This window comes from Nicotiana tabacum, chromosome 6 (assembly GCF_000715075.1).
Source record: "Nicotiana tabacum cultivar K326 chromosome 6, ASM71507v2, whole genome shotgun sequence".
Lineage (NCBI taxonomy): Eukaryota > Viridiplantae > Streptophyta > Magnoliopsida > Solanales > Solanaceae > Nicotiana > Nicotiana tabacum.
In genome coordinates this window covers 168909306-169053484 of record NC_134085.1, presented here as the reverse complement: position 1 = coordinate 169053484, position 144179 = coordinate 168909306, and the positions used below count along the sequence as shown (strand labels likewise).

Below are 144179 nucleotides of genomic sequence, written 5' to 3'. Positions count from 1 at the left end.
GATTAGCTTTCTTACCTTATTCGATTAACTATGATATTTACTGATCATTTTCTTAAGTAAATTTCTGTCTATTTACCCCTAATTGCTCATTTGATTTTCTTTCCTTAAATGTATTCTGCCTTTACCATTGATTAATTACCCTTAATTAAGGAAAATTACACTAATTAATGTATAATTGATTCTTTGGCTTCCTTAATTGCAGAAGGGTTGATTCTCTTTACCTTATTTTCCTTGCTCTTAACTGTTATATATACTCTCCTTTACTCCTCACTTCTGGACACGAACACTAGTTCACATATACTCTCACTCTCTCAAAATCTCTCTATTCTCTCTTCTGTTGCTTGCAATTCCCACTAATTGGCTATTTGCACCATCTCTACTTTATACTCTGTATTCTTTCCTTAACTGGTATGTCCTGATTCAATTCCCATTCCAAAACTATGTGTTTTTCTTTGCTGCTGCAGTTCATTAGTTGTGATTTCCAGTTCTATTTGCCATTCTACTGTCATGTGCTTAATATGTAATCAGCATGCCTAGATTATACTGCCTAACTACTGTATCACTCAGCATATTTAAGTTTGTTCTGTTAAAAGCTATAACTAGTATACTGTTTAGCATGCCCAATCCTGCTTTAGATAATTGCATGAATCTTATTTGTTCACTAGTATGTCCAAACTGCATTGTTTGTTTACTGTCTCACCCAACATGTCTAAATTCTGCTTGTTTTGTATGTGGTTAGTATTTCTAAAACCTTTAAGTGCTTCATGAAGTGCCTGCCTATTCTGTTCATCTAAGTCTTACCTACTCTATTTCATTAAGGAGATCCTATTAAGACATCTAGCCCTTTCAAAGGTACTCTAGTTGTGTGTATTGGTCATGTCTAAGACCTGTGTGTCCTCAACATATCTTTGTAATTAACTGATAACTTCTTGAGGAATCTGTGTATTTTGTTTTCTATTACTAAGGTGCATTCTAGGTGTCCCCTTTTCCTTTCTCTTTGTGTGAAGTCTGTTTGCTAAAATGTTTTCTGAAGCTGTCTTGGGATTGGTATTCTGATTTCAAGATATTTTTTCATGCTTTTCCAACTACTGTTCTACTCAAACTAGTATAGGTTTTAAAAAAAAAACTCTTTTCATTCCTAAGACCTTTCTTTTACTGTTTACCAAACTCTTTCAAATCATTATGCACTCTCACATTACTCTTAGATTACTAAGTCCTGCCCCTTTGATATGTATACTGCCTTGAGATCCTTGAGATCTCTCTAAACTCTGGCATGTCAGAGCTGGCCTTTCTACACTGCACATAAATCAGTTATTGTTTGAGAAAAGGTCTAGGTGTGAGCACTGCCCGGGATCCTTGAGGTCCTTAGGGAACTCTGACATACCTAGACATGAAATTGGCTATTGAATTTTGGTATTTGAGACTACTGGAGGATGGGAAATCACTTGGGCCTACTTCAAGCTCCATATAGATTAATTTCTGTTCTATGTATGTAATTTTTATTCAATTCATTGGTCTGTAATAATTATTATAAACAAACAGTGGGGTGATTAGTGAAAAAAGGAGGGTAGTTATATATGTTGGGTAAATTGGGTAGGTACCATGGGTTTATTTCGATTCAAATGTTTTTGTTAGATAATATGCCTATAGGATCTGCTTTGTTTTTCAATGAATTCTGCTTGTTTTACTTTTATATAATTATACATCATGCCTATAAGATCAAAATCAACTTTTAACAATTAGATATTATGCCTATAAGGTGTAAAGTAATTGAAGTTCAGTTTCCGTTAAGAAGTCATGCCTATAGGGATTAACTAATGTGTTCGTTTCTTTAATAAGTTTTACAACGCTGCCTTAATTAATATTACTAGAGAGCATGCCTATAAGATTCTAGTTGCTCGTTTAAAAATTGTTTACTATTTTACTATATTCCTAATCAATAATAGATACAATGCTCATAGGACATCGCTATTATACGCCCAGGCAAGCCTATAGGGCGATTAAAAATCATGCAACTGTAAAGCTATGCTATCTGCGTATATTCAATAGGTCTAAAATCAGTAGGCAAGCTGAATAGGTCTCTGACACTTTGGTCCAAATTCAGTATTGCATGTTCTCTGCTCACCTAGATATCTTGTCCTAAGGTTTTCTCTTAAATACCTGAAATTGTTGTTTGAGACGTGCACTTGCTTGTTCTGTTTGTGGAGGTAACAATGTAAGCCATTAATTGTTCTCTCTTTAATACAGTCCTAACTGTTTGGATTAATGCTAGATTTTTCTCCTTTAAGTACCTTAGGATGGTCTAGAACTACCTAAGGTAGAGGTCCTAAATACCTCCAGGGCCACAAGGAAGGTACGGATAGTGCACACATAGGATACTTTCAAGGTTGCTAGAACGCTTAGGCTATGACCAAGGGGAGGGAATTGGGTATTAAGAATATGATGACTACACGCTAATGTCACGTGTAGCCCCTCATTGAGGAGTGATTACCGAACATTTTGTGGGTATGATCCTGTAGGTTAACCAACCTAGGACTCCTCTTTCCCAACTTCCGTTGTTTAAATGAATTTACTTTTCTTTACATATGTGCAAATTGTTCAAACCTTTTCCCTTGTTTTCATTACTTGAATCATGCACTTAGAGTGTCAAAACATGCCTTTATTTGCGAGTATGTGTTAAAACTGTTTATATGCTAAAATGACTAATTCACATAGGTTAAGTTCACCGGGACCCACCGTTGTGGACCGCGAGAGGTGGCTAACTCCTTCCCCTCAATGTTATTTCAAGCCCTTACCTTAATCTCTGGTAATGCAAACTAGTTCATGAGTTAATTGCTTTAGGTGCCCTAACGCACTATAATCCATTAGGTGTCGACTCTTCAAATTCCCAATTCCCCAAAGGAAATGAATTATTTCCCCTATGAATGTCGAAACCCGGATTTCCCTGTCAAAAAGGAAAAAAGGGGGCACGACAGCATGACGACTTTGATGGGGATATTTTTAGGCTCTTACCATAACGATCTTATCTTTTGTGAATTAGTCCAAGCATGCTCTATCCCGTGTACCCTTTCCCCTTATTTGAATTTAACTGTCTATTTCAAGTATTTATGATTCTTTTATTCCTGAAACTGACTTGTCTTTTTGTTTTCCTTTTTGTAACCGTCTTTCAATTATTTAAATACCGCATTTATCATTTCTTACGTGCAAATACTTGACAACATGCTATTTATTGTTGCATAAATCATGCTCAACATCATACTCCACTCGTGCGTAATTAATCCTATAGCAACGCTTGATAAGTGTTTGCGCTCTTCGTATATATCACCCTTTAAATTCGGAAAGATGTATTTGCGGTAAAACTAGTCGATCAGCGGTACGTTCGACGGTTCCTTGCCTTTTCCCCTCAAGTTGTCCGTTTGAGGTCCTAGTCTAGACCACTATAGCAGCCTTACTCTAGTTAATTGTCCATGCATCATGGTCAAACCTAGTCGAATTAATATATTGTCTACATAATAACCTTTTAAGACAAGCCTTATCCAAAAGTCCATCGAGTTTTCTATAATCCCAACGGACGTAACCACGATTATGTGCATTAATTTGGAGAAATAAGTGCCAATATGCTAATCATTACTGTATAAATAGACTAACATAGAGGGGGAAATGGCCTAACTCTCTTTATTTTGCAGAAAATGAGGTACGAAGTCCCTAGATTTGGTATGGTCAGTAGTAGACCCTCACCTTTGCTAGATTGGTGGAGGGATCTTCCTTCATGTGACCAAAACCATGTGAAACGAGTCTTAGGAAACTTGCCTTCTCTGTTGGACCTTCAGCCCAATAAAATGCTGATCGAGGCTGCAACTATGTTTTGGGACAAGGAAAGGGCTGTGTTCTGTTTTAGAAACATAGAAATGACTCCCCTCCTAGAAGAAATATGAGGATTTGCTAGGTTGCCTTGGGATAGCCCTAATCTGTTAGCACCTGAAAATCGCACTGCTAGGGAATTTCTGAAAATGATGGGGCTGAAGAAGAATGACAACTTGAAATGCCTAAAGGACTCCTACATACCTTTTGAGTTCCTTTATGAAAGATACGGTCACAACAACTCCTACCATTTTTTTGATGATGAGTTCTCAATCACTTCTTTAGGTTGGATTCATCGTAGGGTCTTCGTGTTTATTATGTGTTTCTTGGGCATGCTGGTATTCCCAATCCAAAGGGATAGGATCTATACTAGGTTGGCCATGGTAACCAAAACTCTGATGGACGAGATCGAGTGGGAGACATACACTATCATTCCTATGATCGTTGCAAACATGTATCGGGCTTTGGAGCGATGTCAGAAGGGGTTCAGGTTCTTCGAGGGTTGCAACTTGCTGTTACAGTTCTGGTTGTTAGAACATCTCCAAAGGGACAATACCGTCAAGAATTTTCGTGAAGCCCGTGAAATGATCACATAGCCTTCCATCATCCCAAAAGAATGAACTATATTCCATACATGTTTGCTCAGCCAGAAGACGCTGCGAGATGGGTACAACTTTTTGAAAATTTGACCGATGATCAAGTCTAGTAGATGTTAGAGTGGTTCCCTACCAATGAATTCATCATTAGATCCAGAGATTTTCCACACTTGGTGTTGATTGGGTTGAGGGGCATATACCCTTACGCTCCTCTCAAGGTTATGAGACAAGCAAGAGACAAATCATACCATGAGTCGCTAAAATTTGTCACTTCAGAGCCAATTTCGAAGGTGACGCCATCCCGTATAAGAAGGAAGCGCAACACATGTGGACCTTAATAATTATTACAGAGAAGGACACTATTGAGCCAGACCGATATCACGCGGGCCACTTATACCTTTACCCTTCGTAGTTGGAGGACAACATAACTGGGGTCGTTGAGCCAAGGGCTGGGCTAGGAAACAAAGTCATAGACAAGGTTGTTGAGGTAGAGGTGAAGTACAACAAGCTGCAGAAAAGAGTTCGAGAGTCTGAAGCCGAGCATATGGCACTACACAAGGCTAATATGGAGATGATCAATGAGTGGAAAGAAAGAGCTGTTAAATCCAGTGAGAGGCTGGAATACCTGGAGTACAGTTTAATGGAGTTGAAAGGGAAGTTGAGAAAGAGGGTCACTGACTACCAGAACGCTGAAGGAAACGAAGGAGGGCATCTTGCAAGGGCATTCCTGCTGCTGAACCTGCGCGAGTTGGGAGAGTGATCGACAAGAGCATCCAGTCTGGAGAGGGTCCTTCTGGGACCAAGTAGATTAGATTTATTTGCTTTCCTTTCAAATGTAATAACCAAGTGCCATTAACAACATTATTTTGTTTAGTTTCATTTTGGGGCGTTTATTTTTACATTAATGAAATGAGTCAATTATTGGCACTAAATTTCTCCAAATTTATTTGTTGCTAGGCCTATCTCGGGCACAACGAGGTTCCTAAATTAGGATACGAATTTACATTCCCGCAATATTGTTTAAATACTGCAAACATTTTAGAATCCTTACTGACTTGTTTACCTTTTTGTCTTTCTTTATTCTTTAACCCCATTACCTAAGGTTGGTTCGCTCATATTGGCATCATCAACATATCACACCAGATCTATAGGCCCTCCACCTCCTCTTCCTTCAAGTAATACAAAAGGAAAAGGAAAAGCAAAAATGGACGATTTAAGTGGTATTCGAAAGGAGAATGCTGAGAACGCAGAAGCTTAAGATGGTCGGAGTAATCCGGCCCCAAATGATCTAGTCTTGAGATTGGAGCAAAAAATATTGGAACTACAGGGAGAACTTGAGCAGGTCCGCAACTTGGCAAACTTGTGACTCACCCTGAATGTCCCGGACATCAACCAACAAAACACAAAGAACCCAACACCTCCCCAAAACACACCAAACCAACCGGCACCGCATCAATACGCAACCCCACCTCAAAATCTCAATCCCCTACCAATACCAGCTCCGCCACAACACCACCATCAACCAATTCAGTACCCACTAATCGCTATTTATCATACTCCTAGAATACACCACAACCCATTACTAACCCTCAAAACTTTACCAATGACCACCATTACACCCAGGCACCTGGCACTCACCAAAACAGTCCCATATACGTGGAAATTGTACCTCAGCCTATCCAACCAATCTCCTATACACCAGAATCCTCTGAGAAGGACCTTCTCATTAAAAACATAGCTGAAGAACTCAAGAAGCTGACAAGTCGAGTATAGGGTGTCGAAGGCGGCAAAGGAATAGAAGGTTTGAATTATGAAGACTTATGCATACAACCAGATGTAGAACTGCCAGAGGGTTACAAACCTCCCAAGTTCGAAATGTTTGATAGTACAAGTGATCCCAGGGTTCATCGGAGGACCTATTGTGACAAGCTTGTTGGGGTAAAAAAGGATGAAAGGATCCGAATAAAACTCTTTATGAGAAGTCTTACTGGAGATGCTTTGTCTTGGTACATAAGTTAAGATCCCAAGAAATGGTCCGAGTATGGCGTCGGATTTCATGGACCGATTCAGGTTCAATACAGAGAAGGCACCAGATGTTTTCTACATCCAGAATCTTAAGAAGAAACCCACCGAAACCTTCCGCGAGTATGCTACTTGTTGGAGGTCGGAAACGGCCAAGGTCAGGCCATCTTCGGACGAGGAACATATGTACAAGTTCTTTGTCAGAGCACAGGATCCGCAGTATTACGAAAGATTGATGGTTATTGAAAACCATAACTTCTCTGATATCATCAAACTCAGGGAAAGAATTGAGGAAGGCATCAAAAGCGAGACGGTAACGGATTTTAAGGCGTTACAGGCCACAAATAAGGTATTACAATCAGGCGGCATATCAAAGAAAAGAGACGTTGGGGCAGTAATGGTGGCTCAAGGCCCGAAATCTCCACTTACATATCAAACACCTCCACCCACATACCAAGCACCACCACCCATGTATCAACCTTCATCTCCCAGATATTCCCAAATAGCCACTACCTATCATACATATAACTCCCGACCATCCCATTCCCAATCACCTCTGACTCGCCAAAATTATCCAAGACCAAGACCCAATTTCGACCGCAAGCCACCTAAAATACACCGCCATTGCTGAACCCATCGACCAGTTGTATGAGAGGTTGAAAGCCGCTGGTTATGTCACCCCATCCCTGCTTTGGCATTAGAGAATCTGTCTCAATGGGTCAACCCAAACAAAAACTCTGCGTACCATTCTGGTACAAAAGGGCACACCATTAACGAGTGTCGAACATTGAAAAATAAGATCCAGACACTGATCGACAACAAGGTTATACAGGAAAAAGAAGTTGCACCCAATGTCCGCAACAACCCTCTCCCTAATTATAGGGGTGAAGGGATACATGTGATAGCAATGGATGGGGACTAGGATCCTGAGGGGTCAACCAGGCTTATTCGAGAAGGAGATGACTTTAAGCTTGCGGTCACACTTACTCCCATTGTAGTACAGACTCAGCCACCGATCGAAGTTGAGATAATTGCATCAGTTCCATTTGAGGTAGAGGTAGCTCCGCCTGCGGCCACCCCTGTTCCATTTGAAGTGGAAGTGGCCACACCTTTCACCGTGACAGTATCAACCACACCTCCTTTTCACCCAAAAGCAATACCTTGGGACTACATTGCTGAAGCTTGTTGAAAAGGGAAGGTGAAAGTAGAGGAATCCGATGTTACACAAGGAATGACTAGGATCGGAAGGGTCTATACACCTAAACACCTGGGAGGACTGAGTAAGGATGCCACTACCAAAAAGCCTATCATTGAAACATGGCCGGATGACCTTTGGAGGAAAGTACAAGCAAAGGAGTATTCCGTCATTGACCATTTGAACCAAACCCCATCTCAAATATCTATCTGGTCACTATTGCAAAATTTAGAGGCATATAAGAATGCTTTGATGAAGGTGTTGAGTGAAGCCTACGTGCCCAACAATATCACTTGCGGAGAGATGGCCAATATGGTAGGTCAGGTGCTGGAAAGTCATAAGATAATCTTCCACAAATATGACTTGTCGCCTGAAGGGTTGAATCGTAATAGAGCATTGCTATCACAGTGCAATTTAAAGACAAGTTCATTGCCAGGGTCTTGATTGACGGAGGTTCAAGCCTCAATATCTGTCCGTTGGATACTCTGAAAAGACTGGGCAAAGGTTTCCATGAAATACAGGCAGCGAGCATGAATGTAAAAGCTTTGATGGATCCCAAAGGGCCACAATTGGGGAAATTAATCTTTGTCTACAGATGAGGCCAACTTGGTTCGGCATCGAATTTTAGGTACTCAACATACCAGCCTCATACAATCTTTTGTTGGGACGATTATGGATTCATGCCGCTGGGGCTGTGGCGTCCACACTATATCAAGCCGTGAAATTCGAATGGAATCATCAGGAGGTGTTCATTCACGGGGATGAGAGTAACTCCATTTACACCAGCCAAACCATCCCGGTTATCGGAAATAAAAGAAGGCTAGGAGGGGAAACCTACCATCATATCGAATGTGTTAATGACTCGAAAAAGACAAATGGTGGAGTAGCAAAATAGAAAGCATATTGGCATGGTCTAGATATGAATCCAACAAGAGGCTTGGGAAGAATCTCCAGGGTATTACTAAGCTGATACAACTGAAGCATCATGGCACTACCTTTGGGCTCGGATACCATTATACATGGAAAGAGTATGATGACTGGTCGCCTTCATAGTGCGGACCTTATTACCCCCCTCGAACAACCGGTGCTGCATATGGATTAGACTTTTCACCAAGCTTACACAATATGGGGAACTGTAGAAGAAGAAGCATTAGCGGGGCTGAGAAATATGTTCTTGGAGGATGAAGACATGAACTGTCATGCAATAATTGAGGAGGAGGAGGAAGAATGCCTCACTATTCAGATTGTGTAAAAGGGAGCTGTTCTCAGGAACTGGACCGCCACATCATCTCGGGCCCGCCGAGTCCCTGGGTATCTTGGCAGATTTTATTCCTATAGCCATTCTAGGCATTTAAGATTTTCAGTAATTTGTTTTTAATATTCACTTATTTCAAAATAAATACTCGATTCATCGAGCCGTACTCATTTGGATGTTTTTCAGTTTTAATCAAATGCATTGCTCTTTATTATTCATTATTGTTTCCTACACTTTTTCTTTCTATAACATTATTATTACTTTTCCAGATGAACCGGTGACTGTGACATGTAATGAGGCAACACAATATGAGGATAATGATTCGAATGAAGAAGACGAGATATCCGAGGAAGTTGTGTGGGAAGTTGAAAATTTTGAGAATAAGCCTAAGTCCAACCTGGACGAGACCGAAACAGTAAATTTGGGGGACGCCGAGACCATCAAGGAAACTCGCATCAGCATTCACTTATCGCTGACAGAGAAAGAGTAGTACATCCATTTTCTAAAGGAATACAAGGACATTTCCGCATGGTCATATGATGACATGACTGGTTTGAGCACATCCATAGTGGCTCATAAGTTGCCTACTAATCCCATGTGTCCGTCGGTGAAGCAGAAACTCAGAAAATTCAAACCAGATATGAACCTGAAAATCAAAGAGGAGGTTACTAAGCAGATCAAAGCGAGGTTCTCAAGGTGGTTGAATACCCAACTTGGTTAGCCAACATTGTGCCAGTACCGAAGAAAGATGGGAAATTCAGAGTATGTGTTGACTATCAGGATTTAAATAGAGCAAGTCCCAAGGACGACTTCCCACTGCCAAACATACATATCTTAATCGATAATTGCGCCAAACATGAACTCCAATCCTTTGTAGATTGCTTCGCGGGTTGTCACCAGATCTGGATGGATGAAGAAGACGCGGAGAAAACCGCTTTTATTACACCATGGGGGGTATACTACTACAAGATGATGCCATTTGGTCTAAGGAATGCTGGAGATGCTTACATGAGAGCCATGACAACCATCTTCCACGATATGATACACAAAGAAATAGAGGTGTATGTGGACAACGTCATTATCAAATCCAAGAGGGCTATAGATCACATAGCAGACTTGAGAAAGTTCTTTGACAGGTTAAGGAGGTACAACTTGAAACTGAACCTCGCAAAGTGTGCATTCAGGGTTACCACAGGAAAGTTACTGGTATAAGCACGTGATTTTTGCCCTATGAGAGAATTACTCCCAAAAAATCCAAAATAAAATAATTTTCCTTTGTGTGAAATTTTAAAATTTTTGTGGCATTTTTGATAATTATTTGTATTTCTGTCTGTGCGTGTTTATTGGTTAAATTAATAAAAAAATTACAAAAATATGTCGCATTTGCATTTAGTATTTATTTAAGTTTGTTTTACAAAATCATAAAAATAATGTACGTTGCATTTTTAGCATTTAACGTCTAAATTGTGTGATTTTTATAGTTAATTGCAATTTAAATGTGCGATAATTGTTATTTGGACAGATTTTTGAAATTATAACAGATTTTGAATCAGGGCAGTAACAGTAGTTTTAGGGGTAATACGGGAATTAACAAATTGCAGATTATTTAATTATGGTGGGAACAAGACATAATGATAAAAGCAAAAAGGAAAAAGGTGGGTAATAATGTCTTCTTTTCAAAAAGAGGGAACACGGGGGCTCACTTTGACTACTTTTCAAAAGAGGGAACACGGGGGGGCCACGTTGACCACTTTTACTAAAGTAAAAGTGTGAGTAATAATAAAAGTTTAAGGGGAAAGAGGTAAAAGGGGGTCTTGCTTTGTATATAAGGGGGGAGAGGGGGAGAAGAATTGGGAGAAGGAGGGGAATTTTGGGAGAGATTTCGGGAGGAATTTTAAGAGATTTTAGGAGGAGAATTTTTAGAAAGAGGGTTTTTAGGAGAATTTTGGGAGAGAGGAATACATTCTGAAAATCCGAAGAGAGTGTGGTAGAGTTTAAAAAGAGAACAAAAACAAAGTGAGAAGTTTCGGGTTTAATACACGCGTGAGTTGTTGTTGTTTAGTTTGTTTACATACTTTTGGTTTTGTTCTATTGAGTTGTTCGGTTTTCTTCAAAGTTTTATGGGCCTTGAACCTGGGTCGAATTGCTGCTGGGGTTGCTATTGTTGCTGTGTATTTACACTACTGCTGCTTCTACTGATCTTCATCTTCTTTCCTTGCTTTCCAAATACCAGGTACACAAACTGATACACTGGTTCATCTTGTAAGCCACTCGAAGCATGAATGCAAAAATGTGAAAGATTTGAAGTTGTAGTTTAATGTAGTCTTTTCTTTCTTTTACTGTCTGCATGTAGAATATTCTATGCGCTGCCCATGTAAACTCTTTAAACGACTCACTTTCGAAACTTAACTATAATAACTCGAAGTATGTAAATAAAGTAGGATCTTTTCTTCATTTATTTTAGAGAAAAACGAAAAATAAAAAATGTAGTCGTTCTAGGATTATCCTTTTTTTAAAAAATAATGAGACGAGTCTCGCCAAATAAAAATGCAAATTGCGGGGCCCTCAATAATTGGTCATAATAAATACTTAGAATTTGGGATGGACTGTTTGGTGAATTTCACTACCTTCCCCAAAGATAATAATGCGTTAGACTCTTTAGACGCGATTTAATTAAATTACATTCTTAAACTCGGGTGCACATTTATGTGACCCAAATCCAAATCTCAACGGAGTCGAAATGTGTCTCTAATCACGGGTACATTGATTGTGACGTGGTCCGAGATGCATGTCCATGACGTTGCAAATTCCTTTTAAAAATAAGAATGAGATGAGCCTCCCCGAATAAAAATACAAAATTGCGGGGCCCTCGGTAAATATTTGTTTTAAAATTGCTTAGACTTCGGGATGGACCGTTTAGCAAAATTTCACGGCCCTACCCAAAGTAAATGATACGCTAGTTGCTTTAGGCGCGCCTTTTAATAATTCAATTTTCTTAAAACTCGGGTGCACATTTATGTGACCCAAATCCAAATCTCAACAGAGTTGAAATGTGACAATAACTACGGGTGCATTGATTGTGACGTGGTTTGAAATACGTTTTCACAATGTTGCAATTTTCTGTAAAATAATAACAATAAATAAAAATAATAAAAGCGGCTAAAGGATAAAATTTGCACATAAGTCTATAATATGTATTATATCTGACAATCAAGCCGAATATAATAGTTGAGCGACCGTGCTAGAACCACGGAACTCGGGAATGCCTAACACCTTCTCCCAGGTTAACAGAATTCCTTATCCGGATTTCTGGTTCGCGGACTGTAATACAGAGTCATTCTTTTCCTCGATTCGGGATTAAAATGGTGACTTGGGACACCCTAAATCTCCCAAGTGGCGACTCTGAAATAAATAAACAAATCCCGTTTCGATTGTCCTTTAATTGGAAAAACTCCCTCTGCGCCCCTCGCGGTGCCGGAAAAAGGAGGTGTGACAACTGGGATTCATTGTCAGTCATCGAGGGATCGAGCTAGATCCGTCTAAAGTTAAGGCTATTCAGAAATTATCGCCACCTAGGAGCAAAAAGGACGTGATGAGCTTCCTAGGACGTCTCAACTATATCAGTTGCTTCATAGCACAGTCCACTGTCATATGTGAACCTATCTTCAAGTTGCTGAGGAAATATGCCAAGACAAGCTGGACCGAAGATTGTCAGAAAGCCTTCGACAAAATCAAGGAGTACCTATCCACACCACCAGTTTTGGTCCCGCTAGAACCAGGGCGGCCTATGCTACTCTATCTATCTATGTTGGATGGAGCCTTCGGATGTGTTCTGGGACAACATGATGAGACAGGAAGAAAAGAGCAAGCCATATATTACTTGAGTAAGAAGTTCACACCTTATGAAGCACGATACTCCTTACTAGAGCGCACTTGTTGTGCTTTGACATGGACAACTCAGAAATTGAGGCATTACTTCTGTGCCTATACCACATACCTCAGATCCAGGATGGACCCTTTAAAGTACATATTTCAGAAACCCATGCTAATTGGGAAGTCAGCCAAATGGCAGATACTGTTAAGTGAGTTTGATATCGTCTACGTAACTCAAAAGGCAGCCAAAGGCCAAGCATTGGCAGATCATTTTGTTGAAAATTCGGTGGGAGGAGAATATAAACCCCTAAAAACGTGTTTTCTGATGAAGAAGTGTTGTTCGTAGGAGAATATATTACCGAAGTATACGACAGTTGGAGGATGTTCTTTGACGGAGCTGCAAACTTCAAAGGAGTGGGCATTGGAGCAGTTTTGGTATCAGAAATAGGTCATCATTATCCGGTATCTGCTAAACTCAGATTTTCCTGCACCAAAAACATGGCGGAATATGAAGCCTGCATAGTAGGACTAAACATGGCAATCAACATGAATATTCAGGAGCTACTGGTAATAGGTGATTCAGATCCACTTGTGCACCATGTACAAGGAGAATGGGCCACCAAAAATTCCAAGATATTGCCATATCTGCACCATGTGCAGGAATTGAGAAAGAGGTTCACGAAGATAGAGTTCCGACATGTGCCCAGAATTCAGAATGAGTTCGTCGATGCATTGGACACTTTATCATCCATGATACAACATCCATATAAGAATTACATTGATCCTATCCCGGTGAGAATTCATAATCAGCCGGCATATTGTGCCCAAGTTGAAGAAGAAATAGATGGAAAACCTTGGTTCCATGACATCAAGGAGTATTTGGCGAAAGGGGAATATCCGGAGCATGCAAACCACACTAAAAAATGTACACTCCGTAATTGTCCAATCACTTCTTCCACAACGGAGGAAATTTGTACAAAAGAACTCCTAATTTAGGACTGCTAAGATGTGTCGACGCAAAAGATGCTTCAAAGCCACTTGAGGAGATACATGCTGGGACCTGCGACCCACATATGAATGGTTTTGTCTTAGCCAAGAAGATACTCAGGGCCGGTTACTTTTGGATGACCATGAAGATAGACTGCGTCCAGTATGTCCGCAAATGCTACCAATGTTAAGTGCATGCTCATATGATAAAAGTGCCGCCAAATGAGCTCAATGTAACAAGCTCACCTTGGTCATTCGCCGCTTGGGGAATGGATGTCATCGGTCCAATTGAGGCCACTGCTTCAAACGGGCACAGGTTTTTTCTAGTAGCCATTGATTACTTCACAAAATGGGTAGAGGCTACATCTTACAAAGCCGTAACCAAGAAAGTCATCATAGACTTTGTCAAAGATTGTATCATTTGCCGGTTTGGAGTTCCCGAGTCCATTGTTACTGATAATGCTGCTAACCTCAACAGTGATATGATGAAAGCCATGTGGAAACTTTTAAAATCAAACACAAAAATTCCACAGCCTATAGACCTTAGATGAATGGATCCATAGAAGTCGCCAACAAAAACATCAAGAAGATACTAAGGAAGATGGTAGAAAACCACAAACAATGGCACGAGAAACTTCCTTTTACTTTGTTGGGATACCACACCATGGTTCGCACATCAATCGGGGAAACCGCTACATGCTGGTTTATGGTACCGGGGCTGTCATCCCAACCGAGGTAGAGATTCCTTCTATAAGAATCATACAGGAAGCTGAACTTAGCGAGCAGAATGGATAAGGAGCTGCTATGAACAATTGGCCCTCACAGATGGAAAAAGGATGAACGCAGTATGTCACGGTCAGCTTTACTAGAACAGAATGTGTAGACCTTTCAACAAAAGGGTCAAACCAAGGCAATTTGCACCAGGACAGTTAGTGCTGAAGAAGATCTTCCCATACCAAGATGAAGCCAAAGGAAAATTCTCTCCCAACTGGCAAGGTCCTTACATAGTTCACAGAGTGTTAACAGGAGGAGCACTCGTACTCGTAGAGATGGATGGAGAAATTTGGCCAAAACCAATCAATTCAGACACATTGAAGAGATATTATGCTTAGACTATTTACATTTTTTCATCTGGTGTAATTGAACTACGCTTGACCTGATTCCCGTTTAAGAGGGGATACATAGGCAGCCTTATGGGTTCGGTCATATCATAATAAAATTTCCATTTCCCCAAAATCAGAAACTAGGGCAGAATTTTGAGGAGGACCCTTAAAATTCTGGAGCAAGTCTAGCCAACGACAACATATGTCAGACGGTTAGAAATCGGTTAAGAAACTGGGATAGAATTTTGAGAAGGATTCTTAAAATTCCGAAGAAGGTTCAACACGGCTTATTACCCATAAACAGCTGAAAGATCATCTACCAAACTAGGGCAGAATTTTGAGGACCCTCAAAATTCTAACATGAGAAAGTTATAACGTCTCTGAAATGTGTTACAGCCACTAGTTCATCTAAAAATCACTTGATGTATCAATATGTTTCTAAAAGGACTCTATTTTTTTCAATAATTGCATATTTTTTAAAACTCTATTTACATAATAGTCAGGTGTTACCCAGGGAAACTCGAAAGGGCCTCCAGAATGGAACAAAGCAAGGTCAACAAACAGAAGCACGAACCAACCTCCCCTCACAAAACTTACAATGTTTCTTTGAACGCAGGCACATTTGACGTAGCGATAGCATTCGCAAACATGTATACACAAGGCAAATCCACTATCAATCCGGCCGTCAGACACCGAATATATCTTCAGCTAAGAAATATACTACTCTTATTTGCTACTCACTCTTTGCATGGGACTAAGCTTTGTCCCGTATACTTGCAAGAGGCTAATCCTTGCCTCCATATCTGCATGACGCTAATCCTTGCATACCTATCTGCATGAGGCTAATCCTTGTCTCTACATCTGCATGAGGCTAATCCTTGCCACCATATTTGCATCAGGCTAATCCCTGCCTCCATATTTACATGAGGCTAATCCCTGCCTCCATATCTGCATGAGGCTAATCCTTGCCTCCATACTTGCATGAGGCTAATCCTTGCCTCCATATCTACATGAGGCTAATCCTTGCCTCCCTATCTACATGAGGCTAATCTTTGCCTTCATATCTGCAAAGGCTAATCCCTGCCCCCATATTAGCATGAGGCTAATCCCTGCATCCATATTTGCATGAGGTTAATCCTTGCCTCCATATTTGCATGAGGCTAATCCCTGCCTCTATATCTGTATGAGGCTAATCCTTGCCTCCATATTTGCATGACGCTAATCCCTGCCTCCATATTTGCATGAGGCTAACACCTGCCTTCATATCTGCATGAGGCTAATCCTTGCCTCTACTTTTGCATATGGACTAAGCATTGTCCCTCCTTGCATAAATATCGATCTATTCTGGTACTATCTGTTTGTTTTTCGATTGGGCTAAGCTCTGCCCTTTACAAGACTAAGCCTTGTCTTGTTAACATCATATTATTGTATCTCATGAGCTTAAATATCGCCAATCTATCCAAAGGTGTCATAGTCTAAAAGGCATCATCCTCATAGCTGGAAGACACCATGCCATGGCCTGAGGATCTCTCAAATTTGCACATCATTATTCAAAGGTGTCATGGTTCAGAGGCACCATTTTCATGGCCTGAGAATATCATTTCATGGCCTGCAAATCCCTCACTAAACAATTCATGGCCCAGGACGTCATGGTCTGAGGACGTCATCCTTAGCCGTCCGAAGACAACTTTCATGGTCCAAATGGAATCTGCAACATGTTTAAAAATTTCGCACAAATACATGTCTGTAGCATCTCTTTATCTGTAGGTGACCAGCAAGAAACCGCTATCCTAGCAGGAGCGACCTCGCTCCAGTTCTTTCAAACTATCTCAAACTTATCTGTTCACCATAACTGCTCTTGCATCTCGTATTCGTTCTTGTAATAACTTCATCGGTATATTCCGCCAATGAATCCGGAACTACACATGGCCTGATTCTTATAAAACCAGAGATATGTAGGCAACTCAAAAACTAGAGTCCGGCCTCTATCTTTCAAAACATCCCATTTGGTCAAAATTGGCCATCATTTCTTTACCCGAAAACTCTTCATCTTTCCCAAGTAAAGAGGGGCAGCTGTTGATACCCAATTTTTTCCTCACATATTTTTAATACATATTATATACTTTCAAAATAGTACATATGCAGTTATAAACATGCATAAGCATTTTTATAATTTTTTCTATAGTTTTAAAGGCTCCAAATCAATTTATTTCTCCTATTTTTATTATATAAATATCCAATAATTATACTTCATGCTACTTTTGTGATGATTTAGCCATTTAAATTCATTATTTATGCCAACATAATGTTTAAATATTTTTAGTGCATTTTTTGTAATTACATTTACATTTTAAAGCTAAATTGCATATCTTTGCAAATATAACGCATACTAATATATAATTATATTATTTATGCATAAAATGATATTTTATATTTTTAAAATATTAAATAACTATTTTAAATTATTTTAGTGCACAAAGACATTTTGGTACTCATTTATTTTATAAAATATTTAGTTGTTAAATTGCTATTTAAAATCTGGCCCATTTTCTATTCAATTCTGATCCTAAATTGGACCCAATACTCAAGCCAATTTTAACCCAAGACATACCCAACCCAAATTTTAATACCCGATCCGTCCCTAGACCCTTTCAATCTCGGTCGTTGATCATAGAGATCAATGACCACAATTAACCCTTTTCCTTTTTTTAGTTCCAAACGATCCCCAAAACTTGGTCATTTCTCACCAACAACCTCCCTTGAATCCCCTCATCTTTGGTCCTCTCTGAGACCAGCCCCTAACCCTAATCACCATCACCCAAAATCACCCCTAATCCTTTGTATCCCTGTCCGATCTATGGCGTCCTATGGTTGTACGAAGCCTCTACTTGTCTCCTATCTCCCTGGTTGTTCGATTATGTGGAAGAACCTCGAAGAGATCTGGTCCAGATCTCGTTCAAGGTTCTTCAAGAGTTCGTCCATGGTTTGTGAGTAATTTCTATTCAAATCTCTGGTTCAAAATTAGGTTCTCTTTACCCCTCCCCTTTCTCCTCAAAACCCTAATCTTTGAACATGAATCCGTCCCGATCTTTGTAAATCTGGAAGGATTCTGAGTTTGTCAATGACTTTTCTTTAAAGATCTCTTGTTTCTTTACTATTAACGAATTTTAGCACCATACTTTGGGTTCTTTGCTATCTACTATTTGGATCTCTGCATACTCGAAATGTTTTCAAGTTTCTGTGATGTTTCTTTAAGTTTCTCTTATTCCTCTACTACTGACTGATTTTAAACACTACAATACTTCAGGTTTTTGACTTCTATGACTTCTGTTTGTTCGAATCTCTGTATGTTGACACGCCTTCCAGTTTTCTTCTTTATGTTTTTCCAAACTAGGGTTTCCCGAAAATTTCTTTCTCCAAAATATTTGATAATTTGGAGTGTTTAATATCCTGTTTCTTATGTGTTTTAACCAATTTCATGAAGTTTGCTTTAACCCTAACTTGTTTATGCTAAAAATCCTAATTTTTCGATATTATTGTTTGGATTCTGAGTTTGTCTAGGTTACTTGTGCACTGACTTTGTCATATGCTTTGGTTTCTGTGATTCTTCTTTAGCCAATTCGATGTCTTTTGATTTTTTATCCTAATGTGCCTCTATTTATGTTCTTGGTTCGACTTTTCTACTGATTCTATGTGTCTATGTTCATTTTTTGCCTATTCATGGTAAACCTATACTTTTCTCCTTAAATCAGTAATTGATTTGAATTCTTGATTCATCAATTTGTTTCGTTAAGACCTATGTGCTAATTCCTGACTATTTCCTTTATTACAATCTTGATTAGCTTTCTTGCTTATTCGATTAACTGTGATATTTACTGATCATTTTCTTAATTAAACTTCTGTCTATTTACCCTTAATTGCTCATTTGATTTTCTTTTCTTAAATGTATTCTGCCTTTACCGTTGATTAATTACCCTTAATTAAGGAAAAATATACTAATTGGTGTATAATTAATTTTGTGGCTTCCTTAATTGCAGAAGGGTTGATTCTCTTTACCTAATTTTCCTTGCTCTTAGCTGCTATATATACTCTCCTTTACTCCTCACTTCTGGACACGAACACTAGTTCACATATACTCTCACTATCTCAAAAGCTCTATATTCTTTATTCTATTGCTTGCAATTCCCACTAATTGGCTATTTGCACCATCTCTACTTTATACTCTGTATTCTCTCCTTAACCGGTATGTCCTGATTCAATTCCCATTCCAAAACTATGTGTTTTTCTTTGCTGCTGCAGTTCATTAGTTGTGATTTCCAGTTCTATTTACCATTCTACTGTCATGTGCTCAATATGTAATCAGCATGCCTAGATTATGCTGCCTAACTACTGTATCACTCAGCATGTTTAAGTTTGTTCTATTAAAAGCTATAACTAGTATACTGTTTAGCTTTCTCAATCCTGCTTTAGATAATTGCATGAATACTATTTGTTCACTAGTATGTCCAAACTGCATTGTTTGTTTACTATCTCACCCAACATGTCTAAATTCTTCTTGTTTTGTATGTGATTAGTATTTCTAAAACCTTTAAGTGCTTCATGAAGTGCCTGCCTAGTGTGTTCATCTAAGTCTTACCTACTCTACTTCACTAAGGAGATCCTGTTAAGATATCTAGCCCTTTCAAAGGTACTCTAGTTGTGTGTCTTGGACATGTCTAAGACCTACGTGTCCTCAACATATCTTTTTAATTAACTGGTTAATTCCATAATTTCTTGAGGAATCTGTGTATTTGTTTGCTATTACTAAGGTGCATTCTAGGTGTCCCCTACCCCTTTCTCCTTGTGTGAGGTCTGTTTGCCAAAATGTTTTATGAAGCTGTCTTGGGATTGGTATTATGATTTCAAGATATTCTTTTTCATGCTTTTCCAACTACTGTTCTACTCAAACTAGTACAGGTTTTCAAAAAAAAAACTCTTTTCATTCCTAAGACCTTTCTTTTACTGCTTACCAAACTCTTTCAAATCATTATGCACTCTCACATTACTCTTAGATTACTAAGTCCTGCCCCTCTGATATGTATACTGCTTTAAGACCCTTGAGATCTCTTTGAACTCTGGCATATCAGGGCTGGCACTTCCACACTGCACATAATCAGTCTTTGTTTGAGGAAAGTCTGGGTGTGAGCGCTACCGGGATCTTTGAAGTCCTTAGGGTACTCTGACACACATAGACATGAATTGGGCTATGGAACTTTGGGCATTTGAGACTAGTGAAGGCTTGGTACACTAAGATTGTTTTGGGGCTGCTTCAGGCTCCCTATAGCTTAACTTCTATTCTATTTATGTAATTTATATTCAATTCTTGGTCTGTAATAATTATTGTAAACAAATATTGGGGTGACTAGTGAAAAAGGGAGGGTAGTTGTATATTGTGGGTAGATAACCCGCCTATAGGGTCTATTTCGATTCAAATGTGTTTGTTAGATAATATGCCTATAGGATCTGCTTTGGTTTTCAATGAATTCTGCTTGCTTTACTTTTATATAATTAGACATCATGCCTATAAGATCAAAATCAACTTTTAACAATTAGATATCATGCATATAGGGTGTAAAGTAATTGAAGTTCAGTTTCCGTTACAGCATGTATTCAAATTCATCTCCTTAGAAGTCATGCCTATAGGGATTTCGTTTTGGTCAAACAAATTTTGCTCGCTTCACCTTATTAGAAGTCATGCCTATAGGGTCTAAAACCAGTTTAGTTAGACCTAAAATCAGTTTAACTTTAACTCATGTTTGTAGATTCTGAATTGGTTTATTTAACTAATCTGTTCGTTTCTTTAATAAGTTTTTCAGCGCTGGCTTAATTAATATTACTTGAAAGCATGCCTATAGGATTCAAATTGCCCATTTAAAAATTGTTTACTGTTTTACTACATTCCTAATCAATAATAGATACCATGCTCATAGGACATCACTATTATACGCCTAGGCAAGCCTATAGGGCGATTAAAAATCCTGCAACTGTAAAGCTAAGCTATCTGCTCATATTCAATAGGTCTAAAATTAGTAGGCAAGCTGAATAGGTCTTTGACACTTTGGTCCAAATTCAGTACTGCATGTTCTCTGCTCACGTAGATATCCTGTCCTAAGGTTTTCTCTTAAATGCCTGAAACTGTTATTTGCGACGTGCAATTGCTTGTTCTGTTTGTGGAGGTAACAATGTGAGCCTTTAATTGTTCTCTCTTTAATGCAGTCCTAATTGTTTTGATTGACGCATAGATTTTTCTCCTTTAAGTACCTTAGGATGGTCTAGAACTACCTAAATTAGAGGTCCTAAATACCTCTAGGGACACAAGGAAGGTACGGGTAGTGCACACATATGATATCTTTCAAGGTTGCTAGAATGCTTAGGCTATGACCAGAGGGAGTGGGTAGTAACGATATGATGACTATGCACTAATATCACGTGTAGCTCCTCATTGATAAGTGATTACCGGGCATTTTGTGGGTATGATCCTGTAGGCTAACCAACCTAGGACCCCTATTTCCCAACTCCCGTTGTTTAAATGAATTTACTTTTCTTTACATATGTGCAAATTGTTCAAACCTTTTCCCTTGTTTTCATTACTTGAATCATGCACTTAGACTGCCAAAACATGCCTTTATTTGCGAGTATGTGTTTAAATTGTTTATTTGTTAAAATGACTAATTCACATAGTTTAAGTTTGACTAGGACCCACCGTTGTGGACCGCGAAGGGTGCCTAACACCTTCCCCTCAAGGTTATTTCGAGCCCTTACCCTAATCTCTAGTAATGCAAACTAGTTTATGAGTTAATTGATTTAGGTGCCCTAACGCACCATAATCTGTTAGGTGACGACTCTTCAAATACCCAATTCCTAGAAGGAAACGAGTTATTTTCGCCATGAATGTCGAAACCCGGACTTCCCCATCAAAAAGGGAAAAGGGGGCACGACACCGGGCTCCGGAACCAAAATACGGACCCGATACCATCAAGATCATACACCATTTCATTTCCAAAAGTCCTTATATTTTTCAGCAAATAATTTTTTTTAAAAATTCTTTTCTCGGGCTAGGGACCTCGAAATTTGATTCCGGGCCTACGCCCAAGTCCCATATTTTAGTACGGACCCTACAGGACTGTCTAATCACGGGTCCGGGTCCATTTATCGAAAATGTTGACTGAAGTCTACTTTAATTAATTTTAAAGGTCAAAATCAATCTTAAATTTCACATAAAAACTTTTCGAAAACGCGCCCGGACCGCGCATACAAATCGAGGTGAAACAAAAGGAGGGTTTTAAGGCATCAAAACATAGATTTGACTTCTTAAACAAGAGATGACCTTTTGGGTCATCACTTTCTCCACCTCTAAAACAATCACTCGTCCTTGAACGAAAAAGTACCCAAGCCGGTGAAAAGATGGGGATATCGGATCCGCATATCGGACTCGGACTCCCAAGTGGCTGCCTCAACAGGCTAACCTCTCCAATACACACGAACTGAAGGGAAATTCTTCATTCTCAACTGACGAATCTGCCGGTCTAGAATAGCTATTGGCTCATCCTCATAGGTCAAAAACCTTGTCCAATTGGACAATGCTGAAGTATAACACATGGGATGGATCGCCATGATACTTCTGAAGCATGGACATATGAAACACTGGATGCACAACTGATAAATTCGGCGGCAACGCAAGTCTGTAAGCCACCTTTCCCACTTGATCAAGAATCTCTAAAGGTCCGATAAACCTAGGGCTTAGCTTGCCCTTCTTCCCAAATCTCATTACGCCCTTCATGGGCGTCACCCGAAGCAACACTCGCTCTCCGACCATGAATGCCACATCACGAACCTTACGGTCGGCATAACTCTTTTGCCTGGACTGAGTTGTACGAAGCCTATCCTGAATGATCTTAACCTTATCCAAGGCATCCTTTACCAAATTCGTACCCAACAACCGAGCCTCTCCGGACTCAAACGACCCAACTGGCGATCGACACCATCTACCATATAATGCCTCATAGGGAGCCATCTGGATGATCGACTGACAACTGTTGTTGTAGGAAAACTCTGTTAATGGCAAACACTGATCCCACGAACCTCTAAAGTCAATAATACATGCTCGGAGCATATCTTCCAAAATCTGAATAGTACGCTCGGATTGTTCGTCCGTCTGAGGATGAAATACTGTGCTCAACTTGACCCGTGTACCCAACTCATGTTGAACTTCCCTCCAAAAATGCGAGGTAAACTGCGTACCTCGGTCTGAAATAATAGACACGAGCACACCATGAAAACGAAGAATCTTCTGGATATAGATCTCAGCTAACCTCTCTGAAGAATAGGAGACTGCCATAGGAATGAAATGCACTGACTTGGTCAGCCTATCAACAATAACCCATACTGCATCGAACTTCCTCTAAGTTCGTGGGAGTCCAACAATGAAGTCTATAGCGATACACTCCCACTTCCACTCAAGAATCTCAATCTTCTGAAGCAAACCACCAGGTCTATGATGCTCGTACTTTACCTGCTGACAATTCAAATACCGAGCTACATATGTAACAATATCCTTCTTCATCCTGCTCCACCAATAATGATGCTACAAGTCCTGATACATCTTAGCGGCGCCCAAATGAATAGAATACCGGGAACTATGGGCCTCCTATAGAATCAACTCACAAAGTCCATCCACATTAGGCACACAAACTCGACCTTGCATCCTCAAGACTCCATCATCTCCAACTGTAACCTGCTTGGCACCACCGTGTCGTACAGTGTCCCTAAGGACTAGCAAGTGAGGATCATTATACTGTCGATCCCTAATATGCTCAAATAATGAAGACTGAGTGACTATGCAAGCTAGAACACAGTTGGGCTCAGAAACATCCAACCGCACGAACTGATTGGCTAAAGCCTGAACATCTAAAGCAAGTGGTCTCTCACCGACTGGAATATATGCAAGGCTGCCCATACTGCTGACTTCCTACTCAAAGCATCGGCCACTATATTAGCCTTCCCCGAATGATACAAGATGGTGATATCATAGTCTTTCAATAGCTCCAACCACCTTCTCTGCCTCAAATTGAGCTCCTTTTGCTTGAACAAATACTGCAAACTCTTATGATCCGTGAACACCTCACATGACACACCATATAAATAATGCCTCCAAATCTTCAGCGCGTGAACAATGGCTGCTAGCTCCAAATCATGAAGTGGGTAATTCTTCTCGTGAATCTTCAACTACCACGAAGCATGTACAATAACCTTGCCATTTTGTATCAATACCACACCAATTCCAATACGAGATGCGTCACAATAAACTGTATATAGCCCTGAACCTGTGGGTAACACCAACACCGGTACCGTAGTTAAAGCTGTCTTGAACTTCTAAAAGCTCGCCTCACACTAGTCCGACCACCTAAATTGGGCACCCTTCTGGGTCAACCTGGTCATCGGAGCTTCTATAGATGAAAACCCCTCCACAAACCGACGGTAATAACCCGCCAAACCCAAGAGACTCCGAATCTCTGTAGCTGATGTGGGTCTAGGCCAGTCCTTGACTGCCTCTATCTTCTTCGGATCTACCTGAATACTCTCTACTGATACAATGTGACCTAAGAAGGAAACTGAACTCAACCAAAATTCACACTTCAAAAACTTAGCATATAACTGACTGTCTCGCAAAGTTTGAAGAACGACTTGAAGGTGTTGCTCATGCTCCTCTCGTCTATAGGAGTAGATCAAAATATCACTAATGAAGACTATCACAAAGGAATCCAGATAAGTCTTGAACACCTGGTTCATCAAATCCATAAAAGCTGCTGGGGCATTCGTCAACCCAAGTGACATCACTAAAAACTCATAATGCCCGTATCGAGTGCGAAAAGCTGTCTTAGGGACATCGGATGCCCTAATCCTCAACTGATGGTAGTCATATCTCTAATCAATCTTCGAAAACACTTTGGCACCCTGAAGCTGATCAAACAAATCATCAATCCTAGGCAATGGATACTTTTTCTTGATGGTGACCTTGTTCAACTGCCGATAATCTATACACATCCTCATCGACCCATCCTTATTCTTAACAAACAACACCGGCGTACCCTAGGGCGAGATACTAGGTCTGATAAAGCCCTTGTCCAGCAAATCTTGCAATTGTTTCTTCAATTCTTTTAACTCTGGCAGGGCCATGCGGTATGGCGAAAAAGAAATAAGTTAAGTGCCCGGAGCCAAATCAATGCAAAAGTCGATATCTTTGTCGGGTGGCATCCCCGGCAGGTCTGCAGGAAAAACCTCTGTAAACTGCCTAACAACTGGCATGGAATCCATAGAAGGAACCTCAGCACTAGAATTACGAACATACGCCAAGTAAGCCAAACACCCCTTCTCAACCATACGCCAAGCCTTCATATAAGAAATAATCCTACTAACAGAATGACCAGGAGTCCCTCTCCACTCTAATCGAGGCAAACCCTGCAAGGCTAAGGTCACGATCTTGGCGTGACAGTATAATATAGCATGATAAGGTGACGGCCAATCTATCCCCAAAATGACATCAAAATCAACCATATCCAGAAGTAAGAGATCTACACGGGTCTCAAGACCCCCAATAATAACCACACACGAGTGATAGACACGATAACAATATAATCACCTACCGGTGTGGACACATATATAGGATCACTCAAAGAATCAACGAGGGATAACCAAATACGTAGCAAAATAAGATGACACATAAGAGTATGTAGACCCTGGATCAAATAAAACTGAAGCATCTCTACTGCAAACGGAAACCGTACCTGTGATAACAACATCGGATGCCTCAGCCTCAGGCCTGGCCAGGAAAGCATAACATCGGGGCTGGGCCCCACCACTCTAAACTACATCCCTGGGATGGTCTCCTGCTGGTTGGACTTCACCTCTAGCGGCCTGACCTCTACCTCTAATGATCTGACCTCCACCTCTAACATCTCGACCTCCACCTTTAACTGCCTGACCCCTACCTCTAGCTGGCCGAGTGGATGGTGGAACACCCTATGCCTGAACCATGGCACGAGAACCCTGATGTTGAGAACTGCTCGATGCTCGAGGGAAAAATCTAGCAATGTGCCTCGGATCGCCACAAGTATAACAAGTCCTCGGTTGTTGGGACTACTAACCCTGAAACTGACCCCTAACAGCCTGAGTAACCACCTTGAAAACTCTGGGGCAGAGGTGCACTGATAGGAGCTGGTGGTGCACTGTAGGGTAGCTGATCATAATATTGTATATGAGAATTAAGGCCACCTGGAGCACCATGAGAAACCTGAAGTGCTGAATAAAACAGCCTGGGAGGATCGCCCCTACCAAAAGAATCCCTACCTCCAGACGAGGCACCACTGAACCTGCCAGAATGATGACGCCTCTTGTCAGACCCCTGACCACTCCTCTGTGATAGAACCATCTCAACTCTCCTGGTCACAATGGCTACATCCTAGAAAGAAATCTCACTCCCTGTCTCCTTAGCCATCTGCAATTTGATAGGCTGGGATAGTCCCTCAATAAACCTCCTCACCCTCTCTCTCCGTAGGTGGGAAATATAAGAAGAGCATGACGGGCCAAGTCAATAAATCTAGTCTCGTATTGAGTGACAGTCATAGAACCCTGCTGGAGATGCTTAAACTGCCTCGAATAGTTCTCCCTTTGAGCGATAGGAAGAAATTTCTCCAGAAATAGCTAAGAGAACTGATCCCAAGTCAAAGCCGGTGACCCAACTGGTCTAGCCACACAATAATCCCTCCACCAAGTCTTGACGGAACCTGACAAACGAAAAGCAGAAAAGTCGACCCCATTGGTCTCCACTATCCCCATGTTCCGTAGAACCTCGTGATAGCTGTCCAAATAGTCCTGGGGATCCTCTGAAGATGTATCGCCATATGTGGTAATAAAAAGCTTGGTGAACCTGTCCAGCCTCCACAAGGCATCAACAAACATAGCTGACCCATCACCGGTCTGTGCTACAAAACCCGGCTGAACTACCCCAACTGGCTGAGTTGTTGGGGTCTGAAACTGGGGAGCCATCTACTCCGTAGTGCGAGTAGCAGGAGTTTGGGCTCCTCCTCCGGCCTGAGATACAACTGGTGCTATAGGAAATATGCTTGCTTGAGTGACACTATCCATAAGGCCCACTAGACAGACCAGATCATCTTGGAGTACCAGGGTGGCGATGAACCCCTCTAGGACCTAAGCTGTCCCTGCTGGAACTGTCTAGGCTGGAACATCCTCCTCAAACTCTACTTAAGGCTCTGCTGCTGGTGTTGCTGCTCGAGCTCTAGACTGAGCCCTAGCTATGCCCCTCGTAGAAGCTGCCACTGGGGGCTTGGGCTGCTGGTCAGCTGATGAAGCAGTACGTGTTCTCACCATTTGTGAAAGAACAGAGTGGAAGTTCAATTAGCATTGAGAAATTAAGCCGCACAACAAGAAAGAATAGATGTGAAGTTTTTCCTAAACTCTGTAGCCTCTAGGGATAAGCACAAACATCTCCGTACCGATCCCTCAAACTCTACCTAGCTTGTTCGTGAATTGTGAGACCTAGGCAACCTAGAGCTCTGATACCAAATTGTCACGACCCGAATTTCCCACCGTCAGGATCATGATGGCGCCTACTCATGAAAGCTAGGCAAGCCAACTGATACATTCTAACACATTGAATATTAACTCAAACAATAATAAATTGCAAATAAAACTAAGCAGGTATAAAATGCGGAAGTTCCATAACAACTTAAGTTCTAAAACAAGGCCACCCAACGATCAGGTGTCACAATGTCACGAACATCTGAAGATTTCTACAAACATTGGTTTAAAAAAAATGTAACTGTTCTCGAAATGAAAGAGATAGTATATCTAAAACATAAGGAAGGGAACTCCGGAATCTGCGAATGTCGTCAGATCTACCTCGGGTCTCCTATAGACTGAAGGCAGTAACCCACGATTTACTTACGAGGTCCAGCACCGAAATCTGCACAGAAAGTGCAGATTGCAGTATCGGTACAACCGACCCCATGTACTGGTAAGTATCAAGCCTAATTTTGGCGAAGTAATGACGGGGCTAGGACACGACAACCATATAAACCTGTGTAGTTAAATCATATACAAACATAACAATAATAATAGGAAATGACAGATAGATGGGAAGGGAAACATGTTGCAGGGAATATTAAATTCTAACAATAATTCAATAGGGAAGCATAATGAACACCATATTTGTATCAACAAGAATAATGAAACAGTGACATATGCACGACATTACCCTTCGTGTTTTACTCTCGTCTCACCATAAGAAAACAACAAAAAATGGCACGACATCACCCTTCATATATAACCTCTCATAATCATGGCACAACGTCACCCTTCGTGCACTAACTCTCACAATATCGACACGACATCACCCTTCGTGCATTAGCTCTCAAATCATGGCACTGCATCACCATTCGTGCATTAACACTCATAATATCGGCACGACATCACACTTTGTGAATTAACACTCACTCACAATATCATGCACGATATCACCCTCCGTGCTTTATACTCTTCCTTACCCAAATAATATAAACAATACGTCCCGACAAGGGAATCAACAATAGAAACCATAACATCCCGGCAAGGGAATCAACTATAACCAATATCGTTTCAACAGTTACTTCACAAAATAAATCTCAACTTGAGCCAATACTCAACAATGGTTAATTACCAAGAAATTATCATAAGCCTTGTTCAACATTGATAACCATCAATTTAAGCATGAACAATACATAATAGCGTCACGACAATCATGGTATAAGACTCACAGGCATGCTTAACACCAACATATATATACTCGTCACCACACATATACATCGTACTCAACACTAACATGTAGAAAATAACACACAACTCCTATTCCCCCAAGCTAAGGTTAGACCAAATACTTACCTCAATTCCACGGACAAATTCAAGCCTCAATTACCGCTTTACCTCTCGGTTCCACTTCCAATCCGCTTGTATCTAGTCATAATTTACTTAATAACATCAATAAATGCTAAATTAACCAATTCTAATGCATGAATTTAGATTTCCCAATATTTTCCCCAAAAAGTCAAAAATCGACCCCGGGCCCGCTTGGTCAAAACTCGAAGTTCAAACCAAAACCCGATTACCCACTCACCCACGAACTCAAATATGTAATTGGTTTTGAAATCCGACCTCAAATTGAGGTCCAAATCCCCAAAATTTGAAAATCCTAATTTCTACCCAATAACACCGAATTTTCCATGAAAACCCCTAGATTTTGAAGTGATATCATGTAAAAAGATGAATTAGATTGAATAAGATGATTTAGAAACCACTTACCTATCATTTGGAGAAGTTTGGGTCTTTGAAAAATCGCCTAGGGATGTTTAGGATTTGAGAGAATTGAAAAATGGTGAAAATCCCGTCTGAAATCTCAATTAACAGGTTACAATTATCGCAATTGCGATCAAGGTTCACAATTGCAACACCTTTGAAATTCTGCATCCATCACATTTGCGATAAAAATGTCGCATTTGGGACATTAAGGGGCCTTCGCAATTCCAGCCAAAATATCGCATTTGCGAGGATGGCCTGCCCAGGCCCGGTTCGCATTTGCGAAATTATTGGCGCATTTTTCAGGCCTGCTCACTTCGCAATTGCGAAGTATGATCTCGCAATGGAGAGATCAGAGGACTATGCAAAACACAAGATGCATCAGTTGAGTTTTCCTAAGTTCTAATCACCCAGTGGCCTATCCAAAACTCACCCGAGCCCTTGGAGCTCCAGACCAAACATGCACACATGTCTAAAAATATTATACGGACTTGCTCGTATGATCAAATCATCAAAATAATATCAACAACTACGAATTTAGCACAACAATTCATGAAATTCTTAAGAACATTAAAATTTTTATTTTCTCAACTATGGGTCCGATTTATACCAAATCAACTCCGATTCTTACAAAATTTCACAAATTCAACTTTATTATTATTCTAAACCTATATCGGGCTCCGGAACCAAAATACGGGCCTGATTCCATCAAGATCACACATCATTTCATTTCCAAAAGTCCTTATACTTTCCAGCAAACATTTTTCTTTAAAAATTCTTTTCTCGGGTTAGGGACCTCGGAATTCGATTTTGAGCATACGCCCAAGTCCCATATTTTACTACGGACCCTACGAGATCGTCTAATCACGGATCTGGGTTTGTTTACCGAAAATGTTGACCAAAGCAACTTTAATCAATTTTAAAGGTCAAAATTAATCTTTTTCTTAAATTTCATATAAAAGCTTTCTGGAAATACGCCCGAACCGTGCACGCAAATCGAGAAAAAATAAAAGGAGGTTTTTAAGACCTCAGAACACAGATTTGACTTCTAAAACAAGAGATGATCTTTTGGGTCATCACAATATTTGTGCATATGCTTTTTCTTAAATTCAACAACCAACTTTTGAACTCATTTATGCAAACATGGGCAACAAACAACTCTTAGTTGTGCTCTTTATCTTTGTCTATCATGAAGTTGTTTTTTCTTCATCAACATTACCTCAATTGTGCAACAAAGATCAAAGTATTTCCCTTCTAAAATTCAAGCAGATGCTTACTGTAGATCCCTCTGCTTCTAATTTATGTGGTCTCTATGGTCAGAAATCTTATGTGAAAACGAGTACATGGAATATGAGCAGAGATTGTTGCATATGGGATGGCGTGATATGCGATGAGTTTACTGGCCATGTCATTGAACTTGATCTCAGTTGCAGCTAGCTTAAAGGGGTTATTGATTCTAACAGCAGCCTATTCCAGCTCTCTCATCTCCAAAGGCTTAACCTTTCTGAGAATAACTTATTTCCTTCGGAAACCTCACATATATTTGGTAGGTTTTTGCACTTGACGCATCTCGATCTTTCTCACTCAAATTTCACAGGTTAAATTCCTTCTAAAATCTCTCATTTATCAAAGTTACACTCTCTTTATTTATCAAGCAACACGCTCAGTCTTGGACCTCATAATTTCAATTTGCTTCTTCAAAATTTAACCCAATTAAGAGAGCTTGTACTTATAAATGTAAACATCCATTCCACCTTTTCCTCCAAATATCTTTTTTTATATAAGAACTCTGATGCTTTGGAACACAGGATTGCATGGAGCATTACCTGAGAGTATTTTTTACTTGTCAAACTTGCAAGTTCTTAACTTAGTTTTAAATGATCAGCTCAGTGGTTTTCTGCCGGAATTGTTTGGCTATCTAACTTTATTGCAGAGCCTGGATCTTAATTCTTGCAATCTCTCGGTCCCGATTTTGGAATCTCTTTGGAATCTCACTCGTATAGAGTATATGGACCTTCAATATAGCGATCTTGGAGGACTAATTCCTCTGTTTATAAGTGGACTGCAGAATCTGGAGTCCCTATTGCTATCAAGTAACAACCTGAATGGAGAAATACCATCATGGATATACACGCTTCCATAACTAACTAGCCTAGAATTGAGAAATAACTACTTTTCTGGCCAACTTGAGGATTTCAAGTCCAATTCACTAGTCGAGATTGACTTAGGAGGGAATCGATTGCAAGGTCATCTTCCCATGTCAATTCAAAATCTTGTGAATCTAACAATACTTAATCTTTCATATAACAATTTTAGTAGCAATGTAGACGTAAGCTTCTTTTCAAACCTCAAAAAACTTACCTGTCTAGGTCTTTCATATAATAGTATTTCGTTGATGTGAGCACGTGATTTTTGCCCTATATGAGAATTACTCCCAAAATTTCAAAACAAAACAATTTTCCTTTGTGTGCAATTTTTGTGTTCTTCGTGGCATTTCTGTGTAATTATTTGCATTTTTTTCTATGCATGTTTATTTGTTAGATTAATAAAAAAATATAAAAATATGTTGCATTTGCGTTTAATATTTAATTAAGTTTGTTTACAAAATGAAAAATCATAAAAATAATGTACGTTGTATTTTTAGCACTTAATGTCCAAATTATGTGATTTTCTCGTTAGTCGCTATTTAATTGTGTGTTAACTATTATTAAGAGTTAATTAGTATTTCCAGATAATTTTGGGTTTTATAATTTAATATTAGCATTCTAACTTTATTATTATTTAGGAAATTGAATAAATAGAAAAGGATAAAAATGGAAGAGATCGGATTGGACATTTTCTTCAATTTTAAGTCACAAGCCCAAAGAGACCCAATCTTCCCAAACGACCCAGTCCATTTAGAAATGGGTCGATCCAGTCCATAACCCAAAAGACCCCAAACCCCCTTTTCTTTCATTTTTCATAAAAAAACAAAACAAAACAAAACAAAACAAAAAAAAAAACAAAAAACCTAAGACTACTCGCACCCCCCTCTTCTTCTTCCTCTCTTTCTCTCTTTTCTTCTCCAAATCTCCTCCCATGGCAGCCCCTCCCCCTCACACCCCTTCTCCCCCACGTCGACAACACACACATACACACAACCACGACGACGCAACACACACACACCCGCTGCCCGTGTTTCTTCTTCTTCTTCTTCTTCAAGATCGCGATGATGTCTTCTTCTTCAAGTTCATGTCTCTCGTTGTTTCTTCTTCTCCGACACTGCTGTTGCTGCGTTCTTCGTCCGACGTCGTCCATGGCTGCTGCCCGCGGCTGCTACTGTCTCAACCAGTCCCGTCGCCACTACTTCACGTCCAAATCGCTACTGTCATGGCTACGTCTTCTTCGTCGCTGCTGGTTGCTTCTTCTTCGTCGCTTCGCTGCTACCATGGATGCGTCCAGATGTTGCTGAAGCCCGTTGTTGTTGCTTCTTCATCGATCTGCTTCACTGTTGCTGCTGCTGCTGCGTTCGTCGTCCATGGCTGCTACTGTTATTCTCCATTGATGCTGCCTACTGCTCCGTTCTTTTTCTCCATAGCTGTTGCTCCCGTGCTGCTACTGCTTCAGCTATCGTCATCGCCAAACACCCCTCCATCGAGCTTCGTCTATTGTTTATGTTTCCGGACAGATTCGAGTGATTTTGGTGCAATAATTGTCTCCGGACATATTTGTTTTCCGTTCGAGTTCGTCGTCGCTTCGATCCGGTTAGTAGGTTTGAGTCTCATGTTTTTCCGTATTTTGTTTTGATATTCTCGGATCTAAAATCGGTAAATGTTCGATTCTTGTTTTGTTCATGTTTATCATTGAATTAACATTCATGTGTTTGTTCATATGTTTTGTTGAATTAATTCATGTGTTTGTTCATGTGTTTTGTTGATTGAATTAATTATTTTTGAGTTTGTTTCATGTTTTTTTATTTATTTTGTAAAAAAGAAATTGTTAGTTTAATTTTAATATTGTTAGATTCAAATTGAAATTGTTAGTTTAATTTTAATATAAAAGAAATTGTTAGTTTAATTTTAGTCTAATGTAAAAGAAATTGTTAGTTTGATTTTAATGTTTTTAGATTCGAATTGAAATTTAATTAATTATTTTTCAGTTTATTGCATGTGTTTTATTTGTAAAAAGAAATTGTTAGTTTGATTTTAATATTGTTAGATTCAAATTGAAACTGTTAGTTTAATTTTAATATAAAAGAAATTGTTAGTTTAATTTTAGTTTAATTTGTAAAAGAAATTGTTAGTTTAATTTTAATGTGGTTAGATTCAAGTTGAAATCCGATTAATTATTTCTTCTTCGGTTTGTTTTTATTCGTTTAAAAGAATTTAGTTGTAATATAGAAATATTTTAGTTTAATCGCTCGACTCATCCATCTTTGTTGTTCAGTTTAGATTAAATTCGTGTTCATCTTTTGGTTGAAGTTCATTCTTAATCCGGTGATTTAATGTGAATTTATGTTTTAAATGCTTGATTTGAATATTCATCTTGGTTGTAATGTTGTTGGATTTAGTTTAAAGATTAATTGGTTTTTGAATTTAGAAATTCAAATCTACTTGTTGGTTGTGTTCAATTTGGATGAATCTGCAAATATATGTGTTGTTAAGAATATCGTTCGGTCAAAATAATTCCGATTGTTGATTTGTTGTTCACAGTTTAAGTTTGAATTTGTTGATTGAACTGGATTAAGGATTGGTTATAGCTGGTAATTTAATTTTAGGTTCTTAGATAATTTTGAAGTTGAACAGATTTTTGAATCGGGGCGTAACAGTAGTTTTAGGGGTAAAACGAAAATTAACCAATTACAGATTATTTAATTATGGTGGGGACTCGACATAATGATAAAAGCAAAAAGGAAAAGGTGGATAATGATATCTTCTTTTCAAAAAGAGGGAACATGGGGCCCATTTTGACTACTTTTCAAAAAGAGGGAACACGGGGGCCCACATTGACTACTTTTACTAAAGTAAAAGTGTGGGTAATAATAAAAGTTAAAGGATTAGTGGAAGATGATTGGGTCTTGCTTTGGGTATATAAGAGACTCATTTGAGAGAAAAAAAAAGAGAAGAATTTTGGGGGAGAGATAAAAAATTTCAGAACTAAAGAGGAGATAAAAACATACTTTTAATCTTGAAGAAGAGGATTTCTAAAATATCCGAATATTATTTCCGTGTATTCCTGAGTGTGATCTCTGCCTATTGTTTGCTTCCGGAATTTTCAATTGGCTTTTTGAGTTAACTGTTGGTCCTTTGTTATTGCTTTATTGAGTGGTTGCTGGAATTTCTGTTTGGTTTTCAAGTCTACTGCTGGGTTTTCTGACTGCTAGTTGCTTGTTATTGCTGCGCTGTTTCTACTGCTGCTGATCCTATTCTTCCTTTCCTTGTATTCAAATACCAGGTACACGACTGTAATACTAGCTATTGCAAGCTAAAAAATGTGAAGCATGAATACATGAAGAATGGAACTTTGAAGTTTTAATTTCGTTTTTTTTTCTTCGTTTCTTTTACTGATTGTATTTAGGCTATTTCATGTATTACTGTTTAATAATTGCAATACGAGAAAAATAATATAAGTTGGTTTTTAGTGAATCAGCTGGGCAAAATGGGTTAATTCACTAGCTATGAAAATTTTAATATGGTCAACAGTAGGTCAATCATGAATGGATAGTCAAATTTAGTTAAAGTCAAACAAGACTAGATAATGTTTAAGTTTAATAATCTTTCTAATAAGCTTTAGTAATTGTGGTTAAATCTAGTTTCAAATGGTTATGAATAATTAATTCCAATAGTTTTTTTATATATATATAATAATGCGAGCTTCAATCTAGCTATATTTGATTTCTTTTGAATATTAGTTGTCGAATTTCTTATTTTATTTATAATTTCGATTTTTTTCTTTAAAATTCTTTCATTTAATATTGGTCATAATCTAGCAATTAGTATGTTACATGTTCTTAATTTTTCTAACTCCTAATTAATTAGGATTTTCTTTCTTTATTTTAGAGACTAAACTTAATAGAAAAAATGTAGTCATTCTAAGATTATTTTTTTTTAAAAAAAATAATGAGACGAGCCTCGCCAAATAAAAACACAAATTGCGGGGCCCTCACAAAATGTATGTGTTAATTACCTAGAACTCGGGATAGGCCGCTTAGCGAACTCCACGGCCTTACCCAAAATAACAACACGCTAGTTTCTTTAGGACACGTCTTAATTAATCTTACTTTCTTAAACTCGGGTGCACATTTATGTGACCCAAATCCAAATCTCAGCGGAGTCGAAATGTGTCTCTAATCACGGGTACATTGATTGTGACGTGGTTCGAGATGCGTGTCCATGACGTTGCAAATTCCTTTTAAAAAAATAAGAATGAGATGAGCCTCGCCGAATAAAAAATACAAATTTGCGGGGCCCTCAGTAAATATTTGCTTTAAAATTGCTTAGACTTCGGGATGGACCGTTTAGCAAAATTTCACGGCCCTACCCAAAGTAAATGATACGCTAGTCGCTTTAGGCGCGCCTTTAATAATTTAATCTTCTTAAACTCGGGTGCACATTTATGTGACCCAAATCCACATCTCAACGGAGTCAAAGTGTGTCGACGATCACGGGTACATTGATTGTGGCGCGGTTCGAAATACATTTTCACAACGTTGCAATTCCCTGTAAAATAATAATAATAATAATGAAAGCGGTAATAATGAAAGAATTCCCTGTAAAATAACAATAATAATAATGAAAGCGGTAAAGAGTTAAAATCTGCACATAAGCTCATAATTGTATATAAAATCAGATAAACAAGCCGAATATGACAGTTGAGCGACCGTGCTAGAACCACGGAACTCGGGAATGCCTAACACCTTCTCTCGGGTTAACAGAATTCCTTATCCGGATTTCTGGTTCGCGGACTATTATACAGAGTCATTCTTTTCCTCGATTTGGGATTAAATTGGTGACTTGAGACACCCTAAACCCTAAAATCTCCCAAGTGGCGACTCTGAAATAAATAAACAAATCCCGTTTCGATTGTCCTTTAATTGGAAAAACTCCTTGTACCCTTGCGGTGCCGGAAAAAGGAGGTGTGACAGCTGACCAATGACAACAACGTCAAGTCTACCTTGCCCGAATCTCTTGAATACGTATACTTGTCTTGTTGTGAAGTAAAAGAACTGGATTTTTTGAGATCGGCAAAGACTCTTGGTTACTTGGATCTTTCAAATAACAATATTAAAGGAATAATTCCTGATTGGGCATGGTCTAATTGGATGCACTCACTGAATAATCTTAATCTATCCCACAACATGTTGACAAGTATTGACCATTTTCCATCATTTTTTCAACCAGATACTCTATATTTGCGATCCAATTTTCTTCAAGGATCGCTACCTATTCTACCTTCCTCTTTAAGTTTTTTTTATATCAAATAATTGTCCCGGTGGGGAGATCCCTTCTTTCTTTTGCAATTTGACATCATTAAGAGTTTTAGACTTGACAGAAAATAATTTAACGGGAGCAATTCCACAATGTTTGGGTAACATGAGTTACTATCTTGATGTTTTAGATATGCAACATAATTTTCTTTCTGGAAATCTCCAAACAACTTTTAGAGTTGGAAGTATCCTGACAAGTATCAACTTGTATGGCAATAAGCTAGGGGGAAAATTCCTAAAATCGTTAGCCAATTGCAAAGAATTGGAAGTTCTTGATTTAGGAAACAATCACCTTAATGACACATTTTCTATGTGGTTGGGAACACTTCTGAAGTTACAAGCTTTAAGCTTGAGATCCAATAAATTGTATGGACCCATCAGAGCTTCAAGGACTAAAAACTTGTTTCCTCATCTTTAGATATTGGATCTCTCTTGCAATGCATTTACAACAGAGTTGCCAACAAGTCTTTTTCAACATTTCAAAGCCATGATGAGAACTAATCAAACAAAGAAGGCATTAGGAGATGAATATTACGAAGACTCGGTAGTTGTTGTGACAAAGGGACTGGAACTTGACGTTGTGAGAATCTTGTCTTTGTACACCACTGTCGATCTTTCAAGTAACAAATTTGAAGGACATATTCCTAGTCTTTTGGGAGATCTCATTGCACTGCGTGTGTTGAATTTGTTTTATAATGGATTGCAAGGTGGTATACTATCATCACTTGGAAATTTATCTCTAGTGGAAACATTGGACCTTAAATATAACCAGCTTTCCGGAGAAATACCAAAACAACTTGCTTCTCTTACGTCTCTTGAAATCTTAAATCTCTCCCACAATCATCTCGAAGGATGCATTCCTCAAGGACCTCAATTCCATACCTTTGAGAATAGCTCATATGAAGGTAATGATGGATTGCATGGTTTCCCAGTTTAGGAAGGTTGTGGAAGTAGCAGGATTCCCGAGACAAAACAACACAAAACGTGTTTTGGATGAAGAAAGTACTTTTGAATTTCTCAATGATTTTTGGAAAGCTGCTCTTATGGGATATGGAAGTGGACTAGTTATTGGATTATCCATTGCATATATCATGCTTTCAGCTCGAAATCCCAATTGGCTTTCTTGGATTGTTGATGAACTAGAACACAAAATCACCATGAAAAGGCGAAAGAAGCAGCGAGGCCAAAGGCGTCACAGAAGAAGAAATAATGGTGTTTAGACAAGTTCCAGTTGTCCAATATGTAATATCAGGTATTTATTCATATTAAGCTCTATCTTTGATTTTTTTTGTTAGTTTATATTAACTGGTATTTTAGGAGGTCACATGTTCGAGTCGTGGCAGCAACTTCTTACAATAATGTAGGGTAAGACTGCGTACGTACAATAGACCCTTGTGGTCCAGCCCTTATTCGGACCCGGCGCATAGCGAGCACTTAGTGTATCAGACTACCCTTTTTTATATTAATTGGTATTGTATGTCTTCATTTGAATATTTCTTGCTTTATTAGCTTGCTAAGTGTATCTTTAATAATGAATTGAATGTAGGCAAAGAAAGTGTCCAGTTGAAATAACAGGTGAATGGGAAAAGACTCTGTACCGCAGATGTTTACAACAGCAAATGCCACAAGGAACATGAAGATTAATACTACGTACATGCTTTTGAATTTTATTTTGTGTTGTAAATGTTGCTGTCATTTTTGCTTTTTTTTTTTTCAAAATAGAAAAAATGAGAATAAATTCTAGTCCTTACTTACCGTATGATTACGTATATTGGTTAAAGGTGCATTTTTCGTAGTAAGTTATTTTATAAAAGGTGTAATATTTCTCGCCACGAATTGTTTTTTATTTTCTTTCATCACAAAAGAAAAAAAGTATCTTTATTTCAACAACACTACAAAATAATTATGTGGCATAAAGGAAAAAAAGAATAGGGAATAGCAGAAGATGAAGATGAATAGGAAATAGCAGAAGATGAAGAGAGAAATCTTGTGAAACTGAGTAGATAAAGATTAAAAGCAATATATTTATCAGTTTTTATAGTTTGTGAAATTTCAAACTGCGATTTAAACATAATACTGGAGATAATTCTTTTACTCTTTTCGTTTTAAATATTCGATACCATTTTGAGAGCTAATTTTTAAATTAGTCTATAAATATTCAAGTTTTTAATTAATATTTAGTTGTTTTTAATTCATTTTAAATTCTCGAAGACAACATAACAAAACGACAATACTAATTTAATAATGGGTCTGTTGGTATATACGTTAGTTAAATGTGTAATTTTACAAAGAGTGTTCTGCTACAAAAATAATTGTGGTTGTTTAGGTAAAAAGTTGTTATAGAAACATAAAATATAAATTAAAAAATCAATTTAGAAAAAAATATCATGTATAAAAGATTGAACCCATTCATATAATAATAATAATAATAATAATAATAATAATAATAATAATAATAATTGAGTTAGATATCCAGCTACGCCAACTTCAGCAAGAAAAACGTACAAAAAGAGAAGAATCTCTTTGGTTTTTTGATTCAGCACTTATTGTGCTTCCCACATAAGAATTTCGGGTAGTAATAATCATCTGTTGTAAACTTTCGTCTATTCTTTGGACGGTTGGAGTTTTGTGATGTGGATTTAAATATTAAAATTGTGACCATGACGGCGAGCGGACTGACGAGGGCAGTTCAAAGAGACACTACTAGAAATCTGGTAATTAGCAATCACAAAAATCGACCAACGTTGACCGGTTTTGGCAAATTACGGACCAAAAATTGTTCAAACACGCTTGGTCGCTATTTTCGTGGTCATTTTAGTATACCGATCAAGGTTGGTCGCAAAGGTAAAAGGACCAAGGCTGGTCGCAAAAAAAAACGACCAAAGTTGGTCAGTATTTTAATTATGTAATCAAAAGATTCACCATCTGGAAATAGAATCGGGATGTGTACTGTGGCAGGATACTATTCTACCACTAAACCATTGGTGCATTTTGTTTTAAAATTATCTTATTTTTTATTTATACTCTTTAATTGTATTTTCGCACGAAAATAACCCACCAAAGTTGGTCGGCTTTATTAAAAAATAAAATTACCGACCAAAGTCGGTCGGTTTTTTAAAATGACCGGCCGAATTTACTGACCAAAGTTGGTCAGTTTTTTTAATATTAATTCTTATTTATTTTAATTGCAAAAACCGACCAAAGTTGGTCGGTTTCTTGAAAAATAAATATTGCAGGACTCAAAAATAGTTTCCCGCATTTTAGCGCCAAAGAAAACCGACCAAAGTTGGTCAGTTTTGTAAAAAAAAAAAAAAAAAAATATTTTGAAAAACCGACCAAAGTTGGTCGGTTTTTCTTGGTCGGTTTTTGTCGAATTCTAGTAATGAGAAGGATCAAAGGCTTTTAGATTGACAAGCTTCCTAAGAAGGGGTGTGTTTGACACCTTAAACAAATTCCACATTAGAAAAGGAGATATACTACTATAAACTTGGTTTGTGACAGATATGGTTTCGAAGCTACACTCCCGTAGCGCAATGATGGGGTAAAAGCTCAACAAAGACGCTGAATCCCCAGAGGTGGGTATATGTGGCTTCCACGACGGAGGACAAGTTTGATAAGCGCTGACAACCTTCGAGAGTGACAAGCTAAAAGAGAAGGACTGACAACCTTCGAGGGTGACAAGCTAAAAGAGAAGGACTGACATCCTTCGAGGGTGACAATATTCTAAAGAATGGGTGCATTTGACACCTTATGTATATCTATCTCACTTCAAAAAGGGCGAGAAGAGCGAATTGCTATATAAGACATAACATAAGTTATATGGTACACACCCTATGCGCGATGATTGCGTAGCCCAAGGGACAAATCGTGAGGTTTGTTAGGTCAAAGTGAATAACACGTGCTAGGTGTGTATAAACCGAATCGGAAACGTATCAAACGGAAAAGTCAAATCAAACCGATTAAAAAATCCCATTAAGTTTGGTTTGATTTGGTTTGGTATTGAGTAAAAAAATCTGAACCAAACCTACATCTAAATATATAAATTTTATATAGAATTTTCTTTATAAAAAATATCTAGAAATATTTGGGATTATGTTGCAAGAAAATGACAGGTTTCGACTGTGTTTAACATAATATAATTCTCTTCCTCTTCCTCCAATCATTCACCTTCTCTTTCTCCCTCATCAATGGCTTTCTCTCAAAAGTCACAACTCTTGTTTTGCTCTCTCCTCTTCATCTTCTTCTCCCTTTCTTCTCCTTCAATCCTAACCGTCCAAATAAAGATGATGATGTCCATGATCTCCTTCCTTCCTACAACCTTCCAAAGGGACTTCTCCCAAATAATGTAAAATCGTACACTCTTTCTCCTAAAGACAACTCATTTACAGTCCAACTCACACACCCTTGTTATGTACAGTTCCAAGATCAACTTGTTTATTACCAAAAAGAAATCAAAGGGACAATGAGTTACGGTGAGGTTTCTGATGTGTCTGGAATCCAAGCTAAGAAACTGTTCGTGTGGGTCCCAGTAACAGGGATTAATGTTGATGAGGAGTCTCATATGATTGAATTCCATGTTGGGTTTTTGTCTGAGAAGTTGCCTGCTAAGGATTTTGAGACTATTCCCACTTGTAAGAATAATAAGGGCTGCCAAGATTCTCTCCTTTCTTCAATATGATAGAGGTCAAAGTTCTTATCTTTATACTCCATACATGCGTCTTACTTTATATTATTTGTTTAATAAAGAATATCACTTTCTATTAGTTTATATTAGTTTCGCGATCGTTGAGTCAACGGGTGGTGTGACAATGAAATGCGGACTTTGTATAAATATACATTGCAAAATTCTTCATATATTATTTGTTTGTCCCGAGCTGAAGGCAGTGTGTGCTGCTGAAAAGGAATTGTCTTTCTTGCAAAGACAAATCCTTTACCCTTGAACTCACACACCCTTGTTCCAAGTTAAAGATCATCTTGTTTACTTCAAATATGAAATCAGAAAGATACGGCGTTATGACAACTCCTTTACCATTGAACTCACATGGCCATGTTATATATATAGTTCAAAAATTGGTCCCTAGGGTTTTGGTCTAGTGGTAAGGGTGCATTGCGTGATGTGTAGGTTGGCACATGTCATGAGTTCGATTCTTGCCGCAAACAAAGCTTAGTATTTAAGTGGAAAAGGGTAGAGAGGCGGGCCCATCATCCACCGAGTTTTGAACATGTGCCATTGTTTACTAGGAAAAGAAAATTAAAGGGAAATTATGTTATGGAGAGTTTATGATGTCCCTGGGATCCAAGCAAAGAAGTTAATCATTTGTGTATATATAACAGGAATTAATTATGATGAAAAGTCAGATATGATAGAGTTTCAAGTTGTGGTTCTGTCTCAGAAGTTGCTCTTGTAAGAATTTTAGGCAATTCTCACTTGTAAGAATAAGGGTTCCCTAGAATATTGCCTTGCTTCAATAGAGGTGAAGTTCTAATCTTTGTATGCATAATGTTGATTCCAATAGTCCTAGTACTTTGTGTCCGTTATGTTGTTAAAATTGGCGATTCACATTTTTGTTAGTATTACTAAGAGGTGGATCCAATACTTTAAGTGGTTAAGGGTTGAAGAAAAACTTGGGGATCTTGGGCTTGGATTCCAGACACAGCCATAAAAAACAAGTCCGTTTGCCTTATCCTTGGTTAGTATGTCTCCAGTAACCAAAGTCTCAGGACAAATTAGACATATTTGGATATATGAGAAAATGCTTAGAGAAAAATCGAGAATAAGTACAGAAAGAGCAAAGATCAACTTGCTAGATCTTTTGTTCTTAATTATAACTTTTGAGTTACAAAAAGTAGACAGCAGATCTAAAATATTGGAATCTATGTAATTCTTGGTAGTTCACTAGATGGTCCCAGTTGGTCCTTACAAAATAGGTAAATGTTTTCTGTTATGAGAAACCAGTGTTTGCTTCTTGTGGAATTAGGTTGGTAAAGATAAACAGGTCTTATGGCAAGCGACAATTTCCTATTACAAGGAGCTCCTAAAGTGCTATGTATCTATTGATCATTGCTTCTGCGCCCCATCGTTGTTGGATCTTGAGTGGTATAGGAGGCGGCGAAAGAATCCCTGATACAGTAGAAACAGAAGCATAGGGTGTTGCGGAAGCCAAATGTATAGAGTGTGAATAAGTCACAACTACTATACCAAAAATTATGACAGCCACCAAATAATAAATAAGACAATAAAGCAATAATAAAGGGAACACCAGAATTTACGAGGTTCGGCTAATTCTGCCTACTCCTCGGACACAACCAAATATTTTATTCCACTCCAAAAATACAAGTGAAATAATACTAAAGAGAGAAGATACAAATGCCTTAAACAGATGAGAAGGCAAATGAGAGGTGTGTTTCAATCCTAAACATTAGGCCTTCTTTTATAGGGGAAAAATCCCCCCAAACTTAACTCCCAACCAATGTGGGACTTTGGCATTTTGCCAAACTTCAACAAATCTCCACCTTGGCAAAATTCCACATTTTCAATTCTCTCTCAATAACAAATTTTGGTTGTGTCTTCATCTTCAATCTTCAGTGTTCAACAATGTTGATCAAATCCAAACAATGTTGAAACTTGACCGCAGTCACCACCTTTGTCAGCATATCAGCAGGATTCTCTGTAGTATGAATTTTCTTCACCGTGACTCCACCTTCTTCTATGATTTCTCGTACGAAATGATACCGAACATCAATGTGCTTCGTCCTTGCATGATAAACTTGGTTCTTCGCTAATTGAATAGCACTTTGACTATCACAAAAAATTGTGATACCTTTTTGTTCAACACCAAGCTCCTTTAGCAATCCTTGAAGCCAAATTGCCTCTTTCACAGCATCTGTAATAGCCATGTACTCTGCCTCTGTTGTAGACAAAGCAATTGTTGACTGCAAAGTAGACTTCCAACTAACTGGTGCCTTTGCAAAAGTAAACACATAACCAGTAGTTGATCTTCGTTTGTCCATATCACCCGCAAAATCTGAGTCACAATATCCAACTACAGACTGATTGTCTTCCTGCTCAAAAACTAACCCGACATCTACAGTATTATGAATATACCGTAGAATCCACTTCACAGCTTGCCAATGCTCCTTCCCTGGATTGTGCATATATCTGCTAATAACTCCAACAGCTTGTGAAATGTCAGGCCTTGTGCAAACCATTGCATACATCAAGCTACCAACAACATTTGCGTATGGTACCTTTGACATATACTCTCGTTCAGCTTCATCCATTGGCGACATAGTAGTACTTAGCTTAAAATGGGAAGCAAGTGGAGTACTAACTGGCTTAGTCTTGTCATCTATGCCAAAACGTTGAAGTACTCTCTTCAAATATTCCTTTTGAGATAAACAGAGTTTCTTTGAACTTCTATCTCTAATTATCTCCATGCCAAGAATTTTCTTTGCCTCACCCAAATCCTTCATCTCGAACTCCTTCTTCAGTTGAATCTTCAACTTATCAATTTCTTCCAAATTCTTGGAAGCTATCAACATATCATCAACATATAGGAGAAGATATACAAAGGAACCATCTTTAAGCTTGTGCAAATACACACAATGATCGTATTTGCTTCTCTTGTACCCTTGCCGCAACATAAACTCGTCAAATCGCTTGTACCATTGTCTAGAAGATTGTTTCAATCCGTACAACGATTTTTCAAGTTTGCACACCATATTTTCTTTTCCAGCAACTTTGAATCCTTCTGGCTGAGTCATGTAGATTTCCTCCTCCAAGTTTCCATGTAAAAACGCAGTTTTTACATCCATCTGAACTAGTTCCAAATCCAATTGTGCTACCAAAGCCAACATAATTCTAATGGAGGAATGTTTTACAACTGGAGAAAACACTTCATTGTAATCAATTCCCTCCTTTTGAGCATATCCTTTGGCCACCAATCTTGCTTTGTAGCGAACATCTACTTGGTTAGGAAATCCTTCCTTCTTTGCAAATACCCATTTGCACCCAATTGCTTTCTTTCCCTTCGGGAGATTGGCCAATCTCCATGTATGATTCTGATGAAGGGACTGTATTTCATCATTCATGGCAATCCTCCACTTATCTTCTTCTGAACTTTGGACAGCGTCTTTATAAGTAGTAGGAACATCATCAGCTACAATTGAGGTTGCACAAGCAACCGTCTCTATGAGACGAACAGGTTTCGTTATTGTTCTTTTTGGCCTGCTGGTTGCTATTGATTCAAGTTGTTGTTGAGATTCCTGAGTTGGAATCTCCTCTACTGGCTCTCCTTCCAGAGGGTAATCTTCATTTGTTTCCTCCTCTGCTTCTTGTGTAGGAAAAATAAATTTTCCCTCAAACTCCACCTGCTTAGAAGCACCTTCATTTTGTTTGGTATCTTCTGTTACCTTTTTTACCATAGCAAATTCATCAAAGGTAACATCTCTGCTGAATATTACTTTCTTTGTCATAGGACACCATAAGCGATATCCTTTGACTCCAGAAGTAATTCCCATAAAAATAGCCTTCTTTGCCCTTGGATCCAATTTTGACTCTGTCACATGATAATATGCAGTTGAGCCAAACACGTGCAAAGAGTTATAATCTACAGCAGGTTTTCCGTACCATTTTTCAAATGGTGTTTTGCCATCAATAGCAGCAGATGGTAGACGATTAATGAGGTGGCATGCATATGTAATTGCCTCAGCCCAAAATTCTTTGCCCAAGCCAGCATTGGACAACATACACCGTACCTTCTCCAGCAAGGTCCGGTTCATACGTTCTCCCACTCCATTCTGTTGTGGTGTATGTCTAACAGTGAAGTGTCGGATGATGCCATCATTTTCACAGACCTTATTGAAATGATCATTTTTGTATTCACCTCCATTGTCTGTGCGAATACACTTGATTCTCCTGCCTGTCTGATTCTCCACCATCGTCTTCCATTTGAGAAAAATTCCCAACACTTCATCTTTGCTCTTCATTGTATACACCCATACTCTTCGGGAAAAATCATCAACAAAGGTTACAAAATAGTGCTTCCCACCCAATGAAGGTGTTTTGGAAGGACCCCAAACATCAGAGTGTACATAATCCAAAATGCCTTTAGTATTATGGATCGCTGTACCAAATTTAACCCTTGTCTGTTTCCCTTTAACACAATGCTCACAAAACTCCAAGTTGCAAGCCTTTACTCCTTTTAACAATCCTTGATCTGATAGAGTTTTCAAGGATTTTCCTCCAGCATGTCCCAAGCGCATGTGCCATAGCTTGGTTGCTTCTGCCTCTTTGTCGTCACTGGATGTTACTGTCGCTGTCCCAATAACTGTACTGCCACGATAGCGGTACATATTATTATTCTTCCGATTAGCCTTCATTACCACTAGTGCACCGGAGCATACTCTCATCACTCCATTTTCTGCAATGATTTTGAACCCTTTTGATTCTAGGGCTCCCACAGAGATGAGATTCTTCTTCAAATCCGGTACATATCGAACATCTATCAATGTTCTGATCATTCCATCATGGTTCCTTAATCGTATTGAACCAATGCCATATGAGGTAAGAGGGCTATTATCCGCTGTGTGGATGACTCCATATTCTCCTTCTTGAAATTCCATGAACCAGTCCCTGTTGAGACACATATGATAGCTACAAGCCGAGTCCATCAACCATATGTCTGATGATGTTGATGACTCTGTTGTAACTAATGAGAAGTCTGAATCATCACAATCAGCTACATTTGAATCCATAATAGCCTTTCCATTGTTATGTTTGGCCTTATTCTTCAACTTCGGACAGTCTTTCTTCCAGTGCCCTTTTTCTCGACAAAAGGCACATTCATCTTTACTGGGTCTGGATCTTGACTTGGATCTTCCCTTCTTTGTCCTCGTTTGATTTTGAGGACGACCCCTCACAAACAGTGCTTCTCCTTCTCCGCCCTTCTGTTTTTCTCGCTTTCTTTGTTCATAGCTGTACAAAGCTGAACAAACTTCTCTGAGAGAAATTTCGTCATTTCTATGGAGTAGAGTAGTTTCAAGGTGCTCGTACTCATCAGGAAGTGACGCCAGCAACATTAAGGCCAAGTCACCATCATTATAAGTTGTATCCATATTTTGCAAATCTGTGACCAACTTATTGAAACTGGTGATATGTTCATTCATCGTGGTACCAGGAACATAGGTGAAGTGAAACAGTCTCTTCTTCATGTACAATTTATTTTGACTGTTTTTCTTCAAAAATTTATCCTCCAGTGCTTTCCATAATTTACTTGCAGAAGTTTCCTTTGTGTATGGATATTTCTGCTCTCTAGCAAGGTAGGATCGAATGGTACCGCAAGCAACACGGTTGATAATTCTCCAATCTTCTTCTCCAATAACATCTGGTTTCTTTTCTTCAATGGCCAGATCTAGCCCTTGTTGAAAAAAGGACATCTAGAACCTCGCCTTGCCACATCCCAAAATGTCTGGACCCGTCAAAAATTTCTACCGCAAATTTCGCATTTGACACAATTCTTGTCATAAGCGAAGATGCCAATAATGACGTATTGTTGACACTTGATGTAGATTCTTCTTGTTTATTGTCCCCCATATTTGACACAAATATTATTTAATAGCTGACGACACAAATCAAGATTATTTCCTTTCTGATGTAGAAGATCAGACTAAGCTGCAACTACAGAGCATACTCAGACAGAACCTTGACTCAGTTACCAAGATAAATCTTTTCTGATGTGGAAGATCAGACTATGCTGCAACCACAGAGCATACTTAGACAGTACCTTGGCTCTGATACCAATTGTTGCGGAAGCCAAATGTATAGAGTGTGAATAAGTCACAACTACTATACCAAAAATTATGACAGCCACCAAATAATAAATAAGACAATAAAGCAATAATAAAGGGAACACCAGAATTTACGAGGTTCGGCTAATTCTGCCTACTCCTCGGACACAACCAAATATTTTATTCCACTCCAAAAATACAAGTGAAATAATACTAAAGAGAGAAGATACAAATGCCTTAAACAGATGAGAAGGCAAATGAGAGGTGTGTTTCAATCCTAAACATTAGGCCTTCTTTTATAGGGGAAAAATCCCCCCCAAACTTAACTCCCAACCAATGTGGGACTTTGGCATTTTGCCAAACTTCAACAGAAGCAGAAGCATAGGGAAGTGTTCCTTTCAAGTGGCAATGAAGTGCAGTTATAAACATAGGGCCCTATTGAGTTTGATATACTGAAGTGTTTAAGAGCTTTGACTCTCTCCCAAATGTTGTTTAATAAAATATGCTGATCTTCCTATTTAAAGTCAACATTCAGCTCCTTCATGTGAATTAGTAACACTCAAGGAAGAGCCGCCCTGACTTGATGTAATGCTTACGCCGTGTCTGCTTGTGATGGTCACGGAATATATTGTGTTTCAGTTCACATAGTTACCCAACCTTCAGTGTATGAGTGGTTCAACTATGGAAGGGCCAAAGAGAAATGAGTACAAGGCTATGCTGAAGTTATTTAGGATACATTCGGAGGGATAGAATCAGAAGGGAAGGAGAGGACACTAATGATGCTACTACTAATTTTTTGTGCTTAAAATATGCTATCGTTGCCTTTTCTTTTCGTCCCTTTTCAGTGTGAGTACGCAAAGCATAAAAGCTTGATGCTCTAGAGCATTTTACTCCTCTGATATGAGCTTTATCTCCTTCAGAATGAAATGAACTCTAAGATTATTTAAAATGAGATTGCTGATCCATTTGATCGTCTTGCAGGACGAACGGAGCTCTGAGGTACTGTTATGTTGCTTGTGACGAATGAAATGATGATTTGGCTTAAGAAATAGTAAATGTTAGCTGTATGTGGAGTCTATGTACTATTCTAAGTTTTCACATTCACAGAAATTGGATGTGTAGTTCATGTTATCTACACCAGAGGAAATCTTCCTTAATTGAAACAGAAGAAGGGACTTCTATATTCTATCTTTGGTGTTTTTTCTTCTCTGTTCAAGATTTCCAATACAGAATCTGGAAATAGTGAATGAATAACAAATTCTTTCTTTAAATCACAACTTTTATTAAATAACTCAATGCGAAGACAACATACTTCAATCGTAGTAGCTATTAAGGACAATTTCACTTTGATCCCTTTATTTCTGATAGCATATTGACATTTGTTGTTGCAAACATCTACAACATAGTCTTTCCAATTCTTAGTATTTCAACTCTGTCCATTCACTTCTCCCAAGTTATTCCCTGCATTTATTTCATTAAATACAAAGTAAACGAGTTAGATATAGAACAATTATCTCAATATTCTCACATATTTTTCTATAGAAATGAGTTTAATACGAATATATACTCGAAAGTTTTGAACTTACATCTTGTGCGTTTCGAAACTTGTTTAGACGCCATTATTCCTTCGTCTGAAATGCCTTTGGCCTTGCTGCTTCTTTCGCCTTCTGGCAATGATTATGTATTCTAATTTTTCAACAATCCAAGAAAGCCAATTTGGATTTCGAGAAGAAAGCATGAAATATGCTATGGAGAATCCAATAATTAGTCCACTCCCATATCCCATAAGAATCGCCTTCCTAAATTCACTTAGAAAGGTAGAATTGCTTTCTTCATCCAACTCGCGTGTTGTGTTGTTTGTCTCTGGCATCCCGTTACTTCCACAACCTCTTGAAAATGGGAATCCGCGTAATCCATCATTACCTTCGTATGAATTGTTTTCAAATGTAGCAAATTGAGGTCCCCTAGGGATGCATCCTTCAAGATGATTGTAGGAGAGATTTAAAACTGCAAGAGATGTAAGCTGAGAAGCAAGTTGTTCTGGTATCTTTCCTGCTAGCTGGTTAGATGAAAGGTCTAACGATTCGACTAGAGATAACTTTCCAAGTGATGGTGGAATATGACCCAGTAATCCATTATGAGACAAATTCAACACCCGAAGGGAAATGAGATCTCCCAGAACACTAGGAATATGTCCTTCAAATTTGTTGTTTGAAAGATCAATCGCAATGTACAATGACAAGATTCTCACAACTTCACGCTCTAGTCCCTTTGTTACAACGGTTACCGAGTCTGTGTAATATAAATCCCCTTCATCACTAATTGGTGGCTTTATTGTTTGATCCATTCTCCACATGGCTTTCAATTGTTTAAAAAGGCTTATTGGTAACTCTGCTGTAAACACATTGCCAGAGAGATCTAGTATCCGAAGCTGAGGAAACAAGTTTTCAATGGTTGAAGTTCTAATGGGTCCGTGCAATTTATTGGATCTCAAGCTTAAAACTTGTAGCGTTGGAAGAGTCCCCAACCACATAGGAAATGTGTCATTGAGATTATTGTTTCCCAAGTCAAGAACTTCCAACTGTTTGCAATTGGCCAAGGATCTTGGGATTTTTCCCTCTAGTTTATTGCCATGCAAGCTAAAGCTTTTAAGTGAACTCCCAGACGTACAAGTTATTTGGACATTTCCAGAAAAACTATTATGCTGCATATCGAAAACCACGAGCAGTTCACTCATATTACCCAAACATTGTGGAATTGCTCCCTTCAACTCGTTTCTTGACAAATCTAGAATTATTAATGATGTCAAATTGCAAAAAGAGGAAGGGATCTCCCCAGTGAGATTATTATTTGACATGAAGAAAAATTGTACAGTGGGTTGTGGAACAGGTAGTGATCCTTGAAGAAGATTAGATCGTAAATCAATAGCATATAGAGGAAGAAGATGAATGTGGTCAAAACTTGTCAACATGTTGTAGGATAGATCAAGAACTGACATGGAATGCATCCAATTAGACCATGCCCAATCAGGAATTGTTCCTTGAATCTTGTTATGTGAAAGATCTAACTGCTCAAGATTCTTTGCTGATCGCAAAAAATCCAATTCATTTACTTCACAAGCAGATAACAATAAGCTTGTCAAAGATTCAGGCAAGGTAGATTTGGCTTTGTTCTCATTGATTAGTGAAATACTATTATATGAAAGATCCATATCGGTAAGTTGTTTGAGGTTTGAAAAGATGCTGACGTCTACATTGCCACTAAAATTGTTAAATGAAAGATGAAGTATTGTTAGATTCACGAGGTTTTGAAGTGACTTGGGAAGAGGACCTTGCAACTGGTTGTGTCCTAAATCAATCCGGACTAATGTATTGTACTTGAAATCCTCAAGCTGACCGGAAAAGTGGTTAAGACTCAAGTCTAGTGCACTTAGTGATGGAAGTGAGGATATCCATGATGGTAACGCTCCATTCAAAGAGTTATTTGTTAGCAGAAGTGTGTTTAGATTCTGCAGTCCAGTAGTAAAAAAAGGAATTGGTCCTTCAAGATGGTTATTTCGAAGATCCATAGACTCTATACGGGTGAGATTCCAAAGAGATTTTGGAATGGGTCCCGAGAGATTACAAGAACTAAGTTGCAAGGATCGCAAGGATGTTAGATAGCCAAAAGATAGAGGAATTGGTCCTTCGAGATGGTTCTTTGAAAGGTGCAACAACTCTAGACGTGTGAGATTCCAAAGAGATTTTGGAATTGGCCCCGAGAGATTGCAAGAATTAAGTTCCAAGGACTGCAATGATGTTAGATAACCAAGAGATTCAGGCAAATCACCATAAAACTTAACTGGAGAAAGATCTAACTCCCTGAGAGATGCACTGCTGTTCCATTTGGTCTTTGGAAAATAACCACCAAGCTGATTATTGTTTGACAATGTAAGAACTTGCAAGTTTGGCAAGTGAAAAATAGTCTCAGGAATTATCCCATTCAATTCTGTGGATCCCAACCTCAGAGTTGTTATATGAGAAGATAAATTTTGAGGTATGGCTGAAGAGATGTCTACTTCAGTAAGATCAAGCTCTCTTAAGAGGGTCAAATTCTGAAGGAGCAATTTAAAATCGTGAGGCCCGAAATTCAACATACGTAAAGGTTGTGCGAGACGAAGGGACCGTAACATGGAGAGATGAGAGATTTCAGAAGGAATTTGACCTAAGAAAGATGAGTAGGAAAGATCAAGATGCGTCAAACTCAAAAACCTGCCAAATTTGGGCGAAATAAGCGAAGGAAGGAAATTCCTAGAAAGGTTAAGCTTTTGGAGATAATAGAGTTCGAAGAGGCTGCTATTGGAATCAATCTTTCCTACTAGATTGCTGCAACTGAGATCAAGCTCAATCACATGGCCGGTCATTTCATCGCATATCACTCCATCCCATAAGCAGCAATCTCTGCTCATATTCCATGTACTCGTTTTTGCATAAGATTTCTGACCACACCAATAAGATGAAGAAGAGGCTTCTACAACAAGTGTTTGCATGAATTCTACAAGGGCAAGGCTTTGACCTTTGCTGCATGATTGAGGCTGTGCCAGTGAAGAAAAAGCAAGCTGACAGGGAAAGAAACATAGTAGAATTAGCAGTAGGTGCCCAAATATATAGCCCATTTTCGCGATAGTATAAATAAAAAAGTTGGTAGACAAGAAACGCAGAAAGCATGATGTATATATATATATATACACAGGTGGATGCTATGAATTCTTTAGAAAGTTAAGTCTGCTAATCTAAAAATTTCAGCTTTGAAATGTTATACTGCAGCTGTTAAGCCAAACAAATGTGGACCACATTCATTATCGAGGTGGCAGTTAGTAAGTAATTATGGTTGCAGTGTGATATCTATTTCATAGAAATGAATGCAATGAGTTATCCATTATAACACGTCAAGGACAAAACCAGTACTTGAATTTTAGCTCAAGTTAATGCACAAATCTGTCTATCCGTTGAAATTTTCAAATGAAAGCCTACTATGGACAAAGCTTTTCCAAGTTGATGTTTCACTTTGATTTTAGTCATTAACTGTTGAAAAGAACATATGACCTATTCTACTTCCATCGCTATTAGAGAGTAAATTCCATTAAATGGTGTAAGGAAAGTAGGTGGAATTATTTATATGAATATACTGCAAGACTGAGTCAAGTGGCCAACTGGCCATGTTTACTCAAAGATGTTAGGGTGTTTGATTAGATCAAAGTTTTTTTTTCCAAAGAAAATATCTTTTCTTTAAAAAATCCTGAAAAATGTATTCGAGTGCAAGACTGGTGAGAAAAATTAGAGGCGGAACCAAGATTTAAAACTTATGAGTTCCTACATCAATTTCAAGTAAATTTACAATAATAACTGAGTTCACGATCAAATATTTATAGATATTTAGTAGACTTCTTAATATATAAACAGAAGGGAAAAGCTATTGGGTTCTCGTGAACCCATATGTCATAACTCTAGATCCGCCCCAAGGGAAATTATATGAAAAGAATATATTAAAGCTTACATAATTAACAACCCGAGAGTGTTTTGATCAAATATTTGAGTACTAAACATATTAATGGGCAACTTTCAGAAACTACTATAGTTTACTAGCTATTTACCAAGTGCAGCTATTGTTTCAGTAATTACTATTCGTACCAAAATAATGCTGCTTGGTGGGCCGGGCCTGAACCGGACCGGACCGGGCCCGCGGTCCTAACGGGCCTGGTGGGCCGGTCCTGGTGGTCCTGAGAAGCCCGTGACGGGCCGGTCTTCATAGATTAGCCCACGAGCCCGGGACCGTTTAGCCCGGGACCGTCAGCCGGGCCTGGGCCGGTCCTGGCGGGCCTAACGAGCCCAACAGATTATTTTTTTAATTTTTTTTTTGTATACACATAACATACAAAATATATAAGGTAATATATACACCTAACATACAATATATACTACAAGAAAATATATAAGTAATAAGTTATAATATATATACATAAGATATAATATATATACTACAAGAAAATATATAAGAGAATATATATACATAAGATATAATATATATACTACAAGAAAATATATAAGAGAATATATATACATAACATACAATATACACTACAAGAAAATATATAAGAGGATATATATATACATAACATAAAATATATACCACAAGAAAATATACAAGAGAATATATATACATAACATACAATATATACTACAAGACAATATATAAGAGAATATATATACATAACATACAATATATACTACAAGATAATATACAAGAGAATATATATACATAACATACAATATATACTACAAGACAATATATAAGAGAATATATATACATAACATACAATATATACTACAAGACAATATACAAGAGAATATATATACATAACATACAATATATACTACAACAACATATATAAGAGGATATATATATACATAACATACAATATATACTACAAGAAAATATACAAGAGAATATATATACATAACATACAATATATACTACAAGACAATATATAAGAGAATATATATACATAACATACAATATATACTACAAGAAAATATACAAAAGAATATATGTACATAACATACAATATATACTACAACAACATATATAAGAGGATATATATACATAACATACAATATATACTAAAAGACAATATACAAGAGAATATATGTACATAACATACAATATATACTACAACAACATATATAAGAGGATATATATATACATAATATACTACAAGACAATATACAAGAGAATATATATACATAAGATACAATATATATACTACAAGAAAATATATAAGAGAATATATATACATAACATACAATATATACTACAACAACATATATAAGAGGATATATATATACATAACATACTACAAGACAATATACAAGAGAATATATATACATAAGATACAATATATATACTACAAGAAAATATATAAGAGAATATATATACATAACATACAATATATACTACAACAACATATATAAGAGGATATATATATACATAACATACAATATATACTACAAGAAAATATATAAGAGGATATATATATACATAACATACAATATATACTACAAGACAATATATAAGAGAATATATATACATAACATATAATATATACTACAAGAAAATATACAAGAGAATATATGTACATAACATACAATATATACTACAAGACAATATACAAGAGAATATATATACATAACATACAATATATACTACAACAACATATATAAGAGGATATAATATATACTACAAGACAATATATAAGAGAATATATATACATAACATACAATATATACTACAAGACAATATACAAGAGAATATATATACAAAACATACAATATATACTATAACAACATATATAAGAGGATATATATATACATAACATACTACAAGACAATATACAAGAGATATGTATATACATAAGATACAATATATATACTACAAGAAAATATATAAGAGAATATATATACATAACATACAATATATACTACAAGAAAATATATAAGAGAATATATATACATAACATACAATATATACTACAAGACAATATACAAGAGAATATATATACATAACATACAATATATACTACAAGAAAATATACAATGAAATATATATACATAACATTCTATACTAGTATACTATATATATATATGCTTCATGTTGTACTTTGTTATTAATTTATTATGCATGACAATTTAGTGTTTTACTATTGTTTGGTTATTTTTCTTTTTCGCCAAGCACTTTAATAATTAGATTTCTACATATATACTACATATATATTTTTAATATAGCCATGCTACTACAATAAATTGCCTTACAAAAAAAAAAAAAAACCCGCCAGGCCCGCGAAGCCCACGAGCCCAGCCCGTTTAGCCCAGGACCACATGGGCTTAGGCCCGTCACGGGCCGGTTCCACCAGGTGAGCCCACGAAGCCCGGGACTGCCAGAGCCCAAGCCCACGAAGCCCGACCCGTTTGGCCCACGAAGGCCCAGGCTCGGCCCAGAATACAGTATTATACCAAAAGTTTCGTTTGGATACACTATGCAATCTTTTCTTCTTTCATATGCAAGGTAATAAAACAAGTGATATTCAACTGAAGATATATAATATCAGTTAGAAGAAACTAAAAGAATCAGTAAACAGCTTAATATGAATATATACCTGAACGTTTTGAACTTGCATCTTGTGCCTCTGGGAACAATTGTCTAGACACCATTATTTCTTCTTCTTCTTTTGTAATGCCTTTGGCCTCGTTGCATCTTTCGCCTTCTCGCAATGATTATGTATTCTAATTCTTCAGCTATCTAAGATAGCCAAATTTGGATTTTGAGCAGAAAGCATGAAATATGTTATAGAATTTTAGGACAAGTGTTGTGTTGTTTGTCTCTAGTCTCCGGTTGCTCCACAAACTTCCAAAACTGGGAATCCACGTAATGCATCATTACCTTCATTTGAATTGTTCCCAAAATGTTGGTAACTCTGATGTAAATGTAAGAGAGATCTACTATCGGAAGCTGAGGAAACAAGTTTTTAATCCTTTAAGAGTAAAAATGTTAATCCAATTGCTACAATAAGAATTATATAAATTCAATGTTTAGCTCAAGTCAATGCAAAAGTCGTTTTTCCCTGGAAATTTCAAGTGAAAGCTACAAATTAAAGAACAAACGTTTTCAAGAAGTTGATGTTAGTCATTTTCTAAAAGAACATATTCCCTACTTTGATCTCGTGCGTATGGGGCAGATTGTTACTTCCTATTCTTACCTACAACGTACTCCTTTCGGTCTACAATAAATGATCAATTTTCTTTTTTATTTTAGTGCAAAATTAGTGTTCATGTATATAATCAAGAAAAAATTCAATTGTATGCATATGAATATTGACTTTATAGTTTTAGCAAATATGAAGTGATAAACAAGCCAATAAGGCTGTATTGTGATCCGGGCCCAGCCTGGGACCGCGAGCCCACATGGGCTTTGGGCTAAACGGGTTGGCCCGTATGGTCCGATCCCAAGCGGTCCTAGGAGCCCACTATGGGTCGGTCCTACACGTAGAGACCGCAAGCCCGGGACCGGTTCAACCGGGCCTAACGGGCCCAACAACTATTTTTTAATTTTTTTAAAAATAAATTGGCCAACGGTTGGAAGTTTCAAAACTAGCCGTTGGCCTGCCAATTTAGCCGTTTGGATTTTTAAAAAATAGCCATTTGCCCCTTAAACTTTTTATAATTACAGTTTTTCCCTATTCTCAACTATAAATACCCCCTCATTCTTTTATTTTTACTCACAAAATCATCAGTCTCTCTCTAATTTTCTTCTATAGTTCTTTACTTTATTATTGCAATTTGTGAAAATTGGGTCATCACTTGTTGTAGAAATAAATTCTGCGTTCTGAGGCCTTAAAACCCTCTTTCAACATCACCTTGATTTGCGTCCGCAGTCTGGGCGCGTAGCCGGAAAGTCATTATGTGAAAATCTATGAAAAATGATGAATTTTGACTTTAAAATGAATTTAAGTTGACTTCGGTCAACATATTGGGTACGGACCCGGACCTGTGATTTGACGGTCCCGGAGGGTTCGTAGGAAAATATGGGACTTGGGCGTATGCCCGGAATTGAATTCCGAGGTCCCAAGCCTGAGAAATGAATTTTTAAAGAAAATTATTTTCTGGAATATTTATGAGTTGTTGAAAATGAAATGTGTTTAAAACTTGATGGTATCTGGCCCATATTTTGGTTTCGGAGCCCGGTACAGGTCTTATATGTGATTTAAGATGAGTCTGTGAAATTTGGTAAGAAACGGACTTGGAATGACGTGAATCGGACCGTATTTGAGAAAATTAGAAAATTTGAAGTTCTTAGGTGAATCATGATTTTGATGCTGAATTCATAGTTGTTGATGTTATTTTGGTGATTTAAATGCACGAGCAAGTCCGCATGATATTTTTAGGTTGGTGTGCATGTTTGGTTTGGAGCCCCGAGGGCTCGGGTGAGTTTTGGATAGGCCACGGAGTGGAATTTGGACCTAGGATGTTGCAGATTTTTAATTGGTATATTGCAGGCCTGCAGGCTTCGTATTTGCGAAGCCTGGTGTAAGCACGTGATTTTTTGCCCTATGAAAGAATTACTCCCAAAAAATTCAAAATAAAATAATTTTCCTTTGTGTGCAATTTTTGTTATTTTTGTGATATTTTTGTATAATTATTTGTATTTTTATGAGTGCATGTTTATTTGTTTTAATTAATAAAAATATAAAATATATTACATTTCATTTAGTATTTAATTAAGTTTGTTTTACAAAAATGAAAGTCACAAAAAACAAGAATATTTTGCATTGTTAGTATTTAATGTCAAATTATGTAATTTTGTTTTAATTGGTGTTTAATTGTGTATGATAATTGTTGTTAGGAGTTTAATTAGTATTTTTTGGAGTTAATTTAGTTTGTAGCTCAATTTAGAATTGTAGTTTTATAATTAAAAAAAAAGTACTTTATATTTTTATCGTTGTATAATTTCGAAAATTACAAAAAAAAAAAGTTATTAACATTTTGTAACCATTTTAATCTTGAAAAAAAAATATAAAAAATAGTGCTTTATATTTTATCTTTATATAAAAACGAAAATGACAAAAATAGTTTTATTTATGCTTTGTAGCTATTTTAATCTTGAAAATATATACTAATAAAAAAATAGTTTTGTTTTAAATGTTAGTCTTATCCTGGTAGTTATTTTGCTTGCATAGGATTAATTGAATAATATCGTGTTTTTTTCTCGGGTCTGGGCAAAGAATAATATTTGGGTTTAAACTACCCGTTTTTAGGCCTAATTTTCGGACCTAGCCCATAATAATCCGAGCCCACCACACATTGGGGACACGCGTGGGGAACATGGATAGAACACCACACACGGGGAACCCCACCACGCATGGGGGACACAAGTCTTGGACCCCTACACACGTGAGGTCCATGTTCTTTGAACAAGATACAAAAACGGACAAAGAAAAAGAAGAAAAGGTGAAAGAGGAGAGGGGGGTTCACGTTTTTGAGTCTTGGTTTTTTTCCCACAAGCAGAGAAAACAAAAAAGGGAGGAGGGACCAAAAAAAACGTGAGAGATTGGTGGATTTTGAAAAAAAAAAAAGAAAAAATTGGAAAGGAACCCACTGACTGTTCATCTTCTTCATCTTTGAAGAAGATGAAACACGACTGAAAACCCTCACGCCATAACCATCGCCACCCCTTCGAAACTCCATCCTCGCGCACCACCATACACATCCCGTCGACCACCCTCCGTCGTTGTTTCTGTCCAAACGACCCAGTCGCCATAACCAGCACTAACAACCCCGTCGACCACTGCTTCACGTCGACGCCACCAGCTGCTGCCGCGAACACCTCCATAACCAACGACCCTACTGCTTCAGCTACTCCACGACCCCGCTGCTGCTTCCCGTCGATCACTGCCATTGTCCAGCAACCATCACTGTCGCTGCTGCTCCTCACCACCAAACCCCAGCTGCTCCTCACGTCGACCATGGCAGCAGCGAATCCAGCTGCTGCCGCTGCTGCTCCTCACCACCAAACCCCACTGCCCCGTCGACCAGCTTCTGCTTCGTCCTTTTTCAACGCTCACAAACAGTCTGTTCGACCTCCAATAGTTCAAATCCGAGTTTCAACTTGGGTTCGTTCAAGTTTTAGATTTTTCTTTCAAGATTATTTAGTTCATTTGATTTATTTTCCGTTATGGTTTTTGGTTTTAAGTGTTGTTCGTAATCTTGTTTTGTTCGTTCTATTTTTCGGATTATTGAATCTTTGTTTAAAGTGTTATTTTTGTAAATCTTGTCTTGTTCATTAGTTCTCCTTCTTCTTCAAGACCTTTTATTTGGTCAAGGTTTTTCTTCTGTTTGTTTGAGTGTGCATTATAAGCTACCTTCGATTTGAACAACTTCATCGAATAGTTAGTTTATGACTGCTTTGTTTGGACGAGTACAACCCGAATCTTTTCGTTGGTCTGTTTTGATGCTTGAATCATTTGTGTGAATTTGACTTAAGGATTGGTTGTAGTTGTGTAGTGATTTGGTGTAGTTGTAAATCAGAGAGGTTTAAATACAGATTGCTAAGAGTGAGGGCAAGGCAATAATAATAGGGGATTTTCAGGGGTATTTTTGGGTGTTTAAAAGATTTAAAATGTTTAGTGTTAGTAGTCTGCCAGTTGAATATTCAGTGTATAATTAAATTAATGAATTATTTAATGAAAAGGGAATTAGTAGTGCAGAATACACCCTGTCTGGTATCTTTAAGGGTGGGAAATCAGAAAATAAGCATGGGATTAATGATAAAAGTGTATAGATGCACATGGGAGGGAATATACAGGCTGAAAGTGAAAAACTTTGAATAAATAATGTTTAGTTCTGGCCTATAAATAGGAGGAGTTGATATAGAAAAGAGGACTGAAAATTTAGAGAAGAAAAAATTTTCAGAACTGAAAAGGGAGAAATAGGCTAATTTTTCAGAACTAAAAATCAGTCTTTGAGAGTTAAAAACTGAAAGTGAGGTCCTTTTCTTTACCACTGAAATCAGAACTTTGTTACTGCCTCTGTGGATTGCGTTTAGTTCTACTGATTTTCAGTCAGGCTTTCTGGGATTTTTCAGTTTGGTTCTGACCATTATTACACTGGTTATTGCTGGTTTTTGTTGTTGTTGTTGTTGTTTGCTGTGAGATTCTGTTGCTGTGCTACTGCTGTACATTGTTGCTCATGACCTCTTTTCTCTCTGATTGTAATTCGAATTCCAGGTACACATTCGAATCTTGTAGTGATAAAGCTTTGAAGTTGAAATGCAACAATAAAATCCAACCGCTTCAATAAAGTAGATAGTAGACAATTTGGTTTATTTAGTTTTTTTTTCTCTTTATGAATTGTTTTAATTATTTTTTTTATATATACTTGGACTGAAAAGAGAAGGAATTATATAAATGGTCATGCACTGATATAACATGAACCTTTCAATTTTGTTAGATTAATGGGGTAGATCATGATAAGTAGCATATCTCTAGTTAGTTGTTTTCATGCATATATTCAAGTAGTCCACAAATGAGATAGAGTACTTAGTCAAAACCCGATTAGTATTTCGTTTAGATGGATAAAACTAATTTTTATTAATCCTCTTAAGTGATTATACTCTCATCAGTATTGGCATTAATTCATGTTACAAATAATCTCACATAGATAGATTGTGGACTTGATAAAAATGTAAATGTAAGGTGGTTAGGTAGTGTCAACATTATAGTTCCAATAATAATAATAAAATAAATAAATAAATAAAGGCCGTAGTCGATAATTTTATGTATTAACAATTAAGTATACTTACACTAATGTAGAGTAGTTTCAATAGGCATTTAGTATAGTTAAATTGAGGATCCATTAGGGTTAATGAATTAGTCTATAGCTTTGATCATTTAGTTAACCTCACCGCAGTTAAAAATGGCTAATTGTAGTAACGTCAGTCAATCTTGTACGTTTTTTATATACATAAATCTATTTTTAGTAATATTAGCTTATGGAATAAGGCGCGAAACAATTTTCCATTTTTACAGGTTCGAGTACAGTTTTTCGTTAGCATCTGTTGTAACCTATCAATTAAATAAGTTACGGTTTTTTTTTTCAGCATGTAATTAACCGGGATTTTTTTTAATTTAGAGACAAATAAAAATAGAAATGTAGTTACTTTCTTTTTTTTTTCTTCTAAAAAAAATAATAATAAATGAGGCGAGCTTCGTCAAATAAAAACAAAAACAAAAATAAAAAAATTTGCAGGACCATCAGTAAAGGTTTAAGATTTTTAGAAGTCGGGAAGGGCCGTTTAGCGAATTTCACGGCCCTCCCAAAAGATAATAACGCGCTAGAATCTTTAGGCGCGACTTTAGTAAATTACATTCCTAAATATGGGTGGGCATTTTATGCGGCCCGAATCCAAATCCTAAAACGTTGAATAGAGTATGCCTAAGATTGCGGGTTCATTTGATGCGGCGCAATCCGAAAACATACTTTAAACGACGTTCACTCTCTCGAATAAATATGTATATGTAAAAGCAGAATCAGCACATAGGTTATTCATGTAAAAATCAGATAATAGCTAAATGCAACAGTTGAGCAACCATGCTAGAACCACAGAACTCGGGAATGCCTAACACCTTCTCCAGGGTTAACAGAATTCCTTATCCGGATTTCTGGTTCGCGGACTGTTAAACATAGTCATTCTTTTCCTCGATTCGGGATTAAATTGGTGACTTGGGACACCCTAAATCTCCAAGTGGCGACTCTGAAATAAATAAACAAATCCCGTTTCGATTGTCCTTTAATTGGAAAAACTCCTTCACCCCACGCGGGGCGGAAAAAAGAGGTGTGACACCTGGCACACAAATGCGAAGGCTATGTTGCAAATGTGAATGAGCCCAGACCAGCATTACCTCGCAAATGCGAGGTGCCCATCGCAAATGCGATGCCTCTAGTTATTGCCTTAGTCGCAAATGCGACTCATGTATCGCAAATGCGACTTCGCATTTGCGAGAGGTCTATCACAAATGCGAAGAAGACCGAAAAATTGACTTGGTCGCAAATGCGACATTTTGTTTGCACGAAAGTCTCAGAATTTTGAATTGCGAACCCTGGTCGCAATTGTGACATCACAGACCTGTAAATTCATAACTTAGACGCATTTCAACCATTTTTCACACTCTTTCAAAATCAAAACACTCTAGGGCGATTTTTCAAAGGCAATTTCTTCTCCAAATTAATTGTAAGTGATTTCTAACTAGTTTTCTTCATTCTTTAACACGTTTCACATGATTTCAACTCAAAATCAATGGTTTTCATGGGGAAAATTGGGTATTTTGGGTAGGACCTAGATTTTTCAAATTTTGGGGATTTGGACCTCGATTTGAGGTCCGATTTCAATACAAATTATATATTTGGGTTCGTGGGGAAATGGGTAATCGGATTTTGGTTCGAACCTCGGGTTTTGACCATGTGGGCCCGGGGGTGAATTTTGACTTTTTGGGAAAAACTTTAGAAAACTTATTTTCATGCATTAGAATTGATTCAATTAGCATTTATTGATGTAATTCAGTAACTTGTGGCTAGATACGAGCGAATTGGTGGTGGAATCAAGAGGTAAAGCGATAGTTAAGACTTGAATTGTGTTCGTGGCATCGAGGTAAGTGTTTGGTCTAAACTTAGCTTGATGGATTAAGAGTTGAGTCTTATTTGCTATGTGCTAACTGTGGAGTACGACGTATAGGCATGGTGACGAGTATCTATACGTTGTTGTCAAGCATGTCCGTGATTCTTGTATTGTAATTGTTGTGACTCCGTTGTAGTTTATTGTGCTTCATATGAGGGTTATCATTATTGTTCCCTTGCCGGGATGTTGTTGTTATAGTACTGATCCCTTGCCGGGTGTTGTTGTCATATTATTTTTCCCTTGCCGCGATGTTGTTGTTACAGTATTGTTCCCTTGCCGGGACGTTGCTGTTAAACTATTATTCCCTCACCGGGATTCTTTTATGTTTGGTGTTGATAAATGAAAAGGGAGCGGGTTGCACGCCTGCAACGGTATTATATGAAATGGGAGCGGGTTGCATGCCAACAACGGTAACATATGAAATGGGAGCGGTTGCATGCCTACAATGGTATTATATGAAATGGGAGCGGGTTGCACGCCTCCAACGGTACTGTGTGATTTGGTATCAGGTTGAACGCCTGCAACGGTATTACATGTGTATTTGTTTCTTATTTCCTTATCTTTTGCTGGTATTTGATTTATGGCGTCCTTATATTTCACTACTATTATTTTGTTGTTACCTGCTACTCCCCACATCATGTTTTCCCCGCCCAACTTTAGTTGTAATTATCTGCTTCTATTTCCGCTGTATATGATTTAACTGCACAGCTGTCACACCTCCTTTTTCCGCACCCGGGGGGCGCAGGGGAGTTTTTTCCAATTAAAGGACAATCGAAACAGGATTTGTTTATTTATTTCAGAGTCGCCACTTGGGAGATTTAGGGTGTCCCAAGTCACCGATTTTAATCCCGAATCGAGGAAAAGAATGACTCTATATTACAGTCTGCGCACCAGAAATCCGGATAAGGAATTCTGTTAACTCGGGAGAAGGTGTTAGGCATTCCCGAGTTCCGTGGTTCTAGCACGGTCGCTTAACTGTTATGTTTGGCTTATTTATCTGAGTTTAAATACAATATGAACTTATGTGCAAATTTTAATTTTAAACCGCTTTTATCATTTACTGTTATTTTATAAGACTTGCAACGTTGTGAAAACATATCTCGAACCACGTTGCATTAATGCACCCTGGGTTTGGGGGTTTCAGGTTGGGGAAGGAGACGAGTGAGGGGTGGGGTTCGGATAGGGGATGCGGGGTAAAGGGCTGAGTTTATATATGGGGAGGTTGATCGGATCTGAGCCGTTAGATCAGACGATCTCAACGGCTTGGATCTGATGGTGAGAAATGAAACGGGGTCGTTTGGTAGTTGAACGGGGTCGTTTGGTTTAAGTGAGGGGTTGGGTCAGATTGGTTATTGGGTCGGGTTTGAACATGGGTTGCTGAAAGAGGTCCTGAGCCGTTGGATCGAGAGTTTGAACGGCCCAGATCAGACGCATGATGCGGCGTCGTTTCGGGAGGTGGTCAGGGCAGGCCTGGTTTGGACCGGATTTGAGTGCTGGTTTGGGCCTGTTTTTGTCTTATTTTTGGGCCCAAATTGATTTCAACTTTTTTTTCTTTTGTTTTCCAATTTAAAGAAAAAATGAAATATAACAAAACAAAATAAATAATAAGACAAATTAAAACAAATAACAATGTAGCAGTTCAACGTAATTATCATACCAAATTAAATGTTTAAGTAAGTTAAATCACAACCTAGAACGAACGATGCATATATATATTTTGAACTTTCTTTTAATGACACATATTTTTGTATTTTGTTTGATAATGATTAAATGCAAAAAATGGACAGACCCACAAATGACTAGCAATACATGTCATGAAAAATTTGTACTGCGGGGTCATCTGTCACTATTAATTTTTTGTTTTCCTTTTGGAGTGATTGCTCGTGAAGCAAAAATCACGTGCTTACAACAGGTTTATTTGGTAGTCTGGTCCTAGCCTCGTCACTACTTCGCCGAGGTTAGGCTAGGCACTTACAGCACATGTGGTCGGTTGTGCTGATACTACACTCTGCACTGTGTGCAAATACTGATACCAAAGCGTTTGGACCGCTGTGAGGGTGCTGTCTTAAGTCCACACAGGCAGCCCGAGGTAGTCCTGCAAACGTCCGCGGGCCTTGGCGTCTCCTCCTATCTTTTCTCTTTCTGTTTTTACTTATTCAAAGATAGACTTATGTATTTCATTCAGATCTTGTTTGTAGTATTCTTAGACAGTCCGTGACTTGTGACACCAAATTCTGGATAGTATTGTACTTCAAATTATGTAGCATTCTTTGGTTGGAATATTAAGTTTCGGCTTCCGCATTTCCGATTGTTTAATCACTTAGTATTATATATTGTTTAATAAGTTTAAATAAAAAGGGAGATGAATTTGCAATATTCGGCTTGCCTAGATTCCATGAGTATGTACCATCACAACTCCCAAGGGTGAGAAATCCGGGTCGTGACAGTAAAGTTGGTGAATTGAGGTATTCAAGTCTTCAACGATATACAATTTTCAAGAAGTTGTTCGTCAATTCGGTAAACTCGTTCCAACTCTTAAGTTTTAATATTATAGTTTTGTTTGTTTTAGTTTGTATAATTATAATTAATATGACCTTTTCTTTGAAAAAAATGTTTGGTGGTAAGGGAAAATCTAAAATTGGCGAATCTAGTGGCCAAGCTACTACTCCTCCCCCGGCTCCCCAACGCAGACCTGTTACCCGTCCTCCTCCACCTATTATTTTTGATAGTGATAACCCTTATTTTTAATTTACCGATAGTCAATTTTGCCATGATATTGCACCGGGTCAACAATTAAATGATGAATATATGGATGCTCTTTATGGTAATCAAATTATCGATGAAAATGATGAGGAAAATGATGATTTAGATGAAATGCAACCGGATTTAGATGATACACCTATTAGTCTTGTTGTTAACCCAACTGATAATAATCCAAATGATGCCCCACCTGACCCTCCTGTAGTAACCCCTTCTTTTAATAGACAACCTTTTAGACGGTGCGAAACATCTCTTGTTTGGCACTTTTTTTACACAACCAAGAGATCAAAATAAGGCTAAGTGTAAAACTTGTGGGACCTTGATGACTCACAAATATAATGGAGACCGTAGCGGTATGGGTACTTTGACTAGACACATAAAGACACACCCTAGAGATAAAGCTAGATTTCTTCAAATGAAAGCTGCGCAAGAAGGGACAAGTGTAGGTACTCAAGTTAACCCTAGTACAGGGTCAAATCTAGTTCAACCAGGAATTAACACTGTTACCGGTGACATTTTATATTACGATCCAAATAATGATCGTGAAGAATTGGCAAAAATGGTTACTGTTATGTGCTTACCCTATAGTTTTCCTTCTAACCCTCACTTTGTGCATTATATTAGAAGAGTTTTTAAACCTACTTATAAAGTATGGCTTCGCACAACCGTAAAGAGCGATATTTATAAATATAAACATGAATATGAACAATATTTGTGATATTTATTTACTCATATAAATTATCGCGTTGCTATTACTACTGATATTGGTAGAAGTGGTAATGACTGTGATTATGTCACTGTTACCACTCATTGGGTTGATGAGGAATGGAAAATGCAAAAGCGCATTATTGCTTATAGAATAATTAATTCACGTCACACAGATAATTTTATTGCTAACACAGTTGCAAATATTTGTAGATATTTTTGCATTAGAGATAAAATAATATCAGTTTCAATGGATAATGCTTCTAGTAACACTAATGCTATAGGCTACCTTACAACTACACTAAATCCTGCATTTAGTAATATTTTCCATGTTAGATGTATTTGTCATATTTACCATTTAATCGTCGGCGATGGTATGAAAATATTAAATGTTGAAATTGAAAAGGTTAAAATGGCTCTTAATTGGCTTTCTTATTCAAACCGTAGAAGTAGACTTGGAGAATATTTTAAAAAATGTGATGAATTTGGCCTTAGAGAAAGAAAGGTTCCTAAACCTTGTCCGACTAGATGGAATTACATGTATGAAAGTTTAGTTGTTTCATATGAATATAGAAACCCAATAAACGCAACGTTTAATGCTCGTGTTGGTGGTGATGATGATGATGATGATGATGATGAGCACCTTACAAACCAGGATTGGACTAATGTTAAAATGTTTGTAGACTTTTTAGAACAATTTCATGTTGCTACAAATGAATTATTTGGGCAATATTATCCTACTATTTCTAACTATTTAGTTTATATTGCAGCACTTGCAGATTTGTTTACTCAATTTTCAGAGGGTGGGGTAATTTATCAACTTGCTATTAATTCTATGAAAGATAAGTTTAAAAAATATTTTTTCCCTATCCCCCCTATTTTTGGTGTTGCTGCCATGTTAAATCCTACCATGAAATTAGGAGGTCCTCACTTTTGGTATACAAATATTTATAAGGCTTTATTACTTTCAGATGAGGAATTTGCTACACTTGCAAATGCAAAAGTCTCAATTAAAATAAATGCTCAAACAATTTATAATGCTTATCAACTTACCTTAGATCATGCTAGACCAAATGTTCCAACTCCTACTTCGTCTAGTTCGCAATCATCTAAAAGAACTGCGGGCCTAAAAACACTTAGTTCTTGGACGGAGTTCATGGGTTCTCAAGGTGATAATATTGGTGATAGTTCACAAATAAATGAGCTTCAAGTTTATTTGTCGTAGGGATTTGAATCAGAGAATCCCGACGGCTCCTTTGATGTTTTGGAATGGTGGAAGGACAAAGAAAAATACTATCCGGTTCTTTTAAGGATGACTCGAGATATTTTAAGTATTCAAGCTTCAACAATGACATCGGAGAGCGCTTTCAGTCAAACAAAACTTCAAATCGGTGATCATAGAGCCTCTATGAGGGAGAGCGTGGAAAAATCAGTACTATTCAGAGATTGGATCCGTTCAGAAAGAAGAAATTTTGGACTTGCTGAATCACAACCGAAGATAGACGAAGCTTATGAAGAAATTCTAGTGGAACTTGCGGAGGATGCTGCTTCGCCCGGAAGCGGTGATGAACAAGCTTCTTTTCCGCCACTACCAATGAAAATTCCTCCAAACCTTGAAGAATTTATGAAATTTGTTAGAGATAATACATAGACTAATATGTAACTTATATTTTGGCACATCTTTATTAGTTTTTTTTCCTTTTAATGGTGGTATTAACACCTTGTTGTGCTCATTCCATTGGCGGAGGAAGCCTAAGAAAGATATTGCTATTTTTTGTTAATATCGTAATAATAAAAATTATAAGGCATTCCCTTGAATATTTCTTTGCAATTTTTTCTGTGTTTGAATTTGAATTAGAAGATTTAAGTCACAATTTTATAATATAATTTACAAAAAATTGCCTTAGATAAAGAAATTTTAAAAAAATAATAGTCCGGAACACTTAGACCCGTTTAGGCCCGTGGGCCCAGCCCATTTAGCTCGGGACCATGTGAGCTTAGGCCCACAGTGGGCCGGTTCCACCCTCCAAGACCGTTAAGCCCAGAATCGTTTGGCCCGGGACCGCTTGAGCCCGCCCTGCCAGAGCCCGAGATCATTTGACCCAGCCCGTTTAGCCCATTTAGGCTCGGGACCCGACCACAATACAGCCTTACAAGCCAAGAACAAATTATAGCGCTAATGAATAGAGCGAGTGTCACTTTTCTTATGACCATACTTGAATTTGTATATATGGATTAACGCATTATACTGTTCACTAGCACAAGATTTAATTATGGATTTAAATTATATATATTGACTATTTAAAAAAAATTACTCTATCAGTTTAGTGTAACATATGAATACAAATTAAGTACTATTATAAATTGATATATCAGAAAAATATAATTAATTATCTTTAAATGACTTGATTGTGTAATTATTATTTTTTTCTTCTGTAGACATTGCAAAACTCGGGAAAAAAATATTTTTATTGGTTTGGATATTTCCTTAGTTTTTTTCTATATAAAGGGGTGAATATTGGAAGTATGACTGGGTGGAAACCTATGACTGGGTGGAAACCTCATTAAATGTTGGCTGCAGCTTCTTATTTTTCCCCCTTTTTTATGTTGTTGAATCGATTTAGTATAGTTTTTCTCTTTCTTCAAACCTCGTTATTTGAGTTGCATTGTTTTACTAGGAAAAGAAAAGAAAATATATTAAGATCGCAGGTGTTGCAATTAAATACATAAATAATTCATTAAACGCTGGCTGCAAATATTAATTATTACTCCCTCCGTTCCAATTTATGTGAACCTGTTTGATTGAGCACGAAATTTAAGAAAAAATGAAGACTTTTGGAATTTGTGGTCCTAAATAAGTTAAAAAGGGGCCAGAGTATTTGTGTAGTTATAAAAGCTTCTTATTAAGGGTAGAATTATAAGTTTATGCTAAATTATTTTCCAATTTAGAAAGGGGTCATTCTTTTTTGAACGGACCAAAAAGGAAATAGGGTTACATAAACTGGAACAAAGGGAGTAAGTAATATTATTATTTGGTTAAATAATGCCTTAAATATAGGTAAATTCTCTTATATTAATTACCCAAAATAAAGTTATTACGTGCTATCTCTGATTTTAATTTAATACCCTAAACTTTTGCAAACTCTTTTCTTTTTTTTCTCCGTCCAATTTTCATTCTACTGCAAAATTCGAGTGGTAAGCTTTCTTCTAATTTTTATGTATTTTCTCCCAATAATTTTTCAGTTGTGAAATACAAAATATGTTTGTGCCTTATGTTACTGTATAAAGCTTGTGACTTTTGGATTAAGTGGATTCATATAATCAATTCCAACTAGTTTAAGATTAAGGGTAGTTGTTCTGTATTGTTGGTTTCTTCTTTCTTTTTTTAAGGCTTTTTAATTTTGTGTTGTTGTTATAAGTTAAAATTTGAGTCTCATGCCAGTTGATAATTATAAAGATTGGAATTTGCGACTTGGTATAAGAGGGCGTGGATTAGTTTAGTAGCTAGTCTAGCGTATTTTTTTTCCATACCAGTAGTATTAGTATTATTCTCGTATTTTTTTATTCTTAGATTTCTATTACTACCTGTTATTTTTTTTGCTTCTGTTATTTGTTATCTTGTTGTTCTGTTTCTTTTTCTATGGCTTCTTCTTTTTCAAAATTGTTATGATTATGCTTTCTTTGAGCCGATGGTCTATCAGAAACAACCTCTCTATCTTTACAAGATAGGGATACAATATGCGATGGGATTACATTGATCGTTTGGTAGGACGTATAAGAATAATGCTAAATAAGGTGCATTAGTAATGCAGATGTTAGTAATGCATGAGTTAGTAATGCAAACATTAGTTATACAGAGGATATTTCTTATGCATTGTTTGGTGTGGTGTATTAAAAATTAAAATGCATTGCATAATTTTTAAGAAATTTAATTGTTTACAAAAATGCCTTCGATATTCTTTAACTTGAGAGACTTTAAGGATAGTTTTGTCTTTAATCATGCTAATACATGCATTAATAACTTTTGTATAGCTAATGTCATGGTTTTCTATGCATTAGCTATACAAAGGATAATATCAAATAGAGTGTATAACTAATGTTTGTATTAGTTATACATAGGTTGAAAAAGTGTACCAAATAAAACATTACTAACCGGCGCAGCCTTGAAAGAGATGAAGAAGTTTGAGGATGTCGAAGAGAGGAGGAAGGCGAGGGAGAACAAGAAGTTGGCGAAAGAAGTTCAGGAGCAGAAGATGAAGGAAAAGGCTAAGCAGAAAAAGGAGGAGATTGAGGCCGTTAAGAAATGGAGGAAGAAAAGGCAGCAAAGTGGGGTTGATAAAGAGAGTGTTGGCCATCTTGATTTGGCTTTTGATGAAGATGGGAAAAAACTATTTCAAAGATCGAATAGGAAGAGGCTTAGTGTGTCTCTTGGAGATCGATAAGGAGGAAAGGAAAAAGGGTCAGACAAAAAGCGGAAGAGCAGGGAATTCAAGAACTCGAAGTTTGGCTTTGGTGGGAGGAAAGGTTTAAAGAAGCAGAACACTGCTGAAACGACGGATTATTTCAGAGGATTCAACTCTTCTGCCACAAAGAAAAGGGTGAAGTGAAAAAAATGATTGAAGTTATTCCTTCTTTGTAGATTTCCATATTTGATCTGGACCTTTTCAGTTAGATTTTAGTCTTGCGCTTAATTGAGACATCTCTTATAGTATCACTTTTCTGCAAGTTAATGGCCTTTTTGCCTATCTTTTATGTTCAATTGCTGCATTAGCTTGTAGTCATAGTAAATTGATCCCATAAGGTCTTTAATGGTATAAATCTTCTTCCAAGGAGAGTCTGTATCATTTTTGTCTGCCAAAAGTTTCTTATTTTCAATCCACCACTGCAAGGTTTGCATTTTTCTCACAGTTTCCATTAGTACTAGTCCTTTCATTTATGTTTAGAGAAATGGATAAACATATAGGACAAAGCCTGATAATATAAACTGTCATTGTAGCAGTCAAATAATTAAGCTATATTGAAATGTTCGAGTTCATACCCAGTCATGGAAATTCAAGTAATGTGGTTCAAGTTCAACATGTAATAAGGGTTCACACAAGTTTACTAGGAACTTTAAACCAATTGTTTGACATTGGAAGAAATTGATCTGCTTACAACAACAACATAGTCTTATTCCACATCGTGAAGGGAAAGAAATTGAACTACTTGTAAAATAAAGAATAAAAAAAGCTTTTATTACCAAACTGTAGACACTTGGTTTAAAGGTATCATGAAGGTTACACCACAAGTATTTGGTGTAAACAAGTGAATGAACATGCATTGTGTTTGCAAATAAAATAAATATTATAAACTCACTTCTTCTTCTTCCTTTTTTTTTGGTAACAATGTAAATATTACAACAAACTCTAATACACCTACAAAGCACCTAAACTTCCATAGCCACCTTCCTAAAAGGGTACTGAAATGTAGGCCTCTAACAGAGCTAACTATACAAGAAGATTATAAAGTAATCCATGACAACAACGGTGCTTTCTTTGACATCCTGACAAGTTCCTTTTCTATCTATAAACTCTTTCTTTTTCTATACTACTACATATCTATTCTGCTTAGTGCCTGATGCACATCACCTTTCGGAATCTGAACTTCTACCCAATGTAATATTTCTGCTCTGAGTTTCCTTGCCCAACTGCAATCAGCAAACACAGGTGACTCCCAGTTTTGCATTAACTCTTTTAACGAGTTAATCTTGTTCCAATACCAACTGCATTCAGTGGAAGTTGGCGACTCCATATATCATTATTATTCCTCATACAAATCTCATGCACCCATAGTGAATCTGTAGCAGCTCGGCTGCGATTTTTAGAGAAAAAAGAATAAAATGACAAAATAAGAATTTAACAGAAAATTCATTTCATTTTGGATGATAACAAAATACAACGGAACTCTGGTAAATAGAATGTAAAGGACAATGATAGTTGACCACCTAACAACTCGACACATGGGACGACATGTGTCCCTATTCTAGAACCTCCTAATGGACTAGATACTGTAAACCTGAACTGGACTCACTATGGACTAAAAGCCACTTGGGCCTTATTTAAAGAAAACTAACGTGGGCTAAGCCCAAAACCTTTTCTCACTAACAGACCCAATTCTGAACATAGCCATGGCTGCAGAATCCTCTTTGTTTGCTCTCTGTCATAATAACTTCCCAACAAATGCAATATTCCACAATCTGCTCCCTTTGATGTTTAAACCACCAAACTTCTTTGGACAACAAACTTTTTTTCAGGATACATGTGATATTTTCCTCTTGCCTTCGGTGCTTCCCCATAAGTGCTATCTATATTTTTTGTCTACCTCCTTCAACACACTTTGTGGAAGTATGAATGCTGATCTTTAGGAGCTATGTAATGAGAACAGGACTGTAGTAACTACCTATTATCTCCCAGCATAGGATAATTAATGTTTGGAGTAGACAGTGTTGATTCTAGTAGCGATCTTCTTAACCAATTGGTGACACTCCATCTTATTCCATTTCTTAGATGATAGAGGCAATAATGTTCCTAGCATGAAAGCAGTTTGCTGCACCAATGTTTCCTTCATTTGATCATCCACTCCAGCTAAAAATATGCTTGACTTATCCATGTTGGCCACCAGCCCTGTTACTTTGCTAAAATGTGATAAGGCCTCCATTACTCTAGCTATTGGGGTAGATGTTCCTTTACAGAATATCATCATAAATTTTCACTTCTTTTAGATAGAAAATGATGGATGCTAATTAACTAAGGCTCAAAGTAATTGGCTGAACCGTGATGACAAACATAATGTGCCTAAATTTTCCTCCCAAGTTTTAAATCTTCCATACATATGACAACTTGAAATATTTCATTGAATTGAAAATTTCTAACAAATAGATAGAACAAGATGCCAATGCTTGCATATAGTTGTTACATAAACTCAATGCCTTCACCAACTTCAACATTGGCAAGCATTCGCTTTCTGAAACATTGTCTGAATGCAAATAAATAAATGATTAACTAACACCCTATAATTAATCAGCCCCCATAATCTACCTAAAGGGGGAAACACCATTTGGTAGTTGCAAGTAATTTCACTTCTTTCATTGAGAAATTTCAATCTGTTCCGCGTGAGAAGGAAAGTTTTCTGGCAATGACATTAATGGTTTTCCATCAGAAGATCCCTTCGTCGCCATGGCCAAAGAATAGCCTAGAGCTCGGGCAACTGGGACAGCAACTGCATTACCTACTTGGATGTACCTAAATAATATAAAACAGCCAAAAGCATGCCACAACAAGCTAGGAAAATGATGTTTCTGTTGCGGAAACCAAATGTATATAGTGTGAATAAGTCACAACTACTATACCAAAAATTATGACAGCCACCAAATAATAAATAAGACAATAAAGCAACAATAAAGGGAACACCAGAATTTACGAGGTTCGGCTAATTTTGCCTACTCCTCGGACACAACCAATATTTTATTCCACTCGAAAAATACAAGTGAAATAATACTAAAGAGAGAAGATACAAATGCCTTAAACAGATGAGAAAACAAATGAGAGGTGTGTTTAAATCTTAAACATTAGGCCTTCTTTTATAGGGGGAAAATCCTCCCCAAACTCAAGAGCCCACCGATGTGGGACAAAGAATTTGCCAAACTTCAACAAATCTCCACCTTGGCAAAATTCCATATCTTCAATTTTCTCTCAATAACAAATTTCAAATTTTTTATTGTGTCTAAATCTTCAATCTTCAGTGTTCAACAATGTTGATCAAATCCAAACAATGTTGAAACTTGATTGCAGTCACCACCTTTATCAGCATATCAGCAGGATTCTCCGTAGTATGAATTTTCTTCACCGTGACTCCTCCTTTTTCTATGATTTCTCGTACGAAATGATACCGAACATCAATATGCTTCGTCCTTGCATGATAAACTTGGTTCTTCGCTAATTGAATAGCACTTTGACTATCACAAAAAATTGTGATACCTTTTTGTTCAACACCAAGCTCCTTTAGCAATCCTTGAAGCCAAATTGCCTCCTTCACAGCCTCTGTAATAGCCATGTACTCTGCCTCTGTTGTAGACAAAGCAACTGTTGACTGCAAAGTAGACTTCCAACTAACTGGTGCCTTTGCAAAAGTAAACACATAACCAGTAGTTGATCTTCGTTTGTCCAGATCACCCGCAAAATCTGAGTCACAATATCCAACTACAGACTGATTGTCTTCCTGCTCAAAAACTAACCCGACATCTACAGTATTATGAATATACCGTAGAATCCACTTCACAGCTTGCCAATGCTCCTTCCCTGGATTGTGCATATATCTCCTAATAACTCCAACAACTTGTGAAATGTCAGGCCTTGTGCAAACCATTGCATACATCAAGCTACCAACAACATTTGCGTATGGTACCTTTGATATATACTCTCGTTCAACTTCATCCATTGGCGACATAGTAGTACTTAGCTTAAAATGGGAAGCAAGTGAAGTACTAACTGGCTTAGTCTTGTCATCTATGCCAAAATGTTGAAGTACTCTCTTCAAATATTCCTTTTGAGATAAACAAAGTTTCTTTGAACGTCTATCTCTAATTATCTCCATGCCAAGAATTTTCTTTGCCTCACCCAAATCCTTCATCTCAAACTCCTTCTTCAGTTGAATCTTTAACTTATCAATTTCTTCCGAATTCTTGGAAGCTATCAACATATCATCAACATATAGGAGAAGATATACAAAAGAACCATCTTTAAGCTTGTGCAAATACACACAATGATCGTATTTGCTTCTCTTGTACCCTTGCCGCAACATAAACTCGTCAAATCGCTTGTACTATTGTCTAGAAGATTGTTTCAATCCGTACAACGATTTTTCAAGTTTGCATACCATATTTTCTTTTCCATCAACTTTGAATCCTTCTGGCTGAGTCATGTAGATTTCCTCCTCCAAGTTTCCATGTAAAAATGCAGTTTTTACATCCATCTGAACTAGTTCCAAATCCAATTGTGCTACCAAAGCCAACATAATTCTAATGGAGGAATGTTTTACAACTGAAGAAAACACTTCATTGTAATCAATTCTCTCCTTTTGAGCATATCTTTTGGCCACCAATCTTGCTTTGTAGCGAATATCTACTTGGTTAGGAAATCCTTCTTTCCTTGCAAATACCCATTTGCACCCAATTGCTTTCTTTCCCTTCGGGAAATTGGCCAATCTCCATGTATGATTCTGATGAAGGGACTGTATTTCATCATTCATGGCAATCCTCCACTTATCTTCTTCTGAACTTTGGACAACGTCTTTATAAGTGGTAGAAACATCATCAGCTACAATTGAGGTTGCACAAGCAACTGTCTCTATGAGACGAACATGTTTCGTTATTGTTCTTTTTGGCCTGCTGGTTGCTATTGATTCAAGTTGTTGTTGAGGTTCCTGAGTTGAAATCTCCTCTACTGGCTCTCCTTCCGGAGGGTAATCTTCATTTGTTTCCTCCTCTGCTTCTTGTGTAGGAAAAATAAATTTTCCCTCAAACTCCACCTGCTTAGAAGCACTTTCATTTTGTTTGGTATCTTCTGTTACCTTATTTACCATAGCAGATTCATCAAAGGTAACATCCCTGCTGAATATTACTTTCTTTGTCATAGGACACCATAAGCGATATCCTTTGACTCCAAAAGTAATTCCCATAAAAATAGCCTTCTTTGCCCTTGGATCCAATTTTGACTCTGTCACATGATAATATGCAGTTGAGCCAAACACGTGCAAAGAGTCATAATCTACAGCAGGCTTTCCATACCATTTTTCAAATGGTGTCTTGCCATCAATAGCAGCAGATGGTAGACGATTAATGAGGTGGCATGCATATGTAATTGCCTCAGCCCAAAATTCTTTGCCCAAGCCAGCATTGGACAACATACACCGTACCTTCTCCAGCAAGGTCTGATTCATACATTCTGCCACTCCATTCTGTTGTGGTGTATGTCTGACAGTGAAGTGTCGGACGATGCCATCATTTTCACAAACCTTATTGAAATAATCATTTTTGTATTCACCTCCATTGTCTGTGCGAATACACTTGATCCTCCTGCCTGTTTGATTCTCCACCATCGTCTTCCATTTGAGAAAAATTCTCAGCACTTCATCTTTGCTTTTCATTGTATACACCCACACTCTTCGGGAAAAATCATCAACAAAGGTTACAAAATAGTGTTTCCCACCCAATGAAGGTGTTTTGGAAGGACCCCAAATATCAGAGTGTACATAATCCAAAATGCCTTTAGTATTATGGATCGCTGTACCAAATTTAACCCTTGTCTGTTTCCCTTTGACACAATGCTCACAAAACTCCAAGTTGCAAGCCTTTACTCCTTTTAACAATCCTTGATCTGATAGAGTTTTCAAGGATTTTCCTCCAGCATGTCCCAAGCGCATGTGCCATAGCTTGGTTGCTTCTACCTCTTTGTCGTCACTGGATGTCACTGTCGCTGTCCCAATAACTGTACTACCACGATAGCGGTACATATTATTATTCTTCCGATTAGCCTTCATTACCACTAGTGCACCGAAGCATACTCTCATCACTCCATTTTCTGCAATAATTTTGAACCCTTTTGATTCTAGGGCTCCTACAGAGATGAGATTCTTCTTCAAATCCGGTACAAATCGAACATCTGTTAATGTTCTGATAATTCCATCATGGTTCCTTAATCGTATTGAACCAATGCCATATGAGGTAAGAGAGCTGTTATCCGCTGTGTGGATGACTCGATATTCTCCTTCTTGAAATTCCACAAACCAGTCCCTGTTGGGACACATATGATAGCTACAAGCCGAGTCCATCAACCATATGTCTGATAATGTTGATGACTCTGTTGTAATTAATGAGAAGTCTGAATCATCACAATCAGCTACATTTGAATCCATAATGACCTTTTCATTGTTATGTTTGGCCTTATTCTTCAACTTCGGACAGTCTTTCTTCCAGTACCCTTTTTCTCGACAAAAGGCACATTCATCTTTGCTGGGTCTGGATCTTGACTTGGATCTTCCCTTCTTTGTCCTCGTTTGATTTTGAGGACGACCCCTCACAAATAGTGCTTCTCCTTCTCCGCCCTTCTGTTTTTCTCGCTTTCTTTGTTCATAGCTGTACAAAGCCGAACAAACTTCTCTGAGAGAAACTTCGTCATTTCCATGGAGTAGAGTAGTTTCAAGGTGCTCGTACTCATCAGGAAGTGACACCAACAACATCAAGGCCAAGTCACCATCATCATAAGTTGTATCCATATTTTGCAAATTTGTGACCAACTTATTGAAACTGGTGATATGTTCATTCATCGTGGTACCAGGAACATAGGTGAAGTGAAATAGTCTCCTCTTCATGTACAATTTATTTTGACTATTTTTCTTCAAAAATTTATCCTCCAGTGCTTTCCATAATTTACTTGCAGAAGTTTCCTTTGTGTATAGATATTTCTGCTCTCTAGCAAGGAAGGATCGAATGGTACCGCAAGCAACACGGTTGATAATTTTCCAATCTTCTTCTCCAATAACATCTGGTCTCTTTTCTTCAATGGCAAGATCTAGCCCTTGTTGAAAAAGGACATCTAGAACCTCGCCTTGCCACATCCCAAAATGTCTGGACCCGTCAAAAATTTCTACCGCAAATTTCGCATTTGACACAATTCTTGTCATAAGCGAAGATGCCAATGATGACGTATTGTTGACACTTGATGTAGATTTTTCTTGTTTATTGTCTCCATATTTGACACAAATATTATTTAATAGCTAACGATACAAATCAAGATTATTTCCTTTCTGATGTAGAAGATCAGACTAAGCTGCAACCACAGAGCATACTCAGACAGAACCTTGACTCAGTTACCAAGATAAATCTTTTCTGATGTGGAAGATCAGACTATGCTGCAACCACAGAGCATACTTAGTCATTATCTTGGCTCTGATACCAATTGTTGCGGAAGCCAAATGTATATAGTGTGACTAAGTCACAACTACTATACCAAAAATTATGACAGCCACCAAATAATAAATAAGACAATAAAACAACAATAAAGGGAACACCAGAATTTACGAGGTTCGGCTAATTTTGCCTACTCTTCGGACACAACCAATATTTTATTTCACTCCAAAAATACAAGTGAAATAATACTAAAGAGAGAAGATACAAATGCCTTAAACAGATGAGAAGGCAAATGAGAGGTGTGTTTAAATCCTAAACATTAGGCCTTCTTTTATAGAGGGAAAATCCCCCCAAAATTCAAGAGCCCACCGATGTGGGACAAATTTGCCAAACTTCAACAAATTTCTTTGGTCATATTCTTATGTGGAGCTTCTGTGTAGTAATTAGTAGATTCCAAAGTAAAGCCTGGCATAACCAAAGAGCATGCACAATAGCCTTTATAAAAGCCTCCAAATACCAGCAGCTTATTAATGTGTTAGGAAAACTATGGCTCTGGCATGTTTCCGTATTAATGTGTTAGTTTAAGCTCAAGCAAGGGAACTACCACCAACAAAGCTCATAGCATAGTCAGGAACATGTTGATTTTAAGCATCATAAGATCCAGAAAACAAACAACAAAATAACTGTATCACTCGAATCAAATCATACCAAAGGCTTCCCTGAAGGAAGTTTTACTCTCTCCACATCTGGATCCCATTCAACTTTATTATCAGAACGAACACGAACTCCAGGTAAGTCTCTGAAGTTTGCACCCTACAATCACAGGTCAATAATTCAGCACAGCGAGGAACTCATCACTGAAGTACAAAAAATGGCCAGACAGAAACAATTTGTATACCTTCCGCTTGGGAATTTGACAAACACGCTGACATCATTCAACTGCAGAGGACGATGATCATAGAGAACACTTCCCAGTGCCGCTACAATATAGCAGAATCAAAATTTGAAAGCAGCTAAACTACTGTTTGATGTAATTGAATGACTGAACTGCATTAGCAAAATATTCATTAATGCAGAACCCATTTTCAGCTCAACCTTAATTAGTATATGAAACCTCTAATATGGAATTGGTTAATAATGTACAGATTGCTGAAGTTAACTGGTTAAATTAGCTTATGTTATTTGGAGCATAGTATCTCTCTTCAATTGAATCAGGTTCACGATGCCTTTGCTGATATATCTACTTTGGTGGTATAGTTAATCATTAATCGGAACCTTTTCTACCTTACTCCTTCAAGTAGCTTGTTCTGGATGGGATTTCACTTCATATTATTGTTGTGCATTGTTGGCAGGAAAGGGAACATGCCCTGATCCTTCAAAAGTGGTAACACGCCAATCTTGGTTGCAACAGATGTGGCAGCACGTGGTTTTGATATACCCCATGTTGGCAACTTTGACATTCCAAATGACATTGATGATTATGTCCACCGTATTGGAAGGACAGGGCGAGCAGGAAAAACAGGTTTAGCAACAGCCTTCTTTAACGAGAACAATTCGTCAGTGGCAAGAGCACTGGCTGATCTGATGCAAGAAACAAACCAAGAAGTACCTGCTTGGCTCTCTCGCTATGCTGCTCGATCTTCACATGGAGGCGGAAAAAATCGTCGTGGTGGAAATTGTTTTGGCGGGCGTGATTTCCGAAAGGATTCCTCTTTTAATCGAGGGGTCACAGACTACTATGATTGGGGGGGGGGGGGCCAATATGAGCAGTGGCTATGGTGCATCTGGTGGTTATGCTGCATCATATGGTGGTGCTGCTGTGATTCTTAGGTATTCTTTTATCAAGAAAATGTATTGGTTGTAGATTTCACCTCTAATGTTGTAATATTACAAAGTCAATGCCAAGTTTTGTATTGTATTACTTTTCTCTCCCGAGTAAGTTCTTGATTTGTTTTTGTGATGTTATTATTTTCATTCATAAGGCAGTGATAGTAACTTTGCATTAGCTGATTATTTATATAACTAATGGTAAGGTTAATTTTTTGCCGGTGAAACGTTAAGAAGGCGTTTGGACATAAAAATTGTAATTTTCGAAAAAAAAGTAGCATTTGAAGTTAAGTTGAAAAGTAATATTTGGAATTTGAAATTATGTTTGGACATGCATTTCACTTGAAAAAATGTTCAAGTTTTGTGACTAGAAAAAAATTTAAAATTTTTAAAACTCATTTTCGAAATAAATTCAAAAACTTAGTAAAATTTCATGGACAAACACATTTTTGAAAGAAAAAAAAAGGAAATTGTTTTTGGGGACAGACTGGTCCTAAATCTTTGCATGCAAACTGGTCCTAAATATTGCAGAAAAAATTGATAAAATTGATTTTATCAATTACCACATATTAAAATGTTTAACAAAAATCCATTTTCTAATGAATATTTAGCTCTTAATTAACTGCAGAAAATAAGCTTATTATATTTTTGTAGCTGTCATTTAACATTTTCATGGAAAAACTTGTGCATCAACTTACTATGTATCACTCATTTGTAATTGTCCCTTTCTTTTCCTTCTTCACTAAAAATGTTGTAAATGTGATGTAGAAATAGGAAGGAACAAGTATCCCCAGTCCAGACTTGTGCACTGACTTGAGCAATATATGGTATGTTCCACAATTACTAATGACTAAAATCAAAGTGAAATATGAACTTGAAAAAGTTTGTCTCTCGTAGCTTTCGTTTGAAATTACCGTGAAAAGACTTGTTCACTGACTTGAACTAAACAACAAGGGTTAGATAGATTGTTTTCGATAGCCCCTTGGCTCAAGCAGACAAAAAAGACAATATATCAGTACCAACAACAAAAAATATAGAAATAATAACAAAATCTTCTATGTTCCATATTTCCAATACAAAATCTGCAAATAGTGAATAAATACCAAATTCTTTCTTTAAATCACAACTTTTATTAAATAACTCAATGCGAAGACAACACACTTCAATTGTAGTAGCTATTAATGACAGTTTCACTTTGATCCCTTTGTTTCTAGTAGCATATTGGCATTTGTTGTTGCAAACACCTACATAGTCTTTCCAATTCTTTGTATTTAAACTCTGTATTTATTCACTTCTCCCAAGTTATTTCCTGTATTTATTTCATTAAATACAAAGTAAACGAGTTAGATACAGAACAATTATCTCAATATTCTCACGCATTTTACTATAGAAATGAGTTTAATACGAATATATACCCGAAAGCTTTTAACTTACTTCTTGTGCCTTTCGAAACTGTTTTAGACACCATTATTCCCCCTTCTGTAACGCTTTTGTCCTTGCAGCTTCTTTCGCCTTTTGGCAATGATTATGAATTCTAATTTTTCAACGATCCATGAAAGCCAATTTGGATTTCGAGAAGAAAGCATGAAATATGCGATGGAGAATCCAATAATTAGTCCACTCCCATATCCCATAATGTCACGACCCTAAACCGGACCCAGTCGTGATGGCACCTATCGTGAAACAAGGCCAGTCGACACAAACCCCCAAAAATATTAACAGTTATAATAATTCATAATTAAGTCATTAATAAGTGATAAATCTCAAAATTGAGAGAAATAGAACAAATGCGGAAACAAACACAGCCCGACATCGGAGTGTCACCAGTCATGAGCATATAAACATCTGTTTAAGAGTATGAAAGACACTACACAATCTATTACAGAACTAGTACAAAGGAATGTAAGATAAGAGGGAGAAGCACTGGGCTGCGAACGTCGAGCGACTACCTAGTGAACTCCGAACAGCCTGTTAGAAGCAATCAGCCCTCGCTAGCGGGACCCGAGGCTCCTGAATCTGCATACAGGGTGCAGGGAGTAATATGAGTACGCCAACTCAGTAAGTAATAAAAGTAAAGGCAGCTGAGCGATAAGAAAACACGTAAAACACAGAAAAATGCTACAAAGAGGCGGTATAAGACCATTACAATGCAATAAAACAGTGAAAATTGTAAAAACACCTTAGTTCAATGAAATCCTCTTTAAAACATCTTTTAGTAGTTCAAACGAGTAAATAAAAACAGGAAGAAAAGATAGATACATAAATCAGCCCCTCGGGCAAAATATCAACAGAATCAACCCCTCGGGCAATAACATGGAACAACATCAGCCCCTCAGACTATATCACATATCACACTGGGTACCCTCGCTCATTAGGGGTGTACAAACTCCGGAAGGGCCCCCTTACGGCCCAAACACAATAACAAGCCATCTCGTGACATAATCAACAGGCTCTCGACCTCGTATCAAGCCACCTCGTGGTGTAATAACTCAGGCCTTCAGCCTCATAATCATGAATCTATGTGATATTGCTGCGACACGTAGCCCAATCCCATAGTATCCTCACAACATAGGCCATCGGCCTTACTCAGTCAGAATCTCACAAGCCACTTAGGCAACAGTAAAACATGATGCTCAACCCAAAATATCATTTAAAATATTAAAAACGAGTAAAGATGGCTGAGTTGTGAAAATAGTAGAATATAGCATGACTGAATACAAATACGAAATCAAAACAATGATAATAGTAGTACAAATTCCCTAAGGGTCCCAAACAGTTGGCATGAGGTCCAAACATGGCATTCAGCCCAAACATGATGATAGCAAACAGTTTTCAATCAAATACGCAGTTAAACAGTAATACGAGACGGACTAAGTCACAATCCCCAATAGTGCACGACCCCACGCTCGTCATCTAGTGTGTGCGTCATCTCATAGTAGCACAACGATGTCAAATCTGGGGTTTTATACCCTCAGGACAACATTTATACTTACCTCTATCCGGTCTAAACACTAGCCCACAATGCCTTTGCCTCTCGAATCGGTGTCCGGATGCTCCAAATCTAACAAAAAATCAGAACATAACCATCAAAATATGCTAACGGAATAAAGCCCACTCGAAGAAAATCAAATTACAATACCAATCCTGAAATTAACCAAAACCCGACCCCCGGGCCCATGTATCGAAATTCGATAAAAAATACATTAATAAACTCCTTGTCCTCCCACGAGTTCATCCATATCAAAAGTACCAAAATCCAACCACAAATGATCTCTCAAACTCATACTCAAAGGTCTCCAATCTCAAGCCCTAGTTTCTTCAATATTTACCCGTAAATTTCCATAAATTTCAAGCCTAATCAATGAAATAACACCATAGGAATGAGTTGTATGATAAAAAATCTTACCTCAATGAAGGTCCCTCTGATTCCTTTGCCAAAATCCCCCCAAAAGCTCCAAAATCGATTTCAAAATGGTGAAGAAAGACTGAAAATCGCGAATGAGGGTTTATATACTTTCTGGCGCAGGGTATTCGCACATGCGGCCCAATTCCGCTTCTGCACTACCACTTCTGCGATCAAGCACATCGCATCTGCGGTTTTCACTTAAAACCTCAACTCCGCACCAGCGATCGGACATCCGCACCTGCGATACCGCAGGTACGCTCAAGCAGCCGCTTCTGCGGTTCCAGCTTCCTATGGCCATTTCTGCATCTGCAACCCACTGAGCGCTTCTACGAGACCGCATTTGCGGTCCCCTAGCTGCAGGTGCGGTTATGACAACAATAGGAAATCTTCAGCTGTCAAAACCCAACTCAAAATCTTCCGTCAACTATCCGAAATCATCCTGAGGACCCCGGGACCGCAACCAAAAGTACAAGCAGGTCGTATACCCCTATCCAAACTTTCACCAATCTTCAAAGCACCTCAAACAACATCGAATCAACCAAATCACATCTGATTCAAGCCTAAGGTTCCAAAAATCTTTCGAATTTCGCTTTTAATCAAAAAGTCTATCAAATAACGTCTGAATGACCTGAAATTTTGCATACACATCCCAAATGACAAAACGAAACTACTGCAACTCTCGAAATTCCATTCCGACCCCTATACCAAAATCTCACCTATCCACCGGAAAATGCCAAAATTCCAATTTCGCCAATTCAAGCCTAAACCTACTACGGACTTCCAAAACATGTTCTGATCACACTCCTAAGTTCCAAATCATCTCTCAAAGCTATCCGAACAATCAGAATTCACATCTAAGCCCTTTTCTACATAAGTCAACATTCGATTGACTTTTCCAACTTAAGCTTACTCAAAAAAGACTAAGTGTCTCAAACCTTACCAAAACCTCTCCGAACCCGAGCCAACCAACCCGATAACACATAATACCGCTGAAAAAGACAATAAGAAGTAGAAATGGGGAAGATGGAGCGGTAACACATGAAACGACCAGCCGGATCGTTATATCCTCCCCTCTTAAACAAACATTCATCCTCGAATGGGTCAAGAAACATACCTGAAGCCTCAAATAGGTGAGGATATCTGCTCCGCATCTCCCGCTCGGTCTCCCAGGTAGCCTCCTCTACCGGTCGACCTCTCCACTGCATTTTCGCTGAAGCTATATCCTTTAACCTCAACTTTCGAACCTGACGCTCCAAAATGGCTATTGGCTCCAAATTATAAGTCAAATCATCATCTAACTGAACCGTGCTGAAATCCAAAACATGAGACGGATCCCCAATATACTTTTGGAGCATAGAAACATGAAATACTGGATGCACACTCGATAAGCTGGGTGGCAAAGGAAGCTCATAAGCCACCTCCCCAATCCTTCGAATCACCTCAAAAGGCCCAATGAATCGAGGACTCAATTTACCTTTCTTCCCAAATCTCATAACACCCTTTATGGGTGAAACCTTCAACAAAACCTTCTCACCAACCATATAGGACACATCCCGAACCTTCATGTCAGCATAACTCTTTTGTCTCGACTGCGTTGTACGAAGCCTCTCCTGAATCACCTTCACCTTGTCTAAAGCATCCTGCACCAAGTCTGTACCCAAAAGCCTGGACTCACCGGGCTCAAATCAACCAATTGGAGATCTACACCGCCTCCCATACAAATCCTCATATGGAGCCATCTGAACTCGACTGGTAACTATTGTTATAAGCAAACTCTACGAGCGGTAGAAACTGATACCATGATCCTTCGAAATCAATGACATAAGCGTGCAACATGTCCTCCAATATCTGAATAGGGCACTCGGACTGCCCATTTGTTTGAGGGTAAAAAGCTGTGCTCAACTCAACCTATGTACCCAACTATCGCTGCACAGACCTCCAAAATTGTGAAGTAAACTGAGTGCCCCTATCTGAAATGATGGAAACTGGGACACTATGCAAACGAACAATCTCCCGGATATAGATCTCTGCCAACCGCTCTAAAGAATAAGTAGTACACATACGAATGAAGTGCGCGGACTTGGTCAGCCGATCCACAATCACTCAAATAGCATCGAGCTTCGTCAAAGTCCGTGGGAGCCCAACTACAAAATCCATGGTGATCCGCTCCCACTTCCACTCTGGAATATCCATCTGCTAAAGCAAGCCACCCGGTCTCTAATGCTCATATTCCACCTGCTGACAATTGAGACACAGAGCTACAAATCCTACAATGTCGTTCTTCATTCTCCTCCGCCAATAATGCTTTCTCAGATCCTGATACATCTTTGTGGCACCGGATGAATGGAATACCGCGAGCTATGGGACTCCTCCAGAATCAACTCCCGAAGCCTATATACATTGGGCACACATATCTGGACCTGCATCCTCAACACCCCATCATCACCAATAGTCACATCTCTGGTATTATCGTGCTAAACTCTATCCTTAAGGACAAACAAATGAGGATCATCATACTGGCGCTCTATGATGTGATCAAATAAGGAAGACCGTGAAATCATACAAGCCAATACCCGACTAGACTCTGAAATATCTAACCTCATGAACCGATTGGCTAAGGCCTGAACATCAACTGCAAGAGGTCTCTCCTCAACTGGAATATATGCCAAACTCCCCATACTTACCGCCTTCCTACTCAAGGCATCGTCCACCACATTGGCCTTTCTCGGATGGTACAAAATAGTAATATCATAATCCTTTAGCAACTCCAACCATCTCCGCTGCCTCAAATTGAGATCCTTCTGCTTGAATAAGTGTTGAAGGCTACGATGATCAATAAACACCTCACAAGACACACCATACAAATAATGCCTCCAAATCTTCAACGCGTGAACAATGGCAACTAACTCCAAATCATGAACAAGGTAGTTCTTCTCATGGGGCTTCAATTGACGAGAAGCATAAGTAATAAATCTACCCTCCTGCATCAATACACACCCAATACCAACTCTCGAAGCATCACAATACACAGTATATGAACCTGAAGCTGATGGCAAAACTAACACTAGAGCTATGGTCAAGGCAATCTTGAGCTTCTGAAAGCTACTCACACTCATCCGACCACATGAATGGAGCACCCTTCTAAGTCAACTTGGTCAAGGGTGATACGATAGATGAAAATCCCTGAACAAACCAACGGTAATAACCTGCCAAACCAAGGAAGCTGCGAATCTCTGTGGTTGAGGACGGTCTGGGCCAACTCTGAACCGCCTCTATCTTCTTCGGATCAACTTGAATACCCTCGCTGGACACCACGTTCCCCAAGAATGCCACTGAACTGAGCCAAAACTCATACTTGGAGAACTTTGCATAAAGCTTCTCCTCCCTCAATCTCTGCAACACAACTCTCAAATGCTCTACGTGATCCTCCTAACTACGCGAATACACCAGAATATCATCGATGAAAACTATGACAAACGCATTGAGATAAGGCCGAAACATGCTGTTCATCAAATGCATGAACACTGTTGGGGAATTGGTCAACACAAAAGACATCACCAAGAACTCATAATGACCGTATCGGGTCCTAAAAGCTGTCTTAAGAATATCTGAGACCCTGATCTTCAATTGGTGATAACCTGAACGGAGATCAATCTTGGAGAACACTCTCGCTCCCTTAAGCTGGTCAAACAAATCATCGATATGAGGCAAAGGATACTTGTTCTTGATTGTTACTTTGTTCAACTGCTAGTAATCAATGAACATCCTTATCGTGCCATCCTTCTTCTTCACAAACAGGATATGCGCACCCCAAGGCGACACACTAGGTCGAATAAACCCCTTATCAAGGAGTTCCTGAAGCTGCTCCTTTAACTTCTTCAACTCCGTTGGTTCCATACAATATAGTGGAATAGAAATGGGCTGAGTGCCTGACACCAGATCAATACCAAAATCAATATCCCTGTCCGGTGGCATGCCCAGCAGGTCTTCAGGAAACACATTAGGAAAATCCCTCACAACAGGAACATAATCAATACTAGGAGTCTCTGCACTGACATCCCACACAAAGGCTAAGTATGAAAGACAACCTTTTCCAACCCTACGTTGGGCCTTCAAGAATGAAATCACCCTACTGGGAACATAATCAGTTGAACCTCGCCACTCAATCTGTGGCACACCCGGCATAGACAATGTTACTGTCTAAGCATGACAGTCCAGAATAGCATGACACAGAGATACCCAATCCATGCCTAATATAACATCTAAGTCTACCATACATAACAACAAAAGATCAACTCGGGTCTCCAGACCCCAAATAACCACCACACATGACTGGTACACACGGTCTATAATAACAGTATCTCCCACCAGAGTAGATACATGAACAAATGAAATAAGAGACTCACATGGCATATCCACATAATGAGAAAAGTATGATGACCCATAAGAATAAGTGGAACCAGGATCAAATAACACAGAGGCATTTATGTGGCAAACTGAGACAATATCGGTAATCACAGCATCTAAAGCAATAACATTGGGTCTAGCTGGAAGTACATAGAAACGGGCCTGACTGCCACCTGATCGACCTCCCCCTCTAGGGCGACCCCTAGCTGGCTGGGTGGGTGGTGGCAAAGTGACTAGCACTGAAGCCGATGGCTGACTCCTCTGCTAAGATGAACTCCCAAGATGACGTGGACACTGCCTCTACATATGACCCAACTCTCCACACTCATAGCAACTCCCTGATGCTGGAGACGGGGACTAAAGGAAACCCCTAGCACCAGAATGACTAGCAGATGCACCTGGCTTAGAAGAGCCCTGAACTGAAGGAGCACGGGATAAACTTTAACCTGAAAGGGCACTGAGTGATGATTGGACCTGATGAGAGATGTGAGAACCATGACCCGATGATGCCCCACGATAACCTGGGCGAGCTGACTGAGTATGTCTTAATGGACGGCCTATGTTATGCTGAAACTGACCCCTCGAAGGAGCACCATAATAACTACCAGATCCCTGCGACCTCTTGGCCTCTTTCTCATCTCGCTCCTGGCAACGAACTGACTTAATCTCGCGAGCAATGTCAATAACCTCCTCAAATGTGCACCATACACCCTCTCCCTGGTCATGAGAATACGAAGCTGATATGTGAGGCCATTAACGAACCTCCTAATCCTCTCTCTCTCCGTAGGAACCAACCAAATAGCATGACGAGATAACTCCGAGAACCTCATCTCATACTGCGTCATAGTCATATCTCCCTAACGCAACTACTCGAACTGCCTGCACAGCTCCTCTCTACGAGACTGTAGCACATACTTCTCCAAAATGAGAACGAAGAACTGTTGTCAAGTAAGGAGTGCTACACCAACAGGCCTACGCCTCTCATAAGCCTCCCACCAAGTGAAGGCAACTCCAGAAAACTAAAAAGTAGTAAAAGCGACCCTGTTGGTCCCCAGAATACCCGATGTACGAAGAATCCTCTAACACTTGTCCAAGAAACCCTGGGCATCCTCGCCCTCTCCATCACTAAAAGTTGGAGGCTGAAGTCTACCAAACCTCTCCAACCTGTGCTGCTCGTCCTCTAGCATAGCAGAAGCTACATAGTCCTGAATAACTATAATCGGATGGGCTGGAGGTGCCCCCGGTGTCTGAAGTCCATGCACGACCTGCTCAAGTGTGCGAGCGGCGGGAGTCTAAGTGCCTCCCCCCGCTTGAGAAGTAGCTGCAGCTGTAGTAACTGAGACCGCCTGAGCTAGGCCAGTGCATACTGATAAAATCTGAGTCAGGGCCTCCTGAAGACTTGGAATCATAATGGGCACAGCGGATGCCTGAGCTGGTGCAGCTGGGGAATCCACAACTAGGACTTGATCCTGAACTAGGGCGGCTGGTAGATCTGCAGGTGCTGCCCTAGCTGTTGTGCGGGCTACACCCCTGCCCCTATCACGACCTCGACCTCGACCTCGTCCTCGGCCTCTAGTGCCCCCAACTAGTGGCACTGGTGGTCGTCCATCCTGACCGGTCACTCATGTCCTCACCATCTGTGAGAGAATAAAATAACATAAGCTTAGTACTTGGATCAACAAATTCACACAACAAAAATTCCAAGAATATGAAGTTTTTCTTAAAGGTTCTACAGCCTCCCGAGGATAAATACAGACGTCTCCATACCGATCCCCGAGACTCTAATAAACCTGCTCATGACTCGTGAGACCTATGTAACCTAGGCTCTAATACCAACTTGTCACGATCCTAAACCGGACCCGATCGTGATGATGCCTATCGTGAAATAAGGCCAGCCGACACAAACCACCAAACCAATTACCAGTTATAATAATTCATAATTAAGTCATAATAAGTGATAAATCCCAAAATAGAGTGAAATAGAACAAATACGGAAACAAATATAGCCCGATATCGGGGTGTCACCAGTCATGAACATCTAAACATCTGTCTAAGAGTATGAAAGAAACTACACAGTCTATTACAAGACTTGTACAAAGGATAGTAAGATAACCTTTTTTTTTTTAATTTTAACTCCAAATCTCCCCCTCTATAACCTTCTTTGTACTTCTAACTCAAATAGCTAGTGGATTTAGTGACATTTTCGAACCCATAAACTTTAAATTCTCACTCCGCCTTTGATCATATTTGTGAAGCATAAGTATTTACTCATACAAGCACCTTAAAGTCTACAATTATTCAACAGATGAAAGTAAAAGGTAAATTCATAAACAGCAACCTATATCAGTAAAAACAAGAAAATTGCTCAATAGTTACAAGAGTAACATTCATATGCGAATCAAAGTTGTAGAAACAAATAAGCAGCTAACATTTTCTCAACAAAGACCCAATTTTTAATTTGCAATTCTCGAGAAACTGTATAGAAGATAAAATTGGCCATTTACAAAGTATAGTATATAGTATATACCTTTTTCTTTTTCTTGGAAGAAGTGATAGCAGAATTGGCACTGTTGCTTCGACGGCGGGAGAAAGTGAGAACGGAGGAAGAGGGACGAGAGGACGAAGAGTGAAGTGCCAAAACAACGTTTGTTCTGCTTCTGGGCTGACCCGCAAGAAGATGAAGATCGTTGGTTGAACATCGGAGTGTAATGGAAATGCGAAGAGTCGTAGAAGCAGAGGCCATTCTCCACTTTCTGAAAAGCTTCGAGGCTTATCTGTATTCTGTTTGAAGGGTTTAAGAAGGGGGTAATTGGCGATAATATTATTTGGAAAGGGCCCTTTTTCCCTTTTCTCTTTTTATGTCATTATTATTATTACTATTATTATTATTATTATTATTGTTGTTGTTGTTGTTGTTGTTGTTGTTGTTGTTGTTGTTGTTGTTGTCGTCGTCGTCGTTGTTTAATCCCAAAATTAGTTTTCGAATAAATAATTTATTGTATTTGTTGGAAGGATTGAGTTAGCTTTGAAATACTTGTAGAGAAAAATAAAATTGGAAGAAATGAATCTCACGTAATTGTCATTCACTATATACATAGTTATATACGTACATCTGATGACTAACCATAATACCTAGCCATAATTAACCTTTAACTACTAACTCTAGTTAACTAAACCTCACTTACAACTTACTATGTACCATTCTACAATTCACAATACAAGATACAAGTAAAGTCTGCTATTAACACTTTCTACACTCCCGCTCAAGTTGGGTGATGAAGATGATCCCCAACTTGCATAACATTTCACAGTCTAATTGTTTTCCCAAAGCATTGGTTAGAATGTCTGCTACACGCTCCTTGCCTGGCACATGCTCTGTTCTGATTAGTCTTTAATGTAGCCTTTTTCTACTCCTTGCCTGGCACATGCTCTGTTCTGATCAGTCTTTGATGTAGCCTTTTTCTACTGAAATCGCTGGCAATCTCTATATGCTTTTACGCTCATGATACATGTTATCTTGCCAGATGGTGTACTACTCATTAATAATCCATTCAGGTTTATCCTCGATGTATCTTACCGCTCGCAGTGCTGCTTCATAATGGGACTCCTTTGGGGCATGGATAAATTGATTTAGGTGTTGAATAGCAAATGAGATATCTGGTCTTGTAGTGACCAAGTAAAGCGGTCTTCCTATCAGCCTCTGATATACTCCTATGTATTCTAATTCCTTGTCCCTAGAGATATCAAATTTTTGATCATACTCTTGACTTGTTAGCTTTTGACTTTGTTCCAAAGGTGTTGTAATTGGTTCTGGTTTAGCTCCCCCCTAGACCACATTCTCAAATTAGTTCCAATACATATTTCCTTTAGCTGATAGTATACTTCTATCAGATCTGGCGAATTCAATTCCAAGGAAAAATCTCAATTCTCCTAGATCCTTCATTTTAAAGTTGTGATTCAAAATGCCTTTGGCCTCTTGAATCAGTGTGACATTGCTACCTGCGATTAACAAGACATCAACATACACCAAAATTACAACAATGTCCCCCTTGTGCCTTTTAGTGAACATATAGCAGTCAAGCTTGCTTTGGACATAGCCATAATTGGTCAAGGTTAGCTTCAGATTCCACTGTCTAATTGCTTGTTTTAACTCATACAGGGATTTGAGGTAGCCAAGAAGTGCCTTGAGTCATAGTATAGATTTCACGATGCAATTGATACACTCGTCTGAGATTCCATTTATCGAAGCGCTCTTTCAAGTCCATCCACACTGTGCATTAGAAGAGTACATAAGGCTATTTGCAAGCTCTCTTGATACGAATTGGTAATCCATGAAAAAAACAAAAGCATTACATATATCCCACTTATGTATCAAATCATCCTTATACATCGATAAACCCTAACTTGTTTTTAGACAGTAATGCAACTCTCATTGAATTACAACATGTAGTATAGTTTTCAATTCTAGTTAGATGTTGAGGAATTAAGATGCTAACTAGTGAATCCGATGGGAGTAAATACAATGGATTTCTAGGATGAATGTCACTAAATTTCTCAATCAAGCCGACAATAATACGTCCTTCGGTTGTTGAAGCATTTGGCATGATGAACCGATAGGAGAAGTTGAAGATTTGACAACGGCGAAAAAATTTAGGGTTTCTAGACCTCAATTACTCCGGAAAAAATTCAGAAAATGCACAATTTTCGATGAAATCCACCTCACTACGCACTACAATTGCTCGAACTCGTGGTGTTTCAGCTCAAAGGACTACTGATCGATAGCTCTAATACAATGTTGGGAGGATTGAGTGAATTGTGAGATACACCCAGCCGAGAGAGGTGATGCGGAGCAGTTGTAGAGAGAGAAATAAAATTGGAAGAAATGAATCTTACTTAGTTGTCCGTATTTTACCGCCACTAGCAAATTGATTAATCCAAAGTGCATATACTGAAATGAAGAACAATAGCGATAAATAAAATGGAATTGAGGTCAAATAAGAGAAATCTTATTGATCGTCGGCCTTTGATGTGACTATGTTGAAATGGATTACAATCCTTGAAAAAGACAAAAGAGAAAGATATCTTGCAAAAGAATACGAAGAGTACACGATAAATAATCTCAAATGTTATATGTAATCAAATGTGTATGACAAATAAATAAAGTAGGATATTTATAGCCTAGATGAGACGAGGTTGTTCTAAGTTCCTAGCATGCATGCTTGGTATGCGGTTAGTAGTTTTTTAAAGAAGTTTTAACTTTGCAAGTAAAAAATTATTTTTTCGCACTAAACTACAATATTTTTTCAAGTAAAATATAAGTCTAAATATAATTTCAAATTCTAAATATCCCTTTTCAGTTTAACTTCACATATTATTTTTTCATCAAAAATCATAATTTTTATGTCCAGTTGCCTACTTATTATCTCGCCAACATATATAATAGAGATCCTCTAAAAATCTCTATTCTCGTTAGCTGGACATCACCAGTAAAAGAAGGTTGCTACAAACTAAAACAGGGCTACAACCTGCTGGTAATCCCGTGAAGGGCGAAGTGAACAAATAGTCAACGTTCAATTTTTGCAAGTTTAGCCGCTTTAAATCAACTTCAAACGCACGAGTATGAAGTTTAGAAATACAGGCCTGAAGTTTGACTTGCCAAAACTCTAAACAATTTGAAATCAAGAAAGCTTCAATATTTTTACATATTTCTCAAATATCCTCGTTCTTTTAGTACAAAATATCAAAGACATTGATAATATGCCCAACTGAGAATAGTTTATATAGAAAGTCTTCATCTTTTCCAATGTTTTCAAAAAAGATTTCAACAATATCCACTTAATTTAAACTCGTTATATTTGAAATTCAAGATCCACTTGTTCAAGCTTTCAATTGTGGCAATATTTTAAAGACACTTGTGACAAATGTCTTAACCAAAAACATGTGGCAAACCTTCTAGAAGGGAAGAGATATATGGCAAAAAGCTTTTGAAAAGTGGCAATTGCATTTGCCACGTTCTTTCCTCTCATCATATGGATCCATGCACATATGCCTATAAATAGGCTCTCAACTAGACAAGAAGATCATCATTAGCAAGACAAAAAAAAATCCTTCTTCTTCCAATTTATTTTATCTCATGATTGCTAATGATTAGTAATCACTACTACAAACCTTCTCATTTTCAATTACGCCTAGCCTTTTGTGTGTTCCGATTTCTTTTGTAACATGTGTTTATTTCCCCATTCCAAATATGCTGGTATTATTTAATTTTACTGATTTCTGTATCCTCTAAATAAATAGAAATGTGCTTGTTTAATTCTGAAAAAATATTTCACATTGCTGAAATAATTTCTTAGATTGTAGGGGAATGACGACACCGGAAAATAACTTTTTAGAGATGAATTCAAGATTTAAATTTAATAATTTTAGTTTTTATGATATTTAGCATTGAATTTATTATGCTGTTAAAATTATAGGTTCGGATCAAATATTAATTGAAATTTAATTGATTTTTACATATAAATTTATATCAGTGTCGAAATTTATGAATTCAATTGAACACGTAAGCCTAAGGCTACATTCACCTTTGGTAGTAGCAGGCGGGCACTACATGTAGCCGGATGATCCCTCCCTGCAGTGCTAGCTATTCCCATGCTCCTTTTTGTAATGGCCATGGCTCAGGTTGTAATTGGCACACCCCAGTTCTGTTGTAGTTCGATTACTACAGTTGTGCGATCAACACACTATCACAATCTTTCTTATACTGATGACTTTAATTAATATTTCCTCCGTTCACTTTTATTTGTCCACTATACTAAAAATACATTTTCACTTTTACTTGTCCACTATACTAAATCAAGAGAAAAATAATTTTTTCCCCATGTTTTACCCTTATCATTAACTACTTATTCCCCAAATCATTTCCCAAGACTTTTTAAAAAGCTATCATTATTATTGGTAAAATTGTCAAATACATACTTCATTTATTTTTTCTTAAAGGGAGTGCAAAGTCAAATGTGGACAACTAAAAATAAACGGAGGGAGTAGGTTTCTTTTTTGGAGGACGAAAAAAACATATGTTGCATATACGGAGTTTTATGAAACACGGTTGATTCCAAAGAGAAGATTACGATAGATAAAGATTTGCACAAAATCAATCTTTTCTTTTCACCCCGGTGCACAAATATTCCGCATTCACGCAAGGTCTGGAGGAAAAACTGCACCTTCACCGGGTATAGACAACCTATTTTAATGCAAAAATTAGTAACTTAATAAATTCTTTGAATAGGTTAAAAAGATGCATATAAATGATTTCAACTAATGTATGGTTGATATGTAATTAATTGATTAATTGAATAAAGACATTTTTTAACACATAGATACGTCATTATGGAAAAGAATATTGACCAGCAATTCATCAAACGATGCCGATAAGTTTCATGACCTCAACAAATCGATCCTAAAGGAGCTCCAGCCATTCAATTGACTAACCTGTGAGCTGTGGATAGGGACTGATCCAATGCTTTAAGTATGTAGGAGTAAAACAGAGTTTTTGACTAAAATTATCCCTTATCTATAGGAGTAGGTCTATTTCTATCTTCCAAATATAGCTTAGAGTATCTTTAACCCCTCAACTTTGCTAAAATGGAGCATCTTTGCTCTCACTAACAGATCTATATTAAAAGCTAACGGTGCTATCCCTGTGACTCTCACGTGATGATTCCCCTCTAGGTTCTGCCTTCTTCATTTTCTTCATGCCTTATCCATTTTCTTAGGATATGGTCAAGCAAATCATTCAAGTGTATGACTGGTTTTATTATAAGTAGCAATGAATTCAGTTGCATAACTTGTTAGAATCTATAGTCAAGCAAATCATTAGTTGATACAACAAAACCAAAACCAAAAATAAAGAGTCGCTAAAATTATCTCCTTCATAGAGAAATATGTTAAAACATCTAAGAAATCATGAAAAGCCTAACAGAAGAAGAGGCAGATCTAAGAAAAGCAATAGTGAGACCAAAACCCAGCAGCTGAAATCCTATTTAAAAACCCAATTGCGGTAGCAAAAATAATGTTAAAAAAATACTCCTCACTGTTTTGTGACCAGAAAAAATAGAGATGTTAGACAACTATTCTTGTGACTCTTTTACACCAGCCTTCAGCAACAAAATGAACCCTTTACAACAACAAGGTTGTTCTTTTATAGCAGCAAAAGAAAACCCTTTCAGACCAACAAAAAATACCAAACTTTAGCAGCATAACTAATCCTTTTCAGCAACAACTTACATACTAAAACCCAAATAGTATTCTTTGCTAAAATCGAATCACAATTGGGTATTCCACTACCATGGGATCAAATAATCATTACTGGAGATGAAGAAATAAGCTTCTTCACTTAAGTTATTTTCTTGTTCCCATCAATTGAGCAAGCTTTTTCCAGAGGGGCTTAGGCTTTTGGTAAAGGGTTTATTTGGGGGGAATCAAGAATGAAGTTAGTCTTTCACCGTGGGTTCAGTGTTTTACAGTCATGAGAGTCACAGGGGATAACACCGTTAGTTTTTAACATGGGTCTGTTACTAAGACCAAAGATGCTCCGCTTTAGCAAAGTTAAGAGATTAAAGATGCTCTGAGTTATATTTGGAGGACAAAAATAAACCTACTCCCATAAATAAGGGACAATTTTAGTCAAAAACTCAAGTAAAATATAATGCATGGCTATTTCTATTTGAAAACAAAAATCTATAAAATTAGTGATTTTAAAAAACCATAATAGGTGTGTAATTGAAGAGAAGACAAGGAGTGTCATACACGTGACATAGGGTTGGGCATCGGTCGGTTCAGTTCGGTTGTGAATATTATCGGTTTTGCATATCGGTTATCGGTTTACAAATATGATAAACCGATAACCGAACCGATAAGATATCGCTTATCGGTTATTAACCATTATCGGTTCAGTTATCAGTTTACCTGATAAGATAACTCAATCTAGAGTTAAGGAAAAAAAAAAGACAATTAACCGGAGTAAAACAAAAAAGAGAAAAATTCACATATAGTATACTACCCATTTCTGCATTCTGGCCACAACTAATATTTGAAGTTAACAGGAACATAAATAATTATTTTTTGGTTTCCTGCCAAACCATAAATCAGGGGATCAATGTCTTTCTTCAGAGTCTAATTGTAGCAAGAGCAACAAGAGTATTAGTAATTCAATAGTTGTCCAAACACAATTGAAATAGTACTAATTCTTATTGGGTTATCGGTTTACCCGTTAAGAAATTGGGCAAATCGAGGCCCGAACCGATAACCCATTAGTGAAAAAATATTAAACCGTTACCGGACCGTTAACCTAATAACCCGATAGCGATACCCCAATAAGCTTTTATCGGTTCGGGCTATCGGTTATACCCGATATATGCCCAGCCCTACACCTGCACTTACCAGCGAAATGCACATCCAGCTCTGGTTGCGCAACACAATTGTGTGCGGCATTTCATCAATCAGTTGGTGAGCTTTTATTCTTCACCAAGACACTGAACGCAATCTATAGAACAGATTCTCCGCATCTTTACTTCACAATTAGCGAAACAGTGAAAACGAATCAAATCTTAAATGGATAAAACAAGGAAGGAGACTGAATTTCATAAAGTTCAACTCCCACATCGATAAGAAAGAGTAAATCCAAACATTGTTACAATATAAAATGGGAAGCACGTTCTCTCATAAAACTCACGCAGCCACGCAATGAGCACAAAGCGAACTATTCTTTCGCCTTTTACTAAAGAATACCGTGTGCGCGCTGCATTTAGTGGCATATGCCTATTTTTGGAGGGGTTCTCTTTATTGAGAAACCCCCTACAATTCTAGTGCCACTCTTTTTGTATTACATAAATGATGTTTTCCGTGTTTAAATGGTGAAGCAATACAGAGTATAAACTTAAGAATAAATTATGTCTTAAAACTATATTGATAAACTGTTTATATAACTTTAGCTATTCTAACCTTGTGGCTTGTGTGTATATATATATTACTTAACTAGTACTTAGTACATTCGGTTTTTCATTATCTGATCTTTTGGTTTTCGGTTTTGAAAAATTGCAATCTAATTTGAACTAAAGTAAACCTGGTTTGGTTTGAGTTTTTCTTTTGTTTGATTTTTCAGTTATTTGGTTTTGTTATACACCTTAATAAGGATCTAATACAATCAATTGACAAATTTGGGTAACACGAAAAGAATAAATAGTACAAATGAGGAGTTGTAATGTCAAATCTCTTACATAGTTTTATGAGTAATACATATTTGATGAGATGCTCGCATATAGTTGTAATTTCCTATAAAAGCATTATGCAACAAGTCAACAAAAATAAGCTTCCACACCTAAATATCATTAATCAAAACAAAATGTAGGTATAATTTAGAGTGAATATGTTAAAATTCCCATAAACTATCACTTTTTTTTTGCGAGATTTATATCTAAACTATTGTTATTTCACTGAATCCTCCTAAACTACCATGAAATGAACTCATATTAAAATACCCACAGAAGAATATAGCCTAGTGCGTAAACATCACGCTCCAAAAACTCTTTCCATCAAGTAGTAATAAACGTGAAATAAAATCTTGAGTGAATAGGTTAACATCCTCCTAAACTGTCACTATTTTGCGAGTTCATACATAAACTATTGAGTATTCACATAACAACGCCTGTTAGAAATGGCAAGGTGTACTTCTTTTTAAGACTTCTTTCATCTCCCACAAGACTTTCACCAAGTTATCCAAATATTTTATCACATAATCAACTGGGAGGTTTTTAATCTAAAGAGATTTATAGTCTAGGGGTACACGAAATACCAAATAGTTTGTGTATGATACTCGTAAAATGGTGATAGTTTCGAGGGATTTTAACGTATTCACTCTATGACTTAAATACTTAATACTAGTTGATTCCTTTAACGTCCATGTTCCAAGGAATCATCATATATATATATATATATAACATAAATAATTTGATTTTTTGATTTTTCAATTTTTATTTTTAAAAAATTTAAAACCAATTTTTATTTTTAAAATTTTTAATCCAAAATGAAATCAAAAACCAAATAACAATTTTTTTGGTGTCTCAATTTGATTTTTTGATTTAATCCGGATAATGCACACCCTGCTAGTAATCCAATCTTCTGATCCAAAATGAAATCAAAAACCAAATAACAATTTTTTTGGTGTCTCAATTTGATTTTTTGATTTAATCCGGATAATGCACACCCTGCTAGTAATCCAATCTTCTGATAGATTGTTTTGCATACTTTGTTAATATCTTCTCCATAAATGTCATAAGATGCGAGCACTTTGATTTTCTCTTTTCAGTTAACTACTAATTCAAACACAATTTATTCAAAATCCAGATTAATCTCCATTTAGGTTCATTCTATCTTTCTTTCCTGTTTTACGTATTTTTGTTACTTATCTGCGTGTTTCCTAAAATTGAGGCAAAGAAAGGGAAGCAGTGGTTAAATCTCAAGTAAGCATATCTTAGATTTGAAACAAACAACCACTCTGTAGTAGTAAATGACTTGAAAAAATAGGAGGGAGAGCTTAGGCACAAGATGTCCCATATCGGCTGATACAAAGGAAAACCAGGAGCTGGAGGGATATAAAACCATAGGACAGAGCTTCAAGGAAACATACTTACCTGGACGGGGTCAATGGGCGATCAACAAGACCCATGGCCTAGGTTGGTGACCTCCATTGCACTTTGGAAGGGTGCCCGCCTAAGGTCGGCCCAAGTGGCCGAGCCTACGTCATAATTTGTGGCAGTGGGGGCCTGCGTTCGCGCGGCCCCTACCCAATTCTTCAACTTAAAATTGTTTTTTGTGGAGCTTTATTTCCCGTAATGAGAAGATAGGAAACTTAGAAGCATCAAACACGTTTATTATCTTTCATCTTTGAGTAGCCTCTCTGTCCTTTCCGTGATAGGTAGTGTCATTTTGAAGCAAACTAAAATAACCAGGTGCTTTGTTTTCTTATTCTTCCAATTGGGTCCTTTTTGATAACTTTAAAAACTAAGCCTGCATTGTATTGGATTTTCAAGATATGTAGTACAACCCCATTTTAAGGACATTTCAGCAATAAGTTTGTGAGCTTATATATTTCTTCACAGCCACCAAGAAACTGAAGCGAGTTGGAGTTTAAACGAATCAAATGATGAAGGAAAGGAAAGCAAATCAAAGTCGCTTCTACTTGAAACATGCATGTATATTGTCACGTACTCACATATCATTAAGTGAAAGAATGGTGAAGAGACCGAAGAAGAAGAAGGAGAACTAGTGCCTCAAAGTTGAATAAAACCTAACGGAGGAAAAGGAGTGAGTCCCACACCGTAAGTGAAAGAGTAATCGAGAACATGCTGTTTTATATAAAAAGAAAGCTACAACAAATGGAGAAATTCATGCATTCACGCAGCGAGCACAAAGCGAACTATGCTTCCACCTTTTACTAAAGGTGGCATACGCTACAATTCTAGTTTCAGACTTTTTATGTTTAACTTCTTTTCAGTACTAAAGTGGGACATGGAGCCAGTTTGAATTAGCTGAAATAACTTTTTCAAATTCCGAATGAATCTCCATCCAGTTTCATTTTGGTTTCTTTCATCTTTTACTTTTTTGCTCTCTTTGTTATTTATTTGCGCGTTTCATTTAATTGAGGGAAAGAAAGGGAAGCTATGGGTTTTACGATCAAGGGAAACTAAATGTGGATATAATAATAGTGTTTATGGATAAGCATTTAATCTTAGATTGAAATAAATAACCAGTCTGCAAGTCACAGTAAATTGTTTCGGAGCACTAGATGTCCTTCATCGGCTGGCACAAAGAACAACGAGTTGAAGGGCAGTAAAATCATGGCAAGGAGCTTCGGTGAAACATACTTACCTGGACGAGGTCATTGAGCGATCAACAAGGCTCGTGGCCTGGGTTGGTGACCTCCATTGCACTTTGGAGGAGTGCCTGCCTAAGGTTGGCCCAAGTGGTCGAGCCTACATCATAGTTTGAGGCAGTAGAGGCCTGCGTTCGCGTGGCCCCTACCGAAGTCTTCAACAAAAGAAATTGCTGCTTAAGTGACATTCATTTTTTGTTATATAGTTATCTATTTTTTTCTTAAAAGTCAAGCACTTTTTAAATTTTGCCAAACACTCAAATAAGCTTAAAAAAAGTTTAAAAACTAGTTTGACCAACTTAAAAAGTCAATCCAAACACCCTGTAAAACAACCCATCTTTTGACTTTTGAGTCCAATGATAAGACGATCACTTCTCCAGCTACACCAAACTGGGCAAATAGAGGAGAACTGTGTTTGTACTACAAGATGACATTTTTCATTGTGGTAGTAAGTATATATAAACACGGCCCTCATTCTGCAGAAGCAGTTACACAAGGATTTAGAGACTGCTTGTCCATTCTCAATTGAGAAGACTTAGCTTCTTCAAAATTATTATAGCCCCTATGTACGTGTTGATCCATAAAGATTCTAGCAAATGCAACTCAGCTGAGAAAGACTCTGATCAATTCACCCAATGCATTTATAGAAGCAGAATAGCATTAAATAAGATATTATCTTTCCTTTACTCATTTCACTCTAACGCCTTGAAATTAGATTAATCAAACGTGGAAGGATACAGAACAGTAAAGTCGATTCTATAGGATAGTAAGTGAAGGAATGGTGAAGGGAGTGAAGAAGAAGAATGAGTCCCACATCGACAGTAGAAAAACAGTCAAAACTTGCTGCTACATATAAAAGGCAGCTACAAGGAGTGTAAAATCTCACGCAGCCACGCAGTGTACAACTAAAAAGCTGGTATTTTTTGCTTGTTTTGAGAAGGACTGACTCAGGGTGAAGGACACAAATGATGCAAAGAAACAAGTATTAACAAGAAATGCCCCTGTCGGAAGGACAGAAGGAAGAGTTTTTTTTTTGTAAATAACTAGCCTTAATGAATCATGACATGCATTTTGGACTCAACGACCTGATCTATGAAACTAATCCAATCTTCCCTTTTACCATTCTTATGATCTTTGAAGTCGGGCTTGTTCGTGCCAATCCTTTGTATCAGCTTCATGACTCACTTTCGACTAGTGGTGCCCTGAGAGGTTTTCACCAGTAAGTCTCTCTTATTTATTTTTCTCTACTTACCGTCGCCTTACAGTGCCTGTGAAGGTTTTTACTAATAAGACTCTCTCATTTTTCATTTTCTTTTTCTTTCCCTCTTTTTGTGAGCAGCTCGACGATGTTCTGCGTCATGCCACAAATGTTGCTCATTGCATGCGTCTCTTGGCATTCTTAAAGGCATATTGGAAGGTCTTTATTTGGAAGGTTTTTGGATAGGGTTGGAAAGAAACGTCGGCGTAAAGACTCAAAATAAACTCAAAATGAGGGGTTGTAGACTTATAACTCTTGGAATCGGCTCTTTCAAAAATGAAATAAAATCTTTGCCCCAGTTTCAGATGCTGGGGATTTTTGGATTTTTCTATTTTTTTCTATTTTTTTCTTTTTCTTCTAAATTCTTATTTGGTTGGACCAAATGAAACTAAAATCTTAGCTAAAGAAATTCCCACAGACGGCACCAAACTGTTTGACCAAAAGATACCAAAACCTTTTTGATTAAATCAATTAATGAAGATGATTGGGTAAATCTCAGCCAAGCGTAATAAAATCCAGATTCAGTGATGAACAAGATGAAAGATGCTTCCTAGTATATCGGAACCAAATGATTGGTCATAAATGTGGCAACTTTAGATGTAGAAATTAAACATAATGAATGCGATTGACTTAACCAATAGATGTTGCTCAGATGATTGTAGGATCTAGAGTCTTTTTAATATCAAACATAGATGCTAAATTTCGGATCTGTGTACAATGAACAAGGTTGTCTTTTGTATTCTCTTTCAGATGGATCCCCTACAGAATGTTTGTTTCTCCCTATTTATAAGAGACAATCCCCTTTGAAACCTTAAAAAGGTACAACATGAAGGATATTCCAAAAGCATATACCTAATGTCTCCTACTGAGCTTACACTACTGTAGTCGTCGTGCATTAACTAACCATTCTTGGTCGTTACCGTTTATCACAACGACCAAGTGAGCGCTTGGGACATAAGGGGGCCCTCCCAGAGTCTCTACACCCCCAGTGAGCGCGGGTACCCAGTGTGATATGTGTTATAGCCCAAGGGGCTGATGTTGTTCCATGTTATTGCCCGAGGGCTGATTCTATTGATATTTTGCTCGATGGGTTGATTTATGTATCTATCTTTTCTCCCTGTTTTCATTTACTCGTTTGAACTATTAAAAGATGTTTTAAAGAGGATTTTATTGAACTAAGGTGTTTTTACAAGTTTTCATAGTTTTATTGCATTGTATTGGTCTTATACCACCTCTTTGTAGCATTTTTCTGTGTTTTTACGTGTTTTCTTATCACTCAGCTACCTTTACTTTTATTACTTACTGAGTTGGCGTACTCACATTATTCCCTGCACCCTGTGTGCAGATTCAGGAGCCTCGTGTCCCGCTAGCGAGAGTTGATTGCTTCCAGCAGGCTGTTCGGAGTTCACTAGGTAGCTGCTCGGCGTTCGCAACCCAGTGCTTAACAAGCCATCTCGTGGCGTAACAACTCAGGCTCTCAGCCTCATAATCATGAATCTGTGTAATATTGCTACGGCGCGCAGCTCGATCCCGTGGTATCCTCACAACACAGGCCTTCGGCCTTACTCAGTCAGAATCTCACAAGCCACTCAGGCAACAGTAAAACATGATGCTCTGACCAAAATATCATTTAAAAAATATCAAAAATGAGTAAAGATGGGTGAGTTGTGAAAACAGTAGAATATAGCATGACTGAGTACAAATACGAAGTCAAAATAGTGAGGAATAGTAGTACAAATCCCTTAAGGGTCCAAAACAGTTGGCACGGGGCCCAAACATGACATTCAACCCAAACATGATGATAGCAAACAATTTTCAATTAAATACGCAGTTAAACAGTCATACGGGATGGACTAAGTCACAATCCCCAATGGTGCATGACCCAACGCTCGTCATCTAGCATGTGCGTCACCTCATAGTAGCACAACGATGTGAAATCTGGAGTTTCATACCCTCAGGACATCATTTACAATCATTACTTACTTATGTCCGGTCCAAATTCTAGCCCGCTATGCCTTTACCTCTCGAATCGGCCTCCAAATGCTCCAAATATAACCAAAATTAGAACATAACCATCAAAATATGCTAAGGGAACAAAGCCCACTCGAAGGAAATCAAATTAAAACACCAATCCCGAAATTAACCAAAACCCGACCCCGAGCCCACGTCTCGGAATTCGATAAAAATTACAACAATAAACTCCTTGTCCTCCCACGAGTTCATCCATATCAAAAGTACCAAAACTCGACCACAAATGACCTCTTAAACCCTTACTCAAAGGTCTCCAATCTCAAGCCCTGGTTTCTTCAATATTTACCCATAAATTTCCATAAATTTCAAGCATAATCAATGAAATAACACCATAGGAACAAGTTTTATGATAAAAAATCTTACCTCAATGAAGTTCCCTCTGATTCCTTCTCCAAAGTCCTCCCCAAAGATCCAAAATCGATTTAAAAATGGTGAAGAAAGGATGAAAATCGCGAAGGAGAGTTTATATACTTTCTGGCCCAGAATTTTCGAACCTGCATCCCAATTCCGCTTCTGCATCCCATTCTACCGTACTCTCTAAGTTATTTTTTCATATAAAATAATAGTCTCAGTGGGAAGATTCCTTCTTCTGTTTGCGATTTGACAACATTAATATTTCTTGATTTGGCAAGAAACAATCTAAAGGGAGAAATTCCACATTGTTTGGGTAACATGAGTTACAGACTTGAGGTTTTAGATATGCAATACAATTTTCTTTCTGGGAATCTCCAAACAACTTTTAGAGTTGGAAGTAGACTGACAAGCTTCAACTTGCATGACAATAAGCTAGAGGAAAAAATCCCAAAATCTTTAGCCAATTGCAAAGAGTTGGAAGTTCTTGATTTAGGAAACAATCACCTAAATGACACATTCCCTATGTGGTTGGGGACTCTTCCAAAGCTACAAGTTTTAAGTTTGAGATCCAATAAATTGCATGGATCCATCAGAGCTTCAAGGACTAAAAACTTGTTTCCTTATCTTCAGATATTGGATCTCTCTTGCAATGCATTTACAACAGAGTTGCCAACAAGTCTTTTTCATCACTTCAAAGCCATGATGAGAACTAATCAAACAAAGAAGGCACCAAGATTTGGATATTATGAAGACTGAGTAGTTATTGTGACAAAGGGACTGGAGCGTGAAGTTGTGAGAATCTTGTCTTTGTACACCACTATCGATCTTTCAAGTAACAAATTTGAAGGACATATTCCTAGTATTCTGGGAGATCTCATTGCACTGCGTGTATTTAATTTGTCTCATAATAGATTGCAAGCTGATATACCATCATCACTCGGAAAGTTATCTCTAGTGAAAACATTGGACCTTAAATATAACCAGCTTTCAGGAAAGATACCAAAACAACTTGCTTCTCTTACATCTCTTGCAGTCTTAAATCTCGCCCACAATCATCTTCAAGGACGCATTCTTCAAGGACCTCAATTTCATACCTTTGAGAATAACTCATATGAAGGTAATGATGGATTGCATGGTTTCCCAGTTTCGGAAGGTTGTGGAAGTAGCAGGATTCCAGAGACAAACAACACAACACGCATTTTGGATGAAGAAAGCACTTCTCAATTTATTAATGATTTTTGAAAGCTGCTCTTATGGGATATGGAAGTGGGTTAATTATCTGATTATCCATTGCATATATCATGCTTTCAGCTCGAAATCCCAATTGGCTTTCTTGGATTGTTGAAGAAATAAAACACAAAATTACCATAAGAAGGCGAAAGAAGCAGCGAGGCCAAAGGCATCACAGAAGAAGAAACAATGGTGTCTAGACAAGTTCCATTCGTCCAATATGTAATTTCAGGTATTTATTCATATCAAGCTCTATCTCTGATTTTTATCTGAGTTTATATTAACTGGTATTTCAGGAGATCACGGGTTTGAATCTTGGATACAGCCTCTTACAGAAATGCACAGTAAGGTTGCATACAATAGACCCTTGTGGTCAGGCCCTTTGTCACGACCCTAAACCCGGACCCAGTCGTGATGGCACCTCTTATGACGACAAGGCCAGCCGGCACTTTCCTATTTCAATTTTAAGCAATTAAACAATAAGAATTAAGTCTAAAACGTAATAAATAATACCAAAGTAAGTAGTGAACAGAACAATACGGAAGTAAAACCAACACAGCTCGATACCGGGGTGTCACTAGTCATGAGCAATTTACAATCCGGAATAAGACAAGAAAGTCTACATAGTCTAATACAGATCTAAAATAGAGAAAAGTAATATTAGGGAAGAAGATCTAGGCTGCGAACGCCGACAGCTACCTAGAGAATCTTCAAATCCGCTTGAGCTGGAAAGATTAACACTCGGTAGCGGGACCAGATGCGCCTGAATCTGCACACGGGGTGCAAGGAGTAAAGTGAGTACTCCAACTTACTAAGTAACAATCATAAATAAAGACTGAGAAGCACAAAATCACATAAGGCACATAACAGGCTATAAGGAAGTAGTAAAAGCCAGTAAAAGTATTGAAACAGTGAAAATATGCAAGTCACCTTAGTTCAGTTTAAATTTCATAAAATGCCTTTTTAACAATTAAGCAAGTAAATGACAGGCAATTAGGAAAAATAAACACATAAAGGATCGCCCCTCGGGCACAATATCAACAAATCCGGCCCTTGGGTAATATCTTAGAAACAATATCAGTCCCTCGGGATATATCTCACATCATAATGGGTACCTGCGCTCACTGGGGGTGTGCAGACTCCTGGAGGGGCCCCTTACGGCCCAAGCGCAATATCAAGCCATCTCGTGGCGTAATCACTAGGCCCTCGACCTCATATCAACAAGCCATCTCATGGCATACAAATCTCAGGCTCTCGGCCTCATAATCATAATTAGTGTTTTCTTACAAAATAGGCCCTCAGCCTTACTCAGTCAGAATCTTAAAGCCACTCCGGCAACAGTAAAACTTTGTGCTCAGCCCAAAATATCATTTAAGTGTTAAAGCAAAGTAAACATGGCTAAGTTATGAAAAACAGTAAAATATAGCATGACTGAGTTCAAGTATAAAGTAAAAACATTTAGAAAATATCAATAAAAATCCCCTAAGGGTTCAAATAGTTGGCTCGATGCCCAAATATTGCATTCAACCCAAAACATGATGAAAGCAAATAGTTTCCAGTCAAATACGCGGTAAAACAATCGTTCGGGATGGACTAAGTCACAATCTCCAACAGTGCACGACCCCACGCTCGTCATCTAGTGTGTGCGTCACTTTAATATAGCACAACGATGTGTAATCCGGGGTTTCATACCCTCAGAACTTCATTTACAATCATTAGTCACCTCAATCCGGTACAAACTATAGCCCGCGACGCCTTTGCCCCTCGAATCGGCCTCCCCTTGCATCGAGTCTATCCAAAATCAGAATCACGATGTCAAAATATGCTAAGGGAACGAAGCACATGCAAAAATAATCAAATTTCAACATAAATCCCGAAAACAACCAAAATTCGACCCCGGGCCCACATCTCGGAATTTGATAATTTTTATATCAGTAGATTCCTTATCTCCCCACAAGTTCATACATATTAACAGTTCTGAAATCCGACCTCAAATGGTCCTTCAAATCCTCAATCAAAGGCCTACGTTTCCAAGCTCTAGTTCTTCAATTTTTGGCTTAATTTCCATGATTAAATTAGGTGGAATTCACATTACAATTGAGTTTTAAGTCCATGAATCTTACCTCCAAGTGATTTCCCTTATATACCTCTTCAATCTCCTTCAAAAAGCTCCAAATATGCTAAACAATGGTGGAAATAAACCCCAAAATCGTGGACAAGACGACTATTTAAATATTCTGCACAATCCTCAATTCCTTCTTCGCGAACGCAGTCAACGCCTCGCGTTCGCGAAGCACAAACCAAATTTGACAAAAAATTCCTCTTCGTGATCGCGACCAGCCGCTCATGAACACGATGACTCCTCAGCTTGACCCTTCGCGATCTCGCTCCTTCTCTCACGAACGCGATGAACAAACACCCTGAAACTCAGCTGCCCAACTTCCTCTACGCGGACGCGCTCCCCTTCTCGTGAACGCGATGCCTAATCACCCAGCCCTTCACGAATGCGGAGCCTTCCTCGTGAACGTGAAGGCTAAAATCTCAGCCTTCACCAGCTAACCCGTCACGAGGGCGCGGACCTACTCGCGAACGCAAAGGTCTAATTCTCTGCAACACTTCAACAGTTTTTCTGCAATTCTCAACAACAAGAAATGGTTCGATTTACCACCCGAAACTCACCTGAGGCCCCCGGGACCTCAACCAAACATGCCAATTTATCCCATAACTTCATTCAAACTTGTTCCAACCTTCGGAATGCTCAAAACAACATCAAAACACCAAATTCGCATCGGATTCAAGCCTAAGAATTCCAAAATCTTCTAAATTACGCTTTTGATCAAAAACCCAACCAAACCACGTCCGAATGACTTGAAATTTTGTACACATATCCCAAATGACACAATATAACTACTGCAACTCTCGGAATTCCATTATGACCGCCATATAAAAATCTTACCTACCAACCGGAAAATGCCAAAAATTCAATTTCGCTAATTCAAGCCTAAATCTACACCGGACCTCCAAAACTCATTCTGATCACGCTCCTAAATCCAAAATCACCTCCCGAAGCTATCCGAACCATCAGAACTCACATTCGATCCCTCTAACACATACGTCAACATCCGATTAACTTTTCCAACTTAAGCTTTCTCAAAAGAGACTAAGTATCTCAAACCTTACCAAATCCTTTCCAAACCTAAGCCAACCAACCCGATCACATATAAAACTGATAAACTAAGTAATAAGAAGCAGAAATAGGGAAAACGGAGCGGTAACGCATGAGACAACTGGCCGGGTCGTCACATCCCCCCTCTTAAACAAACGTTTGTCCTCGAACGAGTCAAGAAACATACCTGAAGCCTCAAATAGGTGAGGATATCTGCTTCGCATCTCCTGCTTGGTCTCCTAGGTAGCCTCCTTCATGGCCCAACCTCTCCACTACACTTTCACTGAAGCTATATCCTTTAATCTCAACTTTCTAACCTGACCCTCCAAAATAGCTGCTGGCTCCACATCATAAGTCATATCATCATCTAACTAAACCGTGCTGAAATCCAGAACATGAGACGGATCCTCAACATACTTTTAGAGTATAGAAACATGAAATACCGGATGTACACTCAACAATCTGGGTGCCAAAGCAAGCTCATAAGCCACCTCCCCAATCCTCTGAAGCATCTCAAAAGGCCTAATGAACCAAAGACTCAATTTACCCTTCTTCCTAAATATCATAACACCCTTCATGGGTGAAACCTTCAACAGAACCTTCTCACCAACCATGTAGGACACATTTTGAACCTTCCTGTCAGTATAACTCTTTTGCCTCGACTACGCTGTACGAATCCTCTCCTGAATTACCTTCACCTTTTCTAAAGCATCCTGCACTAAGTCTATCCCCAATAGCCTAGCCTCACCCGACTCGAACCAACCAACTGGAGATCTATACCGCCTCCCATACAAAGCCTCATATGGAGCCATCTGAATACTCGACTAGTAGCTGTTGTTATAAGCAAACTCTGCAAGCGGTAGAAACTAATCCCATGACCCTCCAAAATCAATGACATAAGCACTCAACATGTCCTCTAATATCTGAATAGTGCGCTCGTGCTGTCCGTCCGTCTGAGGGTGAAAAGCTGTGCTCAACTCAACCTGAGTACCCAACTCTCTCTGCACGGCTCTCCAAAACTAAGAAGTAAACTGAGTACCTCTATCTGAAATGATGGAAACCGGAATACCATGCAAACGAACAATCTCTCGGATATAGATCCCTGCCAACCGCTCTGAAGAATAGGTAGTACACACAGGAATAAAGTGCGCGGACTTGGTCAGCCGATCCACAATCACCCAAATAGCATCGAATTTCTTCGAAGTCCGTGGAAGTCTAACTACAAAATCCATAGTGATCCTCTCCCACTTCTACTCTGGAATATTTATCTGCTAAAGCAAACCACCTGGTCTCTGATGCTCATATTTCACCTGCTGACAAGTGAGACACCGAGCTACAAATCCCACAATGTCTTTATTGATTCTCCTCCACCAATAAAGATGTCTCAAATCTTGATACATCTTCACGGAACCCGGATGAATGGAATACCGCGAACTATGGGACTCCTCCAGAATCAACTCTCGAAGCCCGCCCATATTGGGCACACATATCCAGCCCTGCATCCTCAACACTCCATCAGCACCAATAGTCATATTTCTGGCATCATCGTGCTGAACTTTGTCCTTTAGGACAAAAAAATACGGATCATCATACTAGCGCTCTCTGATGCGATCATATAAGGAAGACCGAAAAATGACACAAGCCAATACCCGACTGGGCTCTGAATGTCTAACCTCACGAACCGATTGGCCAAGGCCTAAACATCAACTGCAAGAGGTTTCTCCCCTACTGGAATATATGCCAAACTCCCCATACTCACCGCCTTTCGGCTCAAAGCATCGGCCACCACATTGGCCTTCCCCGGATGGTACAAGATAGCAATATCATAATCCTTTAGCAACTCCAACCATCTTCGCTGCCTCAAATTGAGATCCTTCTATTTGAACAAGTGTTTGAGGCTACGATGATCAGTAAACACCTTAAGACACACCATACAAATAATGCCTCCAAATCTTCAATGCGTGAACTATGATAACCCACTCCAAATCATGAATGGGGTAGTTCTTCTCATGGGGCTTCAACTGACGAAAAGCATAAGCAATAACTCTACCCTCCTACATCAATACACACCCAATATAACTCTTGAAGCATCAGAATATACGGTATATGAACCTGAAGCTGATGGCAAAACTAACACTGGAGCCGTGGTCAATGCTGTCTTGAGCTTCTGAAAGCTTTCCTCACACTCATCCGACCATACAAATGAAGCACCCTTCTAAGTCAACTTGGTCAATGGCGATGCAATAGATGAAAATCCCTAAACAAACCGGCGATAATAACCAACCAAACCAAGAAAACTACGAATCTATGTAGTGGAGGACGGTCTGGGCCAACTCTAAACCACCTCTATCTTCTTTGGATCAACCTGAATACCCTCGCTGGACACCACGTGCCCCAAGAAAGCCACTGAACTGAGCCAGAACTCACATATAGAGAACTTTGCATAAAGCTTCTCCTCCCTCAGCCTCTGCTATACAACTCTCAAATGCTCCCCCGTGCTCCTCCTGACTACGCGAGTACACTAGAATATCATCAATGAAGACAATCATGAATGAATCAAGATAAGGCCGAAACACGCTATTTATCAGATGCATGACCATTGTTGGGGCATTGGTCAGACTGAACGACATAACAAGGAACTCATAATGACCATATCTAGTCCTGAAGGCCGTCTTAAGAATATCCGAGTCCCTGGTCTTCAACTGGTAATAACCTGAACGGAGATCAATCTTGGAGAACACTCTTGCTCCTTGCTGGTCGAATAACTCATCAATACGAGGCACAAGATACTTGTTCTTAATTGTTACTTTGTTCAATTGCCTATAATCAATGCACATCCTCATTGTGCCATCCTTCTTCTTCACAAATAGAACCGACACACCCCAAGGTGACACACTAGGCCGAATGAACCCCTTATCAAGGAGTTCCTGAAGTTGCTCCTTTAACTCCTTCAACTCCGTTGGTGCCATACGATACGGCGGAATAGAAATAGGCTGAGTGCCCGACACTAGATCAATACCAAAATCAATATTCCTGTCCGGTGGCATGCCCGACAGGTCTGCAGGAAACACATCGGGAAAATCCTTCACAATTAGAACAAAATCAATACTGGAAGTCTTAGCACTGACATCCCTCACAAAGGCTAGACGCGAAAGGCAACCCTTCCCAACCATACGCTGGGCCTTCAAGAATGATATCACTCTACTGGGAACATAATCAGTCAAACCCCTCCACTCAATCCGTGGCACACCTGGTATAGCCAATGTGACTGTCTTGGCATGATAGTCCAGAATAGTGCGACACATAGATAGCCAATCCATGCCCAAAAATGACATTAAAATCCACCATACATAATAATAAAAGATCCACTTGGGTCTCCAGACCCCCAATAGTCACCATACATGACCCGGTACGCACAGTCTACAATAATAGTATTGCCCACCGGGGTAGATGCATGAACATGTGAAGTAAGAGACTCATGGGGCGTACCCAAATAACGAGCAAAGTATGATGACACATAAGAAAAGGTAGAACTGGGATCAAATAATACAGAGGAATCTCTGTGGCAGACTAAAACAATACCTGTAATAATACCATCAAAAACAAGAATTGGGTCTCACTAGAAGTGCATAGAAACGGGCCTGACTGCCACCTGATCGACCTCCCCCTCTGGGACGGCCTCTGGCTGACTGACCTCCACCCCTAGCTGGCTAGGTGGGTGGTGGTGAGGTAATTGGTACTGAAGTCGATGGCTGACTCCTCTGCTAAGATGGACTCGTAAGACGACGAGGACACTGCCTCCATATGTGACCCATCTCTCCACACTCATAGCAACTTTCAGGTGCTAGAGACAGGGGCTGAAAGGAACCCCTACCACCGAAATGACTAGCAAATGCACCTGGCATAGAAGATCCCTGAACTGATGGAGCACGGGACGAACTCTGAGCTGGGAGGACACTAAGTGATGACTGGTCCTGATGAGAACTGTGAGAACTGTGAGAACCATGACCCGATGATGCCCCGTGATAACCTGGACGAGCTGGATGAGCATGCCTGAATGGACGACCTCTACCGTACTGAAACTGACTTCTCGAAGGAGCACCGCTATAACTACTAGATCCTCGAGGCCTCTTGGCCTCTCTCTCCTTTCGCTCCTGGCGGCAAATAGACTCAATCTCATGAGCAATGTCTACAACCTCCTCAAAAGTCGCACCAGTCACCCTCTCTCTGGTCATAAGAATACGGAGCTGATAAGTGAGGCCATTAACAAACCTCCTAATCCTCTCTCCATATATCGGAACCAACCAAATCGCATGGCGAGCTAACTTAGAGAACCTCAACTCATACTGCGACATAGTCATCTCTCCCTGACGTAACCACTCGAACTCCCTGCGCAACTTTTCTCTGTGAGACTACGACACATACTTCTCCAAAAAGATAACAAAGAACTGCTTCCAGGTAAGGGGTGCTGCACCAATAGGCCTACGCCTCTCAAAATCCTCCCACCAAGTGAAGGCAACTCCAGAAAACTGATAAATAGTGAAAGCGACCCCGCTGGTCTCAAGAATACCCGCTGTATGAAGCATCCTCTGACACTTATCCAAGAAACCCTGGGCATCCTCACCCTCTGCACCATTGAAAGTTGGAGGCTGAAGTCTACCAAACCTCTCCAACCTACGCTGCTCATCCTCTAGCATGGCAGGAACTACATAGTCTTGAGCAGCTGTAACTGACTGGGCTGCATGTGCCCTCGGTGTCTGAAGTCCCTGCACGACCTGCTCAAGTGTGCGAGCGGTAGGAGTCTGAGTGCCTTCTCCGGCCTAAGAAGTAACTGCAGCTGTAGTTATTGAGACGACCAGAGCTAGGCTAGTGCAAACTGATAGAATATGAGCCAAGGCCTCCTAAAGACTCGGAATCACAATGGGCATGATTGGTGCCTGAGCTGGTGCCCCTGGAGCGTCTACAGCTGGGACCTGATCCTGAATTGAGGCGGCTGGTGGATCTGCAGGTGCTGCTCTAGCTGCTGTGCATGCCACTCCCCTGCCCCTACCACGACCACGACTGCGTCCTCGACCTCTAGTGGACACAGCTGGTGGTACTACTGGTCGTCCATCCTGTCCGGTAGCGCGTTTCCTCACCATACAGAGAGAATAGAATAACATAAGTTTAGTACTCAGATCAACAAGTTCGCACGACAAGAATTTGAAGAATATGAAGTTTTTCCTAAAGGTTCTGCAACCTCTCGAAGATAAATAAAGACATCTTCGTATCGATCCGCGAGACTCTACTAAACATGCTCATGACTCGTGAGACCTATATAACCTAGGCTCTGATACCAACTTGTCACGTCCCTAAACCCAGACACGGTCGTGATAGCGCCTCTCATGAAGACAAGGCCACCCGACACTTTTCCATTTCAGTTTTAAGTAATTAAACAATAAGAATTAAGTCTAAAACGTAATAAATAATCCCAAAGTAAGTAGTGAACAGAACAATACGGAAGTAAAACCAACACAGCCCGATACCGGGGTGTCACTAGTCATAAGCAATCTACAATCCGGAATAAGACAAGAAAGTCTACATAGTCTAATACAAATCTAAAATAGAGAAAAGTAAGATAAGGGAAGAAGCTCTAGGCTGCGAACGCCGGCAACTACCTAGAGAATCTTCGGATCCGCCTGAGCTGGAAAGATCAACACTCGGTAGCAGGACCAAATGCGCGTGAATCTGCATACGGGGTGCAGGGAGTAAAGTGAGTACTCCAACTCACTGAGTAACAATCATAAATAAAGATTGAGAAGTACAAAATCACATAAGGCACATAACAGGCTATAAGGAAGTAGTAAAAACAAGTAAAAGTATTAAAACAGTGAAAATATGCAAGTCATCTTAGTTCAGTTTAAATTTCATAAAATGCCTTTTTAACAATTAAACAAGTAAATAACAGGCAATTAGGAAAAATAAACACATAAAGGATCACCCCTTGGGCAGAATATCAACAAATCCACCCCTCGGGTAATATCTCAGAAACAATACCAGCCCCTCAGGCTATATCTCACATCACAATGGGTACCCGCGCTCACTGGGGGTGTGCAGACTCCTGGAAGGGCCCCTTACGACCCAAGCGCAATATCAAGCCATCTCGTGGCATAATCACTAGGCCCTCAGCCTCATATCAACAAGCCAACTCGTGGAGTACAAATCTCAGGCCCTCGGCCTCATAATTATAATCAGTGTTTCCTCACAACATAGGCCCTCGGCCTTACTCAGTCAGAATCTCACAGCCACTCGGGCAACAGTAAAACTTTATACTCAGCCAAAAATATCATTTAAGTGTTAAAGTAGAGTAAACATGCTGAGTTATGAAAAACAGTAAAATATAGCATGACTGAGTTCAAATATAAAGTAAAAACATTCAGAAAATATCAATAAAAATCCCCTAAGGGTTCAAATAGTTGGCTCGATGCCCAAATATTGCATTCAACCCAAAACATGATGAAAGCAAATAGTTTCCAGTCAAATACGCGGTAAAACAATCGTTCGGGATGGACTAAGTCACAATCTCTAACAGTGCACGACCCCACGCTTGTCATCTAGCGTGTGCGTCACTTTAATATAGCACAACGATGTGCAATCCGGGGTTTCATACCCTCAGAACTTCATTTACAATCATTAGTCACCTTAATCCGGTCCAAACTATAGCCCACGATGCCTTTGCCCCTCGAATCGGCCTCCACTCGCGTCGAGTCTATCCAAAATCAGAATCACGATATCAAAATATGCTAAGGGAACGTAGCCCATGCGAAAATAATCAAATTTCAACATAAATCCCGAAATCAACCAAAACCCGACCCCGGGCCCATGCCTCGAAATTTGATAATTTACATCAATAGATTCTTTATCTCCCAACGAGTTCATACATATTAAAAGTTCTGAAATCTGACAACAAATGGTCTTTTAAATCCTCAATCAAAGGCCTAAGTTTTGAAGCCGTAGTTCTTCATTTTTTGGCTTAATTTTCATGATTAAATTAGGTGGAATTCACATTAGAATCGAGTTTTAAGTTCATGAATCTTACCTCCAAGTGATTCCCCTTTAATACCTCTTCGATCCCCTTCAAACAACTCCAAAAACGCTCAAAATGGTGTAAATAAACCCCAAAATCGTGGACAAGATGACTATTTAAACATTCTACCCAGGCCACAATTCCTTCTTCGCGAACGTGGTTAACGCCTCACGTTCGCGAAGCATAAACCAACTTTGACCAAAAAGTCCTCTTCGTGATTGCGACCAGCCGCTCGCAAACGCGATGGCTCCTCAGCTTGACCCTTCGCGATCGTGCTCCTTCTCTCGCGAACGCGATGAAACTCAGCTACCCAACTTCCTCTATGCGAACGCGCTCCCCTTCTCGCGAATGCGATGCCTAATCACCCAGTCCTTCGCGAATGCGGAGCCTTCCTCATGAACGCAAAGGTTAAAATCTCAACCTTCACCAGCTAACCTTTTGCGAATGTGCGGACCTACTCGCGAACGCAAAGGTCTAATTCTCTGCAACACTTCAACAGTTTTTCTGCAATTCTCAACAACAAGAAATGGTCCGATTGACCACCCGAAACTCACCCGAGGCCCCCAGGACCTCAACCAAACATGCCAACATATCCATAACCTCATTCAAACTTGTTCCAACCTTCGGAACGCTCAAAACAATATCAAAACACCAAATTCGTATCGGATTCAAGCCTAAGAATTTCAAAATCTTCTATATTACGCTTTTGATAAAAAACCCAACTAAACCACGTCTGAATGACCTGAAATTTGGCACACACATCCCAAATAATACAACGGAACTACTGCAACTTTTGAAATTCCATTCTGATCCCTGTGAGCACGCAATTTTTGCTTCACGAAAACTACTCCAAAAGAAATCGAAAAATAAAATAAATTGCCTTTGGGTACAATTTTGAGAATTTTGCGTGACATTTTGGATAATTATTTCTGTCTGTGAATGTTTACTTTGTTTTAATTCATTGAAAAAATACCAAAATATATGTTGCATACACATTTAAGATTTAATTGTGCACTTAGGAATTAATTGAACCATGTTTTGCTTTTAAGAGAAAGAAAATCACAAAATAATGTATTTTTTGCATTTTTAGCATTTCATGTCCAAGTTATGTGATTTTATTTGATTGTGTATGTTAATTGTTATTAAAATTTAGTAGTACTTTTGTAAATTAATCTAGTCCTATAAGTTAATTTAGGATTTTTGGAATTTTTAGTTTTATTAGTTTAAGAAAATAAAGGCAAAATAAAAGAGTGTTAAGTCATATTTGGGCCAAATTAATTTAAAGTCCAAACAATTTTTCTTCCCCTTTGAAATTGAAACCCGGATACCCAGCCCATACCCCATCCCTGACCCGGTCTGCCCCATAGCCCAAACAACCACCCCCCTTTCTTCACTTCATTTCTCATTTCCAACCCCTAACAACAAACCCTAAACCACCTGCCCCCTCTCCTCTTCATCTTCTCCAAATGACCCCTCATTCTCCCTCACCTCCATGGCTGCCCTCTTTCTTTTTTTCGAACAAACGACCCCTCCTTCTCCCTTGACCCCCATGGCTGACCTCTTCTCTTCATCAGCTCGAAACGTCCACCAGCTTCGTCCAAAACGACAACCTCCCTTCACACCAGCTTCGTCCAAACGACCACCTCACATCCGCCAGCTTCATCCAAACAACCACCTACGTTCACGCCAGCTTTACTACCAATGCCTACTGCCATCTCCAAGCTCCCGTCGCTGCACTGCTGACCACTGTCCAGCCTTTTCCATCGACGTCCAACGCCCCCAACAGACCCAACGTCGTCACTCGTCAACCAGTCAGCAACAGTCCGCCCCTCCAGCACCATAGTCGTCGACCAGCAGCCTTCACAGAAATGACCAAACACTCCATCAGTCATCATGCTTGAGCAGACATGAAATTCTGGTTCAAAACCTTCAAAACCCTCCTTTAAAAAATGACTCATTTTTCAGTCCGCGAGTTCGAGTTTTTCCGATGGGGTCTTGGTTCCAGATTTGCTTGAGTTTCTTGGAACATTAGCTTGAAGCTATTGTTCGTTATTTGCCTTTGCTGTACAGCTTTGCTCAAAGAGTTTTCTATATTCAATCACTTGGGAAATCCATTTTGGCAACAATGAAGGTCCACTTCCTGTTCGTTATAAATAGGGTCATTTCAAGAGAGAAAGGGGGCTGGTTTTTGGAAGGAAAAGAGGAGTTCTCTTTCAGTCTTTTTTTCAAAGAGGTTAGGCTGGATTTTGAACATTTAAAAGTTCAGTAATTTGAGAGTAAAAAACAGGCTGGTTTTTAATCCAAAAAGGTTCAGTGTTTGGAGAGCTAAGAAACTGAAAAGTGAGTCTTTTCTTTTACTGCTGAATATCAGAACTAGTACTATTGCTGCTTCATTGGTGTTGCTGTTTGGTATTTCTGGGGTTTCAATTGGTTCTTCCTGAGTTTGCTATTGGTTATTGGCTACTATTTTCATTGGGTGTTGCCGGAACTCTGCTGGTTCCTTCCTTTTTAATCTGTCACTGGGTTGTTCTGTCACTGCGTTGCTGTGTTATTACTGTTGCTGACTGCTCCTTCATCTTCTTGTATTTCCATTATCCAGGTACACGTTCTAAAGCTCTCATATTTAATGGAAAAGAAGTAAAGAGTTGTTGGAATGGATTTCTAAATTTCCCCTGTTTCTTTGTGTTTAATTTGATGTATAAGCAGTAGTTCACTTGATATTTCATAGTATGTATTGGAACGACTTTGGAATGCATAAACTGGACTGATTGAATCTATTTCTACAAACATGGAATATCAATTGTAATTAATCTTAGTTGGTGATTACTAGTTAGGAAATATACTGTATTTAATTCTTTTTTCCAGCAGTCGTGAAATAGTTTCAAATAATTTATGTCACAAAACAGGTTCAAATAGTTTATGGAAATTAGCATGTTGGTTTAACAGGTCTAATTCTGAAATTGCGAGTTCACTTGAGTAAATAACATAATTTTAAATATCAATGTAAATAATGTTTGTAACTAATGTTAATTCTCAAATGTTAGTGATTAATGTTAGCTTGATGTCAGTTTTAAGCATTAATGCATTTTTCAACAAATCGTAAAAAGAGCTCAAAATGGCTTTGTATTCCACATAGTTAATTCCAATAGTCCAATTCATATAATAAAGCTAAAGTTGAGCTGGATCGAAATGGTAGCTGGTTTGTTAATATTTACAACGGCAGGCGGCGGATCTTAAATTAGGTAGCGGGTTCAAACTAGAAGGTGTTTCCTTTCGTTGGGACCCAGACTTGAACTTGAAGCCCGAACTTTTAATGTTAATTGATTAGGATTTTTCTTTATTCTTAGAGACCAATAAATAGAAAATCATAGTCGCTTTAGGATATCCTTGAATAAAAATGAGATGAGCCTCGCCGAATAAAAAATACAAAATTGCGGGGCCCTCAATAAATATTTATTTTAAAATACTTAGACTTAGGGACGGGCCATTTAGCGAATTTCACAGCCTTCCCCAAAAGATAAAAAACGCGCAAGTCACTTCCGGCGCGCTTTAAATAATTTACTCTCTTAAACTCGGGTGCACATTTATGTGACCCAAATCCAAATCTCAACGAAGTCGAAATGTGTCGCTAATCACGGGTACATTGATTGTGACGTGGTTCGAGATGCATTTCCACAACGTTGCAAATTCCTTTTAAAAATAATGAATGAGACGAGCCTTGACAAACAAAAATACACAAGCTGCGGGGCCCTCTATACGTGTTGTTAAAATTACTTAGATTTCGGGATGAGCCATTTAGCAAAATTTCACGGCCCTACCCAAAATAATGATACGCTAGTCGCTTTAGGCGCGTATTTAATAATGTTATCCTCTTAAACTCGGGTGCACATTTATGTGACCCAAATCCAAATCTCAACAGAATTGAAATAAGTCAATAACCGCGGGTGCATTGATGTGACGTGGTTCAAGATGTATTTTCATGATGTTGCAATTCTCGGTAAAAATAATAATAATAAAAGCGGTACACAGTTAAAAATTTGCACATAGGTTCAACATGTATTAAAATCAGATAAATAGGCCGATTATGACAGTTGAGCGACCGTGCTAGAACCACGGAACTCGAGAATGCCTAACACCTTCTCCCGGGTTAACAGAAGTCCTTACTTGGATTTCTAGTCCGCGGACTGTAATACAGAGTCAATCTTTTCCTCGATTCGGGATTCGGGGCGCGGGTGAAAAAGGAGGTGTGACGGCTCTGGCGACTCTGCTGGGGACCATACCCAGAATCTCTGGTTCATGGTTCAGAATTCGAGCTTAGATAAATTGTTATATTTGGTTTTACCTGATTTTGTTACATGTTTGGGCCTAATGTGCTAAGTGATGCTTTTACCGCTTTGATATTATCTGAATTGTATATAAACTGCTACAAAATCCTTCTCTTCTCACCTACGAGGATGTGCTCACTGGTTGAGAATCTCTATTCTGTTAGTGTCATACCTTGAAATAAGAAAGAGGCCGGACAAATTACAAATCCGGACGATCTCGCGGGTCCCCGATACGTAGCTCCCTCATCGATCGAGTTGTCCGCTCGGGTACACAGTCTAAAACAAATACCCAAGTTACAAACCTAGAATAACTCATCTTCATGCCGGATCCCTAGTAGGAACGTTTGTTTGCATCATGTGCATTTGACTTTGGAGGCTCAACACATGGGTTGGGTCTGTCTAGGACAGGTGTACCAAAACGACAAAAGACCATCGTGATGCATCCAACTTGCTACCTGTGCATTTGTTTGCTTCAGACTTGCATGCTGACCGGCTTTTGAATACTTTGAGGAAAGAGAGATAGAGATGGTTAATCGCCTGTTTTGAAAAAAAATCAATGGCGTCGAAACTCTGTCGAATTTTTGAGAAAATGAAAAAAAAATAAAAAAAGGGTTTTGTTTATGAAAAATGGTTTTATTTGCCGTTGAAAAGAGTCTTGTTTTCAAAAGAAGTTTGTTTTATCTACCCAAACTACGCCGGTTTGATTCTCACAGGGTGTAGGATACGTAGGCAACCCTCATCGGGTCCAACCTCCCCCTTTACAAAAATAGCCAAAAAATGTCAAATTTTAATTGTCAATATAAATAAGTCGGGTGATGCCGTTTTTGGAAAGAATAGCCGAATGTTCCCTAAAGGGACGCCGGAAGACTGACTTTGCATAAACGGCCACTTTTAGTCATTTTTGGATTTTTGACCGGTTGACTCACCCAGCTTTAAAATCTTCATTCCCGAAGTGCTGAAAAACTGTGTGCGGAGCCTGATCTTCCTTTTAATCTGTGAAAAATTAAAAATAGTCAATTTGTTGAGTCAAATAAATTTTATTTCTTAATCACCTTAATAAATGTGCAAGATGAGCACGATGCAAAATGAACCTTTTTCAATAATGACTAAAATCCCTTTCAATTTGCGGCTATGGTGGGATGATTTAGGTGGTGAAGGGCCACATTTTTTGCTTCAATAATGATTTATTTCCACCAGATCATGGAAGATTTAAAAGATCTGCAAAGGGGCCTTGCACCAAAACCCGCGGTGAGGCCGAACGACGCCCCGCGGGCGCCAAAATTCAAAACTCGGAAACATTCATAGTTTGAGTCTGTATTTTCCTTTTCTTTAGAGTCTGTTGTCCATTGGAGTTTGTATTTCCCTTTTTGGCATAAAGTCTGTAGTCTGTATCAAGTCTGTCAATTTCCTTTCAAAAATGTTTTGCCTTGTAATAAAATGTTTTGCTAGTAAAGGTTGAAAACTCCAAAAAGGGTGTCTTTATTTTTCGCACTTGTGGCAGAACTACGCCCGGTCTGATTCATACGGGGACATGATACGTAGGCAATCCACATAAGATTCGACCACCACTAAAAAGAAAAAGAGAAAGGGCAAAGTGAATAAAAGAAAGGAAAAGAAGGAAATAAAAAGAGAAATAAAGAAAGCTTCAGAAACGCTTAAACAAGGCACAACCAAAGTAAGATGGAATGACGCATGCGGTTGAAGCAAAGACATGTTAGAAATGGTTAAACTACCTAGGAACATTGCATCCCCCAACGTGAAATTGTAATATGTGTTAAACTCTAATGCTAACAAGTTTGTTGTTTATCCAGAGATTTCGAACCAGATAGTTTGTTAGAACGTTCTGGCAGATTACCATTACCAAACAAGATCCAAAGGGCCCGTACTAAAAAACATGACTAGTTCAGACCAAAGTGTCGAGGATGAAAGGACGGAGAATCAAATACTGAAGGAGGAAATGGATAAGATGAGACAGGGGATGAAATAAATGCAGCTTGCCTTAGCTAGGGTACAAAAAGTGCCTAACCCTCCCGTTATTCCCACTCTCCCACCAGGACACACGCCGGAATACCCTCCCCCTGGCCCTTAGACAAGCTTCCCCAGTCACCAATACTATCAGGGAAGAAATGCCTATGATCCCCAAGCTGCACAACCCAATCAGAACCCTCCTCCACCAAATGTTCCTGTTTTCGTGGCACCCCCACCAGCCACGCTGCAAAGATCATCCAGCGAGCCGTTGTTTCAGGCTCACGATAACCAATACTACCCCCTGAACCAACCTTCAAAGCACTCGAGCCTCATACTTATAATACTCACTTAGAGATCCCGGTATAGACTGAAAAATCGGCTAAGAGCCCAGAGCAAGACGAAGTGCTTCGAAAGTTTAAAAGCCTGGAGCAGTCCTTCAGTAATATCCATGGGTTAGGCAACCAAGTCAGTGTGGCCTACAAAGATCTGTGCCCATTCCCAGACATTCAATTGCCGGCAGGGTTCAAGATGCCAAAGTTTGATCTATACGAGGGGCACGGTGATCCAATGGCACATCTGCGAGGTTTTTGTAGTAAGAAGAGAGGGGCCGGGGGAAAAGACGAGCTGCTTATAGCTTACTTTTTTCAGAGTCTGAGTGGTTATGCACTGGAATGGTACACAAGACAGGATCCGAGCAGGTGGTACACCTGGGTCGATTTAACACAAGCATTTGCAGGTCACTTTCAGTGCAACCTTGAGATCGTCCCTGACCGTCTCACATTGCTAAAACTAGAAAAGAAGCCCGGGGAAAGCTTCCGAGAATTTGGGTTCCGCTGGAGAGAGCAGGCGGCAAGAGTTGATCCTTCAATGAGAGAGGGGGAAATGGTGGATTACTTTCTACAGATTCTAGAGCCAACTTACTTTGGTCACTTGGTGATGTCAGTTGGCAAATCTTTCAACGAAGTAGTAAAAATGGGCGGTATGATTGAAGAGGGACTTAAGTCCAACAAAATCCTGAGCTATTCGGCGATTAAAGCAACCACTCAGGCCATCCAGAGCGACACGGAAGGTGCACTCTGAAAGAAGAAAAGGGAAGATGTCTCAACAGTCGAGGCAGGTACTTGGTCCAGATCTCGAGGACCCCCCCTCACTACCAACCTAGACCCCATCACTCAAATTACCTACACATTCCGTACGTCCCTCTACAGCCCTACTACCTACCACAAGAGCCACATTTCTCTGTCCATCACGCCCAAACTTACAGCCAGCCTCCGGTTTGCCCGCAATGGCATGCGCTGGCTCCCCAAAATACATATCCACCTCCACAAAACACATATCTACCTCTACAAAACACATACCCACCTCCACAAAACACATATCCACCACCAAGGGCCTACAGGAATCCTTCGGGACCAGGTTTCCATGGGAATCAGACCTTCAGGAATGAAACGGTGCAGAGGCAGAGAACATTCACTCTGCTGGGAAAAACTTATACTACTCTGTTCCATAAATTGAGGCAGTTAGTCCTATTGAGTCCTGTGGAGACCAAATTGCCAAATCCCCTTCCCAAATCTGGACCACTCGGTAAGCTATGAATATTGTTCGGGGGCTCCCGGGCATGATACTGAGAAGTGTTGGAAGTTGAAGACTGCCGTACAAGATCTTATTGACACAAATAGGATCGAGGTCCAGGAGCCAGAGGCACCTAACATCAATCAGAACCCGTTGCCGGCACACCATGAATCCCACATGATCGAACTAGTGCACGAAGGAGGAAAGATCAAGAAGCGCTCCCAAATGGTAATGATGATCCGTGCCAGTCCGAAAGAAAAGTTGATCAGTGGAAAGGCGGTAGTACAGTCGGAAGGGGTAGAAGGCAAGCCAGTGGTGGTGATAGGGAAAAGTTCGTATGATGTTGCCAAGAATCCAGAGCCGGTCAAAGTAAAGGTGCAAGGGATATCAAGCAAGCCAATAGCCGTGAAGGGGGCATGTATGGGACCAGTTGTTATTATGCCAGTAATGTAGTTACCGATAATCAACGAGAAAGCTGTACCATGGAGCTACCGTCAAGTAATGGTAATACATAAGGGAAAGGAAGTTGTGGAGGAAATATGTGAGGCACAGGGGTTAACTTGTTCGGGAAGGTGTTTTGCTCCCGCAGAGTTAAGAAGGGCCAATCCAGTAGCGACAAAGAATCCAGTTACCGAGGGAGAGGCGGAAGAATTTTTAAAGAAAATGAAGGCGCAAGATTACTCCATTGTGGAGCAGTTGAGGAAGACCCCGACACAGATCTCATTGTTATCGTTGTTGATCCATTCAGATGAGCATCGCCAGGTATTGATGAAAATTCTGAATGAAGCCCATGTTCCGGATAAGATCTCTGTGAATCATCTGGAGAAAATAGCAAACAAGATTTTTGAGGTCAACAGGGTCACTTTTTCAGACGACGAGTTGCCCATGGAGGGTACAGAACATAATAGAACCCTTTATTTGACCGTGAAGTGCGAAGACTCGGTAGTCACTCGAGTACTGATTGATAATGGGTCCAGTGCCAATATCTGTCCTTTGACCACATTGAACAAACTGAAGGTCGATGGTGACAGGATTCACAAGAACAACATCTATGTTCGAGGGTTCGATGGTGGTGGTACAGACACAGTGGGTGACATCATACTTGAATTAATAATTGGTCTAGTCTAGTTCACCATGGAGTTCCAAGTGTTAGACGTGGCAGTGTCATATAATCTTTTGTTGGGGAGACCCTGGATCCACGCCGCCAAAGCAGTGCCTTCTACATTACATCAGATGGTCAAATTCGAGTGGGATAGGCAAGAGATCGTAGTACATGGGGAAGATAATGCAAGCGCCGTAAGTGATGCCATCGTACCCTTCATAGAGACTGATGATGATAAGAGACCGTGGGTTTACCAGGTTTTCGATACGGTTTTAGTGGACAAAATTCCCGAAGGTGAAAGCATCCCACTTCCCAAAATAGCAGCTGCGACTGTCATGGTAGCCACGGAGATGTTGAAGAATGGGTTTGTGCCAGGCAAAGGTTTAGGGGCTGATCTTCAGGGTATTGTTCAGCCGGTTTCTTTGCCCAAAAATCTGGATACATTTGGGTTGGGGTTCAAGCCTACAGCGGCAGATGTGAGACGGGCCCGCAAGTTGAGGAAAAGAGTTTGGGTCCTTCCCAAGCCAATCCCGTGCCTATCCAGATCATTTGTCAGAGCAGGTATCAGAAAGTTGTCGGTCCCGAAAGTTCTCGGACCACTGTTTGGGCCAGATGGAGATTTGAATGAGGGATTTGAAAGGCTGTTCGTTGATGTTAACATGGTAGAAGCTGGAGAAGGTCCAGTAAGTTAGATGTACAGTTCGTGGGGCCTAGGGCCAATGTCAACAATTGGACAGTTACTCCTCTTCCTACCCGGAGGGAGTCTTGGTAGTAGGCTATGGATTTTTTTTCTTGTTTTTTGGATTATTCCAGGGTTGTAATCCAGTTTTGTTTTGTATTCGACAAAGTGTGAAACTCTGTTATCCCGTAGTTTAATAAAGTGAAAGCTTTTCTCTTCTTATTTTGTTCTAATTTTGTTTTCTTCTTTTCTCTTTCTGAACAGTTCTCTTTATATTGGTTCTAATGACATGGCATGCACAACGGATCATCAACCCAGTCTAAAAAATCAATCTGATTCCGAACTAATTGTAGAAGAGGTCGATTATGATGATGAATCGGAATACGATGAGGATGAAGCCTTCGAAGAGATAAACAAAGAGTTAAGCCAGTTTGAAGAGAAATCCAAGCCCAACTTAAATGACATAGAAGCCATCAATTTAGGGGATGCAGGTGATATCAGGGAAACTAAAATAAGCATCCACGTTGCACCGAATATCAGGGAAGAACTAATCAAAACACTTATTGAGTTCAAAGTCATTTTTGCATGGTCGTATGATGACATGCCGGGGTTAAGCACGGATTTAGTGGTTCACAAATTGCCCATTAACCCGCTATGCCCTCCCGTCAAGCAGAAAATTGAGGAAGTTCAAAACAAACATGAGTGTGAAGATTAAAGAGGAAGTAACCAAGCAGCTGCAGGCAAAGGTTATTCGGGTCACTCGATATCCTAATTGGCTGGCTAATGTGGTGCCAGTGCCGAAGAAAGACGGGAAGATCAGAGTGTGTGTCGATTATCGCAATTTGAACAGGGCAAGCCCCAAGGACAACTTTCCATTACCCAACATCCATATCTTGATCGATAACTATGCCGGACGTGAGATCGGGTCTTTTGTAGATTGCTATGCTGGGTATCATCAGATTTTGATGGATGAAGAAGATGCGGAAAAGACGACATTCATTACGCCGTGGGGGACTTATTGCTACCGGGTAATGCCTTTTGGCTTGAAGAACGCTGGGGCAACGTACATGAGAGCAATGACTATGGTGTTTCATGACATGATACACAAAGAGATTGAGGTGTACGTAGATGATGTGATCATAAAATCTAAGCGTCAGGAAGACCACGTGGCAGACCTAAGGAAGTTTTTCCAAAGACTTCGAAGGTACGACATTAAGCTCAACCTGGCCAAATGTGCATTTGGTGTTCCCTCTAGAAAGCTGTTGGGATTCATCGTCAGTCGGCGAGGCATTGAGTTGGACCCGTCAAAAATCAAATCCATCCAGGAATTGCCACCGCCGAAGAACAAAATAGAAGTAATTAGTCTGTGGGAAGGTTGAATTATATCAGCAGGTTCATCGCTCAACTCACGGCGACTTGTGAACTCATTTTTCGGCTACTGAAGAAAGATGCTGCGGTAGAATGGACGGCAGAATGTCAGGAAGCCTTCGACCAAATCAAGGGGTATCTATCAAACCCACCTGTGTTGGTCCCACCTGAACCAGGAAGACCGTTGATTCTCTATATAACGGTACTGGAGAATTCATTTGGTTGCATACTGGGGCAACATGATATCACAGGAAGGAAGGAGCAAGCCATCTATTATCTCAGTAAGAAGTTTACGGTCCATGAGGTTAAGTACACTAAACTTGAGAAGACGTGTTGCGCCCTAATTTGGGTGGCCCAAAAGTTGAAGCATTATCTGTCATCCTATACTACTTACCTCATTTCACGCCTGGATCCATTGAAGTATATTTTCCAGAAGCCTATACCCACAAGGAGGTTGGCGAAATGGCAAATATTACTCACGGAGTTCGACATTGTCTATGTAACGAGGACGGCCATGAAAGCCCAAGCATTGGCCGATCACTTGGCTGAGAATTCTGTTGATGAAGAATACGAGCCCTTGAGGACGTATTTTCCTGATGAAGAAGTGATGCATATAGATGAGTTAGAATTAACCGAGGAACTAGGGTGGAAACTTTTCTTTGACGGAGCTGCAAATGCAAAGGGAGTTAGAATAGGAGCGGTACTTATTTCTGAAATAGGACATCATTATCCTATTACGGCTCAGCTACGTTTCTATTGTACCAACAACATGGCTGAGTATCAGGCATGCATTCTGGGCTTACGGTTAGCTGCAGACATGGATGTCCAGGACGTCTTGGTCTTGGGAGACTCGGACCTCCTGGTGCATCAGATTCAGGGTGAATGTGAAACAAGGGATTTGAAGCTCATACCATATCGACAATGTTTGCACGATCTGAGCAAGCGATTTCGATCAGTGGAGTTCAGACACATCCCAAGAGTTCATAATGAGGTTGCCGATGCTTTGGCCACCTTAGCATCGATGTTGCACCACCCGGACAAAATTCATTTTGACCCGTTGCATATTCAGGTTCGTGATTAGCATGCTTATTGCAACATGTTAGAGGAAGAACTGGATGGCGAACCATGGTTCTATGATGTCAAGGAAAACCTCAGGATGGAGATATACCCGGAGCAGGCCATCGGAGATCAAAAGAGAGCCATTCGACGACTGGCAAATGGATTTTTCCTCAGTGGAGGAGTGTTGTACAGAAGAACACCAGATTTGGGATTGCTGAGATATATAGATGCTAGTCAAGCCACGACAGTTATGATAGAGGTACATGCTGGAGTTTGTGGGCCACATATGAGCGGATATGTATTGGCAAAGAAGATTCTTCGAGTAGGGTACTATTGGCTCACTATGGAGCGTGATTGTATTAGTTTCGTGCGGAAATGTCATCAGTGTCAGATACATGGAGATCTGATTCATTCTCTGTCGACAGAATTACATACAATGTCAGTACCATGGCCATTTGTTGCCTAGGGCATGGATATCATTGGACAACTTGAGCCAGCAGCATCCAACGTGCATAGGTTTATTCTGGTGACCATCGATTATTTCACTAAGTGGGTTGAAGCTAAAACTTTCAAGTCGGTAACCAAGAAGGCAGTGGTAGATTTTGTTCACGCCTATATCATCTGTAGATTTAGAATCCCGAAGGTGATCATCACAGATAATGGTGCTAATCTTAACAGCAATTTGATGAAAGAGGTATGTCAGCAGTTTAAGATTATACACCGCAGTTCCATCCCATATCGTCCCAAGGCGAATGGAGCAATTGAGGCAGCCAACAAAAACATAAAGAAGATACTTCGGAAGTTGGTAGAAGGTTCGAGACAATGGCATGAAAAGCTACCATTTGCATTGTTGGGATATCGCACTACTATTCGCACTTCAGTAGGTGCAACTCCTTATTCGTTGGTATACAGAACTGAAGCAGTGATACCGGCGGAAGTTGAAATTCCATCCCTTCGGATTGTCGCTGAGGCTGGGATTGATGATGATGAATGGGTCAAAGCCCGTTTGGAGCAGTTGAACTTGATTGATGAAAAGAGATTGGTAGTTGTGTGTCATGGCCAGTTATATCAAAAGAGAATGGCAAGAGCATATAACAAAAAGGTGCGTCCCCGGAAGTTTGAAGTGGGCCAGCAAGTGCTGAAACGCATCCTCCCACATCAGGCTGAGGCAAAGGGCAAGTTCGCCCCGAATTGGCAAGGGCCATTCATTGTAACCAGAGTGTTGTCCAATGGCGCTTTATGTTTAACAGATATCGAAGGGAAATGCATCGACATGGCTATCAATTCGGACGTAGTTAAGAGATATTATGTATGATTTCTTTTGATTGTAATTGTTGTTTGTTTGTGTTTGGAATTTATCGGAGAATGAAATGACGGAGGCAATTCTTTCTTCTATCCAAATACTTTAACCTTTAAGCCTTATTTATTCTTTCATACCCCTCTTTTGGAATCAGTAATGAAAATGAAAGAAAAAGAGAAGAGAAAAATAATGATAATAAAGACAAAAGAAAAGTCACAAGAAAAACAAAGGAATTGGGAATTACGTTTGACCTGATTCCTCAAAGAAGGATATGTAGGCGCCTCACGGATCGGTCATAGTGTAACAAAAAAGCGAAAAAATCCCCAAGCAAGAAAAACTGGGCCAAAAGTTGTGTTTATAATTTTTGGGAAAGAAAGTTGATTCCTAGAGTTGTAATATTTTACCCATCAAAATTATTTTGAACCTTTTACCCTTTTTTTAGCCATACACAAAAACCCATATTGATGTCCAAAAAAGACCTCCCGATCAGTATCCGAGAAGTGCAAAATCATGCAAATGGAAGTCGGGAATAACACTCTGATCCCCAGCAGAGAGAGTCATATCGGTAACACTCCGATCCCCAGTTGGAAAAAATAAAATAAAATGAGAGAGTCTTATCGGTGAAAACCTCCACAGGCACCATAAGGCAACGTAAGTTGAGAGAAATAAAACAAGAGAGTCTTATCGGTGAAAACCTTCACAGGCACCATAAGGCGACGGGAGTTGAGAGAAATGAGAGAGTCTTAGCAGTGAAAACCCCTCGAAGGGAACTATGAGGCGACAAGACAAGATTGGCGGAAAGGATCCGCATTTGGCAAAGAGTTGAGTGCCTGTTTATCCCCAGCAAGATGAGGCCGTCCGAAAGATTGATTGATATAAATAGACTGGGTTGATTAATTCGGAATGCACGACATGATCGTTGGGATCGGTTATATCATTCAGATAAGTTCTTTTCTTTCCTTTTCCCCAGCATTTGTTCAGAAAGATTTCTTCTTTTTCTATCTTTTGAAATCATCACTTTTTCATTTCTTGGTCTAAAGACTTTATCTCCCCAGCAGTTTATTTTTGAAAAGGATTTTTTAGAGCTTATTACCAGTTTCCAAGATGGTGCAAAAACACAATGTGGATAGGACGGGCCAAAGATAAGGCGAAAAAGAGAAAAGAAGTTTGTCACAAGACCAAATGATGAATGAGTCTAGATTCCAGGAGGACCGAATTTCCAGGGGAAATTGGAGAAAAACAGAAAAAACAACAGTTGAAAAGTTATGGATCAAATTCCAAGAGGATCTCCAGCAGATTTGCGAGATGCAGGAACAACTCCGATAGACTATCGACCAAGTTCTGCGATGGTCGGACAACACAGAGCGGGGAAGGAAGAGAAAAGAAAAACCATCCCCGGCAGGAATATCATCCCCAACAAATAATATCATCCCCAACAAGTTTTGTAATAAAGCGCAAAGCAGGGAAAGGAAGAAGGGAAAAACCATCCCCAACAGGAGTGGCACGACCACTCACCACGTTTTAAACTCACAAATTTTTCTTTGATTTGAAGCAGGGAAAGGAAATGTTATTGACAGCGGGAAGACATGGCCACAAAGAAGATTATCAAACTGGGGTAGAAAATTTTCTCTCATTGCGAAAATTTTCTTGAATTCAGATAGCCACTTGGGGAAGATGGAAGATAACACAAGTTTTGAAGGAAGTGGAATCCCCAGCAGTTTACGGGAGAAGGCAATACAAGTTTTAAAGAAAGAAATCTTGGAAGAAGCAAGATAACCCAAGTTTTAAGGGTAGTGGTCTTTGAATCAGTATCATCCCCACCATTGTTAAGAGGAGGAAAGTAACTAGTCTTAAAGAAGGAAGATAATTCCCTAGCAGAGTTATCCCCGGCAGGTTTCAAAGAAGTGAAAGCACCAGCTTTAAAGGAAGTAGTCTTTGAAGAAGGAAAATAACATATTTGTGAATAAAATATCGGTGTTATCCCCAACAGTTTTCAGAGAAATAAAACACCAGTTTTGAGGGAAGCAGTTCTGAAAGAGGATGATTCAAGTTAGAAGAAAAATGGTTCGGGAGGCAGGAAGGAACAACAGTAATAAAACGCATTGTTTAAGAAGAAGTTGAAGTCAGGAACCCGCCTGGAGAATGGAGGTATTACATTTTACGAAATAGTTGAAGTCAGGAGCCCGCCTGGAGAATGAGGGTGTTATATTTTAAAGTTTATTGAAGTTAGGAGCCCGCCTGGAGAACGGAGGTGTTATAATTTTAAGAAGTTGTTAAAGTCAGGAGCCTGCCTGAAGAACGGATGTGTTACATTTTAAAGTTTATTGAAGTCAGGAGCCCGCCTGAAGAACGAAAGTGTTACATTTTAAAGTTTATTGAAGTCAGGAGCCCGCCTGGAGAATGGAGGTATTATCTTTAAATTGTTTATTGAAGTCAGGAACCCGCCTGGAAAATAGAGGTTGTTATATTCTCAAGTTGTAGTTGAAATCAGGAGCCCGCCTGGAGAATGGAGGTATTACATTCTGAGTTGTAGTTGAAGTCAGGAGCCCGCCTGTAGAACGGAGGTTGTTACAATTTCAAGTCGAAGTCAGGAGCCCGCCTATAGAATGGAGGTATTATCTTTAAATTGTTTATTGAAGTCAGGAACCCGCCTGGAAAATAGAGGTTGTTATATTGTCAAGTTGTAGTTGAAGCCAGGAGCCCGCCTGGAGAATGGAGGTATTACATTCTGAGTTGTAGTTGAAGTCAGGAGCCCGCCTGTAGAACGGAGGTTGTTACAATTTCAAGTCGAAGTCAGGAGCCCGCTTGTAGAATGGAGGTATTCTGTTTTTGGAAGTAGTGAAGTCAGGAGCCCGCCTGGAAAATAGAGGTGTTATATCTTTAAGTTTCAGTCGAAGTCAGTATCCCGCCTGAAGAATGGAGGTGTTATATCTCAAATTAGAGTTGAAGTCAGGGTCCCGCCTGAAAAATAGAGGTGTTATATCTTTAAGAAATTGTTGAAATCAGGAGCCCGCCTGAAAAATAGAGGAGTTATATTTTTAAGAAGCTGTTGAAGTCAGGAACCCGCCTATAGAATGGAGGTGCTATATTTTTAAGAAGTAGTTGAAATTAGGAGCCCCCATGGAGAATGGAGGTATTATCTTTTAAGTCGTAGTTGAAGTCAGGAGCCCGACTGGAGAATGGAGGTATTATCTTTTTAAATTGTTTATCGAAGTCAGGAACCCGCCTGTAGAATGGAGGTGCTATATTTTTAAGAAGTAGTTGAAGTCAGGAGCCCGCCTGGAGAATGGAGGTATTATCTTTTAAGTCGTAATTGAAGTCAGGAGCCTGCCTGGAGAATGGAGGTATTATCTTTTTAAATTGTTTATCGAAGTCAGGAACCCGCCTGTAGAATGTAGGTGCTATATTTTCAAGGAGTAGTTGAAGTTAGGAGCCCACCTGGAGAATGGAGGTATTATCTTTTAAGTCGTAGTTGAAGTCAGGAGCCCGCCTGGAGAATGGAGGTATTATCTTTTTAAATTGTTTATCGAAGTCAAGAACCCGCTTGGAGAATGGAGGTGCTATATTTTTAAGAAGTAGTTGAAGTCAGGAGCCCGCCTGGAGAATGGAGGTATTATCTTTAAATTGTTTATCGAGGTCAGGAACCCGCCTGGAGAATGGATGTGCTATATTTTTAAGAAGTAGTTGAGGTCAGGAGCCCGCCTGGAGAATGAAGGTATTACATTTTGAGTCGTAGTTGAGATCAGGAGTCCGCCTGTAGAATGGAGGTTGTTAATTTTAAGTCGAAGAAGTAAGGAGCCCGCCTGTAGAATGGAGGTTGTTATATTTTAAAAGTTAAAGGAGTTAGGAGCCCGCCTGTAGAATGGAGGTTGTCACATTTTAAGTTGAAGGAGTCAGAAGCCGGCCTGTAAAATGGAGGTGTTTATTGTTATAGTTGTGGTTGAAGTCAGGATCCCGCCTGTTAGAACGGAGGTTGTTACAATTTCAAGTCGAAGTCAGGAGCCCGCCTTTAGCACGGAGGTTGTTATATTTTAAGTTGAAGAAGTCAGGAGCCCGCCTGTAGAACAAAGGAGTACACATTCAAGTTGAAGTCAGGAGCCCGCCTGCAGAACAGAGGAATACATTTCAAGATCAAGCCAGAAGTCAGTAATGCGGAGGGTTACAACAAAAATACCCCCAGCATGAATCCCATTTCAGAAATCTGAAAGAAGACTACAAGAGCAAGTCGAAGATAGATAAGATTCTGTAATCATTAGTCTAGTTTAGCCTTTTGTTTTCTTTCTAGCAATGGTGTAGTAAGGAGGTCGGAAAGCAGTAATAACAGCATGCAACAACAGTAACATTGCAGTCCCATGGTAGTCCCAACTACCAAAACTTCCCGAACTACATTAACCTGATTCCCTTCTAGCCAGGGATATGTAGGAAACCTTTGAAGCAAAGGTTCGGTTACATCTTTTCAAAAATGCTTCACACGGAGTATTCCAACAGGTAGAAATCGCTCGTATCCGCTCACTTTATCTTTACACGAAAACTCTCTGTATTTTCGGACATAGAGGGGCAACTGTGAGCGCGTGATTTTTGCTTCACGAAAACTACTCCAAAAGAAATCGAAAAATAAAACAAATTGCCTTTGGGTACAATTTTGAGAATTTTGTGTGACATTTTGGATAATTATTTCTGTCTGTGAATGTTTACTTTGTTTTAATTAATTGAAAAAAATACCAAAATATATGTTGCATACACATTTAAGATTTAATTGTGCACTTAGGAATTAATTGAACCATGTTTTGCTTTTAAGAGAAAGAAAATCACAAAATAATGTATTTTTTGCATTTTTAGCATTTCATGTCCAAGTTATGTGATTTTATTTGATTGTGTGTGTTAATTATTATTAAAAGTTAGTAGTACTTTTGTAAATTAATCTAGTCCTATAAGTTAATTTAGGATTTTTGGAATTTTTAGTTTTATTAGTTTAAGAAAAGAAAGGCAAAATAAAAGAGTGTTAAGTCATATTTGAGCCAAATCAATTTAAAGTCCAAACAATTTTTCTTCCCCTTTGAAATTGAAACCCGGATACCCAGCTCATACCCCATCCCCGACCCGGTCTGCCCCATAGCCCAAACAACAACCCCCCTTTCTTCACTTCATTTCTCATTTCCAACCCCTAACAACAAACCCTAAACCACCTGCCCCATCTCCTCTTCATCTTCTCCAAACGACCCCTCCTTCTCCCTCACCTCCATGGCTGCCCTCTTTTTTCTTCTTCGAACCAACGACCCCTCCTTCTCCCTCGACCCCCATGGCTGACCTCTTCTCTTCATCAGCTCTTAACGTCTACCAACTTTGTCCAAAACGACCACCTCCCTTCACACCAGCTTCGTCCAAATGACCACCTCACGTCCGCCAGCTTCGTCCAAACGACCACCTCCGTTCACACCAACTTTACTACCAACGCCTACTGCCATATCCAAGCTCCCATCACTGCACTGCTGACCACTGGCCAACCTTCTTCATCGACGTCCAACGCCCCCAACAGACCCAACGTCGTCACTCATCAACCAGTCACCAACATTCCGCCCCTCTAGCTCCACAGTCGTCGACCAGCAGCCTTCACAGAAATGACCAAACACTCCGTCAGTCATCATGCTCGAGCAGCCATGAAACTCTGGTTCAAAACCTTCAAAACCCTCCATTAAAAAATGACTCATTTTTTAGTCCGCAAGTTCGAGTTTTTCCGACGGGGTCTTGGTTCCAGATTTGCTCGAGTTTCTTGGAACATTAGCTTGAAGCTTTTGTTCGTTATTTGCCTTTGCTGTACAGCTTTGCTCAAAGAGTTTTCTATATTCAATCACTTGGGAAATCCATTTTGGCAACAATGAAGGTCCACTTCCTTTTTCTTTTCATCTTGTCTTTTGGTTAAACTGATATCAATGAGCTGCGTGTTTCCATGATCGAACGTAGTGAGCAGCAGTACAAGTTCATGAATCTGTCGTTCTTCTTGCTTGTTTTAATTATCTTGCCTCATTCTAGTTTCTATCTTTTCTTAGTTATGTTATGTTGTTTCTTTTCTTGTCGTTGTTCATCATTTCTTGCATATGAAATCAGTTTGTTTTCATTCAGTATGCTGACAGTGTTCATTTGTTCTTGTTTAGGTTTAATCTAGAAGTGTATTAGTTTAATCACTGAATCTTTATTTTGATGATATTTGGTCTGAATTGAGTTTCAGGCTTAAATTGTGATTTGAGTTTGATGAATCTTAATGTCATTGATTGGGAGTTAGTTTCATGTGTTTAATTAGTCAATTGTTAGGATTTCTCAATTAAGATTGGTTATAGCTGCTATAGTTTGGTTAATTGATTAGGAGGATTGGATATAGATGATGGGGTAGAATGGTAATTTCAATAGTTTCAGGGGTATTTTGGGATTTAAAGTTTTAAAAATGATTAATTTGAGTGCTCTGTCCACTAAGAACTAATAATATTAAAATAAGGCATTGTTTAGTACATAGTGGGGGACAAGACATTTGCTAGTGGGGGACAAGACATTTGCTAGCGGGGAACAAGACATTTGCTAGTGGGGAACAAGACATGCAAGTGTGGGGAACAAGGCATGCAAGTGTGGGGAACAAGACATGCAAGTGTGGGGGACAAAACATAATGATATGAAAAGCTTAAAAAGGATTGATTAAAATATGTTGCCCATACCTGTTTTTGGGTTATAAATAGGGTCATTTCAAGAGAGAAAGGGGGCTGGTTTTTGGAAGGAAAAGAGGAGTTCTCTTTCAGTCTTTTTTCAAAGAGGTTAGGCTGGATTTTGAACATTTAAAAGTTCAGTAATTTGAGAGTAAAAAATAGGCTGGTTTTTAATCCAAAAAGGTTCAGTGTTTGGAGAGCTAAGAAACTGAAAAGTGAGTCTTTTCTTTTACTGCTGAATATCAGAACTAGTACTGTTGCTGCTTCATTGGTGTTGCTGTTTGGTATTTCTGGGGTTTCAATTGGTTCTTCCAGAGTTTGTTATTGGTTATTGGCTACTGTTTTCATTGGGTGTTGCCGGAACTCTGCTGGTTCCTTCCTTTTTAATCTGTCACTGGGTTGTTCTGTCACTGCGTTGCTGTGTTATTACTGTTGTTGACTGCTCCTTCATCTTCTTGTATTTCCATTATCCAGGTACACGTTCTAAAGCTCTCAAATTTAATGGAAAGGAAGTAAAGAGTAGTTGGAATGAATTTCTGAATTTTCCCTGTTTCTTTGTATTTAATTTGATATATAAGCAGTAGTTCACTTGATATTTCATAGTATGTATTGGAACGACTTTGGAATGCATAAACTGGACTGATTGAATCTATTTCTACAAACATGAAATATCAATTGTAATTAATCTTAGTTGGTGATTACTAGTTAGGAAATATACTGTATTTAATTCTTTTTTCCAGCAGTCGTGAAATAGTTTCAAATAGTTTATGTCACAAAACAGGTTCAAATAGTTTATGGAAATCAGCATGTTGGTTTAACAGGTCTAATTTTGAAATTGCGAGTTCACTTGAGTAAATAACATCATTTTAAATAGCAATGTAAATAATGTTAGTAACTAATGTTAGTTCTCAAATGTTAGTGATAAATGTTAGCTTGATGTCAGTTTTAAGCATTGATGCATTTTTCAACAAATCATAAAAAGAGCTCAAAATGGCTTTGTATTCCACATAGTTAATTCCAATAGTCCAATTCATATAATAAAGCTAAAGTTGAACTGGATCGAAATGGTAGTTGGTTTGTTAATATTTACAACGGCAGGCGGCGGATATTAAATTAGGTAGCGGGTTCAAACTAGATGGTGTTTCCTTTCGTTGGGACCCAGACTTGAACTTGAAGCCCGAACTTTTAATGCTAATTGATTAGGATTTTTCTTTATTCTTAGAGACCAATAAATAGAAAATCATAGTCGCTTTAGGATATCCTTGAATAAAAATGAGATGAGCCTCGCCGAATAAAAAAATACAAAATTGCGGGGCCCTCAATAAATATTTATTTTAAAATACTTAGACTTAGGGACAGGCCGTTTAACGAATTTCACGGCCTTCCCCAAAAGATAAAAACGCGCAAGTCACTTCCCGCGCGCTTTAAATAATTTACTCTCTTAAACTCGGGTGCACATTTATGTGACCCACATCCAAATCTCAACGAAGTCGAAATGTGTCGCTAATCACGGGTACATTGATTGTGACGTGGTTCGAGATGCATTTCCACGACGTTGCAAATTCCTTTTAAAAATAATGAATGAGACGAGACTCGACGAACAAAAATACACAAGTTGCGGGACCCTCTATACGTGTTGGTAAAATTACTTAGATTTCGGAATGGGCCGTTTAGCAAAATTTCACGGCCCTACCCAAAATAATGATACGCTAGTCGCTTTAGGCGCATATTTAATAATGTTATCCTCTTAAACTCGGATTCACATTTATGTGACCCAAATCCAAATCTCAACAGAGTTGAAATATGTCAATAACCGCGGGTGCATTGATCTGACGTGGTTCGAGATGTATTTTCACGATGTTGCAATTCTCGGTAAAAATGATAATAATAAAAGCGGTACACAGTTAAAAATTTGCACATAAGTTCAACATGTATTAAAATCAGATAAATAAGCCGAATATGACAGTTGAGCGACCGTGCTAGAACCACGGAACTCGGGAATGTCTAACACCTTCTTCCGGGTTAACAGAATTCCTTACTTGGATTTCTGGTTCGCGGACTGTAATACAGAATCAATCTTTTCCTCGATTCGGGATTCAACCGGTGACTTGGGACACCATAAATCTCCTAAGTGACGACTCTGAATTAAATAATAAATCCCGTTTCGATTGTCCCTTAATTGGAAAAACTCCCTCTGCGCCCTTGCGGGGCGCGGGTGAAAAAGGAGGTGTGACAATCCCTATATCAAAATCTCACCTACCAACCAGAAAACGCCAAAAATTCAATTTCGCCAATTCAAGCCTTAATCTACACCGGACCTCCAAAACTCATTCTGATCATGCTTCTAAGTCCCAAATGAGCTCCCGAAGCTATCTGAACCATCAGAACTCACATCCGAGCCCTCTAACACATAAGTCAACATCCGGTTGACTTTTCCAACTTAAGCTTCCTCAAAAGAATAAGTGTCTCAAACCTTACCAAATCCTTTCCGAACCCGAGCCAACCAACCCGATCACATATAAAACCGATAAACAAAGAAATAAGAAGCAGAAATGGGGGAAACACAGCGGTAACTCATGAGACAACTGGCCAAGTCGTCAAACCCTTCCCCGGACCCCACGCATAGCGAGAGCTTAGTGCACCATACTATCCTTTTTACATTAACTGATATTGTATGTCTTCATTCGAATATATCTTGCTTTATTAGCTTGGTAAGTGTATCTTTCTTAATGCATGAGAATTGAGATTATTTATTTTGTATCTGAATTCATTTTAACTTGTATGGATTAAATGTATGCAAAGAATGTGTTCAGTTGAAATAGCAGGTGAATGAGAAAATACTTTGTACTACAGATATTTTCAACAACAAATGCCACAAGGAACGTGAAGATTAATACATGTTTTTTTTTGTGTTGTAAATGTTGCTGTCATTTTTTTTCTTTTGTTTTTAAATAGAAAAATGGGGAAAATGCATAAGTATCTCTTGACCTATACCTGTATTTCCAACTACACACTTTTTCTTTATGGGAATCCTATTACCCCCCTAAAATTATTTTAAATGGAATTATTTGCACCCTTAACGCTGACGTGACCGAGTGTGTGTATTTCACTTTTCCAAAAGAAAGTGAGAAGCAAGAAAAAATAATTTTCAGATTATTTTTTATTCTTTTTTACCATTTTTTTTCCTTTTTTTTCCTTTTCCTTTTCCGTTTCCTTTTTCTTTGTCTTTTTTCTTTTACTTTTTTTTTTCGTTTCTTCTCTAATTCCGACGGATATTCATTCACCGGCTACTTTGTCTAACCGTTTTTCTTCAATATTTTTTTCACACACCAATTAAACTCTCAAAAAGATCTATTTATATGCAAAGCAAAATACACTCAGATTTGGGGAAAGAAATTCATCATCGGAAAACCTTCCCACACCGAAAAAAAATAATGTATTGAAATTTAACTGAAAAAAGTTTTCTCAGCTTATATTCGTTTTTATTTCTTTTGCTCTTACTCCCACACATAAATTATACTTTCAAGAAATATATATATAAAACAAAACACACTAAGATCAGGATAAAAATCTGTCGCCGAAAAAAAAATTGCCGGAAAAAATGGTGTTTGTGAAATTCCGACGACCACTAATTTATGCCGCCGGTGACCAAAAAAAAAAAAGAGAATAAAATAACCAAAGAAAATGAGAATAATAAAAAAGGATAAGAAAAAGAAGAAAGAATAAAAAAGTACTAAAAATACATATGGAGGCGCGTGTAGCTCACCACTTGCTAAGAGTTTCGTTGTCAGCGTGAATGGTGCAAATAATTCCATTTAAAATAAGTTTAGGGGAGTAATATGATTCCCGCAAAGAAAAAGTGTGTAGTTGAAAATTCGGGTATAGATTAGGGGAGGTACTTATGCATTTTCCCTAGAAAAATGAGAATAAATTTTAGTCCTTACTTACCGTACGATTACGTATATTGTTTAAAGGTGCATTTTCCGTACTAAGTTATTTTAGAAAAGGTGTAATATTTCCCGCAATGAATTGCTTTTTATCTTCTTTCAATACAAAAGAAAAAAAGTATTTTTATTGTAACAACACTGAAAAATAATTATACAGCATAAAGAGAAAAAAAGAATAGGAAATATCAGGAGATGAAGTTGAGAGAAATTTTGTGAAGCTGAGTAGATAAAGATTAAAAGCAATATATTTATCAGTTTTTATCGTTTGTGAAATTTCAAACGATGATCTAAACATAATTTATACATAAACTGGAGATAATTCTTTTACTCTTCGTTTTAAATATTCGATGCCATTTTGAGAGATAATCTTTAAATTAGTTTACAAATAATCAAGTTTCTAATTGATATTTTTTTTGTTTTCAGTTTATTTTAAACAATATGGACACAACATAACAAAACGACAATTCTAATTTAATGCGTCTATTCGTATTTACGTTAATTAAATGTGTAATTTTTCAAAGAGTGTTCTGTTATAAAAATGATTGTTGTTGTTATAGGTAAAATATTATTATAGAAAGATAAACTTTAACTTAAATCGTTTTCGAGGAAAATTTAATTTTTATAGTTAATAAGTATTAAAAAATAATAATATAATCTCATTGTATATACTTTAGTTAGATATCTAACTACGCCAACTTCAGCTCGTTTAAAAAAATGTACAAAAAGAGAAGAATCTCTTTGGTTATTTGAGTCAATGTATTATTATCGATTTAATTTCATGTAAAAAATATATAGGAAAATGAAAGGTTCCGACTGTGTTTAATATAATATACTCTAATTAAAATACAATTTTGCCTCTTGTTTTGCCCAATATAATTCTCTTCCTCTTCCTCTGATCATTCACCTTCTCTCTGCCTCATCAAATGGCTTTCTCTCAAGAGTCACAACTCTTGTTTTGCTCTCTCCTCCTCCTCTTCTTCTTCTCCCTTTCTCAATCCTTCAATCCTAGCCGTCCAAATAAAGATGATGATGTCCATGATCTCCTTCCTTCTTACAACCTTCCAATTGGACTTCTCCCAAATAATGTAAAATCCTACACTCTTTCTCCTAAAGACAACTCTTTTACAGTCCAACTCACACACCCTTGTTGATGCGACGTTGGAAATTGCAGCTGCTTTGAGTTGTACGAAGAGCTAGCGCAGTAGTACCTAGCGATTAAGTTAGTTAAGAGTGTTTTTTAGCCGAAGTTTCGATAATGAACAATTGAGTCCTGTATTAATTTAAGTAAAAGTTTTGGTAAAGACACATTGACCCAGTTACTTGTCAATTCTAGGCCCTTGGGGTCCACTAGAGTTAGTTAAACTCTTTTGTCTTTTAGCTAGTAGTGGTTAGTTAAACTCTTTTGTCTTTTAGCTAGTAGTGGAGGCATATATACCCTGTAATTGGATGATGAAATCATGAATGAAACTATTCCCATTTTAAATTCTTCTTCTCTTTCTTAGCTAGCTGTAGATTTAGCCCTAAAACCTACCTGTCGCATCAGTGGTATCAGAGCATTCTTCCGGCTCTGTGGGAGAATGTCGACTGAAATGAACGAGGTGATGAATCTGTTGCAAAAAATGTCCACCGACATGTCCAGTTTTGTAGCTAGACAAAACCAACTAGAGGCTAACCACGAGCAAAGTTTCAAAGGCCTAGAAGAAGCTGTGAGCGAGATCAGAGATGTGCTCAATGAGGTTATCTATGGAGGTAAAAAGCCGGAAAGAGATAAAAACATGAGCTGCACTGGAGAGTTAGCTACTCCATCTACTACTGGGGTTAACATTCCTATGGGAATAAGTAGGGGTATAGTATCGACTGTGCTATCCCCTGTTAATGAACAGGTACAAACTTTCTTACACTTGCAATAAGTTGACCCTATCCACCCTTCACTAGGTCTTCTAACTCACAGATCTACTACACCAAACCAATCTTTTTAGTCGTTTGTGAGCCAACCTCTACCTGTCCCTACTCAAGGTAGTCAGCCAAACCATTCGTCATTCATGAGAACCAACCAAACATCCCCACAACCCTTTACTGGTCCACTTGGTCTGAGCAGATCTGCCTACACATATCAAACCCAACACCAAAGACATGTTAACCACCACCAAATACCACCCCACATCCACTCTCAACAAACACATTATCCACCAGCCTATAACTCTCTTAATACTCATATGCCTCCTTCTCTATACCATCAACTTCCCTATGTACCTCAACCACCAACAACTCCTCATTACCAGAACACACCTGTAGCTAACACTTAGCAACTAAACCATAACAATCACAATGCCCCTTTGCCTAGGATTCCATTCACCAAATACTCCAAAGTCGAATTTCTCAAATTTGATGGAGAAGACCTAAGGACCTAGTTATATAAGGTTGACCAGTTCTTTGCTGATGAAGAAGTCATAATACAACAAAGAAAAAACCTGGTATCCCTATACTTTGAAGGAGATGCATTGCAATGACACTTGGGATATATAAGGAGTAGGGGCAACTACCATTGCCTAGCTGGGAAGAATATATTTGGGCCCTATGTGATAGTTTTGGGGGTTGAATATTAAAACCCCATGACATAAATTATGAACATTAAACACACTGGTTTAGTCAAGGGTTATCAGAAGGCTTTTGTGGGGGTAATGAACAGGTTAGGAATATCAGTGGAGCATGCTATCAGCATATTTTTGCATAACCTTAAGCATGAATTAAGTCATGAAGTCAAGGTGGGGAACCCATGTACTTTGCCCCAAGCATATTATCTAGGTAGACTTCATGAGGCTAGTTTTACTACCCAAAGTAAGGTCATAAAGGCCTCATCAATAGGGAATTCTTGGAATAGGAACCAAGGCACATGCATTCAGTCAAGGAACAATGCTAATATACCTAGGAAGCCTATTACAACTAAGTTTGACAACATCAGGAGGAGAAGACTCACTCCTGCAGAAATGAAAGAAAAAAGAGCCCAAGGCTTATGCTTCTTTTGTGATGAGAAATATGTGGTAGGACACAAGTGTCAAGCGAAAAGGTAGCTTTTCTCATTAGAAGTGGAATAGTGTGGAATTATAGAATAAGAAGAAGAATAAGTAATAGTGGGGAAAGAGGAGGAAGAAGAAGAAGCACTAGAGGTAGAAGCTTTGGAGAACTGTGCCATATCATTGCAGGCTTTGAATGGGACAATGGGGTACCAAACTCTGAGACTCAAAGGTTTTACTGAGCAGCAACCCGTAGAGATATTTATAGAATGTGGATCAACACACAATTTTATAAATGAATACACAACTAAAAGGCTAGGGTGCAAAATCAGAAAAATTAAACCTCAGTTGGTACAAGTGGCAGATGGAAGAGAAGTGCCCACAGATAGCATGTGTAAAGGGTTCCAATGGTTGATGTAGGGAACTGTGTTCCAAGATGATTTCCTAGTGTTTCCCATTGGGAAAAGTGATGTAGTCCTTGGTATTCAGTGGCTATATCCTTTAGATGACATCAAGTTCAACTTTAAGAAATTGTTGATGGAGTTTGAGTACCAAGGCAAGTTGATGACCTTAAAGGGAATACAATCTAAGTTCAAGACTGTGAAAGCCAAGTCACTGGAGAAAATGGTAGTCAGAGGATCTTAACTCTTCATGGTAAAGGTGAAGGCAGCAGAAACTAAAGGCACAGAGTTGGAAGAGGATCAGTTAGAAAAGCAACCTACAGAAGTTACAAGGGTGCTTGAGAAGTATGCAGATGTGTTTGGAGAACCAACTCAAATGCCACCTTCCAGAGGTGTTTTTGATCACCATATTCCACTATTGGAAGACACCTCACCCCTGAATTCAAGGCCCTATAGGTACTCTCCCCTCCAGAAAGATGTAATTGAGACTATGATCAAGAAGATGCTGAAACAGGGGATTATTTAATACAGTTCAAGCCCTTATGTCTCACCAGTGGTACTAGTAGGAAAAAAGGATGGCTTTTGGAGGTTGTGTGTAGACTATAGAGAATTAAACAAGGCAACTGTAAAGGATAAGTTCCCAATCCCAATCATAGAGGAGTTATTGGATGAGCTAGGGGGATCTCAAGTCTATTCCAAAATAGACTTAAGGGCTGACTATCACCAGATAAGGATGTCAGCATTAGATGTTCATAAAACAACCTTTAAAATACACTCTGGTCATTATGAGTACTTGGTTATGCCATTTGGCTTAACCAATGCACCCTCAAGCTTCCAAGGGTTAATGAACCATATCTTCCAAGACTACCTCAGAAAGTT

General features: G+C 38.7%; 1 protein-coding gene, 1 long non-coding RNA gene, 3 other non-coding genes and 1 pseudogene across 5 annotated transcripts; 5 read left to right on the top strand and 1 right to left on the bottom strand.

The window, feature by feature from the left end:
* The first annotated feature begins 32646 nt into the window (after positions 1 to 32646).
* LOC107760636 (receptor-like protein Cf-9 homolog) lies at positions 32647 to 105841 on the top strand (annotated as a pseudogene).
* LOC107813480 (uncharacterized) lies at positions 40887 to 48714 on the top strand. The gene is made up of 2 exons (XR_001654349.2): positions 40887 to 41425; positions 48512 to 48714. It is a non-coding gene; the product is annotated as an uncharacterized LOC107813480 (long non-coding RNA).
* On the bottom strand, positions 48792 to 52290 carry LOC107813479 (receptor-like protein Cf-9 homolog). The gene is made up of 2 exons (XM_016638753.2): positions 49117 to 52290; positions 48792 to 48991 (listed from the first exon to the last, which is right to left on the bottom strand). Exon 1 carries the CDS (start codon positions 52182 to 52184, stop codon positions 49140 to 49142), a length of 3045 nt encoding a protein of 1014 aa, XP_016494239.2. The 5' UTR covers positions 52185 to 52290; the 3' UTR covers positions 48792 to 48991; positions 49117 to 49139.
* LOC142182452 (U5 spliceosomal RNA) lies at positions 97573 to 97689 on the top strand. Its single transcript, XR_012711273.1, has one exon. It is a non-coding gene; the product is annotated as a U5 spliceosomal RNA (small nuclear RNA).
* Positions 99520 to 99680, top strand: LOC142182391 (U1 spliceosomal RNA). The gene has a single exon (XR_012711226.1). It is a non-coding gene; the product is annotated as a U1 spliceosomal RNA (small nuclear RNA).
* On the top strand, positions 100757 to 100917 carry LOC142182424 (U1 spliceosomal RNA). Its single transcript, XR_012711257.1, has one exon. It is a non-coding gene; the product is annotated as a U1 spliceosomal RNA (small nuclear RNA).
* Positions 105842 to 144179: the final 38338 nt, after the last annotated feature.

What these genes read in the sequence shown, in the direction of transcription:
- LOC107813479 (XM_016638753.2), bottom strand. Translation starts at nt 52,184, where the DNA reads ATGGGCTATATATTTGGGCACCTACTGCTAATTCTACTATGTTTCTTT.